Below are 139,941 nucleotides of genomic sequence, written 5' to 3'. Positions count from 1 at the left end.
CTCCAGTGTTCTTGCCTAGAGAATCCCAGGGATGGGGGAGCCTGGAGGGCTGCCATCTATGGGGTCACACAGAGTCGGACACGACTGAAGCGACTTAGCAGCAGCAGCAACCGAAGATGTGTGTAGTATGGATAACAACAGCTTCCCAAAGATATCCATGTCCTAACACCCAAAACCTGTGACAGTGACCTGATAGAACAAAAGGGACTTTGATTGATCTTGAAACGGGATTGGGGAGTACTGTTATGGATTCCCCAGGTGAGTCCTAAGTGTTATCATAAGGGCCCTTCTTTATAAGGGAGAGAAGCAGAATCGGGGGGAAAGAGAGAGCAGAGTCAGAGGAGGCAAGGGAATCAGTGTTTGTTACCTTTTGAGAGTCTCTTGGAAGGAGACATGACCAGGGAAGCAGGAGGAAATAAACAATGGGATGTGGGGCATTGGGCCAAGGAACTCCAGAAGCACACCCTGCTGACACGACATCTTGATGTTGGCCCAGGAAGACCCATTTTGAACTTCTGACCTCCAGAGCCATAAGAGAATAAACTTGTGTTGCTTTACCCTGCCCAGTTGGTCCTAATTGGTTACGGCAGCGATGGGAGACTAGTGTAATACCTTAAAACGGGTTTCTGATGAAAGATGGGGCTAAACGAGATGCTGAAAAGACTTCTCCAGCCCGTGTGTATGTCTGTGGAGGCACCCCACGTACCATGTCCCAGGCTTACAGTCTAGGGACTAGCTTGATAATCTGGGGAACAGGGTAAGCCCTGACTCCCCATTGCCACTCAGGTTCTGAAGGAAGGGGGGCTGGGGACGGGAACACTTGAAAGAGAAAGTTCTGAGGGTGTCTCAGGGCACAGATTAGTCTGCTCTACCAAAACAAAAGACTACAGATGGAGGGGCTCACACAAAAGAAACATGTTTCTCAGTTCTGGCAGCTGGAAGTCTGAGACCAAGGTGATGTTCAGGTTCGTTTCTAGTGAGATCTGTCTTCCTGGCTTGTAGATGGCACCTCCTTGCTGAGTCCTAACACAGTCCCTCCTCTGTGCCTGTGTGGGGACAGAGAAAGAGGGAGAGAGAGAAGAAGCAAGCTCTGGTGTCTCTTCCTCTAATAAGCACACTTAGTGCTATGAGATGAGGATCCCGTCTTTATGACCTCACCGAACTTTAATTACTTCCCTGAAGGCCCATTCACTGGGGGTTCAGGCTTCTATATACAAACTTTTGGAGGACACAATTCAGTCCACAACAACGGGGGTGAGATAGTAGGATGAGTCAGTGGCCAGGATATGGGGATTTTAAGGACTGAGTAAGTCATGCTAGATTTATTTTTCCATTGACATCCAGAGCAAAGAAGAGTACTATTCCCAATAGGTGAGTTTCACCCTGGGCAGAACTGAGTTCTGTCACCCCCAAGTGAGTGTGACAACGTGGAACAGAAATGTCTTTCAATGGGGGCTCTTATTATTCCACCTTCTTGGTCCCCATGGCTGTCAGCCTGCTTTACCTGCTCAGGCCACCTGCCAGCTCTGGCGGGGAGGTGGAGTTGTGACCCTGCCCTAGGGGAGAGTTGTGATAAGAGAGAAAATGAAATAACAGTAGGGAGCATTTGTGAAACAGCAAAGCTAGGTGCTTTAGACACAGTGACTCATCCAGAGTCTACTCATGCGTTAGGTGCCTCATCTCCATTTCACAGGCGAGGGAACTGAGGCACAGACGGGGGACCCAAGTCCCGCATCGGGTCAGAGGTTCAAGCACATCTCCCCAAAATTGAAGACTTAACCACCAGCATTTCAGGAGGTGACCTGATTTGGAAATAGGGTCATTGCTGATGTAATTAGTTCGGGTGAAGTCATTCGGAATGAGGCTGGGCCTTTAATCCAGTATGGCTGACGTCCTTGTAAAAGGGGGAAATCTGGGAAGAGACCCCCACACAGGGAGAACACCATGTGAAGACGAAGCGGAGATCTACAAGCCAAGGAAAAATGGCCAGGGAACCCCCAGAAGCCAGGGGAGAGGCCGGGACAGATGCCCCCTCCAAGCCTCAGAAGGAACCAACTCCACCATTCTGCCATCACCTTGATCATGGCATACTGGCCTCCAGAAGGGTGAAATAATACACTTCTGTTGTTAAACCACTCGGCTGTGGTCCTTTGTTAGAGCAAAATTAGTACACTAACCAACTCGTGTACTCCGTCATGGGTCAAGTGCAGGTTCAAGCACAGGCATTCTGCCTCCAAAGTCCAGCTCTGTGCTCAGATGCTCGTGGCCTCTTGGTAACTCCCTGAAAGCACTTGTCACTGTGCCTTGCTCGCTGCAGATGCTCAGGGCTTGGAAACCATTAGGCTTAGATCTGCTCCGGCTCAGAGAAGGACACTTCGCCTTCCCAGGCAGCCAGGGATGGAACAGACACTCGCCTGCCCTTCACATGTCCACACATTCACAGGCTCCATCGGAGCTGGGGGTTCCCAGGCCTGGATCTTCCACGGATCCCATGTCCATCTGCTCCCTACCTCTATAGACGCTGTGGGATTATGTACCCACTTACAGGTGCGGAAAGTGAAATCTGGAGAGGTAAGAGCTTGTCCTCGGTGCGGGTAACAGAGACGCTGGGAATGCAGACTTTCTGTCCCAGCCCAAATTTCAAGTGCCTCTTCTCCCATTGAGGAAATCCCCCTGGCTTCCTGGCTAGTGGCCAGTCCACTGTTTGTTGAAGGAGAGAATGAATAACCAAATGAACCCACGATGTTTCTCTCCACACTTGCTTATGAGGGCGGGGCAATTCATCCATCCACTGGCATCCGGGTCCCCCAAGCTCCACCACGACACTCGTGACACTCCCTTGCCTCCCTCCGCTCTCCAATTGCAAAGTGAAGAAAGACTGTGCCTTTCCTGCCAGAGGAGAATGACAGAAATCACCAGCATACCCCACCTCCCGACACTGAACTCCATGCCCACAGTGCGCCTCCCAAGTAGCAAAACAAGGGTCACACACAGCCCTGTAGATCTTTTTAATTTTTTTTTTTAATGCTCCAAAGGACATTTTGAAATCTGAGAAGCTGGACTAAATATTTACCCAATCAATTCCTGGGGTGTGTCGGGGGGTGGTGATACAGAACAAATAACATGGGGACCTTGCTCAGGGTACAGCCTCTTCCATTCATTCATTCAGTCACGAACCATTGGTTGGGCCTGAGTCACGTGCCAGACCAGATGATCAGCACTGGGGTCAGGTACTAAGGTGAGTGAAGGGAATGCAATGTGAATAGGGTCCTCCCTCTGAGATGTTCCGTCTAGGAGGGGCCAGGGTTGACCCAGTGGGAGGCAGAGATTAATGTCAGCCAGCCATGTTTAATAGTAGGAAGACCGTCTTCCTTAGGGACAGCAGGAGGCACTTGTTGGAAATCCTAATAGATTCTCAGAGATGGGGAAGGGAGCATTCTGGGTGATAGGGATCTGAAGGGACAGAAGCCCAAAGGTGGGAAGCTATGGGTAGCCTGGGAAGACATCAGACTTTCCATGAGTGCAGTCACTGGGTGAGTGAAGGCAAGAGAGGAGTCGGGGGCGGGAGAGGCAGGCAGGGACAAGATTGGGATGGGGGCCTTGACTACAGTTGGAAGAATATGAACTTTATCCTGGAGGCAATAGGGAGCCATTGAGTGCTTTTGAGCAGAGGAGGGAATGAGATGAGCTTAATCAGAACAAGAAGGCATCACTCTCAAGGGGACTGCACCCCTCTCCTCCCCTTCCTCACACCAGAGCTTCTCTTCCTCACCTCACTCCAGCAATGTCATCGCCATGGTAACCCCAGGCCTGCATTTCTTCCAGGCTTGTCTGGGACTCAAATCCACCCACCCCCTGCTGCTGTAGGGGCAGACAGGGAAGTGAGTCAGCCTGCGGTTAACTATCTCTTGCCTGGCTGTTGAAAAATAGAATCCAACATCCCAGCAGGTGCAGGGGGAAATGGACCAATTAAACCAGGGTTGGCAAGAAAAGAGTGAGGTCCTCGGGGCCTTGGAGGACTTGGTGCTGAGCCCTGGCAGGCTCCTGACCTTGTAGCCCAGAGCTGGTGTGGTTAGCGCTGGGCTGGCATTGCTGAGATATTTCCTCCTATAGGATCTTCTCTCTGTCGGTGACACCTGAGGCCATCAGCTGTGTTACAGAGAAAATGGGGGAGACCCCAGAATCTTCCGCTCCTCAGTTTGTTCCCCATGGCTTTTTCCGTCAAAAAAGTTGTCTGTTTCCTGCTCCAGATACTGGCTTCCTAGCTTCCTGACATGATTCTATTCTGCCATCGTGGCATTATTTGGGCCAAGGACCAGGACCAAGTCACACAGTCCCTGGAATATTTTGATTCTTGAATAATTGTCAGCTCTGTAGATGGTGCTCAGTCTACTTTTCCTTGTCACCAATGTAAACTCTGATTTTGTGGCTGTGAAACCTCCTGCTGCCTCTGACACTCACCTTCAAAACAGACAAATGAACAAAACCCACTAGACCTTGCATTTGCTGGAAATTACTGAGGTTTAGGACAAACACAGCCAGGTCCTGTCAGCCTGCCTCCTCCCATGGGAGGGGGAGAGGTTTATTCTCACAGACTCTGAGTGGTCCCTCCTCAGAGGCTTCACCCCACAAACTCAAAGACGGTCCGAGCTGGGCCACCTGTTGTTATTCAGTTGCTAAGTCATGTCTGACTCTTTGTAATCCCATGGACTGCAGCACGCCAGGCTCCCCTGTCCTTCACTATCTCCCTGAGTTTACTCAAACTCATGTCCATCAAGTCGGTGATGCCATCCAACCATCTCATCCTCTGTCGTCCCCTTCTCCTCCTGCCTTCAGTCTTTCCCAGGGTCAGGATCTTTTCCAATGAGTCATCTCTACACATCAGGTGGACAAAGTATTGAAGTTTCAGCTTCAGCACCAGTCCTTCCAATGAATATTCAGGGCTGATTTCCTTTAGGATTGACTGGTTTGATCTCCTTGCTGTCCAGGGAACTCTCAAGCGTCTTCTCCAGCACCACAGTTCAACAGCATCAACTCTTCAGCACTCAGACTTCTTTATAGTCCAACTTTTACATCCAACCATAACTGAAAAACCATAGCTTTAACTAGATGGACCTTTGTCAGCAAAGTGATGTCTCTGCTTTTTAATACTGGGCCAGCTAACATTACTGAGGTGGGGACACTGAAGTCCAGAGGGGGAAGGACCACATAAGTCTCAGAGCACCTCGATGGCACAGCAGGGATGGGAAGATAGGCCTCTAGACTCCTACATCTCACACTTCTCCTTGTGAAGCTCAGTCCGTGGCCATGGCAATCTGCTCTGAGAGGGATACTGGCCACATCCCCGTGACCACAGGTGGGGCAGGGCCTGAGCTCCCTTGCAATAGCTTGCCTCCCTGAGCCTCCATCTCCAGTCTCGGTAGCAGATGCCTTGGTGGACACTCTCCCTGCCAAGGCCTTCTGAACCCTGGCTCTGAAACGGCACCTGCCCTGTCCACTGGCTGCCCACACCACGACTGCCTACCACACACACACACACACCTCGTGAACTTACTGAAATTTGGAACATCTCACCACTGCGTCCTGGACCAGGTGTGCCAGGGGACCACAGGCAAACCCCAGAGGGATAGGAAAGGGATGCATTGATTGAGTATCCACTATGTGGGAAGCGCTGAGCCAGGCTCCCCATAGCCATCATTTTGTTTAATCTGTATAACTACCCTGGGTGGTGTGGCTGGTGGTGGACATTTCTCCCACTTTCCAGGGTAGACCTGCTCAAAGAGGTTAGATGGTCTGTCTGGGGTGACACAGCCCTGAGGAGCTGGGTGTCCAGTCCACACCCTTCAGATACCACCCGCATCCTTCACCAACAACTTCTGCCCCAGATCCTCAGCATCTTCTGTATCCTCCACTCCAAGCCCAGAGCTGCTCATGCCTCTCCCTCCAGGCTACGTCCTCCTGCTTGTAACAGACAAGCCAGCCCTGGGAGGGCTATGGTTTTGTGGGGTTGACCACTTTTCCCAGAAAGAAGATGCTCTGGGCATTGGTGGAAAAGATCACAAGGAAGAACTGGTTAAACCAAAGGGCTTAGCAATTGTCCCGGGGGCCAAAAGGTGGCAAAACTGCCGGGGGCCACTGCAGCCTGGGTGCCAACTTCACCCACCTCCAGGATGGCCTTGCGGAAACTCTGAAAGGGAAATGGCTAGTGTTAGCGCCGAGAGAGCGTGTGTATGTTAGTCGCTCAGCTGTGTCCAACACTTTGCGAGCCCATGGACTGTAGCCTGCCAGGCTCCCTCTGTCCATGGGACTTTCCAGGCAAGAACACTGGAGTGGGTAGCCATGCCCTCCTCCAGGGGATCTTCCTGACCCAGGGCATTGTAGGCAGCTTCTTTACCATCTGAGCCACCAGAGAGCATGAGTCAGGGCTTAGGGAAGCCTGGAGAGACCAGAAACCACTGAAGACCAAAGCCATTTGTTGAGAAAACACAGCAGGAATTTCTGCACCGTGGGGAGGGTCATTGAGCTAAAGATCCCTTATTTATACAATGGTGATTGTGATCATTTATTGAGCACACACTGTGTGCCTACACTCTTTTAATTTTCTTAACCATCCTATGATGTCAATGTCTTATGTCTGTTTTGCAGATGAGGAAGGTAAATCCAGAGGCTGGGTAACATTGCAGACGGCTGACCGTGGAGTCAAAGGAGGGTCCTAAGATGCAGAACTTCTAATGTCATAAGAGGCGGAACTGAAACTTGAACTCTCAAGCCCAAGACTCTACCCTCTAGCACAACTTTGTCTTACATAACTGAGGTCACAGGTCCCTTTTTTTCACCTAGAAATGCATGAAACAACCCAGCCTCGTCTGCGTCCTTCCTCTGTTTCTGTCTCTGCATTTATCACTCTTGTTGCCACCATCTGTGGCTTGACTGGGACAGCTCTCTGAGGGCAGGGGCCTGGTGGCCCCTGGATTCCCAGCATCGAGCACCACACCCAGCACACGGTGGGTTACTTCTTGGCTCCCTATGCCCAGGGATTATTGAGTAAAACTCGGGCTCTGAGACTTCACATGGTGGCCGGGAGAGCACCCAGCACCCAGCACCTTCCAAGAGGTAGAAGTTCCCCTCCAAGGTCTCCAGGGGTTGATACCCAGGTCTGTGATGCCCAGCTTGGGCAAAATCTGATCTAATCTATAGGCACCAGAAATGGAGAACTTGGGGAGATACAACTTGAGCTTCCCATAAAAATGGCTGAAAGAGGCAGTGGGTTAAAACACTGGACTCTTGAACTAGCCAGGGGTCCCATCTAGGCTGGGCTCTTCTCAAGGGCACTCGCTCCCTGCCCTCACTCCATCAGAGTTCTGTGCCATGCCCTCAGTGAGTGCTCCTGGTGACTTAAAGCCAGGCTCCTTTGACCCCAGGGTCAGCTGTCTGCAAGGTCTCCTTCCTTTGGCAGCTCTTCTAAACAGAGGTGGTTTTCTGCACACGTGTCAGGAGATACAGGTCTCCTCATGCGGCAGTTTTGCCTTTGTCTCTGATGGGGCCAAAATCAGTCCTGAATATTCGTTAGAAGGTCTGATGCTGAAGCTGAAACTCCAGTACTTTGGCCACCTGATGCGAAGAGCTAACTCATTGGAAAAGACCCTGATGCTGGGAAAGATTGAAGGCAGGAAGAGGAGGGGATGACAGAGAATGAGGTGGTTAGATGGCATCAATGACTCGATGGACATGAGTGTGAGCAGGCTCCAGGAATTGGTGATGGACAGGGAGGTCTGGTGTGCTGCAGTCCATGGAATCACAAACAGCTGGACACAACCGAGCAACTGAACTGATGGGGCCCCATGGTTTTCACTTGTTTGCAACCGGTGATTTCTTTGGATAGAATTCTTCTACCACATGAGTTGTGTGAATTGCCCACCCCCATACGGCCTTGACCTGAGGTCCTTTTCTCAAGTGTGTTTGAAGACTTTTCCTCCTCATAGCCTCAGGGTGATGTGAAAGCTTCCTTGGTACTTGTTGGAGTGGGTGGGTGGGGTTTTGCTAAATACCTCTATAGCATAATGGTCAGCATCTTGACCAGAAATCTACTCATTCATTGCACAAGGTGGACCCTCAGAGAGCTGGTGTCTCTTCACCCCGGACTTGTGCAGTACAAGTTGTTGTTGTTTAGTCGTATCCGACTCTTATGCAACCCCGTGGACTGCAGCCCACCAGGCTCCTCCATCCATGGGATTTCCCAGGCAAGGATCCTGGAGTGGGTAGTATAAGTGCTACATCTAAACCCAAGATTCCTAACTCCTAGTCTGGTTCTCTCTTCACTAATGAGGGCAAAATTTAGATACAGTATTGGCAATCCTTATTTAAGGAAACCCATGGAAAGTCGGAGAAGGCCCTGGCACCCCACTCCAGTACTCTTGCCTGGAAAATCCCATGGACGGAGGAGCCTGGTGGGCTGCAGTCTATGGGGTCGCTAAGAATCAAACACGACTGAGCGACTTCACTTTCACTTTTCACTTTCATGCATTGGAGAAGGAAATGGCAGCCCACTCCAGTGTTCTTGCCTGGAGAATCCCAGGGACGGCGGGTCCCGGTGGGCTGCCGTTTATGGGGTTGCACAGAGTCGGACAGGACTGAAGTGACTTAGCAGCAGCACCAGTGCATAGATATGGGAGAAGGCAATGGAACCCCACTCCAGTACTCTTGCCTGGAAAATCCCATGAACGGAGGAGCCTGGTAGGCTGCAGTCCATGGGGTCGCTAAGAGTCAGACACGACTAAGCGACTTCACTTTCACTTTTCACTTTCATGCATTGAAGGACGAAATGGCAACCCACTCCAGTGTTCTTGCCTGGAGAATCCCAGGCACGGTGGGTCCTGGTGGGCTGCCATCTCTGGTGTCGCACAGAGTCGGACACGACTGAAGCGACTAAGCAGCAGCATGGAAAGTCTTGGAGAAAGTAAGACTTCTTCCAAAATTTGGTGATCCCCTTTCCAATTTGGGACACTGGCTCTGGTTGGAAGGGTTCACAGTGAAGACACAGCCTGCACCATGCCCTGATGGATTACCTCTTCCGGAACAAGTTGCTCCATCTTGTTGGCATCTTGGGAGTCAAAACCTCTTCCACCTGCTCCATCTTCCCTTGGTTAGGAAGGATAAAGAGGGTTGTTGTGTTTCCTTGGCAATCCGTCCACAGCACCAAGCAGGGCAAGTACCTGTCGTGAAGATACCAGTGGTGCTGGGTATCCTGTGGCATCATAGGCACCTTGACTGTGGTGTCCTCATCAACATAGAAGTTGTGGGGAGCAGTCAAGGAAGGGATGAATGGTTTCTCCCACAGAGCTGGAAGGAAGAAGGGAAGAGGGTAGCAGGCATTTGTGGACAAATAAGCCCATCCTCCATCCAAGAAACACACCCCCCCAACCATCACTCCAGACCCTTACCTCACCATCCCATCAGTTCAACACCAGACCTGCCTGGGGCATGGACCTGGGGGTTCAGAAAGATTCTAAAGTAAGAGACCCAAGAGGATACCCAGCAAGATCTTTTCATGTCTTCACCAGTTACTTGAAATTGTTGGACTTCATTTTGTCAACCTGGTGTTCGTGTAGTGGTAGCTCATTGTGCTTCAGACATGCCCTTTCTCAGTTTAAAGTAAGATCGAGTACTCTTCTGTGTTTATGGATCAACTGGTGGCGCTGGTGGTAAAGAACCCCCTGCCAATGCAGGTAGATGTAAGAGATATGGGTTCGATCCCTGAATCAGGAAGATGCCCTGGAGGAGGGCGTGGCAACCCACTCCAGTATTCTTGCCTGGAGAATCCCATGGACAGAGAAGCCTGGCAGGCTACAGTCCATAGGGCTGCACAGGGTCAGACATGACTAAAGTGACTTAGCACGAGCACACGGAAGTTTTTTATTAGTTTTGGTAGCGGGTTGTTTGTTTGATTTTGGCTCAGTGCCAGGTGACGTTTTTGACCCGTATTTCTATAGGGCTGTTTCTTAGTGATTTGCAGCTCTCTGAACACTAGTTGTTGATCAATTCTGTATGTTGTCAGTGAGTTTTCTTCCTCCCTGGCTTGTCTTCTCACTTTCATAATGGTGTGCTTTGGTGACTGAAATTCTCCACTGTAATGCAGCGAGCATATCAGTTTTTTCCTTTATGGTTAGATCTCTGTGTCCTACCCAGGGACATTTTCCCACCTCCAGGTCCTGAAGATACTTCCCTCCATCATCTACAAGCTTTGCTCTTACCTTTTGCATTTAGGGCTTTACGTCACCTGGAATGAATGCTTATTATCAGTAGGAGGGAGGCGTACAAAATCATTTTTCCCCCCATGAGGGTACTGTCCCTACACCACTTAAAAAAAAAAAAAATCTATCCTTTTTCTCAACATTCTATCATGCAGGTTTTTTCAAATATCAGATGTTTGTATATCCAAGGGGCCACTTCTGGGTTCTATTCCAGCCTTTCTATTCTGTCCCCTTGGTCTACATGTACCACACAGTCTAAATTAATATAGGTTTATAACCGGTCTTGCTCCCCAGCAGGCAGGTTCTCCCTTTTTAGCTATTCTTGGCCTTTTGCTCTCTCGCATACATTTTAGAATCAGCTTGTTAACTGGCACCAAAAATAATCTTTTAAAAAGCTGTTAGGAGGGACTTCCCTAGTAGTCCACTGGTTAAGAATCCATCAGTCAATGCAGGGAACACAGATTCAATCTGTAGTCCAGGAAGATCCCATGTGCTATAGAGCAGGTCAGCCCATGGGTCACAACTACTGAGCCCTCGCACACTACCATCCATGCTCAGCAACAGAGAGAAGCCTGCACACCGCAACCAGAGAGTAACCCTCACCTACGGCAACTAAAGGAAGCCTGTGCACAGCAGTGACGACCCAGTGCAGCCAAAAATAAACAAAAATTTCCCCCCAAAACTGTTGGGATTACATTAAAAAATTTAGATCAATTGCTGGGGGGCTGACATCTTTAGCGCATTAAGTCTCCCTATTCATAAATTCAGTATACTATTTTTGTTTGTTTGTTTGCCCACTTCAGTATCTCTCAATATAATTTTATCTAGAAAGATGCTGCACATCTTTGGTTTGTTTTCTTCTAGGTACTTTTCATTTTTAAAGATAAACCACAGTCATTCCACTCTTCACACCATGTGACCTAGATTGAGGGCTTGAGGCTACATTTATATCCCCAAGGTGACAGGCAAATGTGTCAGAGGGCAGGCTATTTCTCTTCTATTTCTGGAGAGCCTTTTGCTTGTGCCACGAGCACTAACCCAATTGGAAAGAAGGTTACAGGAAGAGAGCACCAAAAACTTCATTATTTCTGGCCAGAGATTTGGGTGTGGTGAGAGTGTATATTATACCTGTAAATTATATTATTTTTTCCAGTTGAATGGAGTTAATAGAATATTGTACAGCCACTAAAATGAGATCTAAATAAATTTTTCAAGAGCGTAAAACTACACACACACATGAGTGCATGTGAAAACTGATAACATCTGAATAAAGTTTGTTTATTTTTATAAATAAAATAAAATTTTATAAATAAATTCCTGGTTTGCAACTGTATACAATTATGTAAGATGTTCCCTGGGTGGCTCAGTGGTAAAGAATCTGCCTGCAATGCAGGAGATGTGGGTTCAACACCTGGATCGGGAACATCCCCTGGAGAAGGGAATGGCAACCCACTCTAGTATTCTTGCCTGGGAAATTCCACGGACAGAGGAGGCAGACATGTCTAATGCTCTTTGCGTGGGATCGCAAAGAGTCAGACACAGCTGAGCAACTAAACAACAGCAGCAACTGTAAGACATTATCCAGGGAACCTGAGTGAAAGGTACATGGGACCTCTCCACACAACTCTGCAACTTCCTGTGAATTTATAGTTATTGCAGAATTTATTTTTTTTTAAATTTTCTATGGTGTGTAAAAATCCTACACGTACTTTTTTTAAAAATTTTCAATGGTGTGTAAAAATTCTACGTGTAAAAATTCTACATGTAAAATGCAAGCAATGACCAGTGTGGCTGAATTGTTAATCTGGGGCTGTTTCCCAGAATGTGTTTCCTGTAGATTCAAGGTGGTCACAGCAGGAGACTGGGAGTCAGATGTGAAACAGCCATCGCCCGTTGAAGGCAGATGAGATGATGGACAGACGAGATGATGGACAGACCAGAGGAGGTGTGTGCTGCAGATACCCATGCTGTCCTCCACGTTCAACGTCCAGCTCCTCCATGGTGCCCAACTGTGTCCCCAGACTACGGCCTGGGCCTCTTCCCAGGCTCCCCCTATGTAGAACCAATCTGGTGGCTGGATGTGCCCAGCTGGCATACAGACTTCCAGAGAAGTTCCAACTTGTCTACCAGCTCCAGTGCCTTTTTCTCTGTCCTTCCAAATTCTTCCTCCAGACCTTCACTTCCCCAGTCCCTCCCACAAATACACCAAGTCTAATTCCTAGGACAATCCTCTTTCTCTTAACACTTACGGTGACTCTGCTCCCTGGATGGCACCCTACGTGATACACCGTACAAAAACGTCCCCACCTGTGATTTCAACTCTATCAACATATGTGTATAAATAGAAGACTGGAAGGAATTAGGCTAAATAATGCTGGTTCACTCAGGAAGGTAAGATTATGGACAACTTCTATTTTTTCTTTTATACTTCCATGTATTTTTTATACTTTTATGTATTTTTAAAGGTCTTCAAAATTGTTGTCATTAGAGTAATTGCAAATGCTCTATTTATTGAGCATGTCTAATGCTCAGAGATCTGCAATCTTCTTCTGCAACGGGTCAGAAAGTAAATATTTTATGCTTTACAGGTCATTCTGTCTCAGTAGCAAGAGTTAATCTCTGTCTTGCAAAGGCTGTCAGAGATAATACATAAATGAGTGGGTGTGGCTGTGTGCCAATAAAACTTTATTTACAAAAACAGGTGGTCTGTTGGATTTGGCTGGGACCTAAAGCTTGCCAATCCCTTCAGGCCCTCCTCTAAGGAACATATAAATATGTGACATCATTTGATCCTTAGAAATAAAACTTGAAGCAGGGACTCATATCCTCACTTCAAGCAAACAGCCTGCTGGATTTGCACTCTTGGTAAGGGGTAAAGCTTTGATATGAATTCATAAGATGTTTGTCACACATGCATTGCTGTTATTAAAAAAATAAATAAGAAAACCTGTCTAGAAGTATGAAGGGATGGAAATCAATATTATACAAACTTAAATATCTGATGCTCTAACATTAAATTTCCTGAAGTCTGCTCAATGTATCAGACTCAATCCATCCACTTTCTGTTTCGAGGGGTTTCTCTTTGACACGTGAGCCTTCAGTAAGTTAGGGGGAAAGGGAAGAGTGGGATTCACCAACACACTGACCTTTGAAGTACACGTAATTTACCAGCATCATCGTAGTATCGGCATGAGCTTGCTGACCAAATTCACGATCTTCCCCAAGTTTCCTCCCTAAGGTGGTGGTTGATTAGCTGGGTCATGCTCACAGAGTCTTTGAAGTTGGTGCAGAAGAGTCTAGACTCACAGAAGATTGCGGAGTCCTTGAGGATTCTCAGAAGAAGCAGCTGCTCAGGGCTCAGGAACAAGACGTTGCCCATGCATATCTCCAGCCTGTTGCCTGGGAGGTAGAGAGTGTGCAGAAGGTTCTGGAAGCCTTGGTGGCTGTCGAACTCTGATACCTGTGTGAGGTTGAAGCCCAGACCCTCCAGGATCTGAGTCCTGCTGTGCAAGCTGACCTCCAGGGACAGCATAGCTAGTCTGTGGAGATGCTCAGAGGGGAGAAGATACTGCCCCCGGGGGCTTGGGAAGCCAACAGGTGGTGGAAGCAGAGGGCAAAGGTGGTGTTGCCTGGGTTGATCTTGAGGCTGGAGAAGCCCTCACCTGTGCCGGGAGCCTGACAGGGGAGGTGGGCATGACCCTGGCCGTAGTGCTTGGGATGCAGCTGACCTTGAGAAAGGACCAATCGTCCAGCCAGAAGGAGGAGCAGGAAGCCAGCCAGATGCATCTTCTGTGCTCTCAGGTTTGTAGGAGAAAAAAACGTGCCCAGGAAGCTCCCCAGTGGAACATTCCACCCCTCGGAGAAGGCTGGCAGAGGGCAGGGCCCCAGGATGAAAGTGGTCCCTCAGCTCCTGCACATGAGCTTGAGGGGGACGAGCGAACACCCAGCACCTCCACATGTGAGGTGCCCTGGCATCCTATAGCCAGACTTCAGATTTACAAAGCACAGGGCTCCTTGTCCACCGGCTCATTTCCTTTCCCATCTCTGTGAGCTCTGCATGGTACTAGACTCCATTCTCATTGCAGAGACGGGGTAACAGACTCCCAAAGTGTCTTGTCTACAGCCATACCACTCTGAACGCACCTGATCTCGGCCCAAAGTGTCTCAACCAAGTCATCAAACTAGTTAATATCTTAGCTAGAACAGAGGGCTCTGGACTCAGCCCGGGTTGTCTTGTACCATATGAGTTTATTTCCTTAACCCAGTGACGCATCACAGCAAAGCCGCTAAACAACGGCTATGCTAGCATTGACTCCACAAACATCTGTGGTTTTCTTTACAGTTTGCAAAATCGCTTTTATGCTATTTTGTTTGACCCTCTTATCCACATAGAGGTAAATAGAACTGGTATTCTTATCATCCCTGTACAGATGAAATCGCTGATGCTCAGAACATGATTTGTCCAAAGTCTCAGGAATAAAATTGGTCCCTTTTCCTAATGAACTTCAGTTCAGTTCAGTTCAGTCACTCAGTCGTGTCCGACTCTTTTCGACCCCATGAATTGCAGCACGCCAGGCCTCCCTGTCCATCACCAACTCCTGGAGTTCACTCAGACTCACGTCCATCGAGTCAGTGATGCCATCCAGCCATCTCATCCTCTGTCGTCCCCTTCTCCTCCTGCCCCCAATCCCTCTCAGCATCAGTCTTTTCCAATTAGTCAACTCTTTGCATGAGGTGGCCAAAGTATTGGAGTTTCAGCTTCAGCATCATTCCCTCCAAAGCTGATCTCCTTCAGAATAGACTGGTTGGATCTCCTTGCAGTCCAAGGGACTCTCAAGAGTCTTCTCCAACACCACAGTTCAAAAGCATCAATTCTTCGCGCTCAGTCTTCTTCACAGTCCAACTCTCACATCCATACATGACCACAGGAAAAACCATAGCCTTGACTAGACTGACTTAACCTGCCCCAAACAGGATGCTAGATTTTCTCCACCAAATCTTCTCTGCTCCATCACACGTCCCTACCATTACCTAGTTATCAGGCTCCAAACCCGGTTGTCACCCTTTACTATCTGTCTGGCCTTCCCTCCACTCCCACCCCATTCAGCCCCTCTACTGCTATGACCCTTATTCAAATCTCTGTCATCTTTTTCTGAGACCAGAGGTCAGAAAACTTTTTTTTTAAAGAACCAAATAGTAAATATCTTTGGCTGTGGGGACCGCACAGTCACTGGCTCATCTATTCAGTTTGCTGTGCTCACTAGGGAACACCCCTCGCTTCCTCTCACACTCTGTCTCCAGCTTCGCGGTGAGATTACACATAATTCCCCTCTGGCAGGAGCTTTTCAAAAGCACCTGGAGCCGGAAGACTTGAGTCCCCAGCTGTGTGTGGCTGGAGAAGGCTGTTCTGGGTATGAACACAAGTCCCCCCACCCAGGGCCACAAGGAGGTGGGTGCAATCATATGTAAGGGACTCTCTAGCCTTTGTCACCTCTAATGAGGGTGATCGGTGGTCCCAGTTCACCCAGGACTGTCCTAGTTTTGCCCCAGACACTGAAAGTTTTGTTCCAGAACATTCAGTCCTGGTCAATCCAGGACGATTCGTCATCTTCTCTTTATTGTCTCCATTGCCGCCCTTATAGGGTTACTCACAGCACAGTCAGTCCTGGAGTGGCCCCCCAGGCAGCTGTCTCAGCTCTAAAGGTCACCCAGGGATGTGGCTTGGGTTTATCAAGCCCAGGAAGATTGGATAAGCCTCTTTGCCCCCACCTACCACTTCCCCTATCAGGTAATTATTAATGAACAGACCCATGGGTACATCGTGGAATCTCAAAACAGAGAGACCTCATTGCGAGTTGGCTCACCTTCCCCCAGGAGAACCCGCCGTCCTTGCTAGGGCCCCAAGAGAGTTCACCCTCCCAGTTTGTGTTACATGTTGAGATTTGACTGATACAAGCTTTTCCCTGCAGGTCAGGGGAACCCCTTAGTGGGCCTAGTCTTCATTCTGCCTCTCAGTTGCCTTGTGAGCTTAAATCTAACCATCCCCTTCTCCGGGTGTCTGTTGCCCTGCACTACCACTTCAGTCTTATCCCCACCCCCTACAAATGAAGAGCTGGGCCAGACCAGAGGCAACAAACTCCAGGGCCTTCTCAAACCCGGGAAGGCAGCTTCCAGGGTGACAAGGTGGGGAATAGTGGACATGAGGAACTGGAGTCATCCCCCTGCAGGCAGGTGAGACCCATCTGGAGGCTAGACCCTGCCCACAGCCTCCAAAGTGCAATCCTGGACTAGGAGATTTCCAGAGGAGCCTGCTAGCCTCCCTGGAGGCTCAGACAGTAAAGCGTCTGCCTGCAATGCAGGAGACCTGGGTTTGATCCCTGGGTCGGGAAGATCCCTTGGAGGAAGAAATGGCAACCCACTTCAGTACTCTTGCCTGGATAATCCCATGGACAGAGGAGCCTGGGAGGCTACAGTCCATGGGATCACAAAGAGTCGGACATGACTGAGCAACTTCACTCAGTTCACTGCCAGCTTTATAGCTGCATGTTTTTGCAATGTAACCCACCAAGATATCACACAGTATAGATGGCAAGGACATTGCATCCCAGGAGCAAGGGTGAGAACAGACACCTCCTTGGCCCAGCAATCCAGTCTCACACTTCCTCTCTAATCATGGAAATGAAGCTGCTGTCTCTCCAGTAAACAGGGAGCAGTAAAAAGGGAGCCCCAGCAGCCTTGAATCATTCTGGGATAGCTGTAGGTAGGGGTGATGTCTGGCTGTTCTTCAGACCATTTGGGGAGTGATGTGGCCCTCGGAGTCCTGAATGAGATGCCCTAGACCATGCAGGCTTCCTCCAATAGGCTTTCCTGAATAGGTCTCCAGGTACTTGGTGGAACTGAGTGGACTGTACACCAGTATAGAGCAGTGAAGCAGGGCCGGGAGCCCCAGGCTGGGCAGGACAGGTCCCAGCACGGGCCTGGACTCAGCTGGCCCAGGGCCCAAGTCCCAGCTCTGCTGTGGAGCTCAGAAGGTTCAGGGACGTGCCCAAATTACCAACACAATAAGGCATCAACACCAGGAAGAGAGAGGAACCTGATGTGCCAGGTAAGACAGAGAATTCTGATGTCACTTCATTCTCTCTCTCTCTCACACACACACACACACAATACTATCCCATAAAAAAACTTGCCCAGAGAAGTTGCTAGCTCAGATTCCAAGGTAGGATTTGCACTCTGAACTATTCTTTCTCTACGTGGACAGACTGTCACTCTGCTGGAACATCAGCTCCAGTTTTGTTCATGGCTCTAACCCAAGTGCCAGGACAGGGTATAGCGTACCGCAGGGGTGCCAGCAGTATTCACCGAGGGAATGAATGAAGGAAAGATGCTTATTGATATTTGGTCTCATGCATGTGAAAACAAATGATTTGTTCTTCACCAGTCCACAATTTGGGTTTCTGCTACTTGGTCTGCCTTCTGCAATGAGTTAGAGGTTGACGCAACGGCTTCCAGGGGTCAGCACATGCTTGGCTACAGCTGGAGGGACAGGTAGCCTGACCCCACTGCACCCAGTGACTGCCCTTTGCCCTGGCACCTGCCCCTGTGATGCTCTAGACAGAGGTTGGGTTTGGGTGTTAGACACACTCTGCTACCACTGCGCTGTGTGACCTTGGGCAGATCACTCCACCTCTCTGAACCTCACTTTCCTCATCTGACAAATTAGGAGTGCTTACCGTTGGGAAGGCTCATAGGAGGGAAACAGATGGCATCCTAAAGTGTGCCCAGATCCGTGTCAGTTTCCCTCTTCCCCTTCTGCAGCACTGGGGTGGAGCGGAGGCCCAGAGAGGTTACCTGTCTTGCTTGAGGTCACACAGCTAGTAAATAGGAGAGCTGGGATCTGAACTCTGGCATCTCTGGCTCCAAAGCCCAAATGACAACTTCCACTTCTAACTATTGACATCAGAAAGGAGGTGGTTGCCTTTTTCCAAAGACCAATATTGTTCAAACGTGGCCCTGAGGTCCTCCACAAGAGGGACACTTGTTAAAAGCAGAGAATCACAGATGTTCCCCAAGTTTCTTGAATCAGAATCATGAGGGTGGTGTAGAGTGGATCCAGACATCTGCCTTTTTAATCAACTCCCAGATGTGTGTGGAGAAGGAAATGGCAACCCACTCCAGTATTCTTGCCTGGAAAATCCCATGGACAGAGGAGCCTGGTGGGCTACAGTCCATGGGGTCAGTGTGTGACTTCCCTGCAGTTTAATATTTCACCACCAGAGGGCTAACTATTTCTTTTTCTTTTTCTTTTTTTTTTTTTTAACTACTATTTCTTAACGGCACAGGCATCTCCTCTAACGTCAGGTATTCCCAAAACCCTCACCCTGGGAGTTTGGGTGAAAAAAAAGGTGGCTTTTGTGGTTGGGAAAGCACACCCTCTGCTATTCTAAAAGAATGTTAAATCTAGCTCATCTAGCCAAACATTTCCTCTTATAGAGGGGGATAGAACTTGCTCAAGGCAAGTAAATTGTACTCTTGCCTGGAAAATTCCATGGACGGAGGAGCCTGGTAGGCTGCAGTCCATGGGGTCGCTAAGAGTCGGACACGACTAAGCGACTTCACTTTCACTTTTCACTTTTATGCATTGGAGGAGGAAATGGCAACCCACTCCAGTGTTCTTGCCTGGAGAATCCCAGGGACGGCGGGTCCTGGTGGGCTGCCATCTATGGGGTCACACAGAGTCGGACACGACTGAAGCGACATAGCAGCAGCAGCAGCAGCAGCTCAGAAAATTATACACACAGCACTGTCCATACCACCACACACCCTCTCCTGAGCTCAGACTTGACTACAGGTTGGAGGGGAAATAGAAACTCTCAGCGGCTCAAGGGGGAGATTTCAGCCTGTCTCTGAATTCATTCATTCATTCATCCAGCTGCTTACTGAGCTCCTGCCATCAGGAGCAACACTGTTACATTCTCACTGGCTGGATCCATGCACTGTAGCATACAGTTGTGAAGGGTAAGTTCAGGAGTTAGGACTGATTGTACAGGGACTTACTTACTGGCCGCAGGTGGAGATGAGGGTTAGGAAGGGATTCCCAGGGAAGGAACATGAGAGCTGATATGAATGAGGAGTTACCAAGTTAAAGGAGAGGGGTGGGGCAGGGAACAGTGTTCCAGACAGGTGAACAGTATGAAAAAAAGTTCTGTAGAAGAATGAATCATGGAATGATGATGGGTACAAAGACCCACTGTGCCCAAGGATCAGCGTGTGAATGATGTGGATGGGGGAGGGTGGGAGAACTGGCATGGGGGACACACAGGTGCCCAAGGCACCACCTTGACCTTCGGGGAGCAGGAGACAAGGTTTGACCACAAGCAGCAACAGCGTGAGGCAGCCCTAGGCAAGTCCATAGCCACAGAGCAAAGGATTGGAAAGGAGACACAGGGCAGGCTTCACGGAGGAGGAGGCGTTTAGGTTGATCCTGGTTTGGTTTGATTCTAAGGCATTAGGCTCTTCTCTCTGACTGGGCAGAGCATGTATCATCTTAGCCATGAGGCTTTTCTATCTGATCCTGAGCAGGTAATTTCAGGTCAAAGTCATTCTGGACAAGAAGGAAAGGAGGAGATAGGGATTTCTGCTCTTGAAGGGCCAACTCAGTCCTTCAGACTCTGTCTCCCTCCCTCCTGTCTGTGAGCCCTGCTGGCTCTGCACAGCTCTAACCAAAGGCAGGTGGGACACACAGTCTTGACTTTAGGCCCCTTTGCACTCCTTAGCTCACAACCAGCTGGGTCTCAGCATTTAGGGCTGTTAAGGATTGTGAGGTAAAGGAGGACAGGCTTTTATGAGTGATTGTGCAGACGTGGCCGCAAAGTCTGTGCTGCATCAAAAGGTAGAGTCTATTTTCCTTCCCTCCACCAGAATCAGGGCTTCCCCTGTGACTTGTGTTAATAATTTGGAGCAGAAGTGATGTTGTGTGAACTTCTGAGGCTGAGCCTTGCAATCAGCAGCTTCTGCTTTCACATGCTGGTAGATTCCTTCTTGGAAGCCAGCTGCCGGGTAAGGAGGCTGACCTGGGGCGGCCATGCTGGGAGGAAGCCCAATGGAACCAAATAGGGAGGAGGGAGAGAGGGGAAGGGAGGTCACAGGGAGGAGCACGGGGCACCGGAAATGCCAGTGAAGCCTCCGGGACCTCTCAGCCCCGCACAGCCGCACTGTGCACGCAGCTGAGTGAATGACTGCAGCCAGCACCATATAGAGCAGAAAAACTGCCTGGCAAGACTCTGCCTGAATGTCCCACCACTAACCTTCAAGTAAGTGAGAGAGTGATCGCTGCTTTCAATGACTGAGATTCTGGGTGGTTCATTATGTAACTGTGAATTTTCTGAACAGTCCAGACTTAGGGTTTTTTTAGAGCAGATGTTTTTTTTGCTTTTTTTTAAAGAAGGACTCTAAAGCACAGATCACCTGACAGACGCTAAGTAGCAAGACAGCACACGGGACAGGGGCTGTTCTCAAGAGTGAGGAAGGCGGAGGCTGGAGAGGAGGCACAAGTCCATTCATCAGGTCATCAGTCATTTACTGAGCACCTACTGTATGCCAGTGCTGTGCAAGGCTCTGGGAGTTGGGCTTTGAGGAGGACAAAGTCTCCATTCTCATGGAACACATGCCGTGGTAGTCCAGATGATGGACGAGGCATAAATAAACACATAATTAATAGACTATCAGATCATGGTCAGTGTTGGAAGGAACATGTTGCGGGGAGATACAGACTGATTGGGAGGTGGCTGGTCAGGGCAGTCCACCCTGAGGAGGTAACATTTGAACCAAGACATGGGTGAGGAGAAGGGACAAGCATGCAGACAAGCATGGCTGGGAGCTAAGGCCAAGGGGAGAGGGCTTAGCCCAAGTCACTCAGGACGTCACTGATGAGGCAGGCGATGGGGCGTCCGAGACACCCCAGGGGGATCTGCATCCACTGCTCCCGTTGCCACAGACACCTTCTGGAAAAGAAAGTGGTGTCCCTCTTCCTCACTCCTCACTCACCATAGAAACCAAGCAGAGGGAGCCGGGGCACCGGGAGGAGAACCACCCGGTGAGGGCACCAACCTCCCGCAGGTTCATGGGCAGAACCAAACGCACGAGAGACAGCTAACTGACAATGAACTCTGCGTCAGTTCTAACGACTGCTTTCAGTGCAGGCATGGATGGATTGGGTGTACATGATGCTTGGATCACAGTGAGTTTAAAAAAAAAAAGGCAAGAACCCGAAGGAGGCTGCAGAGTCACTCAGATGGAAGTCTTCATGGGTTCTGATTCGTCAGTTGCCTTCGAGACCTGGGCAGTGAGAGCCGCTGGTGCTGCTGAGAACATGCTGATAATAGGAACTGGAGCAGGGAGGTGTGGAAGTAATAGGCTCCCCCAGCTAGAGGCCGAGAGGAGAGCTATGTAGCTGGGAATGGGTACTGGAGACCTGGGTGCCGGTTCTTCAATGGTCAGTGGTCTCTGGGTGGCATTTAGCAGGTCTCTTTCCTTCTATGGCCTCAGTTTCCCCCTCTGTAAATGAAGGTGGCCAGACCAGTAAGGGCTGCACATTGAACCGTCTCAAGGACCAGGCTGTTAACAGGACAATGAAGCAAGTTTCAGAAGCACCGTGAGAAATTCTCAGTGCCCAGGGCCGCGTCTACCATGTAGTAGATTTTTATTCAGTCACTCAGTCATGTCCGACTATTTGCAACCCCATGGACTGCAGCACAGCAGGCTTCCCTGTCCTTCACCATCTCCCGGAGTTTGCTCAGACTCATGTCCATTGAATCAGTGATGCTATGTAACCATCTCATCCTCTGTCATCCCCTTCTCCTCCTGCCTTCAATCTTTCCCAGCATCAGGATCTTTTCCAATGAGTTGGCTCTTAGCATCAGGTGGCCAAAGTATTGGAGCTTTAACTTCACCACCAGTCCTTCCAATGAATATTCAGGGTTGATTTCCTTTAGGATTGACTGGTTTGATCTCCTAGCAGTCCAAGGGATGCTCAAGAGTCTTCTCCAACACCACAATTTGAAAGCATCAGTTCTTCAGCATTCAGCCTCCTTTATGGTCTAACTCTCCATAAGAGTTAGGCTTCAACATTTGTTGAAGGTCTAGATGAACCTGGTGTCTGATCTTCTGACAGCCCCAGTGAACCTTCTGATTGTCCCAAGGGAGTTGTAAATCTGGATTTCTTCTCTTTTTTTTTTTTTTAAATGTGATTTATCTCGATTTTGGCTCACATGGTAAAGAATCTGCCTGCCATGCAGCAGACCCAGGTTCGATCCCTGGGTTCGGAAGATCTCCTGGAGAAGGAAATGGTAACCCAATCCAGTATTCTTGTCTGAAGAATTCCATGGACAGAGGAGCCTGGTGGGCTACAGTCCATGGGATCGCAAAGAGTCAAACATGACTGAGCAACTAATGAGGAAGCGAGGAGTAATCCCAATTTTAAAACGTGGGTCTCTAATTTAAGTAAGTTTTATAAATCTGTCCACACCAAACAGTACAGCTTGTACTGGTTCAACCTGTTTGCTGTCAGTTTGCAATGACCTTGGTGCCAATAGATCTTCAAGGCCTTTTCCAACCCTGCATTCCTGGGAGCAAAAAAAAAGGTTTATGTTTCATTCAGTTCGTTAAAGGATTTGAGACTGGCTTAAGGGACCTTCCCTAGATTCAAATTTAAAAGTTAAAAATTAAAAAATTAGACTCACCATCAGGAAAAATGTAAATGAAGTCAGAATGCTGATCAAAGCCGTGATAAAAAAAACTACAAACCTGGAGGGCTGACCCTACCTGACTTCAAGACATTATCAAAGACACAGTAAATTAACAGAAACAGAACGCCACAGCTGGAAAGTCACAGCACGTGCATATTTACGAGTTAGAAGTTTTCACAAGGCTATTTGCTGCTAAGTTTCCTAGAGACCAAAGTCACAAGGGTTGAGTTTTCGTACCTGTTTTTCATTGCTCTCATGGGCAAGGGTGCTGGTCCCTCCTAAAGCAGCCCCGAGCTCCTCCCCGGGGAGCGGCTCCAGCTCTCGCAGGCTACACACCCTCCCCCCATCCTCCCAGGATGCAGAGAAGGGCCATCTGGATGGCCAGAGTAGGGGGTTTAGGAGCCGCCTCCCTCAGGTCCACTGGGAGAGAAGGAAGGCTCTGTGCTCAGGCCTGTCCCAGGTCCAGGCTGGGGAGGACAATGAAAGGGGAGCCTTGGGATGCTCCAGGTCCAGTCTGCTGTGTCCAGATAAGGATCAGGCCGAGATGCACCCGTGCTGTGCTGGCTTCCTCGTCTTACTCACGCTGTTGTCCCACACCCTGGAATGCTATCCCCTGCTCATCCACAGCCCCTCTCTTCCCTGATCCCACCACTCAGCCCCCAGCGCCAAGTTGGAGACGCCCCGTCTAGCTGCTCCTTCATATCACGGTGGATGTTTAGGTGAACAATGGCAAGTGCCGGAAATTCACATAGTCGATGCTTCAATCTAACACACGGGGTTTCCTGCCCTGCCCTCTCCAGCCAGCATTAGACCGTGTTGTCCTCCACATTTAAGCATTCTGCCAAACATCCATAATTTCCCTTCTTCAGGGTCTGCCAGAAATCCCAGGTGGCACAGTTGTAAAGGGTCTGCCGGCTCGTGCAGGAGACACAAGAGATTCGCGATCCATCTCAAGATCAGGAAGATCCCTTGGAGTAGGAAATGGCAACCCATTCCAGTGTTCTTGCCTGGAAAATTCCTTGGACAGAGGAACCTGGTGGGCTACAGTTGATGAGGTGGCAAAGAGTTGGACGTGACTGAGCAATCGACCATGCACACATGCGGGATCTACCAGCATTTATTCAGGCTCACCCTGCCCCTGGATGTCACAGCCCTGCCCTGGATGCCCCTGTCACAGCCAAGTTGCAGCCTGCACTCCCTCCGAGCTAACGTGTCAGGGCTCCGGGCAGTGGAGGGGACGTTCCAGGCTGCGGTGGGGACGCCTCCATCTGCCCTCCCGGGTGACCTAGGGTCCAGGCAACTGTGCTGTGCCAAGCTTGCAATCAGACAGACCTGCCATCCGCCCTGGCCTTGGCACTTGCTGTTTATAACCTCCAGGGGCAGGGATTTCCTTCCCTGAGGGCTGGGCCTCAGTTTCTACATCTGGAAAAGAAGGCTGTCCTTCCAACTGCATAGGGTTTTCCGAGGATCAGCTGGAAGACGAAGCTCTCCAAGCTCAGCCCAAATGCTGACACCTGGTTATCCCATGCCCTTCAGTGGGGACCGGCCATGCTCCCTGTGCGCCTCCTTCCTTTACAGAAAGCCAGCACTCTGCCCTTCACCTGGCTCTCCCTGAACTGACGGCATCATCCTGGCCTCGATGGCAGGTGCGCGGCCACGTTCTGCATAGGCGCTGAGGCACCTATGAGCTCAGCCCCACTGAGAGTGACCCTACTGTGTGTCATTGACTTCCCTGCCCTGGCTTTGGGTGGGGAATCTCACCTGCAGCTCAGCCCCTCCCATAGGGGCTATAGGCCTGGGTGGGGGGACAGGTCTTGAGGGGGCCACAGGCCTTGGGGAGGCCACTGGGAAGCCCAGATCCTGGCCAATGATTGATTGACTGGTGAGAGCCCCTTACTCAGGAAGGCACAGAGTGCATTAATGTGGGAGGGTGAGGAGGAGCTGGAGGCTGCAAGGACCTGGGGAGGCAGAGGCAGGAGCACCCAAGGCAGAGAGCAGCTGAGTCCCCCTCAGGGCAGCGACGTTCACCCCCTCGTGAGGGCCTGGAAGCTGAGCTGATGGCGCCCAGGGCAGGTCCAGTCCTGAGTGTGAGCTGATGGTGCCACTGCCCAGCTCCTCCCTGCCCCCTGACTTCCTTCGAATGAGCCCAACTACTGTGAAAGCTCAGTACTGCTGGCATTATGCCCATTTTACAGATGAGGAAACTGAGGTCTCCAGAGGTCAAGTCCTTTCCCCAACTCACTGGTGAGAAAGTGGCCGAGCTAATGTTCAGGGACAGTCTTTCTTTCCTCAGAAATGCCAACTTGGGTGACCAACTCACTTTGTCCACTCAGCCCAGGGCTGGGTCTGTGGGAACCATCAGGTAAATGTGCTGCAGGTGGATGGCTTGCTTCATAAGGAGGGAAAACAACCCTGCTGGCTGGGTTTAAAGCAAGTCTGCCCTTGTTCCAACCCCCTCTAACCCTGCTACCATACCTTACTCCAAATGCAGTTCCCATAAAGTCTGTGCATTTCCCCACACTCCGCAGGTGTGCATTGGAATGTATCTATGAGTACTCAGGCCCAGTCTGCGCCAGGAGGCAAGGAACACTCTAGAAAGCTCAGTGATTTGTTTAGAATGGAATTTCTCAACACAACTCTATTGGCATGTAGGGCTGGGTTATTCTTTCTTGGGGGCGGGGTTGCTATCCTGTGCAATGAAGGATGTTTAGCAGCACCCCTGGTCTGTACCCATAGGTGCCAGTAGCATGCCCCCCGAGTTGTGACAACCCCAGACCTCCCCAGACACTGTCAAACGTCCCCCAGGAGGCAACATTGCTCCCATTGAGAAACACAGTGGGAGAGAAGCCGGCAGCTCCTCACCAAGGACACCATCAGCCTTGGTTTCTGCTCTAAATTGTGAACCTTACACAAAGCACAGACATGAGTCTTACATTCTCCATTCTCTTTTCCAGCACTTTCCCCAGGCTGAGCCTCAGAGCGTCCACCTCTCAGGGGTGTTTGCATCTGGCCTTCTGCAGTGGGGCTCACCAGGCTCAGCAATGACAAGGCTTTGAGTCACCAGCAGATGGTGCAAAAATCCTTCCCAGGCCTCTGTGGTTGCTGCTTTCTTCTCTGTGACGTGAGTTACTCTGAGAATCTGATGCTGAAAGGAGCTTTAGTGTCCTGGTTCTGAACTGTGGGGCCGGCGTTAGATTTTGCCCCCCAGGGAGCCTATGAGACATTGGATTGTCACAGTTGAGAAATTGCTACTGCCACCTAGTGGACAGAGACCAGAGACACGGCTGAACACCTTAGGGTGCACGGGACAGCCTCCCCAACCAGGAATGATCCAGCCCAGAATGTCAACTGTGCCGAGGTTGAGAAGCCCCAGTTTATAGATGAGTAAACTGAGGACACCGAGGGAGAGTTTAATTGTGTGGGTGGCTTCCCAGCATGCTTATGGGATGTGGTGATAAGATGAGGTGAAAACTGTGATGAGGGCTTACAAAGCACTTACGCTTGAGGGCAGAGGGTCTGATTTCTTTGTCTCTCTCCCTGCATCCACAGAAGTTCTCAGGAAAAGTTGGCTGAACTGGATTGAATAGGCCCCTCCACATCTGAAGATGGGCAATAGCTATAGCTGCATTTTGACACTGCCTCCTGATCAGATACTAACGCTGCCCAGAGCACTGGGTTGAGAAGTGCTATATTCAGCAGATAAGAGTCCTGGAATCAACTAGTCATGTATGCTAAGAGTGCAGAACGAGATAATCAGAAATTCAACCTTTTTGCTGATCCCAGAATAGATGATCAGAAGCCTGGGAGGAAAAGATTCCGTTAGAGAAGATTTTTCTCATAAATCATAAGCCCTCTGAATTGATTTACTGTAAAACAGGTGAACAAATATCAAGATGCATTTAGGACATCCTAGAAAACATGGACAATGCATCTGAAGAACTGCAGATGTAGGTGAGTTTTGTGATTTCATCTTCTGGTTGCAAGACGGAGAGCATTTTTTGCCTGAATTGCCTGCATCTCTCTGAGCAGATGCTGGGCAAGTGTCTGCCGACTTTTGCCCAGGTTGCTTTTGCCCAGTATTCGAAGCTGGACACTCCAACATACCCTGACTTCCATCTTCGCTGGCTCAACCTGGCCAAGTCCATCTCTCACCCGAGCTGCAGGTTCTTTCATCCGTGAACAGGAGTAATAATGCTCCCTTGCATCACCAGAGGATGTATTTCCCCAGGTAAAGGATGGGGATGTGTTTCCTAAACTTGGAAGAGCCGACACCTGCCATGACTCACTGAAGAACTGGGCAGCAAATTAGGTGACGTCATCATGTTCTCCTGATGAAAGGCAAAATTGTGAGGGCTTTTTGTTTTTTTGTCTTAGTTCCCTCATCCCTCAAGGTCCTGAGACTGATAAACCTTTGGAACTTTTAGCCTCAGCACCCCCACTGCCCTCATTTTATTGTCTCTGTTAGGTTTTTACCAGACAGAGATGACCTTGGCTGGGCTCACTTTTCCAGGTGACAGTATTGCTACATGGGTTTTCGGGGTTTCTTGTCTTCTACTCATTAGTCTGCCCTGCACCCATGCCTCCCCTCTCCCCTTGTATCTCAAAGCCTGCCTCACTGAGCCCAAAGAGGTTCTCGCATCAGCTCCCCATGGGCCCACCTGAGGGTCCTTTAATTGTGTTTTGATCTTCGGAAAGGACCATCAGCCCTTACCACATTTTCCAAGGGGTTGCCACCAAGGCCAGCATGGAGATCAGCTGACCGATTGCAACTGTTTGGAGGAAGTCGAAACTTAATAAGGCCCATGAGGATCCAGGGGCGAGGCAGGGTCAGAACCTGGTTGGGTGGGTGGCAGTGTTCATTCTATCTGCCCTCTCCACCAAGGAGTCACGGAGCCTTGGTTTGCTGGGATAGGGCTAAGGTAACAAAAGCATGGCAAAGCAGGGGTAGGAGACAGAAGAGAGTGATGGAAGGTCATCTGCGGGTCAAAAAGAGTGAACAACTTCCTAGAGGGTGAAGCAGAGCTAAGGAAACTGTCAGAGAGAGGGGGGCAGTTTCCCTCCGGGGATGAGGCATCTGAACAGAGGCTTCTGAAGCCAGACAGTATCTCCGTATCCCAAGAGGCTCTGGAGGCACAGTGGTCCCCAGGGGCTGAAGCTCACCTCCATTTCTAAATTGCTGGGGGCACTTCAAGTCCCTTGGCTCTCTGATCCTCAGATTCCTCACTTATTGGCGGGGACACCTACCCCATAGGGCTGTGGTTAGGTGTAAATTAAATCATGCACATGACTTGCTCAGCATGTAATAGGTAGTCAGTGCTACTCTGCCTGTGGCATATCTATAAGGTAGTTGCATTAAAAGTAGAATAGAATCTAGAATAAAAGAGATGAAAGTTGCCCAATTTCTGCCTGTTTCTAACATGTCCCATCCAGGTGCCCCTCCTTTGGATACAGATGAAGGGAGCATGGCCAGAGAAGACAGGGATGATGAGAGCCCTGGAGATGAGGTCCTGAAGCCTGGCTGAGGAAAAGAGGCACCTACATGGGATGAGAGATGATACTGGCATGAGCTGGGTTCACTGGGAGGAGCCTGAAGGCTAGGCAGCCCACATTCCCCCAGTCCTCACTAAGTCCCCTGCAATGCGGGGCCCTGGGACACAATACCAGGCACATTCCTTGCTCCCAAGGAGTCTGCAGACTTCATTGCACATGTATGTCTGGGGAAGAGGAGGTTCTAATGCTCCAAGGTCCACAGGCCTCATGTTTCACGCAAGATGGTACCCGGAGTCCTTCTGATGACCCAGGAGACATCAATGGCCCAGCCTCATTTCCTTTCCTGTCTCACCTCCCACCAGTCTCCCCTTCACTTATTCCAGTCCGGCCTCCCTGCCCTTCTTTCTGTTCTACCAACACACTGGCCATACCCCAGGGCCTTTGAATGCCCGATTGCCCCTGCTTGGGAACTCCTCCAAGGTGGGTCCCTTTTCTGTGCAGGTCTCTGCTCAAATCGGCCTCTTAGGGAGGTCTTTGGGGGGCACTCATGGAAAGAGCTTTGCTCAGCCTCTCCCCAAAGTCACTCCAAATCCTACTGTCCCGTTGTCTCTTCAAAGCAGTGATCTCTACCTGCAGCCACTGTGCCCATTTATCTGTTGTTTATCTGTTTGCCATTTCACCTCATTAGACTTTTTTGTATTTTTATTTTGTAGTATATTTTTAAGTAAAATATTTTAATAAAAAATTTAAAAATTGCACTCCATTTACAATTATTATAAAATATTGGCTATATTCCTGTGTTGTACTATATATATATATTTAAGCATAATTAAGATTCATTTGGGGCTCCCGGGTGGCGCTAGTGGCAAAGAACCCATCTGCCAATGCAGGAGACATAAAGAAAGTCGTATTTGATCCCTGAGTTGGGACGATCCCCTGGAGGAGGGCATGGCAACCCACTCCAGTATTTTGGGCTGGAGAATCCCATGGACAGAGGAACCTGGAGTTCATAAGGTAGCAAAGAGTTGGACAAGACTGAAGGGACTTAGCACATGCATGCAAGATTTATACAATTTTCACACAGCAGTAGGATACAAATTCTGTTGAAGTTCCCGTAGACTAAACTAAGAGACACTGGAACATATCCAGGGACATAAAATAAGGTGCAAAAATTTCACAGTCTAAGGGCATTAAAAGACACTTACTCCTTGAAAGGGAAGTCATGACAAACTTAGATACCTTATTAAAAAGCAGAGACCTTTGCCAACAAAGGTCCATATAGTTGAAGCTATGGTTTTTCCAATAATCACGTACAGTTGTGAGAGTTGGACTATAAAGAAGGCTGAACACCAAAGAATTGATACTTTCAAATTGTGGTGCTAGAGAAGACTCTTGAGCGTCCTTTAGATTGCAAGGAGATCAAACCAGTCAATCCTAAAGGAAATCAGTTCTGAATATTCATTGGAAGGACTGCTGCTGAAGCTGAAGCTCTAATACTTTGGCCACCTGATGCGAAGAGTCGACTTATTGGAAAAGACCCTGATGCTGGGCAAGATTGAAGGCTGGATGAGAAGGGGACGACAGAGGATGAGACGGTTGGATGGGATCGCCATTTCAGTGGACATGAGTTTGAGCAAACTCTGGGAGACTGTGGGGGACAGGGGAACCTGGTGTGCTGCAGTCCATGGGATTGCAAAGAGTCGGACATGACTTAGTGACAGAACAACAACAACAAAGGATATTGAAATCATACAGAATCTGTTCTCTCACCGCTGTAACCTTCATGAGAGCAGACACCTGGCTCTACAGGAATCTCAGGGCTTGCAAATCAAAGCATATGAGATGATCCATTGGGGCAGGAAGAAAGTATCAGGTTTTTTGGTTTACCTTTTCCTGTTTTAATTCAAAAGAAATGAAGTTCTACTTCTATATAATATACGGGTTAACACTGGCTCCGTTACTCAGCTACCTGACACCCAGGCATACTCCATGTGCAGAATCCACGTGATGTTGATGGGGGCACCCCACAGTGCTATCCTTGATCCTTGGCTCCACTTCTGATGATTGGTTCACACTGTAGTTTCTGGGTGCCTGGCTCAGCGCGTTGACAGAATATGCAGAATATATTACCCAGGGGTTAATTAAAGTAACTCTCACAACATGAATAGCCCGCTTAAAGGGATTCCTACAAGGCAGCTGTGGATTATGGATAATCAAGCTTACTATGCACAGAGAACTGTTCACATAGGAACTGGCAGGACCAGTATGTGTTGCACTGATGGCTGCTGGACACAGCTGTGCAGGTTGCAAACCGCACAAGGGCACTTGGACAGGAGGCAGGCGGCGGCTGACATCAGTCCACACTCTAGTGGCCAGTCCTTCTTCCCAAGTGCAGGGCTGTGTCCTCCTAGACAGAATGCCTTTTCCCCACCTCCCTGTCCTGTTTCTCGTACTGGTCCCCAACAGCCCCATCATACGGAGCTCTGATACTCAAGCCATTTCTCACAAGGAATCAGCCAAAGTGCTCAAGACGCCTCGAAGACCATTTGAAACACAGATTTACATTCACAATCAACCACTCCAGGCCTTGCCTTGTGACACTGCCCAGTGATTCTCCAATGGCCAGCTCCTCCTCTCATGCTAGCAGAAACCAGATTTTATACGGAGTAGCCATGTGCACTACAAAAAAGCCCATTTTCCAGTTTCCCTTGCTACTATAGAGTCGCAAAGATTTGGACATGACTGAAGCTACTTAGCACGCACTCACTACTAAAGATGATAATCAAGCAGCAATTTGGCTAGAGAGAAATAGTGGGATGTCTTCTAAGGATTTGGGGAGATTTTTTTTTTTTGTAATGTAGATGATACCCTTCCTCCTTCCTCCTTTCTGGAATGCAGATGTGATGATTTAAGGTGTGGCAGCTCTTTTGTGATCTTGAGAGAAAGGACAAGGCAGCGGTAAAGACTAGTCCTGACATCTCTGCGTGATGCCAAGCACTGTTATCTTTCTGCTGTATGAAAAAAAAAAAATGCCCTCATTTGTTTAAGCTGTTATTTGATCAAGTTTTGGGTTGCTTGCTACAGAACACAGTTCTAGACAATTGACTCCTCAGCAGATGTTGTTCTTTGCAATATTAGCTCCGATTGTGTGGAATAATCACAATTAGCCAGCTATTTAAAAACTAATACTAACCTTTAGATTTTTTTCAGCAGTGTTTAAACTCATGTAAATTTCAATCAGTTATGTTGTAAAATGCTATCTAATTTAATAACACATTTTAGGAATCTCTTTAAATATGCTTTATTTAAGTATAATACACATATAGAACCAATCACATATTGTTTAAGTGTGCAGCTCATTAATTATTCACAAACTGAGCCCATCCAAAGAGCCAGGACCCAGATCAGGAAAGATAATGTGACCAATTTCCCAGAAGAAGCCTCTTTTTAGATATCTTTCTTAATAATGAAAGTGAAAGATCACATACTGTTTGTTTTAGAACAATGACTAAACTAATATATGGAAAAATATTATGACAATAAACTAAGATGGACCCATTGGTTAGCAGATACTGCTTAATGAACCAGAGAAAACATTGCTGAAGATTCAAAACAGGGATTTGAATAAAACAAATTCCTCATGTGGATGGTTTGCTCTATAGTTGGATGACAGTATTGAGACTAATATGTCTCAAATAGGATGTTTGCTAGATTTTCAGATGCTGCTTCAGCAATGAAATATACCTTAAAAAAAAACTACTATTTTTGGTGAAACACTAAAGGAAAGGTGTACTGGAGAATATTTTTCAACACTGTTATTTCTTAAGTCAAAACAATATTTTTATGGGGAAAGAGTGTAGGCACAGATGCAGTATTTGTTTAGACTGGAAGATATGAAGGATTTAGGGTATATTTATAGAAATAACACCACATGTGAAATTCTTTTCTTATATACGTAAGCAAACTATACTATCAATGTGTTATATTATCAGAACACACTTTATAGTAAGATAGTCATTTTCAAAGTCTTTATTTGAAAGATATTATCAATATAATAAGTTTTATAAAAAAGAATATTTCAGAGTGAGTCTTCAGAAAATAAGGAATTATGTTGAAAGCTTTGATACTACAGAGAAATTTTCAGCTTATCTTTTGTAAAGTACTTGAAAGTATCATTCTTAAAGATGTGTTTTGTTTTTTTTTACACAGGATAGATATTTCAAATTTGTTGACTTTTTCCTTTGCAATAAAAATGGGTCTCATTTCCAACTGTATTTGTTTCCAGAAAACAATCTATATCTGATATAAAAGAGGTTTTACTTAGGAGTAAGAAAGTAACAGTTTTCAAAAACAAAAACCATCCTCATGCTTTGGAAATATTTTGAAAAGAAACATTTCTATTTTTACCCAATGTTGTTGTTGATAGCCATGTAAATATGTTACCTGTAAAAATCTTATTTGTAAACTTGAAAACACTTGGCAACAACATTTTCCAACCTATTTAATTTTTTCCCCCCCAACAAAGGATTTCAGGTATTTTGAACCTGGAGTATTCTGGTGTGCCTTCCCTGGGAAAAGGTGATGTGTTGACTCTGGACATTCAAGTAAGTGCAGAAGTGATGGCATGTTCCTTCTGGGAACAAGCTTTACGAGCATGCGCAGCTCACCCTGCTCTCATTTCCCATCGCCAGCGTGACAGTGTTTGGGAAGGAGTTTGGGTTCCAGAGTGAAGACGTTTTGGAGCAGACCAGCAGCCAACCTGTGACTGACATGGAGCCTGCGGCCTGGCAGACGTGGCAGAGGATGGGCAGTGATCCTGCTTGACTGAACCACAGGGTAGAAAGTGCAGAAAAAGGAGAGATGAGGCAAGCAGAGCAAGTTGGGACCATACTGAAAAGGACCATGAATCGAACTGGAGCGCAGACTGTGGTTGGAGGCCCTGAGCAATCTGGGAAAGGCTGTGAGTCCGGGGAGACCAGGCAGGAGCTCTCACTGCTAGCGAGGATTGGAGAGAGCATCACTTTCATCCATGCAGAGGAGCAATGAGGTACATCTGAAGTGGGTTCACTCAGCACTCTCACCGAGAATAGGGACCATTAAAATCTTCATTTTTATACGTTGTCATGATCCCAGTCAAGCATCCGTGGTGTAGATTGCAAACACCACCCCGACTACGCCCCCAACTCCTCCACGCATGCGCTTTGCACATCAAAGTGTAGTGCGGTCCATTCAGATCATGGTTCGACAGCAAGACTTACTCTGATCTACAGGTTAAGGTGGCTAGTTCTCAGCCCTGGCCTTGCATGTTTCCATTTGAGTTCTTTTGTCTCTGCCATCACAGGAGAAGATGGGCAGGCTGGTCTAGGGGAGAGTGAGAGAGAAGTGGAACACAGCGGAGGCACTCAGGCATACTGGGGGAAGCCAGCTTAGATTAGGTGGCAGTCAGCCAACTTCCTGACACACCAGCAAGGCTGATCCTATACCACTGAAGTCCTATGGTTGTTTGTTATTATTGGGGAATGAATAACTGATCCCCTAAACACTGTTGAGAGCATCCTGGGTGCTTTTGAATTGTCTTCTTCTTCCTTCCTCTCCCCCTTATCACTCTCTCCTCCTTGTCTCCCTCTCCATTTCCTTTTTTTATTGGTTTATATTTCTTTCTTACTGTACACCAGTTAATCTATCCCCTCTTAGTCCACATAGCAAAGCAAAATCGCCAAGGGCTCCACGTTCACATCTCTTTTATCCAGCAAGCAGTCAGATGAAGCATAACTTAGTTTGGAGTCCAGATTCTGAAGGGCCCAGCTCGCCTCTGGAGCTCTCTTGGGACTAATCAGTCATGTACAGATTTGGGTACATCAACCAGCCCATTCTAAAGGAAATCAGTCCTGGGTGTTCATTGGAAGGACTGATAATCCTTTGGCCACCTCATGCGAAGAGTTGACTCACTGGAAAAGACCCTGATGCTGGGAGGGATTGGGGGCAGGAGGAGAAGGGGTCGACAGAGGATGAGATGGCTGGATGGCATCACTGACTCGATGGACATGAGTTTGAATAAACTCCAGGAGTTGGTGATGGACAGGGAGGCCTGGCGTGCTGCGATTCATGGGGTCGCAAAGAGTCGGACACGACTAAGCGACTGAACTGACTGACTGGACCGTTGTGGCAGCTGCCATAGCAACAGGAAACATCCAGAGATAGGGAAGGGGAAGTTTCTGGGTAACGGGTTCTCAGCAAATAAAAATAAAAGACATCAGCTACAGCTCTTATAGGGTTTCCCTGGCGGTTCAGTGGTAAACAACCTGCCTGCCAGCGCAGGAGACACAAGAAACTCAAGTTCGATCCTTGGGTCTGGAAGATCCCCTGGAGGAGAAAATGGCAACCCACCCCAGTATTCTTGCTTGGAAAATTCCATGGACAGAGGAGGCTGGTGGAGTACAGTCCTTGAGGTCACAAAGAGTTGGACACAACTGCATACACATAACACAGCTGTTGAACTTTTTAAATTTAATGAATTTGTGTTGTTATATTATACAACTTTTATGTTGTATAATATGGAAGGCATCATCAACTCAATGGATTCAATGGACATGAATTTGAGCAAATTTCAGGACATAGTAAAGGACAGGGAGGCCTGGCATGCTGCAGTCTAGGGGGCTACAAAGAATCGGACATGACTTACTCACTGAATAACAACATTATACAACTTTTAATATATATTCCTAAAGTGTCAGCTTATATACAGTGTTTGATTTCTTAGTATAATACCTGTGTTTTCTCACAAGATAAGAGAAAAACATTACCTACAAAAAATTCCATGTCAATGCTCATCTCGTAGTCAGAACCCCTGATTTTCCCTTTTTCTTGAACTAATATACATAATAAACTGTTCAGCTAGTGTTGAGTAACTTGTGTCTAGTGTCATTCAGAGAAGGAAATCTCATGATGATGGTCTACTGTGTTTTCCCGAGTTTGATGAGTACACTGAAATTCATTTGAATTATATACTTCAAATGCCTGAGTCGTTTGGAACGAGAGTTATTTCTCAATAAAGCTGTTAAAAGAAAAATGCTATCCACCCAACAAATAATTACTGAGCATCTACCAGCTACCAGAAACTGTTCTAGCCACTGGAAGAACAGCAAGGAGGTGCCTGTCCTTACAAAAGTTACATTCTAGTACCAGGCAAACAGCAAATAAGTAGGGTGACACGTGCTAGGGAGGAAAATAAAGCAGGACAGGGTTGGGGGAGAGAAAGCAGGGTGTTAATATTTGTCTCTAGGTCATCAGGGGAGACAACACTGAAGCTGAAGTTTGGGTTTGAGGAAGTGAGGACACATGCCTGGGCTTCTCGGGTTCCCACTGGCCAAGGTCCAGGCTCACTACCAAGGATCTCACTGTCCATGCTTCCCCACTGTGGGTCATGGCACCCCAGACCTCAAAGGCCAGCTAGTGAAGGTGCCATGGCCAGGGTGATCACCTTCAGTCCTTACCACCTTCCCTTTTAATCAGAAAGCATCTCCCCTTTGTGTTCATTATCAGAGTGGGATATGAAATTGTGCTTTAAAAAAGAATTGTGCTGCAAAATAAAAAAAAATAATTCTGTTGCAAGTCTAGATGTTGGAAAGGGAATGGAGGAGGGAAGAAGGTGATGCCAAGATGTAAGACTAAGGTAGGAGCCTGGCAGGTGTCATGGGCTGAAATGATGTGTTGAAGTCTTCAACCCTCATGTCTCAGGATGCGACTTATTTGAAAGTAGGATCTTTACAATAGTAGTTAAGTTAAAATGACTCTGTTTGGGTGAGCCCTACCCCAATGTAATGTGTGTCCTTCCCAAAAGAGGAAATTTGAACAGAGACAGGCACACACAGAGTTAGGATGATGTGAAGAGACACAAGGGGGTGTCACGTGATGATAGAGGCAAGGATTAGACTGATGCTGCTGCAAGCCAAGAGACACCAGGGGCTTCCGGCCACCACCAGAAGCTGGGACGAGACAGAAAGGGTCCTCTCCAGAGTCCCCAGGAGAGTGAAGCCCCAATGACACCTTGATCTCAGACTTCCCACGTCCAGAACTGTGAGAGAATAAACTGCTGCTGTCCAAGCCTCCCAGTTTGAGGTTCCTTGTGACACTGGCCCCAGCACGTTAATACACCAGGTGATGGGTGATCCCAGAGTTGGGAGTGCTTCATTTTGTGAGGCAGGTGAGGGTGGGGTCAGATGCAGGGTTTTGTAAAGAAGGGACGCTGGATCTGGATCTCAAGAGTGAGAAGGATGGTGACAGACAGAGAAGGGCGACCTGTCAGGTGAGTATTGCAACAGCTGATGACAGGTGCTGGCAGCTTGCAACTGGCTTGGGGGTGTGGTCACCGCAGTAGATTAGTGGCGTCAGGACCTGGTGATGAGGGGCAGGGAGGGGGCACGGTGACTGCAGGGATCTGGGCTGAATCGTTGGTGACAGAGGTGGCATCTCCTGAGATCATGAATACAAGCAGAGAAGTGTAGTAAGGACTGGGACAGCGGAGGCCACTTGGGGCCTGGGAGCACTTGGTGAGATGTCCAGGAGGCAGTTAGAACAACCACACAGAACAGGCTTCCCATGTCTGGCTCCTTCTCAACCTTTATTACTCACATCAAAGTTCTCTCCCTCAGAGAAGCTTTTCCGCACCCTCCTGCTCCATCCAGGCTGGTTCCCTACAAGTCACTCTCTGATCCATTACCTGTCTATTCTCACGGCATTTACACAATCTTATTCGTTTATTTGCTGTTTCTCATCTCTCTCCCCACGTATTTTCAAGTCCCACATTTTTTGCTGCCAAATTTCAATTGCTCAGAACAGTGTCTGCATGTGGTCAGGGCTGGATCAAGATTTGCTGAACGAAAGAAGAAACAAAGAAGCCCAGGAGAAGACCCAGTGCTGCTGACTGTGTTCTGGGAAAGCAGGCAGCGCTGAGTTGGAGTTTGGGGTAGAAGACCCTTGGTGGGGATCAACACCATGAGCGGAAGTGAGAGGAGACAGGATGGGGGCAGACGGGAAAGGGGAACGGGACTGCCAGCTCCCCAGAGCTCTGGCCACCCCTGAGCTCAGGAGGGAACATCGTTCAGTATAGTTGTCCATCTTGGGCTGAAATGACTGGATCTTTACATCCCCATCTTGCTTGGTCATTGGGTGCATCCTTCCCCCGGGAAGTGCAGACCCTGAAGGAGTGGAGAGCTGGGCTCTGTCTGCTGACCATGCCCCCATGGCTGAAGGAAGTGAGTCCCCATGTCCACCAGATGCGGGCTGGACACACAGGTTCATAGGGTCAAGGGTGCTGTCGGTGGTGGTGGTATTAAAACCAGGCAGGGAACAGATGACAAGCAGCAAACAGCCTGTGATCTGTGCTACTGGAAACGTGCAGGTGAGGTACAGCGGGGAAGAGAAGATTGTGTCTTCATCCAACTACAAGGAATCAGGGATGCTCTCCAGACCTGGTGGAATTTGACTTGAAGGGTCTCTTTGTCTGCAGCTCTAGAGAGCTGGAGGGCAGGGAGTTTAAAGAGAGAGCACAGCCCCCAGAGGCTTGGGAGAAAGGATGTATAGCATTTAGCTGCAGCCTGGACATGTGAAGGGTTAGCAGCAATGCTTCTGGAAAGGTGGGTAGAGGCCAGCCCTTGAGGGAGCGGTGAACTGAGAAAAGCTCAGCTGTGAGGACACTTACCCAGCACCGGAAGCTGCCCTTGATTTCTCTTTGAAGACCCAGCAGCGCAGCAGAAACAGGAGGTCAGTCAGGCAGCCTGATGGTGGGAGGTTGGTCCAAACTGACGTTAACGCAACTGCTCCAGAATCAAAGTCCCATTGAAAGAGGAGTTCAAGGGAAAGCTGGCTTACGGCATCGCTTCAGAAAACCCCTGGGAAGGACAGAGAGGAAACAGGATCACATGTCACCCCAAAAGTGATGAAGCTGCTTCCTACCTCCAGAGGCCGAGAGGAGCTTTCATCTTCCCAAGAAGCCCCTGTGGCTGAGGCTCTCGCCCACCAGGTGGGAGGTGAGAGCTGCTGGCACACGTTATCCCTTCAGTTAGATGGAGTGAAGGGAAAAGCCAGCCGGTGGCACCCGCCAGCCTGGAGGCCGCGTGGTCGTGCTCACTGCCTCCTGTCCCCGTGGCACCTGTCTGCGCAAGCTGGCAGCATTCCAGGTCCCAGAGGGACCTCTTTTCACCTGGACCCCTTGGCATCCTCCTCACCACTCTCTCACTTCCTCCCAGGCCCAAGCCTGAGGCCCCAAAGGTTTCTAAGACTCTGGGCACCCCGATTGTCATCTCAGTTCCTTTGCCTCTCAAGCAAGGGGTTCAACTGTATTTTTTTTTCTTTTTGTTAAACTTCCAGGCTTGGGAACTCAATTATCTTGATAGCAGGCTCTGGCATAGCAAACCTAGAGATGAATTTTAGACCTTTCTTCCACTGGATTCCAGACAAAAGGAAGAGGAACCATTGTACTTTGTCTAGGAAAACCTGCATTTGTGGCACCTTGGGGGAATTTTTTTTAATATAAATTTATTTTAATTGGAGGTTAATTACTTTACAATATTGTATTGGTTTTGCCATACATCAACATGAATCTTCCACGGGTATACACGTGTTCCCCATCCTGAACCCCCCTCCTACCTCCCTCCCCGTACCATCCCTCTGGGTCATCCCAGTGCACCAGCCCCAAGCATCCTGTATCATGCATCGAACCTGGACTGGTGATTCATTTCATATATGTTATTATACATATTTCAATGCCATTCTCCCAAATCATCCCACCCTCGCCCTCTCCCACAGAGTCCAAAAAACTGTTCTATACATCTGTGTCTCTTTTGCTGTCTCGCATACAGGGTTATCGTTACCATCCTTCTAAATTCCATATATATGTTAGTATACTCTATTGGTGTTTTTCTTTCTGGCTTACTTCACTCTGTATAATAGGCTCCAGTTTCATCCACCTCATTAGAACTGATTCAAATGTATTCTTTTTAATGGCTGAGTAATACTCCATTGTGTATATGTACCTCAGCTTTCTTATCCATTCATCTGCTGATGGACATCTAGGTTGCTTCCATGTCCTGGCTATTATAAACAGTGCTGCAATGAACATTGGGATACACGTGTCTCTTTCAGTTCTGGTTTCCTCAGTGTGTATGCCCAGCAGTGGGATTGCTGGGTCATAAGGCAGTTCTATTTCCAGTTTTTTAAGGAATCTCCACACTGTTCTCCATAGTGGCTGTACTAGTTTGTATTCCCACCGACAGTGTAAGAGGGTTCCCTTTTCTCCACACCCTCTCCGGCATTTATTGCTTGTAGACTTTTGGATAGCAGCCATTCTGACTGGCGTGAAATGGTACCTCATTGTGGTTTTGATTTGCATTTCTCTGATAATGAGTGATGTTGAGCATCTTTTCATGTGTTTGTTAGCCATCTGTATGTCTTCTTTGGAGAAATGTCTGTTTACTTCTTTGGCCCATTTTTTGATTGGGTCATTTATTTTTCTGGAATTGAGCTGTAGGAGTTGCTTGTATATTTTTGAGATTAGTCCTTGGTCAGTTGCTTCATTTGCTATTATTTTCTCCCATTCTGAGGGCTGTCTTTTCACCTTGCTTATAGTTTCCTTTGTTGTGCAGAAGCTTTTAATTTTAATTAGGTCCCATTTGGTTTTTTTTGCTTTTATTTCCAATATTCTGGGAGATGGGTCATAGAGGATCCTGCTGTGATTTATGTCGGAGAGTGTTTTGCCTATGTTCTCCTCTAGGATTTTTATAGTTTCTGGTCTTATGTTTAGATCTTTAATCCATTTTGAGTTTATTTTTGTGTATGGTGTTAGAAAGTGTTCTAGTTTCATTCTTTTACAAGTGGTTGACCAGTTTTCCCAGCACCACTTGTGAAAGAGATTGTCTTTTCTCCATTGTATACTCTTGCCTCCTTTGTCAAAGATAACGTGTCCATAGGTGTATGGATTTATCTCTGGGCTTTGTATTTTGTTCCATTGGTCTATATTTTTGTCTTTGTGCCAGTACCATACTGTCTTGATGACTGTGGCTTTGTAGTAGAGCCTGAAGCCTGGCAGGTTGATTCCTCCAGTTCCATTCTTCTTTCTCAAGCCTATTGCTTTGGCTATTACAGATTTTTTGTATTTCCATACAAATTGTGAAATTATTTGTTCTAGCTCTGTGATAAATACCGTTGGTAGCTTGATAGGGATTGCATTGAATCTATAGATTGCTTTGGGTAGTATACTCATTTTCACTATATTGATTCTTCCAATCCATGAACATGGTATATTTCTCCATCTATTAGTGTCCTCTTTGATTTCTTTCACCAGTGTTTTATAGTTTTCTATATATAGGTCTTTAGTTTCTTTAGGTAGATATATTCCTAAGTATTTTATTCTTTTCATTGCAATGGTGAATTGAATTGTTTCCTTAATTTCTCTATTTTCTCATTATTAGTGTATAGGAATGCAAGGGATTTCTGTGTGTTGATTTATATCCTGCAACTTTACTATATTCATTGATTAGCTCTAGTAATTTTCTGGTGGAGTCTTTAGGGTTTTCTATGTAGAGGATCATGTCATCTGCAAGCAGTGAGAGTTTTACTTCTTCTTTTCCGATTTGGATTCCTTTTATTTCTTTTTCTGCTCTGATTGCTGTGGCCAAAACTTCCAAAGCTATGTAGAATAGTAGTGGTGAGAGTGGGCATCCTTGTCTTGTTCCTGACTTTAGGGTAAATGCTTTCAATTTTTCACCATTAAGGATAATGTTTGCTGTGGGTTTGTCATATATAACTTTTATTATGTTGAGGAATGTTCCTTCTATTCCTGCTTTCTGGAGAGTTTTTAATCATAAATGGATGTTGAATTTTGTCAAAGGCTTTCTCTGCATCTATTGAGATAATCATATGGCTTTTATTTTTCAATTTATTAATGTGGTGTATTACATTGATTGATTTGTGGATATTGAAGAATCCTTGCATTTTTTTTTAACACTATACCTCCAGAAGCTACCAGGCACAGAGAAATGTTCAGTGAAGACATGTAATGGATGAATGAATGGATGAATGGATGGTAGTGGAGGACAAGTTGAGGGGGGACTTCCATCTTGGGCACCCCTTTTCCACTCTAGGAACCCTTTGCTATTTCTCCTACCTGTCTGTCAGAGATACCTGGCTCCCTTCAGAAACTTCATTCCCATCCAGGGATCCATGGCTGAGAACTCATGAAAGCTGAGGTTCCTGAAGATTGAAACATGTTGCAATTTCAAGCAGAGGAAAGGGAAATAACAGCACATATTCCGTCAGCTGGAAGTTGGAAACCCATCCAGTATTCTTGCCTGGAAAATCCCATGGACACAGGATCCTGTGGGGCTACAATCCATGGGGTCGCAAAGAGTTGGACATAACTGAGCGATTGACCACGTTTATTAGGATAAGGATTTGCTGACTGCCTGCACCACCACCAACACCACCATCACCTCCACTACCTCCTCAGTCATTACCACCATTACCACCAACACTGTCATCACCACTGTCACCTCCACCACCACCATCATCACCTCCACCACCTCCTCAGTCATCACTACCATTACCACCAACACCATCACCACCACCATCACCTCCACCACCTCCATCACCTCCACCCTCACCATAATACAAGCTACATGAAGACCAAGTCTCTGGTGTCTTATGAGCTACTGTATTCCTGATGCTAGATATGGAGAAAATGCCTGGATAGTTTAATGAAAATGAGAAAGGGAAGATAAAGGAAGAGAGGAAGGGAAGAAGGATGAATAAAAGGAAGGAAGGAAGGAAGAGAGGACAGAGAAGTTCTCCTGTCTTCAGTGGGGAGACAGACTTGACAACAGTAACTTTTCTACACTGAGATCTGGCAGAACCAGCCGCAGGATGGTGGACCCAGTGCAGGGAAGCATGGTGTTGAGAGCAGAGAGGAGGGGAGTTCAAAAAAGGTCTCCTGGAAGAAGTGATGTCTAAACTGAATATTGAAGATGAGTAAGAATCTCCCAAGTGGGCATGAGGCAGGTACTGCCAGCCAAGGCCCAGATGTGTGAAGACAGGATGGGGTTGTTGAGGAGGGAGAAGCTAAGGATTTGGCCCCTCTAGAGAATGGTGAAGGGAAAAGAAGCTGAACCAGCTGGTGGATTGAAGGGGGTGGGGAGTGGTAGGTGCGGACGTTTTAACACAGCATTTCTTCTCTATTGCAACTGTAAAAGCTTGGATTTTCTTTCATAGGCAAAAGAATTTTAAAGAGAAAATCACATTCATTCACTCATTCATTTGTTCTTTATTCAGCAGTTATTTATTGAGTGTCCTTTATGTGCAGAGCCTAAGGATAGAGCAATAAATAAAGCCACAAAATGTGTTTCAGTGATCTCATCAATAATAAACCTTCGGATGCTGTGACAGATTATCTGTTTTATAGTTACGGATAAAAATCATTTCCAAGCCCTAAACTTGACATTCCCACAGTTGCTTTTCATGACAGCCCTGTGTGGGAGTAGGAAGTTCATTTCAGATGAACGTGGAGCTGAGAGGCTGACTGTCCAGTCAAGACGCATCAGCTGAGAAGGGCTATGGCCAGGCTGGTCTGACAGCCAAACGCACTCTTTTCCTTTCAAAGCGCTGTCTGCAGCACGAGGATGAAGCCATGAGGCTGGAACTTGACACCAGGCCATCAGGTGAGTCATGCCCTGTGGGATGTTTTCGACATGTAGTTTGATGTACTTGCTGTCGACGGTGCTTTCAGCATGCCTTCTTTGCACCCGTGCTTAAATGCAAGGACAGTCTTCTCTTTCCAGTATTTTTCCTTTCTTCCCCCACTGCTCCACCTGCCGGGGTGGGGGAATGCCTGGGGCTCCCCAGGGAGTCTGCTGAGCGTGGACTCCCATTGGCTCCTCCCAGCCAGGGGCTCCTGAGGTTTAGAACATCCTCACAGGTTTCATTTCCACACATCCCAGTGCTACATTTCAGCCTGAGCCACCTCTGAGAGACTTGGTGTGTCACAAGATGAGAGCCCCTCCCTGGATATTGAGGACGGCCCCCCATCCCCTGGGCAGACAATCCTCACCTGCCTCCTGGCTGATGGCTGGCCGACATCTGCAAGGACAGAAGGTTGGAAACCTGTTAACCTTTGTCTGAAACTGAGCACGCTCCACGCCCGAGTCGAGCCCAGTCTGCTGAGTCATCGTCTGAAGTCTGGGCCATCACTTACACCCAGGGAAGAAACAAGGCAAAACTTCCAGTGTTCGGGAGGGAAGGGAAATATCAACCCAACATAAAAAAGAAAGCAATCAACACCCAGGTAAGCGGGCATTCCACATAGGCAGACGCCCTGGGCCACTGGTGGTCGTGGTGACCAGGGTCTCTCTCCCTGATGCCACTTGCAGCTTTGCAAGGATGTAGCCAATGTCAGCTTTAGCCCATTTCTGTGTCCCAGTGCCCAGCACACACTTGGTACCAAATGCATGTTTGCAAATGAATGAAATGAAGGAATGTTGAAGAAGGATTTAACCAGAAAGCTGGGTGGTGCCTTCCTGGAGAAAAGAAACCTGTAAAAGCTGCCCTGTTGGCTTTGAGGAGACAGATGGCAAATAATGAGACACTGGTGCTCAGAATGAGCCCCAAGCCCACCTGGACTCCCCCTTGTGCTTCGTGCTGTGACAGGTCCTGCCAAGGGTGCTGAGTGGTGTTGGCCATTGTCCCCATGCTCCGAGGTCACCGTTGAGGGAGGGAGGAGCTGGTGCACACATGTACACACAGAGACTGGGGGTACTACATGCAGTCAAGTTCCTTTCCTCCTCTGGTCCTTGGCTACTAGGACCCAGAGGACTATGGGTTATGCTCCCTAAAGGGCAACAGCATTGACATTTGTAGTCAGCAGACTGGCTGCCCTTCTCTTACTGCTGTTTCTTCCCCCACATTATCCTACTAAGGTGTGTGAGTGTGCATGTGTGTGTAATAACTGAGGTGGCATAGAGTTTCATCCTTCCTGTCCTTCTTCAGGAAATCGCCTGCAGGCACTGCCATCCTATCACCTGTCCTGCCCTGACCTCTTGTCCAGAGGTTTTTGGCTCAGGACTGGGCCCTTGAGGGGGAAGACAGAGGATGAGATGGTTGGATGGCATCACTGACTCAACAGACATGAGTCTGAGCAAACTCTGGGAGATGGTGAAGGACAGGGAAGCTTGGCATGCTGCAGTCCATGGGGTCACAAAGAGTCAGACACCACTTAGCAACTGAACAACAACAACAAAAGGACCCTTGAAGCAGGCAGGGAGGATTTGGGTCCTGGGATCAGGGATTTGGACCAGGGAGAATTAAGGCAATCTCTCGTGCAGAAACTGGAAGATACACACCAGGGAAGATATTGGGAGCAACCAGTTCCAGCCAGGTGTGTCAGCTGAATTCAGAAAGGATCACACTCCCAGAATTTCCTTTCCTGTGTGGGTTCCAGGTGAGGGTTGATCACAAGGCAAGTGTCCTGGGGGTTTGGAAGGTAGAGGTCAAATAGCAGCCAGCACTCTCTAAAGGGTAGCGTGGGTGCCAGGCACTGCTGGGCTTCACCTGCCAGGGAGCTCTGTCATCATGAAGCAGCGTCCCCATCAGTGGCTCTCCCTTGGTATCTCCACATCCCCTGCCAGGCTTCTCTGTCCACGGGATTCTCCAGACAAGAATGCTGCAGTGGGTTGCCATGCCCTCCTTCAGGGGATCTTCCCAACCCAGGGATCAAAGCCATGTCTCTTACGTCTAACCTGCATTAGCAATTGGCAAGTGGGTTCTTTACCACTAGCACCACCTGGAAAGACTGCCCTGAGCACACACCTAGTCTATCCCAGGAGCTGGGATGCAGCTGTGGTCAGTGCCAAGTTCTGTACTCAAGGAGCTGGTATCCAAATGCTGGAAGGCCAGCAGTGCAGAAGTAGGCAAGCAGGTGAAAAAAAGACCATTTCAGAAGTACTGAAGGCTATGAATGAAATAAGCCAGGGAGATGTGCTTCAGACTCGGGGAGATGGAGCAGAGACCAGAGCAGAGAGAGAGAACTGCAAGGTCAGAACCACCCGCCCCTCCACTCCCCACCACTGCCCCTCCGCTAGAGTGAGAACATGAAACAGAACTGTCTCAATGGCATAGAAGACCTCTGGAGAGCCATCTTCCAGGTCTTGATTTATTGTTTCTTCTCCCTTCCTGACACCCACCCTCTCATCCTGCTCATTCCCACCTCCTATCACCTGGACTCCATCCCCCAAACTCCTGGCTACTGAAGCTCTGATTCAAATGACCATGCTGCTGCTGCTGCTGCTAAGTCGCTTCAGTCGTGTCTGACTCTGTGCGACCCCACAGACGGCAGCCCACCAGGCTTCCCGTCCCTGAGATTCTCCAGGCAAGAACAATGGAGTGGGTTGCCATTTCCTTCTCCAATGCATGAAAGTGAAAAGTGAAAGTAAAGTTGCTCAGTCGTGTCTGATGCTTAGCAATCCCATGGACTGCAACCTACCAGGCTCCTCTGTCCATGGATTTTCCAGGCAAGAGTACTGGAGTGGGGTGCCATTGCCTTCTCCGTCAAATGACCATGGACTTGCTCAAATGACCATGGACTTGCTCAAATGAACATGGGCTCGAAGCTCTACCCCCTGCCTGTCTCTAGCCACCAGCTGGCACCACCTCTGAAGCCCCTTGGCCCGGTATTCCTGTGGGCCCCCTAAGTACCTACCTTGGCCCTGATCAAGTCCCTGAGATCAGATGCACTGGTCCAGAGGACATGTGGCCCACCTGCCAGCCTCCCTCCCAACACCCATGTGGACCCAAATCGCATCTCACCCCAATCCCCACCCCAGGGTCAGTGACCGTGCCCAACTCAGGCTTCAGAGCCACCTCCGAGGACCTACCCAGGTCCCTGTCCTGCCCCAGCTCTGCCCAGTTTCTCCCACACCCCGACCCAGTGTTGAGCTTAGACCATTGCTCCCCACCTCTGCCAGCTATACCTGAGAGGTGAGTCAAAGCCGCCAGGGGCTGCCTGAGAGTGCCTGCCTCCTGCTGCCAGCATCCAGCCCCACAAGTGCATCTGTGGCGCACATCTCCTGCCCAGCCCAAGGCAGCCAGGGTGTGCCAGGGAGGAGACAGCTGTGACTGGGAGGTGGAGTGGGTGTGTCAAGGAGCTGTGGACATAACTGTGGAGATGCTCTGCCTTCTGGGTTCCATCTCCATGACCAGTGTCACCATAAAATAATACTTTAAATGATATGTAATAATGATAATGATCAAGTAATGAAACCAGCTCCGCAGAGTGCCTCCACATGCCAGGCACAGCACAAAGGCTTAGCATGGGTTATCTCAATTGTGGGGAGGGAGGGAGGCCCATTTTATAGGTGAACAAGTTGAGGCACAAAGATATGGTGAGATTCAAGGAGTACAAGGAGTCTGACCCTTTTCAGACCCACATATCTTCTCAGGCTGTGACCGGCAGGAAACATCCAGAATGACTTAGCTGGTCATTTGAGACGGAAAATCATTCCTGGCCTTGGAAGTCACACAGAGGAGCTGACAGGTCAGGTTTTTTCCGGTGTTTGGAAACACGTCTGGAAGGTGTTGGCAGTTGTGTGAAGTGTAGGTTTTAGACCTTACACTGCAGATTTCCAGCTGGGCACACAGTATGTCTGTTTTCATTCATCCCAGAAGGGAAGGGTATGAAAAGCAACTGGTCTTGTCTTGAGGGACCCTTGCAAAATTCTGAAGTCATGGAACAGCTTATCCAGAGGTGCAGGTGCTTTATACTGTGCCGATCAAAGGCTCTTGCTTGTTGAATCCTCCCAGTGGATTTCTCAAGCATCTCCCCAGTTTTATGGGTGAGGAGATCAAGATCCTAAGCGATGGAGTAACTTCAGGAGGTTGTGAAGCTGGACAGTGGCAGATACAGAGCCTGGACCCAGATTGTCTAACTCCAGGTTGAGTCTTCTGACCCCCCCACCCACTCCGTGTCCCTGTTATCTGATCTTTTCCACTGGGCGGGGGGGGGGGGTCTTTCCTTGTCTCCATTAATGGTATCAGTTATTTACCTCTTAGTATGATATAGTCTTTTCATACTGTTCATGGGGTTCTCAAGGAAAGAACACTGAAGTGGTTTGCCATTCTCTTCTCCAGTGGACTGTGTTTTGTCAGAACTCTCCACCATGACCTGTCGATCTTGGGTGGCCCTACACAGCATGGCTCACATAGTTTTATTGAGTTAGACAAGGCTGTAGTCCATGTGATCAGATCGGTTAGTTTTCTGTGAGTGTGGTTTTCATTCTGTATGCCCTCTGATGGAGAAGGATTAGAGGCTTATGGAAGCTTCCTGATGGGAGAGACTGACTGAGGGGGAAACTGGGTCTTGTTCTGATGGGTGGGGCCATGCTCAGTTCAGTTCAGTCACTCAGTCGTGTCTGACTCTTTGTGACCCCATGAATCGCAGCACGCCAGGCCTCCCTGTCCATCACCAACTCCCAGAGTTCACTGAGACTCACGTCCATCAAGTCAGTGATGCCATCCAGCCATCTCATCCTCTGTTGTCCCCTTCTCCTCCTGCCCACAATCCCTCCCAGCATCAGAGTCTTTTCCAATGAGTCAACTCTTCGCATGAGATGGCCAAAGTACTGGAGTTTCAGCTTTAGCATCATTCCTTCCAAAGAAATCCCAGGGCTGATCTCCTTCAGAATGGACTGGTTGGATCTCCTTGTAGTCCACAGGACTCGCAAGAGTCTTCTCCAACACCACAGTTCAAAAGCATCAATTCTTTGGCACTCAGCCTTCTTCACAGTCCAACTCTCACATCTACACATGACCACAGGAAAAAACCATAGCCTTGACTAGATGGCCATGCTCAGTAAATCTTTAATCCAATTTTCTGTTGAAGGGCGGGGCTGTGTTCCCTCCCTGTTATTTGACCTGAGGCCAAACTATGGTGGATATAATGAAGATAATGGTGATCTCCTTCAAAATGTCCAATGCACATGAAATTAGAAGATGCTTCTTCCTTAGAAGAAAAGTTATGACCAACCTAGATAGCTTATTAAAAAGCAGAGACATTACTTTGCCAACAAAGCCCATCTAGTCAAAGCTATGGTTTTTCTAGTAGTCATGTATAGATGTGAGAGTTGGACTATAAAGAAAGCTGAGTGCTGAAGAATTGATGCCTTTGAACTGCAGTGTTGGAGAAAACTCTTGAGAGCCCCTTGGACTGCAAAGAGATCCATCTAGTCCATCTTAAAGGAAATCAGTCCTGAATATTCATTGGAAAGACTGATGCTGAAGCTGAAACTCCAATAATTTGGCCACCTAATGTGAAGAACTGACTCATTTGAAAAGACCCTGATGCTGGGAAAGATTGAAGGCAGGAGAAGGGGATGACAGAGGATGACATGGCTGGATGGCATCACCGACTCACTGCACATGAGTTTGGGTGAACTCCGGGAGTTGGTGATGGACAGGGAGGCATGTGCTGCAGTCCATGGGGTTGCAAAGAGTCAGACACGACTGAGTGACTGAACTGAACTGATGAGTAAGTCTCAATCAATATATTCTCTCACCAAAAGCAATTGCCCTTCATTTTATTCTGGACTGCAGAGCCAGTCCTCTGCAAAAGGATAATCTCTGATCAGGAAACTGGTGGTGCCATCTGAGAGCAAATAAATAAAGTGCATCTGCTTACTAGCACATGCATGGTTTTCAAAACACTGCTTTTTTTCATCTTGGAAGGAGTGCTGAAAACATGGATTAATGAAAGGGATCTCCACCACCCCCACCCTCCACCCCCCACACAAGCACTTCCTTGATGTGCCTGAGCTTCCTTCCGTCTGCAGGGTGAGCCCTTGATGATGGCTTTCAGAGCTCCCTCACCCCTCATTCCTGCACTCATGGCTCGTGGCTGGTCCTGGACCCCAGGAGGGATTTGTAGAGCATTGCTGGAGAATGGATATATAGTCTTGGGGGTTTCCTCATCACTTCTTCACCCACACAGTGCGACTTCCCCAGCTCTGTGACTTGGTCCTTTCCTTAGTCCAAGGTAGAGAGGCATTCTGTTTTCCTTGATTCCTAAAAACTCAGAAATGAGTGCTTCCCATCCTTGACTGCATTGCAGTACATAAAACACCCAGAAGTTACTCAAAAAGGGCCAGCTTTTCCTGTACTAAGTTACCTACCAACCTCAGCCTTCCTTGAAACTATTCCTGCTACCTGATCTGTTAATTACAGTGTTTTTCCATTCGATGGGGGAAGAACGGTCCTGCCCCTGGGCCTCCAGCAGCATTAAGCCCCCTGCACTCTAAATGCTTTGGCCACCTGGTGTTAAGAGCTGACTCATCAGAAAAGATCCTGATGCTGGGAAAGATTGAGGGCAAGAGGAGAAGGAGCAGAGGATGAGATGGCTGGGTGACATCGCAGACTCAATGGACATTGAGTTTGGGCAAACTCCGGGAGATGGTGAAGGATCGAGAAGCCTGGTGTGCTACAGTCCATAGGTCACAAAGAGTCAGATAAGACTGAGAGACTGAACAACTCAGTCTGTCTAGTGCCAGAGGATTAAAATGACGAGCAGTGTGTGACCTGGAAGAGCAGAATCAGCTGTTCCTCATGTTCATTATCACTACTACTATTATCATTATTTTTTACTGCTATTATTATAATTATTACCAAATTGCCACCTTCACATTGCCCATTGCATTTGATAGCTAACATCTTGGTGGAGTTGGCAAAGCAGGTGCTTCTGTGATCCCACTGAACAGATGGCAGGAGTGAAGCAGAGAGAGATGAGGGGACCTGGGCAAGGTGGCCCAGCTAACAGACCACCATTAGTCCAGCTAATGGACTGACCAGTGTTAGAACCCAGGTCTCCATGACTTCAGGAGCTGAGCTACACCTGAGTGTCACAGTACATCCCTGAGATTGGGGCTGAGGAGCCGATGGGGAGACAGATGGTGCTGGGTTTTTCTTAGAGGCCTTGGCTTCATTCACTGTGTACCTGTGATGGGTGCAGGTAACAGTGATCCCACCCCACCTGAGTCTCTGCCTGTCCTAAATCTGCAGTGGCTGCAGTGTGCGGCATCTTAAAGCCAGATCTTACTTCCCTAACTGGGAATCGAACTCCGGCCACAGTGGTACAGGTACTGAATCCTAACTGCTGGCCTAGTAGGGATGAGAGGCTAGAGGCAGGCTCTTCTTTTCTTTGGAGGAAGAGTTCCAGCAAAGAGATGGGAATCTGTTAAGTTGATAGAGCGTTTATTAAGAGTAAAGTACTTGTGGGGAAGACACATGGGCAGACCCAGAGGGAGCCACGTGCTTTTGGGGTGATTTAAATCATTTATAAGGGGGCAGTTTTCCGGGTCCCCTCTGGCCAATCATCTTGCTTTGTCTGACTCCATGTCCATATCTGGTCTGACTCAGGGTCCTTCCAGATGTGCATGGCATCTTTTATTCAAGACAGAATCAAACATGGGGATCTCTGGGAGGTTGGCAGGTCATATTATGGGCTAGTGCCCTCTCCCTTTGCTGACCCCTGAGGAACCTTCCTGTGCATGTGAAGTTTGTGAGGTTTCCTTGACCTTGACTGCAAGAATGAGAAGTGTGTAGCTTCCTTAACTTTTGGTCCATGTGGGGCTCAACTGCGCTCTGCTGCTAACATTACCTTGATCTTGAAGTGTCTGTCCTCAGGGGACGAATACCAGCCACTCAGCCTGGGGCCCATATATCTCCTCCCTCATCCTCTGTCCCTGCTTCCCTCCTCCTAGCCTGCTCACATCTGCCTGTCTCTTCTCTCTGTCCCCAAGCCCAGGGTGATGGGAAAATTTGACAGAAAACTGCAAAGTCTTGCCAAGGATTCAGCACTTGATGGCAATGTGGAGCTGTGGAGAGAGTCCTAGTTTTTCCTCAATTTCTCCCAAACTTTTTCACTAAATGGCCTCTACATTGAATTTTTTTCTTTCTTTTATATCAAAATATTCTTAAGAGGACATGCATCTACTTAATAATGATATGATATTCCAGGGATTGTTCTTAATCTGGCTTGAGATAACTTCAATTTTCTAATCTTAGAGTGGGAGTGAGGGGTTCCCAGGTGGCGCTAATGGTAAAGAACCTGCCTGCCAATGCAGGAGACATAAGAGACATGGGTTTGATCCCTGGGTCGGGAAGATCCCCTGGAGAAGGGCATGGAAATCCACTCCAGTATTGTTGTCTGGAGAACCCCATGGACAGAGGAGCCTGGCGGGTTACAGTCCGTAGGGTTGCAAAGAGTCAGACAAGACTGGTGATTTAGCACTCATGCACACATAGTGGGGGACAGCAGTCCATCCCTCATGGGCTTGTAAGAATTAAGTTTATGTGTGTGCATTTGTGTATGCATGGGCACACTGCCAAAATCAAATTGGCAAGTGTAATATTGTTATACAGTAAGAAATGCATGTTCAGTCTTTACATACCCACCACCCTTGAAAGAGCATTCCACTTCTCCGCACCAGGGAGTTGTCAGTCCTAGTAATTCCAGCAATTCTGGTAGGTGGGTAGTGGTATCTTGCTGTGGGTCGTTGTCGTTTTATTTCGTTGGTTTTGGTTTTCGTAGGGTTTTTTTTGCGCATTCCTGATGACTGATGTTATTCAGCCTTTTTTCAGATGCCTCTTGGTAATTTGGATATCCTCTTTGATGAAGTATCTGTTCAAGCCTTTGCCTTTGCTTCTAAGTTATTGTCTTTTCCTTATTGATTTGTAGAAACGTTTAAGACTCGGATAGTATCAGTCCTTTATCAGACAGACATCTTGTAAGTACCATCCCCCAGTCAGTGTCTTGCCTTTGCATGCTCTTAGGTGACTTTTGGTGAACAGAGATTCCTAATGTTCCTGAAGGTCAATTCATCACTTTTTTATGGTTCATATGTTTTGTGTGCCATTTAAGAAGTCTTTGCTATCTCAAGATCATAAAGATATTCTACCACACCTCCTTCTAGAAGACTGTGTTGACAATTGTAGTGGGGCTTTTTGTTTGTTTTTTGCCACAGAGTGTGGCATGCAGGATCTTAGTTTCTCATCCAGGGATCGAACCTGCACCCCTTGCAGTGGAAACACATATCCTTAACCACTGGGACACCCGGGAAGTCCAATAGTTGTCGTTCCTACGGTAAAAATAACATTGACTATCAGCAGTTAATAGGTTTCTTTCTAGTATCTTTCACATTTGGGTCTATTATTTCTTAAATTAGTTTTGTATGTGGAGTGAGATGAGGTCAAAGTTCTTTTTCTGCCATGTGAATATTCAGACCTTCCAGCACTGTTCATTGAGAGGATCTTTCTTTCCCACTGAATTGCAGTGGTCTCTTAGCCGCATAGCAGGTGACTCTTCTTAGGCGTGTCTGACCTGGATTCTCTAGTCTACTCCATTTGTTAAGTAGTACATCTGTGCCAATACTTCACTGTCTTAATCGCTATAGCTTTATAGCCATGACTGATAGCTGGTCATGTAAGAAAGCTCAGTGTTTTCAGAGATGTCCCAGAATCTTCCCACAATCATCAGGCAGGAATTACTTGCTTTAGAGCAGAGAATCTCAAACTTGGATGTTTATTACAGCCCCCAGGAGAGGTTCTTAAAAATGGCCTCTCACTGGCTTTTCCCCAAACCAACTAAATCAGAAGCTCAGAAGGGATATTCAGGGGATGAATATTCTTAAAGCTTCCAGATGATTCTAACATGCTCCCAGACCTGAGACAACTACTTTAGAGATAGGATATGCCCATTTTTGGAGAAAAGGAAATAGAAGAGTCATTTTTTTCTAGATCATCCACTCACTTTTTCCAGGCTGCAAGACCTTTGTTGTGCTACCCTTGCTCTCGGTCTTCACTCAGAGGACTCCTACTCATCCTTCAGGACCCAGTTCAAGATTGCCCCAGCTATGAAACCAACCCAAGCACTTCAACAGGAATCAGGTGCCTCTCATCTGCTCTCACCTCCCACAGCTACCTCTACCTCAGTCTTTACCAAGCTTGTCTGTATCTCTGGACTCTCCTGTGTTCCCACCAGACTTGGACTCTTGGAGTCAGGGCCTGGCATAGTCATTAATATGTTCCTAGACCTCTCAGCCAGGCTTCAGCAGTATGTGAACCGTGAACTTCCAGATGTTCAAGCTGGTTTTAGAAAAGGCAGAGGAACCAGAGATCAAATTGCCAATATCTGCTGGATCATTGAAAAAGCAAGAGAGTTCCAGAAAAAACATCTATTTCTGATTTATTAACTATGCCAAAGCCTTTGACTGTGAGGAAGCAACAGTTAGAACTGGACATGGAACAACAGACTGGTTCCAAATAGGAAAAGGAGTATGTCAAGGCTGTATATTGTCACCCTGTTTATTTAACTTCTATGCAGAGTACATCATGAGAAACGCTGGGCTGGAAGAAGCACAAACTGGAATCAGGATTGCCGGGAGAATATCAGTAACCTCAGATATGCAGATTGTTAGGTAGGTAGACTAGGGAAAAGGAGTCCAAAATGGCGGTGGCTAAAAGACAAGGAAGGTCAAAGGAAGGTCCGAGGACCAGAGTGAAGACTTCAGGCAGAACAAACAGCACTCCTGGCTAAGCCCAATTTGCATAGGGCAGGCCCAGGTGGAGGAAAAAAACATATAAAAGGAGGAGCCAAAGCGCTTTCTCACAGACTCTCTCTCCCGCGTGCATGTGCTCTTTCTCTCTCTCTCTCTCTCTCTCTCTCTCACTCTCTCTCTCCTGCTATCTTCTAAATAAAATGGAGCTGTAACACTGATTTGCCTAAGAGCTGTAGCACAGTTTGTCCAAGACCCGAGAGCTGTGACGCACCAAGGGCTTTAACGTCCGTCGCTCCAAATCTTTGTTGTGACGAGACAAAGAACTGAGGAACATACACTCGCGTGACACAGATGACACCACCCTTATGGCAGAAAGTGAAGAGGAACTAAAAAGCCTCTTGATGAAAGTGAAAGAGGAGAGTGAAAAAGTTGGCTTAAAGCTCAACATTCAGAAAACTAAGATCATGGCATCTGGTCCCATAACTTCATGGGAAATAGATGAGGAAACAGTGGAAACAGTGTCAGACTTTATTTTGGGGGCTCCAAAATCACTGCACATGGTAATTGCAGCCATGAAATTAAAAGACGCTTACTCCTTGGAAGGAAAGTTATGACCAACCTAGATAGCATATTCAAAAGTAGAGACATTACTTTGCCAACAAAGGTCCGTCTCGTCAAAGCTATGGTTTTTCCAGTGGTCATGTATGGATGTGAAAGTTGGACTGTGAAGAAAGCTGAGTGCCAAAGAATTGATGCTTTTGAACTGTGGTGTTGGAGAAGACTCTTGAGAGTCCCTTGGACTACAAGGAGATCCAACCAGTCCATCCTAAAGGAGATCAGTCCTGGGTGTTCTTTGGAAGCACTGATGCTAAAGCTGAAACTCTAGTACTTTGGCCACCTCATGCGAAAAGTTGACTCATTGGAAAAGACTCTGATGCTGGGAGGGATTGGGGACAGGAGGAGAAGGGGACGACAGAGGATGAGATGGCTGGATGGCATCACTGACTTGATGGACATGAGTTTGAGTGAACTCCGGGAGTTGGTGATGGACAGGGAGGCCTGGCGTGCTGCAATTCTTGGGGTTGCAAAGAGTAGAACACGGCTGAGCAACTGAACTGAACTGAACTGAGACCTCTCACAAGCCCAGCATCTGGGAGAACCAAAGAGCAAGGGTAAAATGGAAACTCCTTGCTCCCCTCTCACCCCTGCACATGGCCAGGCTGTAAAAACATATTCAAGCCACTGCCCAGTCTCAGGGCATTGCCTCTCATCTCTCAGCTCCCTGCAATGTCCCCAGACTTGACTGTCATCTTTATCCTCCCAGCCATTGATGGACACTAGGCTCCAATCCCATTATCCACAGGGGACTGGGGAGGCCTCAAGTCTAAGCTGTGGTCCCTTGATGGTGCTAGATGGGAGCTGGACCTCCCGTAGCTGACCCCCTGATGCTCCGCACTGACACTACCCCTGCAAGTCTACCTTGGCTGATGGAGGACTTGAATATGGCTTCCTCCGGCAAGGGTGGGCGGCTCCTCACTGAGATTTAGTGCCTGGCCTGGCCTCCAGCCCACCCATGGCTGCCCTCCGCTGTGACCTACTGTCCCCTAGGAGCTGTGTGTGCTTGGGCATCCCCAGTGGCTCCATGGGCATCCCCACTCGCCCAGGTACTGACCCTCCCGGCCTCACCCATGCATCCTCATGGGAGTTTGCCCTGGAACCGAGCGCGTCTGGGCCCGGCCGGCAGGTGTGGCTGGCAGACACCCACTGGCCTCACCCTGTCATTAGCAGGCAGGGTTATTTCCGGCCTGACCTGGATTCTGGGCCGGCGTCTGTGTGGCTGACTGTCAGCGCCCATCAGTGTCAGGACCGCCTTCCCGTCCGCCTGTCCTTCCGTCAGGGGCTCAGGGAGCAGAGTCACACAGGGAGGCCTCTCACCTGACCCAGATGCATCACAGCGGACGGGCCTACCTCCCCGAGTGAGGAGAGATGGCAGCTTCCTGCTTCCGGGAGATCTGGCACCCACATCCCCACTGCCTGATTAGCCAGGTCTGTGAGCGAGTCTGGGGCTGAACCAAGCTCAGGGAAGAGCCAGGGTCACCTCTCTTCTAGAAGTCATTGCTGGGTCACCTGCTCTATACATTCTTGGGGATGAGAGTCAGGTCTGACAAAAGTAGTATCCCAAAGGAGGGAAAACTCCTGGTGGTTTGTTTGTCCCCAACTCCTGGTGCTTTGCTCATACAGAACCTAGTGTGAAACACCTCCAAATGGGGAAGGAATATTCGAATGATTTTTCTCCTCATTAGCGTTCATTAATGAAAACAGACTTGAAAAGTGGTCCCTTGGATCCATTGCAGCATCAGTCGGTCTGAAACATTTTCAGACATCATCACCACCCTCTGATAAAGAAGATAAAAATGCCATCTTATCTTAAATCTTCTTAGAATGAACTCTAAAGTAATACCTGTTTCCGAAGGACAACTTGGAAAATACAGAAAAGCCAGGAGGCAGAAAACCAACCCTCGTCTCATCACTCAGAGCTACAAATATGCCATCAAAAACCAATTTGTAATTTTCTTGAATGATCACAAACGTCCATGTGAATTTTTGATTCCTGTTTCTCCCTAACCAAAACTATATACTGAATTGTCTATTCATCTCTCTCTGAGTTCTCTTCTCTCAAAGGACTCCATGTAAGCTAAGCTGATAGAACTGCCAACCGTAAAGAGACTGAAAAAATTATCAAAAGAAAGAAACGGGAGTTAGAGACCAGAAAATCCTGTTTTCCACCTCCTCCCACTGATGACAGTGGTGATATTTGGGTCGAATATTTAGCATCAGAACTACAGAATGATCTACCTGTAGAATACCCCAGGTTGCAGGGCCAGCATGATTGGGAAATATAATAGTTGCAAAAGTTATGAATGGACTTCATTAGGGAAGCCACACCCCAGTGGGTGTGGTCTAAATATCAGGCAGCTGCCTCCTGAGATGAGAAGCCCTGGAGGAAGTGGTGTGGCCTTTACTTTGGAACCTCCATCACCTGCCCAATCAGGCCATCTAATTTTATTGGCCTATGGTCTACTTTTCCAAGAGGCCATGGAAGTATAAATAATAAAGCAAGAAAAGCAGATCCATTTGTCTGGCTGCGTAGATTTCTTCTGAATGTACTGTGAGTATGAGACCTTCTCTTTGAAAAGGTCAACTTCTTCTTATTTATTTCACACAAAGTTTGCTTCAGCTTAAAGGAGGGTACAGTCGAGTCCTGGAAGCGTTGTCTAGAAGAAAATTCTGGAGGAGTTCTAGAGCTTGGAAACCCCTCTTTTGGAGAGGGTGCTGATAAGGTGAGGCCCTGATCATTTTCCCAGATGTCTATCTCTTGTGCTTTTCTAGAGGGTGTGGGGATGGGGATTGCCTAGGAAGATCAAGAGACCCTTCCAAATCGGGTCTGTGTCTTCCCTGTAGTTCTGGCCATAGCCAGTCCTGTCTGTGAGCTTTTTGTGTATCTTTATCTCTTCCCAAGGACAGAGGCTGCATCCATCCATGTACTATTCCAGCATTGGAAAAGACTCTGATGCTGGGAAAGAGTGAGGGCAGGAGGAGAAGTGGGTGACAGAGTATGAGATGGTTGGATGGTATCACTGACTCAATGGACATGAGTTTGAGCAAACTCCAGGAGAGACTGAAGGACAGGAGAGCCTGGCATGCTACAGACCATGGGGTCACAAAGAGTTGGACATGAGTTGGCCGACTGAACAACAAACAACAACTATTCCATGGAGAAAGTGAGGCCAAGCAGCCCATCTCATGAATTTTTGCAGAATTGTCTTAATAGATTAGATCCCTGTTCTGACCCATCAGAATGCATGTTTTGACCTCAGATAGCTCCTTTGTCCACTCAGGGCCTTGGTTTTCCCTTTATAGCACAAGTGGCCCAAAGTCAATGGTCATTCAACCCACATAGTCCCTCATCCTAGAATGAAGTCATAAGGTAGGAGGAACAGGCTAGGCAAAGAACTGGAAAGTGGTTGAGGATTTGGAGAAGTCTTTGGGGATGGCTGTTGGCACTGCCTTAGTAGAGGGAGCTCCATGCTTGGGTTTCAAAGGAGACCATGGGCTAGTCAGCAGCATTGGCATGGACCACTTCTTGGGGACTGCTCAAACGCCCTAGTGCCTAATGCATAGCAAGGGCTCAAAATAGTTCTTAAAAAGATGAAAGCAGAAATCTCCAGGGTAAATCCAGAGATGAGATGATGGACCTGTGTTTCAGCCTCTTCTTCCCGGGAAGGAGAATGAAGTCTGTTGCCATAGTCACTAGAGTTCTTTCATGGGTATTCTGTCACTTCCAACAGGGGAAGGAGGATATGTCTCACCTCCACTGAGTTCTAAACTTGCTTTGAAAAATAATAACTTCTAATATGTCCAGAGTGATCTCTTTTAACAATATCAATCCCTTAAAGCAGGTTGGACCACAGAGCATGCCTGAGATGTCTCCTCTGGTGTGGGGCTTTTGTGCTGGTCTTTTGGGATGCTAAGGCACATCTTTAGGAAGGAAGGGTCCCTCAGGTGCCTTCTGAGTTTATCCAGGTCTTGTGCACTCTGTGGAGAACTTTGGAAAGGCTTGGAGAAAAGCTGGGATCTCTGAGGGCCTGGGGTTCCTTGGGATGGAGCAGGATGCCTGTGTCCAGCCTTTGAAGACAGAGAGCCCCACCACCTCTGGGAGATGGTGAGGGACAGGGAAGCCTGGTGTGCTGAAGTCCATGGGGTCACAAAGAGCTGGACACGATTCAGTGACTGAACAACAACAACAACCCCCTCACTTGAGTGTGGCCCTTGGGCTGGTGGCTCTCACTCATTAGGGCTCGAGTTTTAGGGGATGGGAGCTTGCCCCAAGCATCCTAAACTTTGACTTGAGGACGGATACCACCTAAACTTTTCCTTGTTGCTCGGTTTTATCACAGGGAAGAGAAATAGAGCAGACAGGGAGGAGACAGGAGATCTGGGGAGGGTGGGTGGAGGTCTTTTCTCTTTGAAGACAATGGCTGCGAAGCTCCATGCATGGAACCGTTCTGCTGTACCCTGTGTGTGCTCCCTTTGTTAGTGCTGTTTCCTCAAACTACTGGTGATAACAAGGATGAAAGCACTTTGCAAAATTACAACTATTCTTATTGTTAAAAGTGTTATTTTAGCTCACTGCCCTCTGGTAACTCAGACAGTAAAGAATCTGCCTACAGTGCAGGAGATCTGGATTCAGTTCCTGGGTCAGGAAGATCCCCTGGAGAAGGGAATGGCAATCCACTCCAATATTCTTGCCTGGAGAATTCCAGGGACAGAGGAGACTGGTGGACCACAGTCCATGGGGTTGCAAAGAGTCAGACACGACTGAGCAGCTAACGCTTCCACTTTCACGCCCTCCCTGAGTTGCTGTGATAAGGAGATTCCAGTTACTGGGCTTGGCAGGATGGTGTTGCGGGTAAATGCAGTGCCGGCTGCCTTGCCCTTCCATGAGTAAACCTACCCCCACCCCATATGTAGACTTCAAGCACCTGAACTGCTAGTCCAAAGGGCTCCAGGTTTATACCTGGAATATATTTGGTTTGCATCTGTCTTTAGGATAAGTAAGTCCTGAGTCCATGCCATGCTATTACTACTAGTAAGAGAAGAAATTTTTTTCCCCACATTACTAAGAAATGTAAAACCAAGATGGTCACAGATGAGCTGAAATTCTGCTACAGATTTATCTGCCCCCTGTGTAGTCCACAAAGTTAGGTTTCCAGTTTGCTCTTTTCCTTTATTTTATTTACCTATTTTATTGGGTTGGCCAAAAAGTTCACTCGGGTTTTTCCGTAGAATGTTATGGAAAAATTCAAACAAACTTTTTGACCAACCCAGTATTTCGATTGACTACCAACTACATACACCCCAAAATAAAAATGAGCAAAGACTTACTCAACTTGGACAATCTATCAACTTATTGGGAAATAACCAGTCCCTCAGGTATTTTAATTGATGGGATAAAAAAAGTGGCCTCTTCAGGCATCTGGGACTGGTACCCATCTGACGAGTTCAGGTCGATTTAGGGCCTGTGATGACAGATGGAAGGGCCCAGAACTGGGGGGTAGAGTGGGCTGCTTGCGGGGGAGGAAGGCCAGACTGTCAGCACTGCATGAGCCTAAGTCGGAGGCCTGTGGGGACCGCTGTGACACAGGTTACAGAGGCAGGGGACACTAAGGCTTGGCAGGGTGGGCTGTGTCCTAAGGGGTGGGCGCAGCGAGCTGAGTAGCAGCATCCAGTGGGGAGAAGGGTAGGATATCACTCCTTCCCCATTTATTAGATGCAAATGTGGAGGCTCTGTAAAGTTTTCTGGGGAGTCACTGAACAAACACATAAGCCAGAGAAGACCAATATCCAGACTTCCTATGCCCTGTGAGTGTGTTAGTCACTCAGTCGTGTCCAACTCTTGCAATCCCATGGACTGTAGCCCATCAGGCCCCTCTGTCCATGGGATTCTCCAGGCAAGAATACTGGAGTGGGTAGCCATTCCCTTCTCCAGGTCTTATTCCGATAGTCAGATCTTATTCCTGAAACTCAGTGAAGTAGGGAATCGACTTTGGGGGTCACTGACAGGGCATCACTGTAGAACTATGCATGTGAGTCATCTGTGCTTCTGGGATGGAGTTCCAGCAGTTTCCTTTCCCTGCTCCAACTTCTGGCCCTGTCCTGCCCTGATCCATGCTCGGTTCACAGGGCAAGTTGCTCAAACCGCTTCCCAACCCACCTGGCTGGTCATCCTGCTGCTAGAGTGTTCTCTCAGCTCCTTGACAGCCACGTCTTCATTTCTTCATTCCCAGGCATTGGAAAATAATGCATACATGGCCTGCCCCTCTGGATAGGAAAAACTTCTATTTTTAATCCAGGCAGTCTTTGTACGGTCCAGCCCACTACCCTGAGACATTGAATCTTTTCCATTTTCTTGTTTTCTTCCCTTTATCTGAAACAACCCTGGGAATTTTACTGATCTTCATTTCTATACTCTATTTTCAGACAGCCCCTGGAGCCCTTGTTCATCACTGACTGTCTTTAATTTTTACTAAACAGTGAGTCATTAGGAGTGAAAGGTATTTGAAGATCACCCAGGCTCAGAGAGGGGAAGGCACTTCCTCAGTGTCACACATCAGAGTCAAGACTCTTGTCTGCCTGGTAGTCCCAACATTTGAAATAAAACAAAACTTGCATTTGCTAGGATTCTTTCGCCTTGAGGTAACTGACCACATATCGCACACTGGCATCATGGAAAGTCTTAGGGTATAGTGGGCTCCAGGTGAGCTTACTCTGGGACCCCAACCTCAGTTTCTCAGCAAAGCCCTTGTAGGCACCCTATTTATGTTCTGGGTTTGCCCTGGAGTCATTCCCCTCATGGGACTAAGGGCTATGGTAGTCCCTGGGTCTACATCTCCCTGGTCAGGACATCCAGAGGAGGAGAGAGGAAAACAGCACCCCAACATTCCAGCAAAGAACCCTGACATACCCCCTCACTGGATCACTTAAGTCCTCTGTCCCTCTCTGAAAACTAACAAGAGAAACTCTCTGTGCGCTGACTGGATTAGGCCTGGCTCAGACCCCGGTCAGCAGTAGAAGAGTGGAGGTTACCTGCCCCATTCAGGGCTATCCTTAGAGGTGGAGTTGGGGTCCTGTCCCTGAGGAACGTGAGCTGCCCAAGGGAAGGGTAGATACCTGAAAAAAAGTTTCCTTTGGAAGACAGAAAGGGATCATGGCAAGCAAAGGCAGTATCTAATAGAATTTTCAGACGCAGGGTCCCAAGCTTCCTGAAGACTCATGTCTGCTGTGAAGATGTCTGTATCCACAGGACCTGGGCATAGAGGGTTTGGGGGCATGAAAAAAGTGAGGATATGGGGTTCTCCTCGGTGAGGCCTTGTGCTGCTGCTGTTGCTGCTAAGTTGCTTCAGTCGTGTCCGACTCTGTGCGACCCCATAGACGGCAGCCCACCAGACTCCCCCGTCCCTGGGATTCTCCAGGCAAGAACACTGGAGTGGGTTGCCATTTCCTTCTCCAATGCATGAAAGTGAAAAGTGAAAGTGAAGTTGCTCAGTCGTTTCCGACTCCCAGCGACCCCATGGACTGCAGCCCACCAGGCTCCTCTGTCCATGGGTCGCTCTTCATTTATTCTCTCTTTCACTCAATTGAAAGGAGCCTAACTGGTGCACGTCCCTGGGGCTGGTGATGCTGTGAGCATTGGCTGCTACCAGCTCACAGCTCCCCTCTCCTCTCTAGGAAACTTTAGCTCTGGTTGTAAGGAAAAATAAACCAACTCAAGCCAGCCAGCTCTAAAAGGGATATTCATTTGCTCTTATAACTTGGAAAAATGGAAGTGGGTAGGCTGCAGGTAAAGGTCAATCCAGGAACTTCAAAGATGTCACCAAATACATATTCTCCTTTCTCTCCTTCCGTCTGTCTTTCCATCTCTCTCTCTCACCTTTCCTTCTATATGTGGATGTCTTGTTCACATTCAGGTCCCAGGTTTTAACATTAAGCCAGTTACCCCAGAGATAAAATGGACTTTGCATTCTCAAAGAAAGACACTGATTGATCCGACTTTTGTCCCCTTCTCATTCCTTAAGTACTCGGTGGCAGGGGGATGGAGTACTATGATGACTTAGCTTGGGTCAGATGCCCACACCATGGATTATTCTTACTGTGATCCAGTGTAGAGAAGGAAGCAATTCCTTAAACGAACTGAGATCCTATTACTATAAGACATGGGAAGGGGTAAGCAAGAGCTATCCTCTACACTCAGACTTCTTATTCATGTCATCATTTCTAGTCTCCAAGGTGATTGCAAAGGCTAGACGTTGTAATGAATGTCAAAGCATTTATGAACTGCTATGCCCAGTACATGCTGGTCACAGTATCACTTCTTTCATTGGTCTTCCTTGTGGATAAGACAAGGGTAATGGAGTTCTTTTGTTCTCTTTTCTGCTAACCTTGGGTCTACTACTCAACAGGACAAGCTCCAAGAAAAATGAACCCCTTTCTGGGCCTGAGCCTGCTTCTGGCTGGCCTCCTCACTGTGGAAGGTCTTCTGAAGTCCAACTTCTCTCCAGAGAATCATGAAGCTGTGAGTCAGGGCCAAGTAGAGAAGGGAAAGGGGACAGCTCAGGAGCTCGCAAAGCGAAACGCAGACTTTGGACTCAAGCTGTTTAAGAAACTGTCCTTCAGCAGCCCTGACAATAACATCTTATTCTCCCCCTGGAGCATCTCTATGGCCTTCTCCATGCTGTCTCTGGGTGCCCAGGACTCCACCCTGGCTGAGATCAAGGAGGGCTTCAACTTCAGGAACATCCCTGAGAAAGACCTCCATGAAGCCTTCCATTACCTCATCCACAGGCTGAATCAGAGGAACCAGAACCAAAGGCTGGGGCTCGGGAATGCCTTGTTTATTGACCAGAAGGTAAAGCCCCAGCAGAAGTTTCTGACAGAAGTCAGGAATATGTACAAGGCAGACACCATCCCCACCAACTTCCAGAACTCAGAAAATGCTCAGAAGCAGATCAATAACTATGTCAGTCAGAAAACCCAGGGGAAAATCAACAACCTAGTCAAGAATATAGACCCTGGCACTGTGATGCTTCTTATCAACTATATTTTCTTTCGAGGTAAGGCTTAGAGTATGTTGGCATGTAGACTTGAGTCAGATTCAATGGTTGTCTACTTACTTGCTCTGTGACTCTGAAGTCACATGTAATTGTTCTCTTTGAATCCTACTTCTCCTGTCTGAAAAAGGAGTACCTTGATACATAGCTGATAGGGTGGTTATTAGTATTCAAAGTGAAAATGAATGATAAATGAATGCCTCATATGTGCGTTTTTATGATTACTGATTATCCTAAGACAACATTGGTTGTAGAGGTTGAAGTGTCATCTGTTTCCCTATTTCTTAGATCAGGAAAGTGAAATTCAGAGCGAGATTAATTAATTTACTCAAAGCTACAAAGCCAGCTAATGAAAGTCAGGAGTAGAATTCACTTCTCTTGACCTGATGACTATGCTTTCCATCACTCCAAGTAGATGCCCAGGATGGTGACCGTGTTGATGATCACACTATGACCATGATCACATTGGTAGGTGCCTTGGTCTTCTCACCACATGTTATAGACTCCCCAAGTCTGAGGATGAGGTATTGAAAAAGAAGATGAAAGTATATTCCCTAATTCAAGCTGCATCTACCACACGATACACACCCAGTCACAGCACACACACACAAATGTTGGCCAACATAGGTGAGAATGAGAAGCCAACATCCCTAGGACCAGGCAAGGCTGTTGGGGCTGTCAACAACATGATCCTGAATATGGAAGTTCAGCTCTCCCAAAATCCACAAGGAGATGGATGGTTATGGGGTAAAACAGGAGTGGTAATGGTAGACTGTCCAAAGCAGGGAAGAAAGGAAAATTAGGAATTTCCCAAAGGCCCTACATCCTCTGTATGACAGCAAGAACCATAGCGACAGTGATGTGACAGTGCCGAGCATCCACTCAACACTTACCTACCCGCAGTCACTGAGCTGTGCTGCCCTTCCCCACCGAGTCTCACAGCAGCCTTGTGAGATTCCCATCAATACCCCCAGCTGGCAAACAAGGACACAGAAACCCAGGCAGGTTGAGACACTTGACCAAGGTTTTGTCTGGCAATAAAGCCAGACATTTGAGCTTGGGGAGTTGGACCTAAGGGCCTTATATTGGGGGCTCTGAGGGTAGCAAGTGAAAAGACCCAGGTCTGAGTTTATGCCATCAGAGAGGTCTCCGGGTCAAAAATAGAGAATCAAAATGCCCAGTTTTAAGAGTTCACTGCACTTCAGCATGCTCCCAAGGGCAGTCTGTTAGTTTAGTTTTCTTAGTCCTACATGAGAGTGGCTTCTCCAGGGCTGACTTGGAGTAGACATGAGAATTTTCACTCAGACCCAAATAGCCCCCACTAAGTGTGATCCAGGGTCTGCTTCTGTAACAGAATCCACAGGCTTTCTCAGCCTCAGGAGCCTTGAGTCTTGGGGCAGTCTGAAGTTCCCCTCTTAGTCAGCAGCCCTGGTCTTGGCTTTACTGGGATAAATGGTAACTGGGACCAAGCTCACGTCCCCTGAGGTGTTCAGGGCATGGCATGAGGCCAAGGATTCCTGTGCACCGGCTCTGATACACCAGAGCAACCAAACTCCTTCTTTAAGTCCGTGGGGACAGAGACCCCATGGTTAACAGGATCCAGTAGCCCCTTCTCCCTCAGGACACTTACGTCACTCTGTTATTCTTCCATCTTAAGCCAGGTGGCAACATGAGTTTGACCCAAAGGAAACGAAAGAGGAAGATTTCATTCTGGACAGAAACAAGACCGTGAAGGTGCCCATGATGTTCCATGTGGGCATGTATAAAGTGGGGCATGACGACCAGCTTTCCTGTACCATCCTGGAAATGCCTTACCAGAGCAACTTCACGGCCATCTTTGTTCTTCCTGAGGAGGGCAGAATGAAGCAAGTGGAGCAAGCCCTGGGGCCGGACACTTTTGCCAGATGGAAGAAGTTACTCGTACGAAGGTAAGGAGGGTGCCTGACGTATGCAGTACCTTCCGTCTTCCTCCCTCTCCTCCATTGTCTTTGCTTCTTCTTTCTCAGATTCATTGAGCTCCTACCCCATGGATAAGCCCATTCTGGGCTCCATGATGAATTTATATTTTGGTAGGAAGTATGCTAGAGAACAAGTCATAGAAATGTAGATACTTAAACATTGTAAGAGTGCAGAGGATGAAGCAACTTGGTGGGCAGTGGTGATCAGGGAAGGGCTGCATGGAGTAGGTGGCATTGGTGCCACATCTTCAAGGCTGAATAGCAGTACATATGGAAGGATGAGGAGAGACAGAATCCTAGGCAGAAGGAGGAGAAACCCTAGGTGAGGTGTCCTAGGTGAGGACAAGCCCAAGTGGGGTGTCAAAGGGAGCTGTGAGTTGTACATTGTACATAGGATGTTTTCAACCATGGTGTCATAATGAAACCAGTGAAGGATGAGCCAAGTAAGTTGTATTAATAATAGTTGAGGGACTGAAGTCACTAAATACTTTTCTTTTCAAACATAAAATTAGAACAGATTTAAGGTAAGCCTCCAGAATCTCACCCAGGCACGAGCCTACTGACAGCTTTTCTTGGGAAGGATGAGAGCTAGAATTAAGAACTGAGGAGTTGACATCAGTGTAGACCTGCAAGGCGCCTTGAAGGCTTCTGGGCTAAGACAGGGTCTGTGGCAGCCAGGAGACATGGTGATATTACCAAAACTGGAGGTCTTGCTGCTCACTCCTCAAAAGCCAATAAAGAGACAAATTGATGGGAAGAAAAGTTTACTTTACTTTGGATGCCAGCAGTGGGGCAGGGAATGGGAGGAAGGGCAGACTGCTGTCTAAAGGCCGATTGACAATCAGTGACCAAGAGCTTTTATAGAAGGAGGGAGGGGGCTCCATGCAGAAACCTCTGGCAGTCATGTTGAAATTGGTCATCAGTGGTCTGATCATCATCTTGATTGTTTTAAGTCTTCAGATCCAGGGTTGGTTTGTTCCCTTTTCTTTGAGGCCAGTTCTCGGAACTGTGACCACTTGTGTCATGGCTATCGTCTGATCATCACGTAGCTAACTGCTTCTACCTGGTAGCATTGTCAGTATCTACAAGACAGCTCGAAGGATATGGTTCAGAATATTATCTGAGCCCTTGAGAGGAACTAAAAGTCTTTGACCTTGTTTGATGATTAAACTATAATTATTTGGTCTCATTTGACTGCCTTCCTTTGTTTCTGCCTTTTTCTCACTTCTCTGATTAAACTTATTCTTTGGCTAAAGTTTTCCCACAGACAAAAAGCAGGTGGAGGACGTGCAGGGAAGAGACCACAGGGCCCTGCTCCATTTCAGTGGGTCTATGAGATGGAAAGGGGAGCTTCCACTTTGGTAGAAACAATGTCAGGATATCTCCTTGGTCCTTTTGTTCTCTCTTCCACCTTGGCTCCACCATAATTCTCCATCCAAAAGTCCTTTTCTGAGAACCTCTGCCACGCCCAACATGCTGTCAGGAGTGGCGGAGGGTTCTAAGAGAGGCAGAGACAATGCTAGGACTGAGCTGGGCTGTCCATGAGTGATAAGTGAACCAACAGTTTCCTTCACATGGGAACAAGTCTTTGGAGGAATTGAAGAACGCGTCTTAGATATCCAGATTTAGCTGCCAGCTCATGGGAGAGAAATTCTATTTCTGAACGATAAAGTCTAACTCTACTATGATTCCCCATTTCATTCAGAAAAAAAATAATAATAACCACACACACACAAAAAAGAAACTTGCCGGACTCCTCTGCCCCCTTGAAAGCTTGCTCAGCCTTTCCCTTTACTCCAGCATTCCTGATCCCCAAGTCAATCTGTGTATTTTTCCCATGGCACTTACTGAGACTCCCAGTCCATGTATCTACTCTTTGTCTCCCTTTTGTTGTGATGGTTTTATTGTCTTTCTTCCCTAGTAGAGCACAAGTTCAAGAGCATGGATTTTTGCCTGTTCTAAATGCATCTAAGCATGTAGAACAGAGCCTGGTATACAGTAGGCACTAAATAAGCTTGTGTCAAATGAACAGATAAGTGGAAAGGTAAGTTTGAGAGTCATTGGGCCTATCGTGGATGTTAAAATCCAAGGCGCAGAATGAAATCCCCCAAGAGGGAAAAAAGATAGAACAGATGATGGGGGAAAAAAAACAAAAGAAAGGAGGACCTGGTGGGAGGCAGGCTGGGAGCACTTCAATGGTGAGCGACAGGCGAGGAGGTGGAGCCAGCAAAGGATGAGAGAAGGAGCACCCAGGGATGGAGGGGAGGGCAGAGGGCATGGATCTGGGTGGGAATGCTTCAGAATGGATTGACTATCAGGTGCCACTTCCTGATTTTTGGCCTCTGGCTCTAACAAGCCAAGGTCAGTGGCCGCTCTGGAAAATGGTTTGAGCCAATAATGGAAGTGGGCTCCCTAGTGGCTCAGTGGTAAAGAATCTGCCTGCCAGCACAGGAGCCGCGGATTCGATCCCTGGGTCCAGACAATCCCGTAGAGAAGGAAATGGCAACCCACTCCAGTATTCTTGCCTGGGAAATCCCACGGACAGAGGAACCTGGAGGGCTACAGTCCATGGGGTCGCAAAAGAGTCGGATACTACTTAGCAACTGAGAGACAACAGCAACAAATAATGGGAGGACAAGTTTTGTTTTTGTTTTTTTTTTTTCCTCTCTGCTCTGAAAGAAAGACGTGGGCTGGAAGCTGAAGACGTGACTAGAGGCCAAGGGAATTGATTTTGCTTTTGAACTGAGGACGAGGGTTGTTCGAGCCTGCGGTCTGCCACTGAGGGCGGTCCAGTAGAAGCCATTTATGGACTGTGCAGGAGGAAAAGAAAACATAGGCAGGAATGAGGTCCTTGGAGAGACAGAAAGAAACGGGGTCCGTGACCCCGTGGACAGGAACCCAGGTTCCACAGGGGCCTCAGCACGGCTGACCCCAGGGCAGGGACGCCAACCCAGGTCCCGACCACAGAGAATCTGAAGCGGCTCATTCAAGGCTGAGAGGATGAACACTTGCTCTCTGACTGCTGAGCCTCTGAAGCAGGATGCACAAGGCACGCACTTTAGCCCCTTCTGGTCTGTGGTTGCCATGGTCACCGTCCTCATTTTCATACAAATGGCTTAAAGAGGTGACGTCATCTGATCCCAACCACAGAGCTCCTGGAAGGCAGAGTAGATCTGAACTCAGTTCTGCCAGCTTCCCATCTCAGGGCCTTGCTACCTCTAGCACCAGATTGCTGGCATCAGCTCAGCGCATGGGTGTGGCTGAGGCTATAGTGGAGAGACCCTCCATGGCTGCCCTGAAGGGGTCCTGAGACAGGGGGGCTCGGGGACATTGCTGTGGATGAGGGCTCGGGTAGTTTGATAGAAAAATAAGAACGCAAGTCAGAGAGCCTGGATGTTTTAACAACCCATCCCAGGAGACTTCTTTGATGGTCCTGTGGTTAAGGCTGAGCTCCTGATGTAGGAGGCCCCAGTTCAATCCCTGGTCAGGGAAGTAGACCCCACCCGGCACAACTAAATTTTTTTTTTTTTTTTAAGTCCAGGCTTAAGGACTCTCTCTTTATTCTGTGGATAGAGAAAAATTCTGAGACCTCGGGGGCTGGGAGGCCAGATGCCTCATCACCATCCTAAAGCCTGCCTGGAAAAACGGCAGGGCCCCGCTGTTCATCTTTGTCACTTTGTCCTCCCTAGGGTCGCAGATGTGTTTGTGCCCAGGTTGACCATCACCAGTAACTACGACCTGAAGAAGATGCTTTCCCACCTGGGCATCAGCAAAATCTTTGAGGAACACGGTGATCTCACCAGGATCTCCCCTCATCGGAACCTGAAAGTGGGCGAGGTAAGCCTGCCTGGCCAGGACGCAGCCCTCCTCCAGCTCAGGGAGCCGCCGTACCGCCCCGGGCCAGACACACTCTCACAGCAGCTGCATGAGCCAAGAGTGCCCCCACCGGTCAGGCCAAGCCTGACTGCCCCGAACCACCTATCAGTTCAGTTCAGTTCAGTTCAGTCGCTCAGTCGTGTCCAACTCTTTGCGACCCCATGAGTCACAGCACGCCAGGCCTCCCTGTCCATCCTGGGCAAATCACGTACCCTCCCAAGCCTCATGTTTCTAGTCTTCAAAATCAGACCTGTCGATCTCCTAGTCCTACTTTGGAAGTTGGTTCAGTGCAACAATGGATGGAGGCTTGGAGCAGTCGTCAGGCCTAGAAGTGACCCAGGCTTGTGAGGAGTAAGTTGTGAACATTTTTCTACATAATGTAGAGATAAGCAAGCTAAGGACCCCTTGGTCTCCAGCAAGGCTGAGCCCCTGCCTGCTGGTGACAGTCAGAAGGACCAGATGGTGGGGGGAGGCGCCCAGATGTAGCAGACAGACTGCAATACACCAGGGACTGCCTTGGTGGTCCAGTGGTTAAGACTTCGCCTTCCAATGCAGGGGGTTAGGGTTCAGTCCCTGGCCGGGGGATCTAAGATCTAGCATGCCTCATGACCCCAGAAACCAAAACATAGACCAGAAGCAATGTTGTAACAAATTCAGTAAAGACTTTAAAAATGGTCCACGTTTAAAAAAAAAAATCTTAAATTAATAAAACACAGGACATCAGCGAAATTCAAATTTCATATAAGTGATGAATGAATGTTTTTTTGTATAGCCTAAATATTGCATGGGATATACTTACGCTGAAAATTTCATCATTTATCTGAAATTCAAATTTAACTGGAAATTCAAATTTATCCATACTTTTATGGCAATCGTACTTTGAGGTTCAAAGGGCACTGAGATCGGGGAAGATTTCAGCAAGCAGAGACAGGTGGGAGGAAGATCTTCCAGGAGGAAAGCACCCCAGCCTAAGGCTGGGAGGTGAGAAGGCATGGAGTCTAGGGGCTGGAGTTGACAGCTGTGATTCTATGTGTAGACATCAACTATTGACTTGCCAGTAAAATAATTAGCATTCTGTAGAACAGAGTGAGATGACGCTAGTGGTAAAGAACCCACCTGCCAACGAAGGAGATGTAAGAGACTCGGGTCCTATTCCTGAGTTAGGAAGATCCCCTGGAGGAGGGCCTGGCAACCCACTCCAGTGTTCTTTCCTGGAGGATTCCATGGACAGAGGAGCCTGGCGGGCTACAGTCCATGGGGTCACAAAGAGTTGGACACGACTGAAGGGACTTAGCAGCAGCAGAATGGAGTGAAATGTATCAATATTTAACAGAAGCCCATCAATTTTCCAGTGTCCATTACTTCCTCACGGATGTTGATACCTTTGGGGTGGATCTGGGGCCTGAGTTATCTCTAACAGCCACCCTGGAATCAGACTCCCTCTTAACATTCCACCAGGAGGATGAAAGGAGTCCAGAGGGGCTGGCTGCTTTGGGCCAGGGGTGCCTTCACCTCCCTCCCATCCAGCTAAAGTTCAGCACAGCCTTTCTGCAATTACTACCATTGATGAATCCCTGCGAGTCTTGGGAAACATACAAAATCCCACTCCGTCTCCCCTCCCAGTAACTGATGCTCTCCTGCATCACTTTTTCTTTCAAGCTGCATCTGCTTGTTGAGTATCCTTAACTGATGACAGCAGAGCAGCTGTGAGCCCTGGGGTCACTGGCACCAGTCAAGTTACCGGGTGACTCAGGCAGAGGCCTCTTCTTCTCTGAGCCTTGTTGACTTAAAAGATAGTCACAGTCTCCAAGTTGAGAGTTATGTTTTATTCGGTGGAAATTTTTAGGACTGCAAGCCTGGAAGACAGCATCTCAAGTAACCCTGAGAAAACTGTTCAGAGGAAGTAGGGGTGTGGGGGGGTGAAGGAGTTAGGTTATATAGAAGTTGGTGACAAGGGGCAGGTAGTCTGAACATCAAAAGATTATTGTTAATTAAGGAAAACCAGAGATTTCAAGTTAAGGAATTTACTGTTTTTCTGTCTGGGAAGATGCAAGAGTCTGGCTTCACTGAAATCATTCCTTTCATATGTATCTCAGCTATCTGGGGCCAGCATCCTGTGATTTGATTTTTCACATCCTTAGTTCCTTGACCATCATTGGATCCTAGGCATTGTTCTTTCTGAGTGCCCCCCAGGCTCAGGAAGTCCCATCTGGAGGGCCGGAATAGCTGATGGCTCTGACATCCTTGTTTATTGATATGGCAGGAAATACTTCATTTCAAGGGTTTCCCTGGTGGTGCTAGTGGTAAAGAACCTGCCTGTCAAAGCAGGAGAAGTAAGAGAAGAGGATTTGATCCTTTGGTTGGGAAGATCCCCCAGAGGAGGGCATGGCAACCTGTTCTAGCACTCTTGCCTGGAGAATCTCATGGACAGGGGAGGCTGGTGGGCTACCACTCATAGGGTCACAAAGAGTCGAACAGGACTGAAGCGACTTAGCACGCATGCAAGCGCTCTGTTCCACAGCCTCTTGTTAGCTTTTGCCTATCCAGGGCCTCCAAGTGGCTTCCCAAGCACTGACCCTACTCCCGTTTCCTGCAGGCGGTGCACAAGGCTACCCTGAAGATGGATGAGAAGGGCACAGAGGGAGCCGCGGGCTCCGGAGCGCAGACGCTGCCCATGGAGACACCGATTCGGGTCAAGATAAACCACCGCTTCCTGCTGATGATCTGGGAGACTAAAATGAATAACCTGCTCTTCTTTGGAAAGATTGTTAATCCTTCTGGGAGATAAGGCAGAAACCCGACCTCCTGCAGACCCCAGCTATGTCCTGGGGTTGGATGCGTTTTGTCTCCTTGAGACCACAGGGACTTTCTTATCTCATCTCACATTATCCTGAGCTCTCCACACCACCGTCCAAAGAGGCAGCACCACTGGCTTCTGGGCCCCATTTCCCCCCCTTAGCCCCCTCACCGCCCATTCAAATTTCAGGATTAGATGCCCCATTCCCACCTAGTTGATAGTAACCTTCTCCCCCGCCCCTGGTAGGCAGAGGGGTTTTATGATTTAATAAACAACACTCCCAAGATCTGCTGACTGTTGGTGGATAATATGGGGATGCTGTGAGCCAAGGAGAGTACCCGCCTGGGGTTCAGAGTGAAGGAGACCTGGGCTCAAATCTCAGAAACAAAGAGTCTTTGGGAAAGTCATACGCTCTCCGCACTTATGTTTCCCCATAGAACTAGACCAAGACTGAGGACAATGATACTTCTCCAGGGCTCCGAGGAGGCTAGCACACCACTTGAGAAGAGTTAGTTCCCCTTTGTGAGCCCTTGGCTTGGGTGTTTGGCATGTGAGCTACACAGATATCCTCCGCACAGGGTCCCCTTGGGAGCTTTGTGCTCAGCCAAGCATCCAGGCAGATGACAAAACAGCAGTGGGGCTGGTCCAGCATTAGGCGGATGAAACCCAGAGTAGCAGTAGCCAGGAGACCCAGCACAAGGTTTGTCTGACTCCAGAGCCGCTATTTTGGGCACAGCGTGGAGAGCATGAAGTTTGAACCTGTCAGCAAGCTCAGCTGAAGAGTTAATCATTTCGGTTCACCTACCCAGAAAGCATGGCCATGCAGGGTCTGCCTATAACCACTAGAGGGCACCTGTGTTCACAGGACTAAGTATGCGTGTGGGGTTTCTTTAAGCACCTGATTGCTTGGTGAATACCCAAAGCCAGTGCTGAAGGTGTTTAAGGAGGAAGGGATCCTCACTGGCTTGGCACTCAGAAGTCTGCTGCTGCTGCTGCTGCTGCTAAGTTGCTTCAGTCGTGTCCAACTCTGTGCGACCCCAGATGGCAGCCCACCAGGCTCCCCCGTCCCTGGGATTCTCCAGGCAAGAACACAGGAGTGGGTTGCCATTTCCTTCTCCAAGAAGTCTGAGCTGGCAGCAATTGCCATCCCCTGGCAATTCACGGCTCACCATGCCTCTTCTGTCCTGGTTACAGCTACCCTGCCCGCAGCCAGAATGGACATTCGTATGAGACGTGTGGGAAGTGAGGCTCAGAGAGACTAAGTGACTTCCTGTGTCTTCGTGGTTAGTGACAGGCAGCAAACAGCCATGCCATCTGGTCTAAGGCGGGAAGGGAGGGGTTCCACATAGACCTGGGGGCCCAGCTAGTTATTGCATTTCTCAGATCCAGTCCCAGGTGAGAGAGCTGCCCTGCCCCATTTGGCATGTGCGTGCACGCACGTGTGTGTGTGTGTGTGTGTGCGCGCATACGTGTGTTCAGTAAGCACCTCCTCCTCTGTCCCGGGCCCTTGCAGGGCCCTGGAGACGCAGCTGCCACACAAGCTGGTAGGGAAGGTAGCCTAGAGAGGGAGAGGACTAGTTTAGGATGCTAAGTGCTAAGATCAGGCAGCACCAGAGTAAGCAGCCTCTGTTTAAGAAGGTGGGAAGGGTGAGAAGGTTGAGATTCTGCACCCAGGACACAGATGTGGGGGCAAAAGCACTCCCTGGAGCACTTTGCTGACAATCACCATTTCCCAGGCACCAGCCTGGGGGCTGGGGGGTGGGAGGACACCAGGGCAACACCAGAATCCCCAGGAATTCGCTCAGGTCCATGGCATGTGCCACTGGGGACATGGGACAAGAGGGCAAGCCATTTAGTAGCTGGGTGACTTGGGTATGTCGTTTAAAGCCTCTGAGCCTGAGCACCTCCTCATGTGTTGAAAGTTGCTATCTCCTCTACCGGTCATGCTCACCTCCTGCCCAACGAGCTCCTACTCATCCTCCAATGCCCAATCCATAACAATCGCTTTATGGAATTTTGTCTACCAAGCAGTTGTTCAATAAAATACTCACCTCCCATGCATTGTGATGGCTCCTGGATCTGAATTTCCCCACCGCTTCCACATGGGTTACAATAAATCCTGCCTGAAATGTTGACTCAAGGGACAGCAACCCCTGGGCTAGTTGTTGATACAAACAGACCTGGCCCCTGCCTTCATGGAGTTAAATCCAATGAAAGAAACAAGCATGAATCAAATAATGACATGACCGTGGGCTCTAGTGAACATGATGAAAGCTGGTCATGGGTGCTTTCAGAGTTTGTAACAAGTTGGCCAGACCTTGTCTGGGGACTCAGACACTGAGAACATGACAATTGGGAACAGCTCTGAATGTTGAGAGCATGTCTGTTTTGAATCATAGCTATTAATTAAAACTGCATAAGGGTGTGTTTTTCCTCATATAGTTAATAATATGTAAAACCTTGATTGGTCTTTCAAATATTAATAGAAATGAAGGTCACTGTCTAGTGCTTCATTCATCTTCATTTTAACCAGCTGTATTCTAAATAGGACTAGTGGTGTTGTTCAGTCACTAAGTTGTCTCTGACTCTGTGACCCCATGGACTGCAGTCCTCTTTCCCTGTCTCCCAGAGTTTGTTCAAATTCATGTCCATTGAGTCAGTGATGCTACCCAACCATCTCATCCTCTGCCTTCTCCTCCTGCCCTCAATCTTTCCCAGCAACAGGGTCTTTTCCAATGAGTTGGCTCTTCGCAGCAGGTGGCAAATGTATTGGAGCTTTAACTTCACCACCAGTCCTTCCAATGAATATTCAGGGTTGATTTCCTTTAGAATGGACTGGTTGGATCTCCTTGCAGTCTAAGGAACTCTCAAGAGTCTTCTCCAACACCACAGTTCAAAAGCATCAATTCTTCGGCACTCAGCCTTCTTTATAGCCCAAGTCATACAACTGTACATGACTACTGGAAAAACAAAAGCTTTAACTAGACGGACCTTTGTTGGCAAAGTGATGTCTCTGCTTTTTGATATACTGTCTAGGTTTGTCTTAGCTTTTCTTCCAAGGAGCAAGTGTCTCTTAATTTCATGTCTGCAGTCACTGTCCCAGTTTTTCTGTAAGATTTCCTACTTATTTGTTGTTCAGCCATACAGTCCTACCTGACTCTTCGAGACCCCGTGAACAACAGCACACCAGGCTTCTCTGTCCTTCGATGTCTCCCAGAGGTCACTCAAACTCATGTCCATCAAGTCAGTGATGCCATGAAACCATCTCATCCTCTGTCATCCCCTTCTCCTCCTGCCTTCAATTTTCCCCAGCATCAGGGTCTTTTCCAGTGAGTTGGCTTTTTGCATCAGGTGGCCAAAGTATTGGAGCTTCAGCTTCAGCTCAGTCCTTCCAATGAATATTCAGGGTTGATTTCCTTTAGGATTGACTGGTTTGATCTCCTTTCAGTTAAAGGAACTCTCAAGAGTCTTCCCAACACCACAGTTCAAAGCATCAATTCTTCATTGCCCTCTTTATGGTCCAACTCTCCCATCCATACATGACTACTAGAAAAATCATGGTTTTAACTATACAGACCTTTGTCGGCAAAGTGATGTCTCTGCTGTTTAATACACTCTCTAGATTTATCATAGCTTTCCGTCCAAGGAGCAAGTGTCTTTTAATTTCATGGCTGTAGTCACAGTCTGCAGTGATTTTGGAGCCCAAATAATAAAGTCTTTCACTGTTTCCATTTTTTCCCCCATCTTTTTGCCATGAAGTGATGGGACTATATGCCATGATCTTAGTTTTTTGAATATTGAGTTTTAAGCCAGCTTTTTCACTCTCCCCTTTCACCTTCATCAGGAGGCTCTTTAGTTCCTCTTTGCTTTCTGCCATTAGGGTGGTGTCATCTGCATATCTGAGGTTATTGATATTTCTCTCAGCAATCTTGATTCCAGCTTGTGCTCTTCCAGCCCAGCATTTCACAGGACATATTCTGCATATAAGTTAAATAAGCAGGGTGAGGAAATACAGACTTGACGTACTCCTTTCCCAATTTAGAACCCATCTACTATTCCATGTCTGGTTCTAACTGTTGCTTCTTTACCTGCATATAGGTTTCTCAGGAGGCAGGTAAAGTGATCTGGTATTCCCATCTCTTTAAGAATTTTCCAGTGTGTTGTGATCCACACAGTCAAAGGCTTTAGCATAGTCAACGAAGCAGAAGTAGATGCATTTCTGGAATTCCTTTGCTTTTTCTATGATCCAACAGATGTTGGCAATTTAATCTCTGGTTCCTCCGCCTTTTCTAAAGGCTTGTACCTGGAAGCTCTCGGTTCACATACTGTTGAAGCCTAGCTTGAAGGATTTTGAGCATTATTTTGCTAGCATGTGAAATGAGCACAGTTATATTTTCCTTCTTCACTACAGAAATAAATTCTATCTGGGTAACCAAGAGAGGGAAGGCTGTGGTGGGGAGCAGAGGGAAACTGTCCTAAGCAGAGAGGACAGTGTGTGCAAAGGCTCTGAGGTCAGAAAGTGATGTGGACAAAAAACTGAAATGAGATGAATATACCAGAGTAACAAAATAAAGCAGGAAGAAGTGGGCAGTGAGGCTGGAGAGGTAGAGTGGGTCCTCCTGGGCTACAGGGAGAATGGTGGTCTTGAATTGAAGGACTATGGGGAACTTTAGCAGGCGTTTAGTTAGAGGGTGACCCAGACAGACTCTGTGTTGTAAGTGTCCCTAAGGCTGCAGACTGGGCATCTCCGAGTCCCCTGGGGCCCAGGTGCCAATGCATGAAATGGAGAAGATGCCCAGCACATGTTTGCTAAAAAGAAAGAATGCCCCAGTCACTGCCCGTGTTCCAGGCACGGCCAGCCCCTTCCCGAGCTCTCCCCTGCTCAGGGAGGGAAGGCCACGTGCCTTAGCCCACCTGGCAGGCCCATCAGGGGGCTCATCCATGCCTCTTCTTCACAAGGATCTGCGGAACATGCCCTCTGCGTCACCCCCTCCAGCCTCTGTTCCTGCCATCCCACCCCTCCCAGATACTCCCAGTGTTTCCCATACTCTCCACCTCCCGCAGTTTCTCTCAGCGTGTTACTCATCTTTCTAGAAAAGACTGACTCCTACGTCTTCTAAGAAAGATGTAGGAGTCAGACGCAGGCCTCACCAGGCCACGTGTTTGTGGACTGACCGACCTCATGAGCAAATGAATATGTTTAAATGCCTCTTAGGAGCCTGGTACTGAATAGGACCTGCCCCCAAGTCCCTGTCAGCCCAACTCTTCAAGTTAGTATGGCCATTCCATTTTACAGATGAGAAAACTGAGGCTCAAAATCGCTTAATTTGCCCAAATCCCCACAGCTAGGAAGCCATAGAGTTGAGACTCTGGAACATTTGTCCAGCCAGCCAGCCATCCAACAAATATTTGCCGTGTCTACACGGTGCCAGGGACCGTTCTAGGGGCTGGGACATATCAATAAACAAAATGTACCAAACTCCTTGCCCTTGCGGGAGTTCCAGGCTTGGAGGCAGAGGCAGATCATAAACAGTATGAGTAATAAATAAATAAGAACATCGTGTAGAGCAGGTCATGGTGATTGGAGGGACAATGGTGGTCAGTCTGCCCTTTTTGGGAAGGTGGCACCACTGAGATGCTCCTTTCCTCAGTCTGTGAGGCAGTGCTTGGAGCCTTCTGAGCCAGAAGATGCCCACGGATGGGTGTACTCCTCGAGAGGAGAGGATGGAAGTGCCCCTGCACGGAAGTGCCCGACATCACAATCCCAAAGTAGGAAGGACCCTGGGATGTGATCCAACCTGACCTTCCAACTAATGCAGAAGGCCTTCGGGCAGCTTCCGAGCAGATGGCTTTTCAAGTGCCCGTTGGGTGCCAGGAGGCTGGCTTCCTGTTTGCCCTGGGGGAGGTCATTCCTGTGGCCACACACTGGAAGTGACAGGCTGGCGTGCTGGCGAGGATAATCACAGGTGAGAAGCTCCTTCCCAGCCTGCTCTTCCCCGCACTGTGTGGTTCGAGCAAACACCTCCTTCTTGCCCGGCCTGTGTTTCCCCTTTGTGCCATGATGGGGTGTCCCTGGATGGCCCCCAAGGCCCTGCTGTCTTGGACAATACTTTGACACTCGTATTGGAAATCCACAGAACTAACTCCAGAGCTTTATCTGCATATTCATTCTTCCACGCCTTTAGTCAACAAATAGTTTCTGAGCATTTGAGTCTGTGCCAGGCAGGGTGCCAGGCTTCCCCGGTGACCCTAGTAGTAAAGAACCTGCCTGCCAATGCAGGCAGGAGACATGAGAGATGCGGGTTTGATCCCTGGGTAGGGAAGATGCCCTGGAGGAGAGCATAGCAACCCACTCCAGTATTCTTGCCTGGAGAATCCCATGAACAGAGGAGCCTGGAGGGCTACAGTCCATAGGGTTGCAAAGAATCGGACATGACTGAAGCGACTTAACACACACTCACGCAGGCAGGGTACCCGTGTGGAAAAGCCAGGTGAGAGTTTAGGGTCCCAAGGCTGACTTCCTCTGGCTCAGGCCCAGCTAGAGAGCGTTTCCCAACCCCACTGGGTCACCAGGTCAGTGATCAAGTGTAACCTTAAGCTGTCAAGGCCAACACATCATCTCTCTTTGTGAACTGTTCTTTCCATTTCCACTTAATTTCCCAACTTACATCCATTCCTGAAGCCCTTTTCTGATTGCGGCTGAGTCCTCATCTCTTTCCTTCTGTTATTTACCTAGATTGACCTTTAAATCAATCCACATTAAAAAAAAATATGTTTCAACAGGAAAATTAGTATCACAGTCATGTATAGAAACCCCCCCCAAACTTGACATAAATAAAAATTAATTATAAAAATATACAGCAATTAAATTCCACTGAGACTGTTGTTTCCTAAAGCCTCTGAACATGAAGCCTGGTCTACTTTGTTGAAAAGGAAAGTCAGCCGCCATCCAACGGCTGTAAAGACATGCTGGAACCAAGAAGAGACTGTCTGCTTGAGGAGATCAGGAAGCAGATCTGGTAAGGGAAGGATACAGCCACTTTGTGGGTCCATGTCAGGGGCAAAAAGCACAGACGTTTAATGTGTGAATGCAAGGAAGTTACCTTCCCCACCCCACGCCCCACCACCCAGAGTCTCAGATCAATGTTGGAATGTGTTCATGACTTACTTACCTGATTGGCCATTCTCTTTAAATAAATTTTAAATTTTTGAATAATTTTAGGCTTACAAAAATGTTGTGAACATAGTATAGAGTTTCTGCATTCTCTGGCCCCAATATCCTCAATACTAATATCTTATATAACCAGTAAAGTGAAAGCCGCTAAGTTGTGTCCGACTCCTTGCAACCCCGTGGACTATACAGTCCATGGCATTCTCCAGGTCAGGAAACTGGAGTGGGTAGCCTTTCCCGTCTCCAGGGGATCTTCCCAACCCAGGGATCAAACCCAGATCTCCCACATTGAAGCCAGATTCCTTACCAGCTGAGCCACAAGGGAAGCCCAAGAATACTGGAGTGGGTAGCCTGTCCCTTCTCCAGGGGATCTTCCCCACCCAGGAATTGAACTGGGGTCTCCTGCATCGCAGGAAGATTCTTAACCAACTGAGCTATCAGGGAAGCCCACATACAATCAGGAGACATTTGACACAAAGAACTGAAGCTGGTACAGTACTATTAACTGAACTTTATTTGGATTTCAACAGCTTTTTTCACTAATGTTTCTTCATCTGTTCCAGGCTAAAACCCAAGGTATTGTGTTGCAAATTAATGACCTTTTACTTTAAGGACTTTGGCAGGGGCTTCAAGGGGCTGGAGATTGGGGCAGGAGGCCCTGGTGTCAGACAGGCTGAAGTTCATGTTCAAAGCTCTGCCTTGCATTTGGTTTGTGACATTAGGCAAGGCACTTAATTGGGCCCGACCCTTAGTTTTTCCTCTCTGTGAAGTGGAGATCTGGAGAAGGGAATGGTAATTCACTCCAGTATATTCTTGCCTGGAGAATCATCATATCCATCTCACGGGGCATTTGAGGGGGATTAGGTGATGAAATGCATGTGAATCTACTTTGCACCTGGGGGGCACCCATCCATATCTGAGACGCCCGTTAAAGGCACCAGGTCTGTAGGGCATTGTACTGTGTGCGCTCCCATGAAAGCTGCTTGCCCTTCCAGCACGAGTCACATTTTGGCTGTTGTTTTTCTTGGCATGCTGTGAACAGATGATTCACAGATTCCTGGACTAGGAAAAACCAACTAGAAACAAACAGAAAAAAAAGCTCCTCGGGGCTTGGGCATCCATCTAGACCTGCCTCCCTTCCCCATCTCCACCCTCAGCTTGGCTCAGATTCCTGAAAGTCAGGCGACCATCCAAGGCAAGCTAAGAAATGAGCAGTGTTGTAGCAAAAGAGGTTGCCGGGAGCTCTGGGGACCCCTTCCCCTCGAGGCAGGTGCACAGGTCCACAGTTGGTGACGTTGGGTCCTTGTTGGGAAGCTCTGAAGCGTCACTTCTGGTTAAGATGGTGCTGCAGGGTCAGCCTTGAGGCACCCACTCTGCTCTACAGTTAAGAGCAAGAATACATTAAATAGGACTTCTCTGGGGGTCCAGTGGTTAAGCATCTGCCTGCTAATGCAGAGGACATGGGTTCCATCCAAGATCCAGGAAGATCCCACATGCTGCGGGGCAACAAAGCCCATGTGACACAACTATTGAGCTCGAGCTATAGAGCCCACAAGCTGCTCTTACTGAAGCCCCCACACCCTGGAGCCCACACTGTACAGTCAGGGAAGCCGCCACAGTGGGAAGCCCGCACACTGCCCCCAGAAGGCGGCCCCTGCTCACTGCAACTAGAGAAAGCCCCTGCACAGCAACAAAGACCCAGAGCTCTTCTTGTTCAGTCACCAAGTCCTGTACGGCTCTTTGGGACCCCATGGACTGCAGCGCGCCAGGCTTCCCTGTCCTTCACCATCTCCCAGAGTTTGCTCAAACTCATGTCCAGTGAGTCGGTGATGCCATCCAACCATCTCATCCTCTGTCATCCCCTTCTCCTCCTGCCCTCAGTCTTTCCCAGCATCAGGTCTTCTCCAATGAGCTGGCTCTTCTCACATCAGGTGGCCAAAGGATTGGAGCTTCAGCTTCAGCATCAGTCCTTCCAATGAGTATTTGGGGTTGATTTCCTTTAGGATTGACTGGTTTGATCTTGCTGTCCAAGGGACTCTCAAGAGTCTTCTCCAGCACCACAGTTCAAAAGCACTGATTCTTCAGTACTCAGCTTTCTTTATGGTTCAGAAGTCCCTGGGTATGGGTGAGTCAGCAGAACCTGGCCCTCGGGGCTCCCATTTTCCCATCCACAGCCTCCATCATCTTTATATTCCCCTTTAGTCTTCTCCCCATTACTCCCTGATCATATTTCCTGCCCCAGAGGAAGCCACAAAAGGTCCACACTCTCTAACCAGGGAGGCAGACGCATAGGAAGGTAGATCACTATGGCTTGTCGCAGGGGTTAGTAAAAGGAGGGTCAAACATTCTGTGGGATTCAGGAATACTTGGTGACCGGGTGATTTGGAACTGGAGCTGGAAGTTTGAAAAGGAGTTTGTCAGGTGGGGAGAATGTCCAGGGCAATCTAGACAGATGGACAGTCATGCATGATCATACAGCATAAGGGAAAAACTGGCAGGGCTGCCTTCATTTCATTTTATTGCATTTAGTCTTTTTTACTTAGGTATAGTGTATACAGGGCAAATTACACAGTATTTCTGGCAATTATTTCTTCAAAGCTTTTCCTGTCTTCCCACACCCAGTTTTTGCCTAGATTATAATTACAAGGATATTAGGCCACTTCATTTTTTCCCATGGGTCCCTGAGACTCCTGTTTTTTTCCACCAGTTTGCTCTCATCAGTTTGGGTTTCTCTTACTGCTCTATTTTCAAGGTTGTTGATCTCTTGTATAATTTAAATTTTCTCATAAGGCTAGCCAGCCAATTTTTCATTTTGGATACTGAATTTTTCATCTTTGAAAGGCCAATGTGATTCTTTTTATACATTTGATTTATATCATGCTTTATTGTAAAAGCTTCCCCAGTAGCTCAGAAGGTAAAGATTCTGCCTGCAATGTAGGAGACCTGGGTTCTATCCCTAGGTTGGGAAGATCCCTTGGGGAAAGGAATGGTTACCCACTCCAGTATTCTTGCTTGGAGAATCCCATGGAGAGAGGAGCCTGGCAGGCTATAGTCCATGGGTCACAAAGAGTCAGACACCCCTGAATGACTAACACACACAAACAGCTGTTTTAAAGTTGCTGTCTGTTAATTCCGTAATTTCAGTCACGTTTGCATCTGTTTCTATTGGCTAATTTTTTTCTTCTGGACATAGATAACATTTTCCCATTTCTTAGAATATTTAGCAGTTTTGGTTGGATGCTGGACACTGTGGCATTGCAATATTTTATCCAGATTTTGTTGTCTTCCTCTATGGTGTGTAACACTGATTTTGACAGTGAAAATTACCTTCAAAACTGTGGAATGATCGCCCTAATTAAGACCCTAAAAAAAAAAAAAAAACTCTTTTGCTCATTTCTGGTCAGTTTCACCCTTCGGAATGGGTACATTTAAACTGGTAAGTGATGCGTTGATAAGGAGAAAGAGGAAGAAGGAGATTCAAGGACAAATCCTACATTTGAATAGCTAGTTGAGTGGTGGTGGCATAGATGGAGATGTTGAAAGGAAGTTTCAGTTGTAACTTTCCTTGGGAGAGTGTGTTTGGAAAAGAGTGTCAGTTCCATTTGGGTCACGTTGAGCTTAAGGTTCACTTGTGACATCAGAAGGAGATATCAAGTAGGTGGTTAGATACAGGAAGTTCAGATGAGATGGAGATTGAAAGTAATGAGTGATTTGAATCTTAGTAGCGAACCCGTGGGTGTGATGAGATGAGCTGGGTAAAACAGAGATATTAAAGTGAGGAGGGCATCACAACCAAGTACAGGCGCTGAAAGGCTTGCCGACACATGAGGACGCGGAGGAGAAGAGGGAGTAGCGTTGGAAAAGACCCTGATGCTGGGAAAGATTGAGGGCAGGAGGAGAAGGGGACGACAGAGGATGAGATGGTGGGATGGCATCACCGACTCGATGGACATGGGTTTGGGTGGACTCCTGGAGTTGGTAATGGACAGGGAAGCCTGGCGTGCTGCGGTTCATGGGGTCGCAAAGAGTCGGACAAGACTGAGTGACTGAACTGAACTGAAAGTACTTATTCATTCATCAAAAAGATTTCTCAAACTTTAGTTATATTTGGTATGATAAAATGTCCAACTTACATAAATTTAGTTTCAGCAAAGAAGCTGTTGGGAATGCGGCTATCATGTTAGGACTGGCCTGACATAGACAAGCCTTATTGCCCTCAATCCTCTGAACAGCTCTACAGGGCTGTATTATTATCTCAATGTCACAGAGCAGAATAAGAAAACTGAAATCCAGAGAGGTTAAAAAATTGCCCATCATGGACTCAGAGTTGATACAACCACAACCTGGGACTTCCTTGATGGCGGTCCAGTGGTTAAGAATCCACCCTGCAATGCAGGGAACAAGGGTTTGATCCCTGGTTGGGGAACTAAGATCCCACATATTGTCGAGCAACTAAGCCCGAGTGCCGCAACCCCTGAGCCCACGCACCACAACGAGCCTTCCCAGATGAAACAACAAAGATCACACGTGTCACAGCTAAGACCTGACGATGCAGCCAAATAAATAAATACATATTTTTTTAATCTCAACCCTGACTTACTTACTCCAAAACTGCTGGAGTTTCCAGTGGCAGTCGGGTCACTGAGTCTAAAATCCTCCTTATGCCAAAGGAGGACACCTGTAAGGGAGGAGGCATCTGGACAACCAAAGTTGTAGGTAGGCTTCTACTCTGAGTTTTCACTTTTTGAAGGGCATCTACACACCAGCAAACACCTCTTGCTAGGGAGGGGCAGGCAGCCATGGTGAGAAAATTATCAGATCTACACAAAAGGGATGAAGGGTATTTGGAGGAATCTCTAAGGGGTAAGAGCATTTCTGGCTGTTGAGGTTGGGACTTTGAAGTCTGATTTCTCTTTCTCACTTCTTTAAAAAGTAGCCTCTATGATATGGGAGAATGACACTGAAACATGTAAAATATCATATGTGAAACAAAACAAAAAAAAGTAGCCCTATGGTTAGGGGAAAGACTCTGATTTAGGGAAAGATTGAAGGCAGGAGGAGAAGGGGATGAAAGAGGAAGAAATGATTGGACGTCGTCACAGACTCAATGGACATGAGTTGGAGAAAAACTCCGGGAGATGGTGAAGGACAGGGAAGCCTGGCATGCTGCAGTCCATGAGGTTGCAAAGAGTCATGATTGAGCGACTGAACAACAAATGGCTAGGGAGTTAGGCAGGGACATGCTGTACATTTAACACTCATTTGTGTCCAACTCTTTGCAACCCTGTGGACTGTAGCCCATCAGGCTCCTCTGTCCATGGGATTCTCCAGGCAACAATACTGGAGTAGGTTGCCATTCCCTTCTCCAGAGGATTTTCCCAACCCAGGGATCCATCCTGGGTCTGCTGCATTGCAGGTGAATTCTTTACCACTGAGCCACCAGGGAAGCCCTTAGGGACATGCACACTGCTATAGTTAAAATGGATAACCAACAAGGACCTACAGTATAGCACTGGGAACCCTGCTCAACGTATGTGGCTGCCTGGTTGGGAGGGAAGTCTGGGGGAGAATGGATATACGTATATGAATGGCTGGGTCCCTTCACTGTTCACCTGAAACTACCAAAACATTATAAATGGCTGAACCCCAATTTGGGCTTCCCAGGTGGCTCTAGTGCTGAAGAACCTGCCTGCCAATGCAGGAGACAAGAGATGTGGGTCTGATCCATGGGTTGGGAAGATCACCTTGGAGGAGGGCACAGCAACCCTCTCCAGTATTCTTGCCTGGAGAATTCCATGGACAGAGGAGCCTGGTGGGCTACAGTCCTTAGGGTTGCAAAGAGTCAGACATAACTGTAGTGACTTAGTGTGTATGCATACCCTAACTTAAAAAGTTTTTTTTTTTTTTTAAGTAACACTATGAAGCAGAAGGAAATGGCAACCCACTCCAGTGTTCTTGCCTGGAGAACCCCAGGGACGGGGGAGCCTGGTGGGCTGCCGTCTATGGGGTCGCACAGAGTCGGACACGACTGAAGTGACTTAGCATGCATAGCATGCATGAAGCAGAAAAAGCAGAATGTGGGATCTGGGATTTGAATTTGGGATCATGGGATCTAAGACCTGACTTGGAATCCCAGGCAGAACACACACTAGATGTGTGACCAGGGTGTTACACCACCTCCAGATGCATGGATGTGAGAGTCGGACCGTAAAGAAAGCTGAGCGCCGAAAAACTGATGCTTTTGAACTGTGGTGTTGGAGAAGACTCTTGAGAGTCCCTTGGACAGCAAGGAGATCAAGGCAGTCAATTTTAAAGGAAATCAACTCTGAATATTCATTGGAAGGACTGATGCTGAAGCTGAAGCTCCAATATTCTCGCCACCTAATGGGAAGAGCTGACTCCTTAGAAAAACCCTGACGCTGGGAAAAATTGAAGGCAGGAGAAGGGGATGACAGAGGATGAGATGGTTGGTTGGCATCAGCAACTCGATGGACATGAGTTTGAGCAAGCTCCAGGAGTTGGTGATGGACAGGGAGGCCCGGTGTGCTGCAGTCCATGAGGTCGAAAAGAGTTGAACACGACATCAACTCAATGGACATGAGTTTGAGCAAGGTCCAGGAGTTGGTGATAGACAGGGAAGCCTGGTGTGCTGCAGTCCATGGGGTCGCAAAGAGTTGAACACAACTGCGCAACTGAACTGAACTGATCTTCAAAGCTGGACTTGCTCATCCATGAGGTTTACTTCCAGAGCAACCTAGGTTGTTTTCTGGGATGTGTTGACTTCTCTAGCAGCAGCCAGTGCCTGGAGGAAGAGCAGAGTCTTCTGAGATCCACCTAGAATGGCTACCTCGGGCTACCACCACACCTGGTCATTTCTTCTTTTCCACAGGTGGTTTGAAGTGTTCATTCCAAAATTTTCCTTTTCTGCCTCTTATGACCTGGAAACCATCCTCCCAAAGATGAGCATCCAGGATGCCTTTGACAAAAATGCTGATTTTTCTGGAATCACAAAGACAGGCTCCCTGCAAGTTTACAAAGTGAGTTGGTTGAGAAGCATATTGTATGTAAGTGTGAGTCCGAAAGGCCTGGCTTGTGGAGGCCTAATCATCTCATTGATTAGGAAATAGAAGCCCCAAGAGGCAAAATGACTTCTCTACAACAGAAGTAAGACTGGATCTCATAGCTACCAGGCCTGTGGCTTTATGGCTGTTATACCACTGATAGGGGCTTCCTCAGTGGCTCAGTGGTAAAGAATCCACCTGCAGTGCAGGAGATGCAGGAGACGCAGGTTCGATCCCTGGGTCAGAAAGATCCCCTGGTGGAAGGCATGGCAACCCACTCCAGTACTCTTGCCTGGAGAATTGCAGGGACTGAGGAGCCTGGTGGACTATAGCCCCAAGGGTCGCAAAGGGTCGATACGACTGAAAGACTGAGCATACACACCACTGATACCCCGGCATCCTTTATCCTTCTTCAAGTAAGTGTTCCTAAGGTCCAACTACAGGGCTCCGAGAGTCAAGTCTTTGCTTGTCAGGAAGCTGCGCAGATGAGCAGCTGCCTGGCACCATTCTTCTGCCCCGCATTTGACCTCGTCTTCCTAAAGCCTAGGTGCTCACAAGTCATCATGTGACGCTCATAGGCCAGGGGTACCCTGTAGAGGCGTGGTGTTTGCTCTGCAACTGAAAGAAAAGAAGGAAGGTAGAGAGGATGAAAGAAAGAAGGGAGGAGAGAGGGAGGAAAGAAAGGAAGGAAGGAAGAGGGAGGGAGGGAAACAGCTGACTTCCGTAAGATACTGGATCTAAAATGTTAGATTCTGATTCTCCTGCAAGAAGCCACCAAGCCAAATTCAGTGAGCCCAAACAGTCAGCCCGAGGGAGCCCCCCAGGTTCCACCTGTGCCCTCTGCCCTTACGAGACACCTCCTCATCTCACGGGAGTTACCTGCCCAGCCCCTGTCCACATGGGTCTCTGACCCCTAACCTGAAATTTTATTTCGATAACAGAGTATAATGATCAGAAGTGGTCCTGGACCAGAGAAGAGGCTCTTCATCACTGGTGCTCAGGAAAGGAGTGCAGAGAGATCTCACTGGAACATGAAGGCCATCATGGACTTTTCCCGTGGCATGCTTCTCTGCACATACCAAAAACAAGGATTAAAATTAAAATTTTATACATAGCTGAAAAAAGAAAAACAAAGGTTGTAATTGTCGAGAGTCCTCCAGGCCCCTGCAGTTGAGGAGGACATGAATTTTTTCCCTATCTGACCAAACCAGGAGGTACTACTTAGAAATACCTAACCTAGGTTTTCTATACAACAATGGTAGCAATTGCAATTGCTCAAAACCAGGTCTTTCCAGTCTGTATTTGTAAGCATTTAACTCTGTACTTCAGAGCCGACTGACCAGTAACCACCACAGCTGCAATTAGTTGAGGAAACCCAGTGCCATGTATCACCTTGGAGCCTCTTGAGGGGGTATCCCCATTCCCAGACAAAACACCAAAACTCAGTAAATAAAGGTGTCTGCATGGCAATTGCTGATGTTTATTTTTCCCTTGGCAGGTGGCCCACAAGGCTGTGCTGGACATCAGCGAGGAGGGGATACAGGCCACAGAAGCCACTGATACCAAGCTCATAGTCCAGTCAAAGGATGGCCCCCTTTATCCTACTATCTCCTTTAACAGGCCCTTCATACTGCTGGCTGTAATCAAAGCCACAAAGACCTTGGTCTTCATCAGGAAAGTTGAAAATCCCACTCAGTTCTAGGTGAAAAAGGCCTCTTTGTTAACTTCTGGGTTTTAGATATACCTAATGATAGTCTTAGGAGAAGGCAATGGCAACCCACTCCAGTACTTTTGCCTAGGAAATCCCATGGACAGAGGAGTCTGGTAGGCTACAGTCCATGGGGTCCCAAAGAGTCGGACACGACTGAACCACTTCACTTTCACTTTTCACTTTCATGCACTGGAGAAGGAAATGGCAACCCACTCCAGTGTTCTTGCCTGGAGAATCCCAGGGATGGGGGAGCCTGGTGGCTGCCATCTGTGGGGTCACACAGAGTCGGACATGACTGAAGTGACTTAGCAGAAGTAGCAGGATGTACAAAAAAAAAAAAAATTGCCACCTCCCTCATGTCTGTGCTGAGTGTTTTAAAAGGCATCATAAACACTTGACCACTCAAAACTTCGGAACATCTGGCTTCTCTAGGTGGGTGTTACTTCTCCACCTGCCCAGTGCCCTGCCCAGTGAGTCCACGTGCAGCCACTGAGATGAACTGGGCGCATGCTATGGGCCAGACAGAGTGCTGAGACTGGGCCTACAACAAGGAACTAATCCTGCCTCATGGGGCTTATGATCCTGAGAGGGGGAGATACTGTAAGTGATGGCTCAATACAGCCTTTCACAAGATTTCAGGACAAGAAATTGGAGCTAGTGATGTGACTCAAAAACATCCTCCTGGGCACAAGCACTGAGAAAGCCCCCAGGGCAGGGCAGTCACCCAAGTGGCATCTCTGCCTTTCCTGGGGGATGACGGCCACCCGTGTGCCAAGGCAGGCAGGAGCTGGGACTGGGGGTGTGGCACCTGTGTCCCCACCCACCCCCACCCCTGTGCTGGACGAATAACACAGCACAGGGATGACGAAAGTCGGGAAAGAGGATTTCAAAAGATCCCCAGTTCCAGCTCCCAGTCACGGTCGGACACCCAGGGCTCCTGCATCACTGGGCGGTCATATGAGTCAACATAGACAGTCCTCGGGACAATACCTTGCCAACTGTTGGCACTGCGTGAAGTCTACCCATTAATGTCATTGTTCTGACTGTTTCCATACCAGGAACATTTTAAAACAACAAAGATGTTTCTTTCTAGCTCCTTTCCAAGCTGGGAGTTGAGAAGAAAAGACACCTGTTTGTGCAGAATGTTGTCCTCCACAATATCCCTCACTGTCTGCCCAGCATCCTCCAACCCACTCCAGCTCAGGACCATCCACAACCCAGGGGACCCTTTGCATTCTGCAATGTGGGGCTGATTTCTGGTACTAATACACCCTCTACCTTCCCCAGCTCAGCAGATTTACAGGAAGTGTGTTCAGAAGCCCCAGTTTAAAATGAAATGCTACAGAACTTATTCGGGCTTACCACGTGGCACTAATGGGAAAGAATCTGTGTGCAATGCAGGAGATGTAAGAGATGCGGCTTCCATCCCTGGGTCAGGAACGTTCCCTGAAGGAGGGCATGGTAACCCATTCCAGGATTCTTGCCTGGAGAATCCCATGGAGAGAGGAGCCTGATGGGCTACAGTCCATAGGATTGCACAGAGTTGGACACGACTGAAGAGACTTAGCACACAGCATAGAACTTATTTATATCGATTGAAGCCGAAAATTAAAATGTATCTGTACCAAAGAACAAAAGTTACTTAAGAAAGGAGGCTGATGTTGCTGCTCTCTGTAACAATGTCATTTCAGGGATTTCCCTGGTCCTCCAGTGGTTAAGACTTCACCATCCATTGCAGAAGGTGCAGGTTCCATCCCTGGTCGGGACATGCCTCAAGCCAAAAAACCAAAACATAAAACAGAAGCAATATTGTTACAAACTCAGTAAAGACTTTTAAAAAACAGTCCACATCAAAAAAAAATATTCAAAAAAATATTATCATTACTGAAGATGAGAGGAAGTAGTTAAAGAATTTTTAAAAGCCCTTTTCTCCAAGAGTTTTCGACACATAATAGTCCAGGATCTATTACCATAAAGAGGAGATGACTGGCCAAGGGACTCTGAGTTAGGAGCGTGGCTCGGGTGTCAGGTGGACACCGGCGTGAATCCCAGCTCTGTCCCCCACTAGCTGTGCGACTCTGGGTGGGTTACTGAACCTCTCTGAGCCTGGGTCCATAGCTGTAAAACAGGAACAGTGAGAATGCTACCTGCCTCGGTGAGACTGTTGTGAGGGTTGAATGAGACACAGAAGATCAGGTGTGATACTCAGCGTCATTCGGCATAGAGGCGGCCACTGTTGCTATTCAATGTTCACAGGGGTCTGGACAGAGGGAGGGCTGGATACTGCAGCCCTTCCTTTCTCTAGCTCAACCTCTGCTCCCCAATCAAAAAAAGAAGTGCCCCCAAGGGACCCACCACATACGGGCAGAGGCATGGCCCTTGGGAGGAAGTGGGGGCTTCTCTGTAAAGACAGGGTCCCTCAAGGGAATCTAATGTGCTCATTTGTTCATTTACTGAGTATCTGTACACCTGCTGTGTGCCAGCACAAAGGAGAGGATCACGAATTACATGCAGATGATTCCAAGATTTCAGACTGGGAGGAAATGAACCCAAGTATTTAGTGAGACACAGTCGTGAGAGGTGAGCATGGGGCATTGTAGGAGCTCACAGAGCCTAGCCCCACCCAGGTGGAAGGAGAGAGGGTGGCTGTCAGGAAAGGCCTTCTCAAGGAGAGATTTGAACTGAGTCCTGAAGAAGGAGCTGAATTAGCCTGAGAAGGAGGAGGAGTGGAGACAGGGTTCCAGACAGTGGGAAAAAGCAGCTGGCTCCCAGGGGACTCTGAACCCCGTAGAACGTCAGATGTAAGCCAGGAGAGTGTCATGTATTGGGTACCTACCAGGTACATACATTAAATCATCAAGCTCTCAGCATGCTCAGTTAGTCATGTCCCATGAACTGTAGCCTGCCAGGCTCTTCTGCCCATGGGATTCGCCAGGCAAGAAATACTGGAGTGGGTTGCCATTTCCTGCTGCAGGGACAACCTCTCAGAACAAGCTGCAAAATGAATACTATTTCTCTACTGCAAAGGAGGGAGCTAAGACTCAGAAAGATGAGTAACTCGCTCCAGGGGCCCCACAGACGCCCACAGTCAGGACTCTGGTATTCACCTTCAGGTCCCTGGAACCCCAGCTCATCATATTTCCTAGGTAGCCTACGGCCACTGCTCATCTTTCTTTTTACAACAATAGCTTTACTGAGCCCATAATTTGCATATGAAAAACTCATCCGTTCTACATGTCTAATTCAATTATTTTTTTTTTGTTCGTTCGTAACATTCTGCAGCATCATCTCTATCCAGTTATATAGAACTTTTTTTCAATTACCAGAAATGTCCTCAAGCCCATTTTAGCCCGTTCTAGTAGGTGTTCTTGTTCCCAAAAGAGTGTGTGCGGTGGGTCCGGCTGCTGGCTGCTCAAAAGTCAATAAACAGGCCAAGTTGGTGGAAAGGAAAGTTTGCTTTATTTCAGATGCCAGCAACTGGGAGGCGGGGGATGGAGTGTGGACGGTGGCAGATGTCTGTTCAAAGGCTGATTCCCCACCTTTAGGTAACCATGGGGCAAGAGATTTTATACCCCGGGGGGTGAGGGGTGGGGATGGGGGCAGCTACAGCAGAAACAGCACCGTCATCTCTGGCAGTCATCTTGACATCGGTCATCAGTGGTCTGACCAGCGTCATCCTGGGTGTTTTAGGTACAGTTAATCATCAGTTCCAGGCTCTGTTTGTTCCTATTTCGTTGAGGCCAGTTCTCAGAATGGTAGCAGCTTATGTCATGGCTACAGCCTGGTCATCATGTAGTTAACGTCTTCACCTGGTGCTTTAGTATCTGTAAGACAGCTCACAGGATACGGCTCAGAATATTGTGTTTAGTCCTTGAGAAGGAACTAAAGGTCCTTGACTGTGCTTAATGACTACATTATTATTATTTGGTCTCCTTTGGCTGTTTTCCTTTGTTTCTGCTTTCCTCATTTCTTTGATTAAACTCATTCTGCCACGCACATTTTCCCCAAACAAAAGGCAGGCAGAGGACTTGGGGCGAGGGGGTTGGGGAGGCAAGAATCATAAGATCCTGCTGTTTCATTCTCAGCTCCAGGTCACCCATAATCCGCTCTTCCTAAAACCTTACCTTTCCTGGACTTATTACATTAATGATATGGTACGTAGTTTTTTGAGTCTGGCCTCTTTTGCATTTCCTTAATGACTAATGATGCTGAGCACATTTTCATGTTCTTACTGGCTATTCACATGTCTTCTTTGGTAAAATGTCTATAGAGTCTTTTGCCCATTTTTAAATTAGATAGCTTTTCTCTTTATTATTATTTGTTATGAATTTTTATTGGGGTATAGTTGCTTTACAATGTTCTGTTACTTTCTACTGCACAGCAAAGTGAATCAGCTATACGTTTACATATGTCCCCTCATTTTTTAAAATTTCCTTCCCACTTAGGTCACTGCAGGGCACTGAGTAGAGTTCCCTGTGCTATAAAGTAGGTTCTCATTAACTGTCTATTTTAAACACAGTCTCAGTAGTGTATATTGAGTTATAAGAGTTATGGACATATTTAGGATGAAAGTCCCCAAGTACATTTACATTTTGCAAAAATTTCCCCCAAGTCTGTGCCTGGATGTTTCATTTTCATTATGTCCAAAACACCAACATTTTAATGAAATTTATCAAATTTTTTTTATTCTTGTCTGATTCATGCTTTTGGTGTTAGATCTAAGAAAACTTTGCTTAAATCAAGGTCACAAAAATAATTTCCTCTGTTTTCTTACAAAAACATTATGATTTTAACACAAACATAAAACGATGGCCCGTTTGAGTTGAATTTGGTATATGCTGACTGGTCCCATCACTTCATGGGAAGTAGATGGGGAAACAGTGGAAACAGTGTCAGACTTTATTTTGGGGGGCTCTAAAATCACTGCAGATGGTGATTGCAGCCATGAAATTAAAAGACACTTACTCCTTGGAAGGAAAGTTATGACCAACCTAGATAGCATATTAAAAAGCAGAGATATTACTTTGCTAACAAAGGTCCGTCTAGTCAAGGCTATGGTTTTTCCAGTGGTCATGGATGGATGCAAGAGTTGGACTGTGAAGAAAGCTGAGCGCCAAAGAATTGATGCTTTTGAACTGTGGTGTTGGAGAAGACTCTAGAGAGTCCCTTGGACTGCAAGGAGATCCAACCAGCTGAAACTCCAATACTTTGGCCACCTCATGCGAAGAGTTGACTCATTGGAAAAGACCCTGATGCTGGGAGGGATTGGGGGCAGGAGGAGAAGGGGATGACAGAGGATGAGATGGCTGGATGGCATCACCGACTCGGTGGACATGAGTTTGGGTAAACTCCGGGAGTTGGTGATGAACCGGGAGGCCTGGCGTGCTGCGATTCATGGCGTCGCAAAGGGTCGGACACGACTGAGCGACTGAACTGAACTGAACTGAACTGAGAAGTAAGGATATAGGGGTTTTCTTTGTTTGTTTGTTTTACCTTTGCATATGAATGGGTTTCCCTCATTACTCAGTTAGTAAAGAATCCATCTGCAATGCAGAAGACCCCGGTTCAATTCCTGGGTTGGGAAGATCCCCTGGAGAAGGGATCGACTACCCACTCCAGTATTCTTGGGCTTCCCTTGTGGCTCAGCTGGTAAAGAATCTGCCTGCAATGCAGGAGACCTGGGTTCAATCCCTGGTTGGGAAAATGCCCTGGAGAAGAGAAAGGTTACTCACTCTAGTATTCTGGTCTGGAAAATTCCATAGTCCATGGGGTCACAAAGAGTCAGACATGACTTAGCAACTGAGCACCTCCCCATTTAATTATCTTGTCACTTTCTTTTCTGATATAGGTATTTAAAGTTATAAATTTCCCTCTCTCAGCTGCTTTAGCAGCATCCCATAAATTATGATATGCTGATATTTTTGTTTCATTTAGTTTAAAATATTTTTACTTTCCCCATGATATCTTCTTTGAACTATGAATTATGTAGAAGCGCTTTGTTTATTTTCCAAATATTTATGGGTTTTTTTTAGATTTCTTTCTGTTATAAATGTGTCAGTGAGACAACAAGTTGTTGTTGTTTGATCATTAAGTTGTGTCTGACTCTTCTGTAACTCCATAAACCATAGCCCACCAGGCTCCTCTGTCCATGGAATTTCCAAAGCAACAATACTGGAGTGGGTTGCCATTTCCTTCTCCAAGGGATCTTCCCGGCCCGGACACTGAACCAGTGTCTTCTGCCTGATAGGAGGATTCTTTAGCACTGAGCCACCTGAGAAGCCCACTCAGACAACATAGTTCTTATAATTTCTCTTCTCAATTTATTGTTAGATCTATTTTGTTGAGAAGATGATATACTACCCTTAACAGGATTTCCCATCATTTTAGCCTATTTGTGTCTTTGAATCTAAGCTGTATCCATTATAGATAGCATATAGGTGGGTCTTGGGTTTTTATTCAGCCTGACAGTCTGTTTCAATTAAATGCAAAGTTTAATGCATTTGTATTTATTGATATATTTGAATTATATCTCACATTTTGCCAACTTCATACCCATTTTGCTTTTCTCTTCCTTGTTTATTGCCTTCTTTGGGGATAAGTAAAAATTTTTAGTGAATCACTTTAATTTCTCTTTGAATTTTTTTTCTTTTTGTTGGCTCTAGGGATTGCAATATAATCTTAATTTATCATAATCTGCTTCAAAGTAGTATTAACTTAATTTCAGTAAAATATACAACCTTGAGCCCAATATAGTTTCATTTCCTCCCCTCTTTTGTGCTATTCCATCACGTGCTCAATCATGTCCAACTCTTTTCGCCCCCATGGACTGTAGCCCACCAGGTTCCTCTGTCCATAAGATTCTCCAGGCAAAAATCCTGGAGTGAGCTGCTGTTTCCTCCTCCAGGTTATGCTATTATTGTCTATTTGTATATTGTATGTATCTGCATGCATGCAAAGTTTCTCGAGCTGTGTACGACTCTTTGCAAACCTATGGACTGTAGCCCACCAGGCTCCTCTGTCCATGGGATTCTCCAGGCAAGAGTACTGGAGTGAGTTGCCATGCCCTCCTCAAGGGGATCTTATTGTATGTATCAGTTCAGTTCAGTTCAGTCGCTCAGTCGTGTCCGACTCTTTGCGACCCCATGAATCGCAGCACGCCAGGCCTCCCTGTCCATCACCAACTCCCGGAGTTCACTCAGACTCACGTCAATCGAGTCAGTGATGCCGTCCAGCCATCTCATCCTCTGTCGGAAACACAACAACACATTGTTCTATTCATTGTTTTATACAATCTTATGCAATTTAGAGAAAAGAATAATGAGAATATACACTTAGAGTTTTTTATGTTTACCTACATATTTACTATTTTTGGTGGTGGTGGTGGTTTAGTCACTAAGTCGTGTCTGACTCTTGGCGATCCCATGGACTGGGAACCTACCAGGCTCCTCTGTTCTTGGGATTCTCCAGGCAAGAATACTGGAGTGGGTTGCAATTTCTTTCTCTAGGGGATCTTGCTGACTCAGGAATCGAACCCAGGTCTCCTGCATTGCAGGCAGATTCTTTACCAACTGAGCTACAAGAACAACTTTTTTTTTTTTTACCATTGTTTATTTCTTTCTGTAGATTGAAGCCACCATCTGGTATCATTTCTTTCCAATCTGAAGGACTTGCTCTAGTATTTATTGTAAAAAAAGTTTCTCTAGCAATTATTCTCTGAATATTTATTTATCTATAAATGTTATTTCACTTTCATTTTCTTCGCTGGACAGAATTCTTTGTTGACAGGTTTTTCTTTCCTTCAGCACTTTATGTCATTCAACTGCATTTCCCCCTCCATTCTTCCTAACTAGAAGTCAGCCATTAATTGTTTTATTATTCCTTTGCATGTGATAAGTTATTTTTCCTCTTGCTGCTTTCATGATTTTCCCTTTGCCTTTCACCAATTTAATTACAGTGGATCTCTTTGGACTTCTTGGGTTTGTAGATTAATGTTTTTCCACCAACTTGGAGGAGATTTCCATCAGTATTTCTTCAAATATTTTTTCTACTCTTTTCTCTCTCCTTCTTCTGGGACTCCCATTACACTTATCTTAGTATGCTTGATCTTGTATCACTGGTCAATGAGAGGTCTGTTCATTTATTTTTCAGTTTTTAAATTTTCCTTTCTCTGTTCATATTGGATCATTTCTATTGCTCTAGCTTCAAGTTCACAGATTCTTTCTCCCACCATCTCAAATCTACTGTTGAGTTCTTTAATGAATTTTTATTTCAGTTATTATGCCTATTTTCAAATCCAGAATTTCTATTAAAAATAATTTCTATCTTTTTATTGAGTTTCCCTACATATTGTATTGCTGTCTTCATTTTTCTTTCATTCTTTAAACATGGTTTCCTTTATTTCTTTAGAAGTATTTGTTATAGCTGCTGTGCAGTTTTTGGCAGCTAAATCTAACATCTTTGGACACTCAGAAACCATTCCTATTGATTTATTTTTTTTCCTGAATATGGGTCACACTTTCTTATTTCTTTGCATTTATCACACATTTTTTGTTGTTGAATACTGGATATTTTAGATAACATATAGTAGTAACTCTGGATTCTGACTCTTCCCCTTTTGAGGGTTTTTGTTTTTGTTTGTTTAGAAACTTGATTTATTTAGAAATTTGCCTGGACTGACCTGTGAAGTGTGGTTCCCTTGCAATTACTGACCAGTGGTGTTTCTTCTCAATCTTTCTTTATTTTTAAACCTTCTTCTTAGAGGTCACCTTGTGTCTGTAATGCTTTTTATCCCCATTTATTATGTTTTTCTATTGGAATATAATTGCTTTTTTCTTTGGGATGGTTTTGGTCACTGCCTCTTGTATGATGTTATGAACCTCCATCCATAGTTGTTCAGGCACTCTATCAGATCTAATCTCTTGAATCTATTTGTCACTTGTACTGTATAATCATAAAGGATTTGATTTAGGTCATACCTCAATGGCCTTATGGGGCTTCTCTGATAGCTCAGTTGGTAAAGAATCCAACTGCAATGCAGGAGACCCCAGTTTACTTCCTGGGTCGGGAAGATCCACTGGAGAAGAGATAAGCTAGCCACTCCAGTATTCTTGGGCTTCCCTTGTGGCTCAGCTGGTAAAGAATCTGTCTGCAATGAGGGAGACCTGGGTTCTATCCTTGGGTTGGGTTCCCTTCCCTGGAGAAGGGAAAGGCTACCCACTCCAGTATTCTGGCCTGGAGACTTCTATGGACTGTATAGTCCATGAGGTCGCAAAGAGTCAGACACGACCTAGCAACTTTCAGTTCACTTCACTTCACTTCACTTCAATGGCCTACTTCTCTTCAGTGGTTTCCCCCACTTACTTCAATTTAGCTCTGAATTTTGAAAAAAGGAGCTCATGATCTGATCCACAGTCAGCTTCCAGTCTTGTTTTTGCTGACTGTATAATTTCTCCATCTTTGGCTGCAAAGAATATCATCAATCTGATTTCAGTATTGACCATTTAGTGACGTCCATGTTTAGAGTTGGCTCTTGCGTTGTTGGAGGAGGGTGTTTGCTCTGACCAGTATGTTCTCTCAGAAAAACTGTGTTAGCCTTTGCTCTGCTTTATTTTGTATCACAAAGCTAAACTTGTTACTCCAGGTATCTCTTGACTTCCCACTTTTGCATTCCAGTCCCCTATGATGAAAAGGACATCTTTTGGTGTTAGTTCTACCAGGTCTTGGAGGTCTTCATAGAACCATTCCACTTCTGCTTCGTTGGCAGTAGTGGTTGCACTAACTACCACTCTTAGTGGCAGCTCTTTGGCATAATTAATTTGATTACTGTGATATTGAATGGTTTGCCTTGGAAATGAACCGAGATCATTCTGTCATTTTTGAGATTGCACTCAAGTACTGCATTTCAGACTCTTTTGTTGACTATGAGGGTTATTCCATTTCTTCTAAGGGATTCTTGCCCACAGTAGTAGATAAAATGGTCATCTGAATTAAATTCACCCATTCCCATCCATTTTAGGTCATTGATTCCTAAAATGCCAATGTTCACTCTTGCCATCTCCTGATTGATCACATCTAACCTTGATTCATGGATCTATGAACATTCCAGGTTCCTATGCAATATTGTTCTTTACATCATCAGACTTTACTTTCACCACCAGACACATCCACAACTGGGTGTAATTTCCGATTTGGCCCACCTCTTCATTCTTTCTGGAGCTATTTCTTTGCCCTTCCACAGTAGCATGTTGCACATCTACTTTGGTATAAGCTGACCCCTTCTTTAGTATAATTGTTCTTCAGTTTATGGGTCACCTGCCCAGTGGCTCTATAGTAGGGATAATAGCAATCTCCTCCAAGAAGACTTATGCCAACATGCCATGCCTCCCAGAACTGCTGCTGCCAGTGCCTCTGTCTCCACGGCAGGCCACTGCTGACTTATGCCTCCACAGGAGACCTCCAAACACTCACAGGCAGGTCTGATTCAGTTTCTTGTAGGGGTCACTGCTGCTCTCCCCTGGGTCCTGGTGTGCACAGGTTTTGTTTGTGCCCTCCAAGAGTCTCTGGCAAATATAGGGTTTGATTTTAACATGACTGAGCCCCTCCTACCATCTCATTGTTACTTCTTAGTCCTTGGATGTCAGATATCATTTTTTGGTGGGTTCCAACATCCTCCTGTAGAGGGTTGTTAAGCAGCTAATTGCAAATTTGGTGCTCTCACAGGAGAAGATGAGTCCTTCTACTCTGTCATCGTGGCATGGGTTCATTTCACATGCTAGCAAGGCAATGCTCAAAATCCTTCAAGCTATGCTTCAACAGTACATGAACTGAGAACTTCCAGATGTACAAACTGGATTTAGAAAAGGCAGAGGAACCAGAGATCAAGTTGCCAACATTTTTGGCTCTCAGAGAAACCAAGGGAATTCCAAGAAAGTATCTTCTTAAGCTTCATTGACTACATTAAAGCGTCTGATTGTGTGGATCACAACAAACGGTGGAAAATTCTGAAAGAGAAGGGAATACCAGACCACCTTACCTGCCTCCTGAGAAACTTGTATGCAGGTCAAGAAATAACATTTAGAACTGGACATGGAACAACAGACTGGTTCAAAATTGAGAAAGGATTACATCAAAGCTGTGTATTGTCACCCTGCCTATTTAACTTATATGCAGAGTACATCATGCAAAATGCCAGGCTGGATCAATTACAAGCTGGAATCAAAATTTCTGGGATCAACAATCTCAGATATGCAGATAATAACACTCTAATGGAAGAAAGCAAGGAGGGACTAAAGAACCTCTTAAATGAAGGTGAAAGAGGAAAGTGGAAAAGCTGACTTAAAACTCAACATTCAAAAAAGTAAGATAACGGCATCCGGTCCCACAGTGCATGGCAGACAGGGAAAAAATGGAAACAGTGGCAGGTTTTATTTTCTTAGGCTCCAATATCACTGGGGACAATGACTGCAGCTATGAGATTAAAAGACACTTGCTCCTTGGAAGAAAAGCTATGACCAACCTAGACAGCATATTAAAAGCGGAGACATTAACGACAAAGGTCTGTATAGTCAAAACTATGGTTCTTCCAGTAGTCATGTATAGATGGAAGAGTTGGACCATAAAGAAGGCTGAACACTGAAGAATTGATGCTTTTGAAGTGTGGTGCTGGAGGAGACTCCCGAGAGTCTCTTGGACAGCAAGGAGATCCAACCCATCAATCCTAAAGGAAATCAACCCTGATGCTGCGAAAGATTGAAGGAGGGAGGAGAAGAGGGCAACAGGGAATGAGATGGTCGGTTGGATGACATCATCAACTCAATGGATATGAGTTTGACAAACTCTGGGAGATGGTGAAGGACAAGGAAGTCTGGTGTGCTGCAATCCATGGGTTTGCAAAGAGTCGAATATGACTTAGCGACTGAATGACAATAGTTGCCTTACAACGTTATATATGTTTTTGCTGTATAACAAAGTGAATTGGCTATATGTATACATATATCCCCTCCCTCTCGAACCTCCCTCCCACACCCCATCCCACCCCTCTAGGTCATCACAGAGCTGTGTTGCTTATTGTTCAGCCATATTTTGAAAGAAATTGCTTTCAAACACCTCAAGCCAATAAAAGTTCTACTTTCTGATGATGGATCTGTGTACAGGCCGATGAGCCCATTGAAACCTCACGTACCACCATATTTTACTTTCCATCTTTCTCTCTTGCTTCCCCAAGGGCCAGGGAGGTGTGGGTAGCGTGGGTCTACTCCAGTCTCTGGTGCCCATGTGCAGAAGCACCTTTCAACCTGGGACATGCATAGAGCTCATCAAGCCCCCTACAGCTGTCACACCTCTTGGAACTCTTGTTTAATCCCATGTTAATCCACTGATTAATCCATTGATTGATCCAAATACAGCTGCAGGTTAACAGAACCACTGCCCCCCCAACCCATGCTCACACATGCTTTGCTTGTCACCAATATTATCACTTTAACGGACAATGTTCCAAGTCAGGTGAGTCTGCTCCGGGAGCAGCAGTTGGACTCTGGATAGACCACCCACCAGCAGAACCCCGGACAAGCATGTCAGAGACTCCCTCTGTCCTTACACAGAGTTCAGTACTTTCATTAATGAACCCTTATTTTCATCACCCTTCATCTTTGTTGTGGGCCTGTGGTGAATTTCTATAGCACTGAAATGGTTGTTTTTTGGTCAATTTTGCCCACTTCTTTAGTTGCTATTGAAGAGAACATCTGGCAGTCACTGTACCCCACCATGTCAGAACTGAATTTTGCCTCGACTTGGGAAAACCTTGCAGGTAAAGCCTTGACCACCACTCTTCCAGGGAACCCCAGCCAATCCCAGCATCCAGAATTCCCTCTTCAGGCTTCCTTGACTATATGCTGACTCCTGCCTGTTTTTTAAGACTCCCAGGAACAGTTACTCCACCTATCTGAGTTGTCCTGATTCTTAACTGCACCCTTCTCTTTCCGTCTGCAGCTCCTAAGTGGCAGTGTGTGCTCTTCATGAACCAGCCAAAAGGTGGCCCACGGTCCTTTTTCATGTTTGTTTCTTCCTCAACACGAAGATATCCTTGAAGCCGGGGGTTCTCCTCAAGGGTGAAAATCAGGCCTTAAGCATCATGCCCCTCCCTACCCCGCCTATACCTAGCCCAGAGCATGAATCTTACTAGAAGCTAAGTAAGTGTTTGTTGAAATAATGCATGAGTAATTGAATGAATGGTCATTCCAACAGTACCACAATCCATTGATTTGTTCACTGCTTCACTGGAACTGAAATGATTCAGTTCTTGTTTTGTCTGCACAGTATTTGAACACAGTTATTTGGCCAAGTTAGCATTAATCCAGGTTTATCCATTTCACTACCCCAATGGCAGTATAAATAAGTCACTGACAGAGGCAAAGAGCAACATCAGTAGATAACAGCAGGCTCCCGTGAAGGGTAAGTCAGCTTTCTTCTCTTGGGGACAGTGAGGTTCTACATGGGTAAGTGTTTTATTGCTCTTTTGCTATGGTTCAAGTAGCCTCTGCCTTGGGCAAGATGATGAAGGATCCAGGATAACAAGGATGTGTATATTTTCTAGAATCTCCTGCATCCACTGTTCTCCCCACCCCATAGCTCTCTTCCACTCACTGGCTCCCTCAACCACAATGTCCTCCGTTCTCACCAACCCTACTCCCGCTCAGATGAGGTAGATGGAGGAGGTGATGAAGGGAGGAAGGCTGGGAGAACAATGGTTGGCAGTGAGAGGTAGGGGCTAATTGGAGGAGACAATGCGGGACTGATGTAAACTGCTTAGGACTGGATTGCTGAGTCGGGTTGGCAGGAACCAGGGTATGGCAGGACTTATCTGCCACCTGAAGCATTTGGACTCCATCCCCTTGAAACTCATGGGGAACCACGAAACAGAAGTGGTTGACACTCTGAGGAGCCCACTCTGGCTGCAGGGTGTCCGGAAATGTTGGTGGGGGGAAGATTGACAGGCGGGTGATGCTGTCATGGCAACTTGGGCTGCATAACAAAATACCATAACCCACGTGGCTTAAGCAATAGAAATGTATTCTCTCACAGCTCTGAGGCTGGAAGTCCAAGATTAGGGTGCCAACATGGCTGGATTCTGGTGCGAGTTCTGGCTTGCAGATGGCTGTCCTCTCATTGTGTCCTCACCGGACCTCATCTTTGTGGTGCGCACGCAGGGACAGAGTGGGGAAAGCCCATACTCTGGTGTCTCTTCTTGTACGGGAAACTAATATATGCCTACACACAAGGGATACTCGTGACCTCATCCGACTCAAATTACTTGCCAAAGGCCTTCCTTCCAAATACTGTTCCATTCAGAGCTATTTGACATTGGAATTTCGAGGGGCATAAACTTTCAGTCCATAGTAGATGCTATTTAAGGGACACCAGGGGTGGCAGGGATAATGCAGAGAAGTGGATCCTGTACCTGGAGCTGAGCTGGGTGCCATAGAGAACTAAGGAAGTGAGGACAGGCCCTGCCCGAAGGAGGTAAAATTGAGCACAAAATCAGGCCATGGTTCTCATCTGTTTCCTTCCCATCAGTGCAGCCAGAAATCCTGCCATCTGTGCTCCCTTCAGGCGCAAGGCCTGACTTCTGGTCTCAATTGTGGGGTCATATATAGGGACATTCATTCCTTCATTTATGATTGCTCAGTCAGTTGTGTCCAGCTCCCTGTGGCCCCATAGACTGTAGCCCTCCAGGCTCCTCTACCTGTGGAGTTTTCCAGGCAAGAATACTGAAGTAGGGTGCCATTTTATACTCCAGTGGATCTTCCTGACCCAGGGATCAAACCCGTGTCTCTTACGTTGCCTGCAATGACAGGCAGATTCTTTACCACTAGCGCCACCTGGGAAGCCTGCATACGGGGACAGAGAGGGGTTTTTGCCCTGACAGTGGGTGATGAGCAGTAGCTGACGGCAGGGAGAGGGCTTAAGTGAGGCGACCGGGATCTCCTGAGATGACCTGTGCCAGGCCCTCGGTTCAGCTGCTGTTCAAGTCGTCTGAGCACCACCCGGGATTCACTTTAGAAATCACACCAGCATCTGTAAGGTCAGATGTGGCAGGCCTGCATCTGGACTTTGGGCTGCTAGCAAGTTGCTTTGGGAAAGGTTGAATTTTCATGTTAAAATCCAGATTTTTTGATGCTTCAGAAACAAACCAACAACAACAAAAAGACACCCGACACCACTGCCCCAGAACTGATCCTAGTCACAGCTGGAGCTAAGTAATGCCAGCCCCTTCAACCTGGGCACACTGGCCCATTTTCCACAGTCCCCAGAGTGCCTATTTCACTGAACTAGCTGCCTTTCTGTGTGAGTATTTCTGGCCAGACCTCTATGGGTGTTTGAATCTGCAATCTTTTCTCTCTCTCTCCTCTTGTTTCTTTCCTTTCCACACTTTTCAGGATTGAGTCATGAACCCTGTATTTAAAAAAAGAAAAAAAGTGTGGATGGAGAAGATCCACTTGCAGGGTCAGCTAGGGGCAGAACTAAATCCCTCTTAACCAAATCACTTTAATTTGTCCTAAGTCAGGTTCCAAAATCCTCATTAGACCTTCCTCATTGGACTTAGCTGCTGCTGCTAAGTCACTTCAGTCATATCCAACTCTGTGCGACCCCATAGACAACAGCCCACCAGGCTCCCCCGTCCCTGGGATTCTCCAGCAAGAACACTGGAGTGGGTTGCCATTGTCTTCTCTAACGCATGAAAGTGAAAAGTGAAAGTGAAGTCGCTCAGTCGTGTCCGACTCTTAGCGACCCCATGGACTGAAGCCCACCAGGTTTCTCCACCCATGGGATTTTCCAGTCAAGAGTACTGGAGTGGGGTGCCATTACCTTCTCCGTTGGACTTAGCTAACATTCTCCAATCCAGGACTAATAGCAACCCCACCCAGGTGAGCTGCATATAGATAAAATGAGCCTTTTTCAGCCCCTACAGCATTGAGAACACGTTCCATAGAATATTCACCCGTATGCCTCTTCCTTCCAGTAACAGCTCTGGATTGCCGCAGAAATGTCCCACGGGAGAATGAATCTGGCCCTGTCTCTGGTCTTCATCCTCTGTGGCCTGTTTAATAGCATCTTCTGTGAAAAGCAACAACACTCTCAAAAGCACATGAACCTAGTCTTATTAAAGAAAATTTCAGCTCTCTCCCAGAAGATGGAAGCTCACCCTAAGGATTTTGCCCAAGAATTGTTCAAGGCTTTGATAATTGAGGATCCCAGAAAGAATATCATCTTCTCCCCCATGGCCATGACCACCACCCTGGCCACCCTCTCCCTGGGGATCAAGTCTACAATGAGAACCCACCACCCTGAGGACCTGAAACTTGAGCCCAAACTGTTGGATGTGCACAAGTACTTACAGCCTCTGGTCCACGTGGGGCGTGAGCTAGTGAAGCAGAAGGTACTGAAGCACCAGCACATTCTCTTTATCAACAGAAAAATGATGGTCAACCAGATGCTTCTACAGCAGATAAGCAAGCTGCAGGGAATGGACATCCAGATGATTGACTTTACAGATATAGAAAAAGCCAAGAAGACCATCAGCCACCATGTGGCTGAAAAAACACATACGAAAATCACAGACTTAATCACCGACCTGAACCCTGAGACCATCCTGTGTCTTGTTAACCACATTTTCTTCAAAGGTGAGGCTTATTAAGTGCATGAATTCCTGTTTTGGGTAATCTTTGCCCTTGCGTTTCCTAACAGGTTTAAGTCAGGGGAAAAAAAAGAAAAAGCCATAATTTTTGTCGGTATATCCCATTTTCTCAGCAACCAGTAGATCCAGCTTTTTAATTGACTTTGATATCACTGCATTGTCTAGCATTTTTCAGCGTCTCTTCTCTTAATCCTCTCAGTCATCTTGTTTGTGGTGCTTAAGATATTTTGGAATAAAATGTGATCACTCTCGCTGATAAAAAAGGGGAAAACAAAGAAATCTTTTTTTGCAGAGCCATGAACATCGGCTAATTCACTTGTCGTGTATGGTCTCGGATTAGTGCGAGATGAGATGCTTTCTGCAGCTGCGTCCAGTGTTGAATTCAGGGTCACACACCAGGTGTCTAAAATATCAGTGTGAATTCCTGGTCACAGATCTTGACATCACCAATGTTTCTTCAGGTGGCCTCAGTCACCCCTCGCTGGTGTCTATTTACGTCTTCTTCCTCCACTCAGTATCTCCTGTCTCCTTCTTCTATTGACTCTCAGCTGTGACCTCTCCTATTGCCCGAATGGGGACAAGAAAGCAGGTCAGGCAAGATGTCCTCCACGTGCTGTCTGAGGCACACACGCCTCTCCTCTCACTCTCCCCTTCCATTACAGTGAAGAAATAGCTGTGCCCTCGTCATCCTCAAGGTGGCTCCCTTTCTGTCTTCTCTGCCCAAGGACTCCCACCTTCCTCTTAGCCCAGAGCCCATCCCTTTCTTGTCTCCTTTGCTGTTTTCTCTTCTCCTGACTTCTAGAAATGTCTCTCACCTCACCTGGGTTCACAACTTCAAACACCATCTGTACTCTATTCCCTAGTCTCTAGATTAGGCCCGGACCACCTCCCCTGAGGTCCAGATTCTAATACCTTTGGGGGGATGTTTCAAGACCCCCAAACACAATTCCCCAACCTGGCACCACCCCCAACACCCTGTGTCTCCTCATCTCAGAGAATCACAGTGCAATCTACCCAGCTGCTCCAGACAAAACCTCCAGATCCAAGAACACAAGTCATATGGGTTCTGCCTGCAGAGTCGACCTGGAATGTGTTGACTTCTCGCCATCTGAGAAGCCTATCCCAGAGGTTTCTAGCCCAGGCCAGCACTAACTCTTGCCTAGATGACTTTCCAAAGTTGATTACGCTGTTGCCATTCATGCCTGCCTCCAACCTTTTCTCCATTACAAGGCCAGAACAGTTTTTTTAAAACATAAATCAGGTCTCTGTTTTATTCATTGCTGTAACCTCAGTATGTAGTATGGTACCTGGAACATTTTTTGAGTTCAAGAAATTTTAGGTTTAAATGAGTCAATTCATGGATATTCTATTACTGATTAAACAGGGTTCCTACCAGGACATGAATAATGTTTGTCCTGTGCATGATAAGTGAGGGAACTGCTCACAAAACAGTGCTTCCCAGCGTAGGATGCTTGCTGAAGCCACTGGGACCACCTGTTATTCATATTTAGGCCCACAGTTCCAAACTACGTACCTGGGACATAAAAAGTGCTCCACAAATGATCTTTTTTTTTTTTTTTTTACTGCACTGTGTGGCCTAAGGGATCTTATTTCCCCAACCAGGGATTGAACTTGTGCCCCCTGCATTGGGAGCAGGGAGTCTTAACCACTGGACTGCCAGGGAAGTCCTAACATGAATGATCTTGGAGGGATCGCTTCTCTGGATATTCCAGAGAACTCTCCAGCATGATTCCCCCTTGGCAGTGGTGGTTTAGTCATGTCCAGCTCTTTGCGACCTCATGGACTGTAGCCCTCCAGCTTCCAACAGTTTTCCAAAAGCTTTATCCATATCACTCTCTAGAAAAAGCAAGTAGCAGCAACAGAACAGAGAGGACCGTGAGTCTGCCTCTAGAATCAGAAGCAAGACTAACACTTGTAGAGATTTTCCAGACCAGACCAGATGGCCATCACTCTGGGTGATGGATGCCTTTTTTAACTGGTGTGTACTTTGAATGTTTCTTAAAACCCACCGGGAATTGCATTATTTAAAATAGAATTTCACGCAGGGATGTGCATGTGTACTGAGGTGTGTGTGCCTTTCTGATAAAAAGCTTACCTCCTTGAATAAAATTAATATACTTTATTTTAAATAATTAATTTTTTGGAGTATAATTGCTTTACAATGTTGTGTTAGCTTCTACTTAACAGCAAGCTTAATAAATTTTAAATAGATTTCTTTACCATTCTTTGAACTCTTAAAACACTCAAATGCAGTAGAAATTTTCAAAGAAGGGATGCTGTGATCAATGTTTCCTGAATTATTTGATGACAAAATCCTTTCTTGGTGTTATAGTTCCAAAGGCAGTTATTTTGGTAAACATCTTTTGAGAAATACAGAGTTAAAGAAATTGTAGGGTGATTATTTTTGAAAATCATGTGTTTGCCTTTATTTCCTTTGCATCAGTCTAGAATTTTTAACTATTCTGCTCACTAGAGTCAAGGTGTCACCTTAAACGGACTGCTTCCTTCTCAAGCAGATCACCTCTGGGGACCCCAAACATGAAGGTGGTGATGACTTTTCCACGAGATCACTCTTTGACTTTTCCTTCCTGATTTTCCCAGGCATCTTGAAAAGAGCTTTTCAGCCCAAACTCACCCAGAAGGAGGACTTCTTTGTGAATGACCAAACCAAAGTGCAGGTGGACATGATGAGAAAGACAGAACGGATGCTTTACAGCCGGTCAGAGGAGCTACATGCTACGATGATTAAGATGCCTTGCAAAGGAAATGTGTCCCTAACTCTCATGCTTCCAGATGCCGGACAATTTGACACTGATCTTAAAAAGATGACTGCTAAGCGAGCTAAACTTCAGAAAATCAGTGACTTCAGGTATGCTATTCTGAAGGAATACTTTAGATTTGAATTAGATTTTTGCTCAGCCCTCACTTCCTCTATGCAAAAGCCTTATTTGGGCGGCAAGGGTGGGCGAGTTTGGCGTCTAGTTATTTCCTAGGATATTTGTAGAAAACGAAACAAACCAAACAGGAAGAATAATGGCCTGAATCCCATTACCAAGTCGGAAGCCCCTTAAACTGTTAATTATGGTTCTTTTGGTGACATGTACAATATCAGAAACCCACTTCATAAAAGATCAAGTTAGATACAGAGAGGAATGGTTGGAAAGATACATGGGAATTTCACGAAACTTACAAAATACATGAAATGCAATTTCAGGGAATAAACACAGCCAGGTCTCATGAGGGATTGGAACAAGGGACAGCAAAGTCACCTGGAACTCCATCTGTCTTGTCACAAGTCCTTATTTCTACCTCTCCAGCTCAGCAAACCAGCTTTCCCACACACATTAGCACACAATCCACTCACCCCCAGAATATTTTCTGAGTATCTATTCTATGCCAGAAACTGCCTGGTGCTGGGAATACAATGATTAGCCAAACACATCTCTGCTCTCATGAAATTTTCAGTTTGGTAGGGAAGGTAGAAAGTCAACTAACAAATACGTAGCTTCAACTTGTAGAAAAGCTATGAGAGAATGAGTAGGGTATATAACATAATTCAGTGGTGGAGTGTTCATCAGGGATCTTAAGTAGGAAATGATCTTAAGGAAGTAAATGTCAAGCTAAGACTGCTGTGGTCAGACATGACTCTCTTCCGTTCAATCAGATGCTCCAACCCACACCTCACTGAGCATCTTTCAGTTCCAATTACATATTCCTGGAAGAGAGAATTGAATTGATCCAGCTTGAGTACCATGTCCATCGGGCTCCAATCAATGTGGATAAATTACATAGCGAAACTGTGATCTTCAATGGCCCACTGATCTTAATGGCTGGAGTCGGGGAATAGTCTTTGGGCAACAAATGTGCAGATTGGGAAGAAATCTGTAAATAGCATTTACTCCTACAGTTGAGAGCCACCGCAGACTGGATCTGTCATTTTCTGCCACAGTTGTACATCCCACAGTATTCCTAGTTGGGGCAGAGGGGATTCAGCAGTGGAGGAACCCAGCTGAGTGGGTCGCTATCCAATCAGAAGCTCAACACTGCATTGACACAGGCTAAGACGGATTGGTCTGTGAGCAACCAAAAATGTTGGGTGAGAGGGCTGGCACTACACATTCTAATGTTTTGTTCAGTTGCTAAGTCATATCTGACTTTTTGCAATCACTTTCTAATACTCTCCCTTAGTTACAGAGTTGCTGATCTGTAGAAGGAGGAGTCCTCCTTTCTGTTTCAAAGATTATCATCCAAGATGGAACTTCCTCTCCTGTGAAAACTCCCTATGCTCTACCTGCAGCAAGAGGACCCCATGTCCCCCAACCCCCTCAGCATGCTTAGGGTCACCATTCAGTTTAAGCTGCTGCTTCCAGATGGAGGGTTAGAGGGACTCAGGGCTGGATGCCCTTGGTCTGACCTTCATCTTCTCTGGTATAGAAAGCCTGTGAAGGGAATCATTTGAATAGTAAAGTGTATTCTGAGTTAGTGGTTTGCTTGGAAATTCAACCTTGCAGCTCAGACCCTAGCATCTTTAACCTGCCCCCCACCAAGCAAGCCCTGAAGCAAACACTTCCATTACATTTCCACTAGAAAAAGATCTTTCAGCGTAAGCAAGGTGCAGCCTGTGGATGCCAGGACGGAGACATAGCTCAGCTTCCTTGTCATTTTCATTCTCAACAGACTGGTGCGCTTAATTTTGCCCAAGTTGAAGATCTCCTTCAAGATAAACTTTAAGCATCTGCTTCCCAAGATTCACCCCAAACATATACTGACTACCACAGCAATCTCACAGGCCATCACATCGAAGGCTCCCCTGCCTAATTTGGAGGTGAGTGGGGCAATTTCTAGGGTCTCTGTTTTATTATCCACCACAGCCCTGATTGAAAATCAGTTTTTTAATACAGCAGTTATAGCTCTTATCTGCCCAGATCCTTGGGCTTTGGGGGTCCTTTCATCATTCGCTCACTCAAAGGTTATTGCTTCAAGCCCTGGAGGCATTCGGGGGTAAAGTCATGGGCCAGCCAGACAACATCTGACTCTCGTAGCTGTTATGTTCTCCTGACAGGGCAGTGAGCATGCCCACAGACCTGTATGCTCTACATCCACCCGCAGTACACTGTCTGAAGGGAAGAAAGCAGAGAAACCAGGAACAGTGGGCTGGAGTGCAGTGGGCAGGCATTAGAAGGGCTGGGGTGGCCTTTATGCCAAGTCCTGGATAAAGGCCAAGGGAAAGCAAGGGGGTATATGCCTCGGGACTCGTCTTCTGGGCAAAGAGACCAACCAGTGTATCTGGAGGGGATGTGAACCCGACATTTTTTAAGAACCACAAGAAAGCCCAGGCAGCTAGAGTGATGAGTGAGACACAGTCTGGTAGGAGGTGAGGGCAGAAGGCAGGCAGAGCCGGGTCACTTGGGTCTCCCAGGCCCTGGATAGGACTGGGGTTTTATTTGATCGACATGGGAGACCACCAAGGCTGACATGAGTGTTTTATGAAAGATCACTTTTTGCCATGTGGAAAACAGGCAGTGTCCCTGGAGGAAGAGGGGACCCAGTAGGAAGTTTGGTGGGTAACCTAGGTGAGAGATATTGGTGGTTAGACGGGGCATTCAAGGGAGAGTTAACGGTGATGAGAAGGTGCTGTGGGCTTTTTAGACAGAGCTGGGGAGCGGGAAGGGGAGTCAGTTTGTGAGCTAGAAGAGTGGGAAACAATGGAGCCAAAGTCTGAGGCAGGAAAGATGAAGAAGGGGTGGGTCTCGGGCAGGCAGAGACTAGCTCTGCTAAACTGGAGATGCCAGTTAGACATTCGGATGCCAGGAAGCATCTACTCATGAGATAACTTTACCCACCCTGGTGGACACAGGGGTTGCCCTCCAATGACTCCGCCAAGGTCACTAACTAGCTGGCTGCCTTGTGGCTGCCCTGTAACACTTTGCCCAGAATGTAAACAGCAATCACAGTCTCTCATCCTGGTACAGCGCTTGACAAACCACAAAACACTTTCTCACGGTTTCTCTCGCTCAGTCTCCCAATGAACGCAAAGAACCCTGTTCTTTAATTGGGAGATGAGGGACCTGCTGCTCAGAGACATTGGATGGAGTTCCCAAGGTTGGGACCCCACGGGCATGCTGTGCTTCCCATGGCCCAGTGGGTCTAAGTAAGTAAGTGCTAGTGGCTCAGTCATGTCTGACTCTTTTACAGCCCTGTAGACTGTAGCCTGCCAGGCTCCTCTATCCATGGGCTTTCCCGGGCAAGAATACTGGAGTGGGTTGCCATGCCCTTCTCCAGGGGATCCTCCCAACCCAGGTGTCAAACCCGGGTCTCCTGCACTGCAGGCAGCTTCTTTACCACCTGAGCCACTAACAAAATCCACCCAGCAGATGTGCCCTGAGTGCTGGGTTTGGGAGATGTTGAGCTCTTCACAATCCAGTACAAACAATGTCACGGCCACGTTCCCCAGCAGGGCCTCCTGCAGATCGGGGGTCATGTGAGTTCTGGCACAAGCGCTTTTTCTCAGAGGGCAAATTGTCCTTGGTTGGATGAAGACAAGAAAACCTAGCTCCCTGGTGGTTTTCATCACATCCTTTTATAGAAGTGTTGGAAAGGACTATCTCTCAGTTACTTTGCAGGATTTTTTCTAAGCCTTCAGATCACCCAGACTTCCTCTCTGTTTTCTTCCCCTTTCCTCCCTTTTAAATGCGCAGACTCCTTGAGTCATCCGCCCAACCCTGAGGATGTCTGAACCCAACAATCCCCAACCCTCGTAATTGACCCCTTTTGGGGACATCTGACGTTCAAGGGCGAATTCGGTTGCTGGGAGCCAAGGGCAGTTTCCAGGAGTGGAAGCTAGCCTTCTTCCAACTGCTGGTGGCTTTCCAGGAGTGGAAACCAGCCTTCTTTCAACTGGCATCAGCTGTCAGGGGAGGCTGCCTCTCGATCTTGCCATAGGAAATTGCTGGGCACACCCCACCCCCACTGCCACCCCCACTCCAGCCAGCTTGGTCTGGGGCTAACTCAGAATCTGTGTCTTCCAGGCCCTACATCAAGCTGAGATAGAGCTGAGCGAGCACGCCTTAACCGTGGACACAGCCATTCACACAGATAATCTGTTGAAAGTCCCAATGAAGGCAAAGGAGGTCCCGGTGGTCGTGAAAGTCCCAATGAAGGCAAAGGAGGTCCCGGTGGTCGTGAAAGTCCCAATGAAGGCAAAGGAGGTCCCGGCGGTCGTGAAAGGCCCAATGAAGGCAAAGGAGGTCCCGGCGGTCGTGAAAGTCCCAATGAAGGCAAAGGAGGTCCCGGCGGTCGTGAAAGTCCCAGTGAACACAAAGGAGGTCCCAGTGGTCGTGAAAGTCCCAATGAACATAAAGGAGGTCCCAGTGGTCGTGAAGGTCAACAGACCCTTCTTGCTGTTTGTGGAGGATGAGAAGACTCAAAGAGACCTCTTTGTGGGCAAAGTCCTCAACCCCCAAGTTGAGTAGAGCCAGGGCCACACTGTGCAGCACAGGAACTTAGCAGGCCATGAATAAAAAGAGTACAATTCACCAGCCGTGCATCAGAGACACTGAAACTGAGAAGTGTGGTCTGGGAATGGAGTGGGGACAGGTCTTCACTGGTCTTCTGTCCAGGAACAGAGCGGCATAAAGGGGTTGAGGGGGTCTGCCAGGGACATTTGGCCAGGATGTCTTCTATCCTGGAACAAGGCTGACATAGGCAGAGAAGCAATTCTGAGTGGGTGAGCAGGTGCAGGAGGGCTGTTTCAGTCGGGGGTTGTCTCACAGCCTTGCTTCCTGCCCAACTGGCAGTCAGAGCATGGCCCTTCATCTGTACTTTCCCTCTACCCCCTGGCCCCTGCCCCTGGCAGCCCCAGGGAGAGGCAGGTCCCACTGCAGAGAGGAGGCTGGGAAGAGGACAGACCCCTGGGGGGCTTCCATATGTTCACCCAGCTCCAGGGAGAAATGGGGTACCAGAGAGGTTGAAAGTCCCGAGTATGTTGACAGCATCTCCTCTGTCCCTCCCCTGGCCTCTTTCCACCTTCACAGCAAGCTTCTAATAGTAGTAGTGGTAGTCAGTTGCTGTCCTGTCTCACTCTTGCAACCCCACAGACTGTAGCCCACCAGGCTCCTCTGTCCATGGGATTCTCCAGGCAAGAATACTGGAGTGGGTTGCCATTCCCTTCCCCAGGGGATCTTCCCGACCCAGGGATCGAATCTGGGTCCCCTGCATTACAGGCAGATTCTTTACCAACTGAGCTAAAACAGCCTTCTATGAGAGAGTTGTTATTGCCCCCTACCACACAGGAAGTAAAAGCAGTGTGGGAAAAAAAGGACAATCATGCACAGAATAGGGTGTGTGTGTGTGTGTGTGTGTGTGTGGCTGGGACTTGGGTATTACCCGGCTGGCTATGAACTTCCTTGGACATATAGAATCAAGGACTCTGATGGCAACCAGACATTTGACAAGTCAGGTCCAGAGGCCAAGGGCACAAAGACATCCAAACAGGCTGACCCAATAGCGCTACCCACGCAGCAGGACCTTGCCTGGATGGGTTAGCTCAGCGTAGCAGCCAGAGAAGACGAGGCCAGATGGTGAAATGAAACTCTTCTGGTAGAAATTCCAGGTTCAGTGCTGAAAACACAAGGCCAGGAGTGAGACGGGTGGACAAAAATGGGGCAGGGGGCACTGACTCCTGAGCCATGTAATGACGTGACCAAGACAGAACCTTCTGGGGGCCACCAGTAGACCCAGGAGCCTTGGACTGGACAAGAGAGACCTGGGCCCCCTCAAAACATGAAAAGTCCCTCTGTGGTGGGATTTAGGACACAACCCAAGGGTGTTCTGGGGATGATGTGAGCCCGAAGGAACCCCATCCACTACCAGAGGAGTCGTTTCAGGGCTAGAACTTTCATTCTTTTAACAAAGATGCCCAAGAAAAGGCCTTGCCATTGGCATTATCACTTAAACCCAAGCCACAAGAAGAGAGGCTTGGGGATGGGCCACAAGAGTACCTTGGAAAAGTAGTCCAGTAAAGAGCTAACTTGAGAGAGGAACCATGAGGTGGATTGTTTTAGAAAATGTGGAGGAAGTGGAGTCAGAAGCATAAGCAAATGGAAGCAGGCCAGGAGACCCATGCTTGGGCACGGATCATATCCAAGCAGATGCATGGCAGAGGCAGAGAGGGAAGGTGATCGTAGAGGATGTTGAGGGCCTGGTCCTGACTTTAGTGGCCCCAACCTGCAGTGGCTTGAAGCAGGTTTTCAGTTCCTCATCAGAGACTGAGGTTAGGTTGCTGCAGGGAGAGAGCCAGCTCCTAATCACTAGACCAGTGGTCAGTGACAAGGCCCTGGCCCCTTGGCTTTGCAGAAAAGAATTCCCATAAATACAGAAAGTACTGAAACAATTAAAGTGTTTATTTGGGGAAAAGAGTACAGGACATGTAGACAGACAGGGGTAGACTCAGAGAGAGAGAGAGTGGTGCCTCGTGGCAGTTTTAATCACCTATATAGGGCGTTTCTTCTGGGTTTGCCTGGTTCTGAACCCATAGTTGGGCTTCCCTGATAGCTCAGTTGGTAAAGAATCCACCTGCAATGCAGGAGACTCCAGTTCCATTCCTGGGTTGGGAAGATGGGTCCTCTCATGTATACATGTGCATCTCTCAGTCAAGATGAGCTCCATCGAAGAGGACTATGGGTAACTGACATCACTTACTATGGGGTGGTGCCCCCTCCCTTTCTAACCTCCAAGGAGCTCTCCAGTTGGGAAGATTTTCTTGACTTTGAAAATGAGAAATATGTGGTCCCTTATCTCTTGTCTGGGCAAGGCCCAGCTTCCTCTCCTGATGGTCCTGCTATTGTATTTTTGGAGTTTTGGAGCTTGGATATTCCACAGGGAATAAACTCCATCTGCTTACCCTGGGGGAGGGGAGCATCTACTGCCTGGCTCAGTTCCATTTAGCAGAGGGAGTCCATGAAGGATTTATTCAAGGTGTACAGGATGATGGTTTGATTTACACATATTGTGGAATGATCACCACAGTACGTGTAGTTAACATCTCATATTCAGAGTGATTCATAAAGGACACAACCCAGACACACAAAACCACCAGTAATGGGTCAGCAGCTGCCACGTCACGACCCCCTGATGTCACATCCATATGTGAATGTCTTCACTCACCAGGCCGGGTCCAGGATCTCAATTCACTCTGCTGGACAGGCCAGCAGGACGCAAACTATAAAGAAAACGTCACTTCCGGCCTTCATACCAGTTCTAGGAATTGACCTGACAAATATTAACTAGGCTGCCGTGATCGTCAAACACTATTTTCCTGCGGGTAGGAGGCGAGGCGGTGCTGAAGACCCAGGGCCCCCAGCCCAGGGACCTTGCTGTGAGTACCACGCTTGTGTCTGAAATGAAGGTGGGGATGACGGCACTCTCTTTCCCTCCCCTCTCCTCTCCCTCCCCCTGCTCACCGCCCCCCTCCCCCAACCAGTCCCTCCTTCTCACTTTGGCAGAGTAAATGGCAGAACTGAGTTCCCTGAAGGAAAAATGTGATGGTGTACTGCTTCTAAGCCTTGAAGTGGGAACTTCAGGTTTTAAACAACCTTTTATGAATAACTTGGCCTTTAAATTTCTTTTGAGAAACTCCCAGTATTTCTCACAGTTAGACAAGAAAACAGAGCAATACAACCCAAAGCAAAATGATCGCATGGTCGTAGCAACTTGATGGGACATTTTATTATATGAAAGAGGGATGCTTCAGGGCCCTGGTCTGGAATTTGACCCATGCTCCTGCCACTTGTGTCTGTCTGGCCTCGAGACTCAGTTTCCCCATGCGTACAACAGGGATAATATTACAGAGGTCTTAGGTTCTCATAAGGATTCCATGAAATGACATGAAGCAGTCTTCCTCCACTGGGGCACTGCTGGGATGTGGGGCAGACCGTGCTTCCTGGCTTGAGTCTATTCTAGCATTTCCAGAGCTTTCTGTCTCCCACTACACTGCAGTTGCATCTCCTTCTCCAGACTTCGAGATGATCCAAAATATCATCCCCGCTTTCACACACATCCCTCCCACAGCATCTGAGAACAGGCTGGGAACTAGTGACCCAATACAACTAATATCTCCATCTCCACCACAAAAGAAATGATAAATAGGGATACTACACCTAATTCATGGGATTCTTAATTTTCTTCTGAGATCTTTTGGGAAAAGGAATAAAGGAATAACTTTGGTGTAACTACATCCAGTCTCAGTAGAAAGGGGTGAAAATTAGCACTGCATGCTTCCTACATGCCAGGTGCTTTTATATTATATTATGTCTTACGATCCTTAAGCAACCCCACCCCCAGGGGGTAGGCATTGTCATTTGCATTTTGCAAATATCAACCAGCAGTTCAGAAAGCTTCCTTAACACAGTGCCACCCAGTGATTTAACTACAGAGCCTTGATTCAAACCCAGGCCCTCTGACTTACAGTTCAGTCCTTTGTGAAATAGAAACTCTGCAGGTCTGGGTGTCCTCAGGGTGCAATAAGTAGAAAATGGTAGTAAGTTCACTGGGATAAAAAGAATAAACTGGAAAAAGTTTTATTACAGCTGTATTTCTAATTTTATCCAGGGACAGTCCAATTTTTAAGCTGTTCTGTTTCCCAATATGAATGAGAATCATTACTAAGTGGGCCTGTTCAATTCAGTTCAGTTTAGTCACTCAGTCATGTCTGACTCTTTGCGACCCCATGGACCGCAGCATGCCAGGCCTCCCTGTCCATCACCAACTCCTGGAGCTTACTCAAATTCATGTCTGTTGAGTCAGTGATGCCACGTACTGAGCTGCAGTGGAGAGGTTAGGACATGGCCTTGGGGATCTGCCTGCAGTACTTTGACCAGCAAATGTGTTTCGACATAATCGATAGTGAGACTACATTCTTCCCTCCCAACAACTGGCCTTGGGGTTTAATGGGATTTTTAGGGCACCAGGTGCTATAAACCATCTGCAAAAATATGTAAATGGCCCAGAGATTGTTGGTTTGAGTGAAAGGCATTAAAGGTGCTGATTAACAACGTACTGATCAGAGATATATCTTTTGTTACTGAAACATTATTGACCAAAGTCATTTCAATATTCACTTATATAACAAAACACCAGCAATAGGATTTGGTTTCTGCAAAATCCCCTGGTCAATAGTGTGTTAAAACATAAAATATATCAGGATAGACAAACGAGGATGGGGTGGTGAGCTGTGGATGGCCGTGTGGCATGGGACAACAGAAGGGTCAGTCTTGAAAGGAGCAAGGGGATGGGACTCCTTACCGAGGACAGCAAGGTGGGGGTGGGGGGGTGCTGAGTGCATGCTCTGTGTGGATGTGGGGACGTGTGTGTGATAAGCCTTCACCCCGAGCTGATGCTGCACTCCTTACCCTGAAGCACTTTGACCCCCTAGGGGTGGCATGAAGGCTCTTCTGGCCACTTCATATTAATAGAGTGATATTAATGATGTTATGATACTATGGATGATATTAATGGAGTCATATCAATGAGCTCCTTAAAGCGCAGGAGCTATTGTATTTGTTTCCTAGGCTGCATTAACAACCTTTCACAAACTGGGTGGCTTACACAACAGAAACGGATTCTCACAGTTTTGAGGACAAGAAATCCAAGATCAAGGTGTCGGCAAGGCTGGGTCCTGAGGCTCCAAGGTGGGAGTCTGCTCCAGGCTGCTCTCTTTGCTCCTGTAATCTTAGGTGTTCCTTGGCTTGTAGAATCATCACCCTGATTGATCTCTGCCTTCATCCTTACATCTCCTTCTCCCTGTGTGTGTCCCTGTGTTCAGTTCCCCTTTTTATAAGGACACCAGTTATATAGATTAGGGCCCATGCAACCACTCATATAGATTAGAGCTTCAGAGACATAAGAGACGCAGGTTCGATCCCTGGGTCAGAAAGATTCCCCTGGAGGAGGACATGGCAACCCACTCTAGTATTCTTGCCTGGAGAATCCCATGGACAGAGGAGCCTAGCGGGCCACAGCCTGTAGGGTTGCAAAGAGTTGGACATGACTGAAGCCACTTAGCCTGAATGCACACAACCTCATATTAACTAATTACAACTCAATGACTCTATTTCCCAACAAGACCACTTTCTGATATGCTGAGGATTAGGACTTCAACATTTGAATTTGTGGGTGGGAGACTCAATTCAGCAGATGTCTTTCCTAAATCTCTCCATCAGTTAAGACAGAGGTTTCAGCCCCTGCAAGTGACAAGAGCTACTGGAGATAACAGAGATGGAGTAAATCTCTCTCCTCTCCCCCAACCCCCGGGCCCCATTCATCCTGTGGCTTTGCCCCGCCTCATGAGCTGCCCTCATCCATAAGGTCTCTGAGGCCGATTGTCACATCCACACTCCAGCTCATGGAGACCAGAAGAGTAGAGGGCATGCCTCCTTCTGGGACAGCCTGGCCAGGAGGTTCATGCAGCATCTTACCCCTCCAGTAGGCAAGATGCTAGTTAAAGGTCACACCCAAGTGCAGGGGAGGCCAGCATCCCTCCTGTCACAGTGTCCTGACTTTTGTCCTATACTGTTGAGGGTCACCCCAGTCTTTGAAAGTTAATGAATGATTGAAAGAATGACTAGAAAGTAGAAAGAAAAAGGAAAGAAGGGAAGGAAGGAAGAAGGAAGGAAGGCAGGGAGAAGGAAGGCAAAGGGTAAAGACCATGGAAGTTGTTGGGGTTTATTTTGGGGAGGGGGAAGGGGGGTTAATCGTTCAGAAAAATCAACAAAATGTTATAGATGAATATGTACATAAAGCTGAGAAGGGGCTCCTGCTGTGACTGAAGCCCTGGGGGAAAGTGTCTGGAGCCAGCTTGCTCACTCCCTCCTCACCCTCTGCAGTGCCCCACTTGACATCTCTGTGGGATCCAGCCTGGATGTGGGTTTACTGTGTAAACACGAGGCTGTTTATGAAGAAGGATGACGTGTTCCCCATCTTGTTTTCAGAGGATGGGGCCAGCATGGCTGTGGCTGCTGGGAGCTGGGATCCTGGCCTCTGTCCACTGTCAGCCCCTTCCTGCCCATGGAGATAAGAGCCTGAGGGTGCCTGAAGCCCCGCGTGGTCAGCTCTCAGAGTCCCTCCCCGCCTACCAGAAAATCACACCCACCCTTACCAGCTTCGCTTTGCGTCTGTACAAGCAGCTGGCAGCAGAAACCCCAGGAAACATCTTCTTCTCCCCAGTGAGCCTCTCCAGCACCCTGGCCCTGCTCTCTCTGGGGGTGCAAGCTAATACCCGGACTCAGATCCTGGAGGGCCTTGGCTTCAACCTCACCGAGACCCCAGAAGCCGACATCCACCGGGGTTTCCAGAGCCTCATCCACACCCTTGACCTACCCAGCCCCAAATTGGAACTGAAACTAGGCAACTCTCTGTTCCTGGACACACAGCTGAAGCCTCAGCAGCACATTTTGGACAACATCAGGGAGCTGTATGGAGTTTTTGCCTTTTCTGCCAACTTCACAAACTCTGATGCAACTAGGAAGCAGATTAATGGCTACGTGAGCAGGCAAACGTACGGGCAGGTCGTGGACTGCCTGGAGGAGTTCACCCCAGACACGCTCATGGTTCTCTTGAATTATATGTTCTTTAAAGGTGAGGACTGGCTCAGGCTCCTCCGTCTCCAACCCTGCCCCTAAAAGGCACCTATCTAAAAGTTTATAGCTGTATCTTCTGGAAGTTACCTCCCTATATTTAAATACTGGTCTTATCTGTTTTTATTGTTGTTTAGTCACTAAGTCATGTCTGATTTCTTGCCACTCCATGGGCTGTAGGCTTCCAGGATCCTCTGTCCATAGGATTTCCTAAGCAAGAATACTGGTGTAGGTTGCCATTTCCATCTGCAGTGGATCTTCCCAACCCAGGGATTTAACCTGCGTCTCCTGGATTGGCAGGTGAACTCTTTACCACTGAGTCACCAGAGAAGCCTTGGTCTTATATCACTACTTCTTAATTTATCAATATTTGATTTCTTTTGCCATGTTTCTTTCTGTTCTACTTTTACTCTGATTTTTTAATACAATTTACAGTTAATCTTACTTTTCTATTAGTAATTCACTATTAGGGAAATATTTTATGTTTTATATTATTGCCTATTTCAAACCTACAGAAATATGTAGAAAATTACATAAAAACCTCCATGTACCTAGAATTAACACATGCTAACATTTTGCCATTCACTTCAGGTTTTTTTTTAAAGTAATATTGCAGAGACATTCAATTCCTTCTTAATCCTTCCCTGGTCCCATTTTCCTCCTTCCATCCCTCCCTAAAGGCAACCAGTATCCTAGGGTTGGTGTGTATTCCTCACATCCTTGGGTTTGCACCATTAGGGTCTGAGTCTAAATCATTATTGGTTCTCCTGAGTCTGACACAGGTTTAAGTATGTGTTCAGGTTAAGGACATTTGCTGAATGAATGATTTTCAAGGTAAACTTTGGCTTTATGTTTAAGGCCTCTAGGAATGTTATTCATTCATTCAAAAGCATACATTAAGTACTAACTATATCACAAGGACTTTCATTACCTTTTGGGGAAATCTGCTGGAGACAGTTTCAATCCCTGGGTTTGGAAGATTCCCTGGAGAAGGAAATGGTAAGCCACTCCAATATTCTTGCCTGGGAAATCCCATTCACAGAGGAGCCTGGTGGGTTACAGTCCACAGGGTTACAAAAAGTTGGACACGACTTGGCAACCACACAACAACAATATGAATAAGACAGAGTTTTCTCATTCTTGTGGAGGCCACAGTCCCATGTGAGTTGTCAGTAAGAAAAAGCACAACTACAACTCAGTAGGAAAGTGATACTCTTCTGAATAGATACGAGTGCACTGGAGTTCTTGGAAGATATAATTTTCCAGATTCAAAGAGCGAGGGAAGGCTTCTCGGAAGAGAAGTCATCTAAGCTAAGACACACAGGATGAGTTAGACATACTCAGGCAAAGAGGCTATGGGAGAAATGAATGGAAGAGGGTTCAGGTTGAAATACACTATGTGCAAAGGTCCAAGGAAAAGAGTTACCGTTACATTTTCAAGAAAGAAACAAATTTAATTAGACTGGTGCAAGTTCAGTCTGGCTACAATCTGGAAAATGATTTGGAGGAGAATAAGGGTAGAACAGGGCTTCCCTGGTGGCTCAGAGGTTAAAGCATCTGCCTGCAATGCGGGAGACGTGGGTTCAATCCCTAGATCAGGAAGATCCCCTAGAGAAGGAAATGGCAACCCACTCCAGTATTCTTGCCTGGAGAATCCCATGGATGGAGGAGCCTGGTGGGCTACAGTCCACGGGGTCGCAAAGAGTCAGACACGACTGAGCTACTTCACTTAAGGGTAGAACAAAGACAACTTAGGAGGTTCCTGAAATGGTTCAAAGTCAGATGGTGGCTTCAAATAAAGTGGTAACTTTGGAGACAGAATCAGCAATACTTGGTCATGGATTGGGGGTGGGCATGAAGGACAGGATGAGCCAGCCCCCTCCCCCATCACCAAGACCAGTGTTTTCAGGAGGTCAAGTCAGGAGATGATTGTGGGTGGAGATGGTAAGTAGAAAGAAAGAAAGTACTGCACACGTGGACAGGACTGTGAGAGATCCTGCATCTCTAACCAGTGCAGCTTAGTGTATGTCTCCCCAGGCTTGCCCTTCTAGAATGTCTTCTCATGGTTTTGTTTTTTGTCCTAAGCCAAGTGGAAGCATCCTTTCAATCGTTACCAGACCCAGAAGCAAGAGAGCTTCTTTGTGGATGGGAGGACCTCTCTCCGCATCCCCATGATGCACCAGAAGGAAATGCACAGGTTCCTCTATGACCAGGAGGTGGCCTGCACTGTCCTGCAGCTGGAATACAGTGGAAATGCCCAGGCCCTGCTGATCCTCCCTGACCCAGGGAAGATGGCACAGGTGGAGGCCGCTTTGCAGCCAGAGACCCTGAAGAAATGGGATAAATTGCTCCTCCCCAGGTAAGTGCCAGAGCGGAAGGACTCTGGCTGACTTTATATGAGAAACCAGCAGGTCTTGATCAACTCCAGTTGCAAGATCCTAAGCCCTAGCCTGGCTCTCTGCACTGTCAGTTAACCAACTACGTGATCTTGGGCAATTCTTGCCATGTAGGTCTCAGTTCTTAGTCGCTCAGTCATGTCCAGCTCTTTGTGACCCCATGGACTGTAGCCCACCAGGCTCTTCTGTCCATGGAATTCTCTGGGCAAGAATACTGGAGTGGGTTGCCATGCCCTTCTCCAGGATGTGGGTCTCAAATTTTCTCAAATGTAAAATGGGGCCATTATAACCACCACACTGGGTTGCTTGGAGGATTAATCAAATTAATATGTATAGAATATGAGAGTGGTACCTGGTGCAGGAGAAGGGCTCCCCAGGCATTAATCATGTTTACCCCTTCCTTGTGGCTCAGACGGTAAAGCATCTGCCTACAATGCAGGAGACCCGGAAGTTCCCCTGGAGAAGGAAATGGCAACCCACTCCAGTATTCTTGCCTGGAAAATCCCATGGACGGAGGAGTCCAGTAGGCTACAGTCCATGACGTTGCAAAGAGTCGGACACGACTGAGCGACTTCACTTCACTTCACTTCTTCACCCCTTCCTGGACATCTTTCTGCTTTTCCTCTTGTCTTTTTCTCCAGATAATAATTTACTACCAGAAGACAGCTAAGTCTACATAACAAATCAGATCAAGGACAATTATCCAATATTAAGAATAATTATGATTCACAAGAACAGTGGGTATTTCTTAAGAGTGGCTCTGTTTTAGTTAAAACATTCCTTAAAGAACCTAAATACCAAGAAGAACATTGTAAAAATAAAAATGCCGATCGCCAGTTTGGGAAAACTCTACCTATCCGCTTCCCTCTCACTTGCTTTTTGGTTTGTGGTTTTTCTCATAGTGGTTTTAGCCTTTTCTGGTTTCCCTAGACCACATACTCCAACTAACCCATTCTTGAGATGTTATCTTCTTTTATGGGGTACTCTGGATAAAACCTGGCCTCAAGTTCTAATTACCTCTTGCTGCATAACGATCCACCCCCAAAAGAATAGCTTGAAAAACACCCATCTAGTATCTCTCTTGATTCTGCGGGTGGACTGGGTTCAGCTGGGCGGTTCTCACTTGGGTCTCTCATAAACAGAGTCAGATAGTGGCCAGAAGTGGAGCACTGAAGTTTCCTCCACTTGGATGTCTAGAGCCTGGGCTGACTGGCTGGCTAAGCTAAGAGCTTAGCAGGCATCTGTCTCTCTCCATGTAGCATCTCCATGAGGCTAGCTTGGGCTTCTGCACAGCAGCTCAGCACAGTTGATATTGCTATAAGACAGCTCAAGGATCCAAGAGGGAGCATTCTGAAAGGCAGGAGGTGAAGGCTCCCGCTCTTTTAAGGCCTGGTTTCAGAAGTTAGCCAATGTCATTTCTGCCATATTCTATTGGTCAGAACATTCACTGGCTTCAAAGGGGTGGGGTATAGACTAAACCTCTTAAATCCACCATCACTACTTGATAGGTGTCAGTCACCTTCATCCCCATGGGAGCCTTCTCTCAGCACCCCAGTGGCACAGGTACCAAGGATAGAGAAACGGTGTTTTGTGTTTGGGTAGAGATTCAAGTACCAAATAAAAGATACAGGTCAAGGACACAGGCCAGGATTTAGGGTATTATTCCTGTTGTCTGTGACTCTACACAGCTCTGGTCAGTTTGACTCTAGCCCCATATTCTCAAGCTCCCTTGGGATGAACCTGCCCTTTCCCCCATCACAGGAGGAAGTACCATAGAATCTTCTAGACCAGGAGATTTTTTTTTTCTTAAGAAGGGTCTGTTTTGACCTCCCACTTTGACCTTCAAAGATCAAAACCAACCCAGGTTATTTATCTAAACCTCAGTTGTTCCCTGATACCACGTGTTGTGCTAGAGAGTCACAATATCATGGTGGCATTTGAATGGGCTTCCAGACATGGAAAATTCAAGCTGCCAGGTTTCCCTTTCGGAGAAGGCAATGGCACACCACTCCAGTACTCTTGCCTGGAAAATCCCATGGATGGAGGAGCCTGGTAGGCTGCAGTCCATTGGGGTCACTACGAGTCGGACACGACTGAGCGACTTCACTTTCACTTTTCACTTTCACGCATTGGAGAAGGAAATGGCAACCCACTCCAGTGTTCTTGCCTGGAGAATCCCAGGGACGGGGAGCCTGGTGGGCTGCCGTCTCTGGGGTCGCACAGAGTCAGACACGACTGAAGCGACTTAGCAGCAGCAGGTTTCCCTTTATTCAGCTATGAGAAAGGCTGGTCTGCCCAGGGGAACTGTGCTTTCTGATAACTCCATTTCTTTATTTACATTGATTGAACACCTACTCTTATGTTGGGCTCTCTAAAAGACACCCCTCAGCTAGGCTGTACTCAAACCCCACTCTATGGCAGGACCTGCCTTCCAAATGCTGCCTATGAAATTGTGTCTGGTAGGCTCAAAAATTGGCCAATGTAATTTCTGCCATACCCTATTGCTTTCTGTCCTCCACATTTGTTTCCTTTTTATCACGGTTCAACTCACCGACTTCCCACTACCTCCCACTTCAGTTAGACATCTGTACCCTCATATTGGCCTAGGAGTTAAACCAATAAAAAATTGAATTAGCATCTCTAATTTGAATTTATTTGAGGCACAAGTTGCCAAGCTGGCTGGTAACTAAACCAAGCTTGCAGGTGTCATGACAACTGTCAAACAATAATTTCAGAGATGAATAATCCCAGGAAGAGAGGGACAGAATTCTGTGGGTCAAAGGAAACTTGTGAATATCAGATCAGATCAGTCGCTCAGTCGTGTCCGACTCTTTGCGACCCCATGAATCGCAGCACGCCAGGCCTCCCTGTCCATCACCAACTCCCGGAGTTCACTCAGACTCACGTCCATCGAGTCAGTGATGCCATCCAGGAATAAGACAATCTGATGGCAAAGGCATGGCAGTAACAGGAGAGAGTTACTCTGGATTCGTGACGTCACTTCACAGGCAAGGTCTCTCATCAGATCTTCAACACCCCCTGAAGTCCAGATAGGTTAGAGATGGTGTAGCTGTATTAAGGGGTTGCCAGTAGATAGGTTTAGGATATAGTTCAGAAACTGAGCCAACAGAACTTGCTCATGAATCAGATATGGAGGTGGGGCAATGTTAACAGCATTTACCTTCCATAGTTACTCTGTGACTTTAATCAGCAAAGCCTTGGAAACCTAACCCAATGTCCAGCACCTAGAAAGTCCTCCAGAAATGTGACAAAGATGAACACCTATGGCTGTGCCAGGAGTCTTCTTAGATCCAGACAAGATACTCTGTGTGGTCTGAAGAAAAGGGGTTTCTGGATTGTGGGATGTTCTGGCATAGTAGGTGGTATCATGAGAAGCCTGATTCCCCACCCCGCCCTGGGGAGCATGTCTCCCTCCCAAAGCTCAGGCTTCTCACACAGAGGGCAAGAGCAGCCTGTATAATGAGACAGCAGTGCTTCTCCATCTGATTCTCTCCCCAGCCTGCTGGATTTGCACCTGCCAAAGTTTTCCATTTCTGGAACATATAACCTGGAAGAGATACTTCCCCACATTGGTCTCACTGGCTTATTCAACTCAGAAGCTGACTACTCAGGAATCACTGGGCAGCTCAACAGAACCATCTCCAGGGTAAGGTGGTGTATGTGGGTGTGTGTGTTGGCCGGGAGGGGGAGGGTATGTTCTCCTTTGACATAAGGTTCATTTGAAAGTCAAGTGCTCCTTTTTTTCTTTTCTGGTTCCTTAATATCACAATCTTTAAGGCTTCTTTTCACTGGCAGCTCTCTTTTTACTCCCCTTTCTTCTAGACTTCTATGTTTTTCAAAGAAGCAACAGAGTCTTGAATAGAGTAGGCGCCCATCCATGGAGCCAGAATTGCCCCAGGAGTGGGACCAGTCTTCTTTTTATCCTTTAAACTTCCTCCAAAGGCAGCCAGTGAGATTCTATCTACCTTTGTTACAACTGTAGAGAGTAGTGGGCATGAACAGGAAGTGTATCCATCAGCTTTGCTATAGTAACAAACAATCCCCAAATCTCAGTGTCTTCTTGTAACAGAGGTTTATGTCATTCATGTGACATATCAGAGGTGTATCACTACATCTCACTACAAATCTACTTCGCATGTCTTCTTCATTCTAGAATGTAGGTTAAAAGAGAGGCTTCATGTGGGACATGCCATTCTCATTGCAGTGGGGAAAAAACAGAGAAAACATGCAATGTCTCTTAGCTCTTCTCCTCACTCATGGCCTGTCAAGGCCACTCATTGACTAAGACGAATCTCACAGTTAAGACAGCCGTCAGTGGGGTGGGCTCATATTCTCTTGCAGGAAGCACTGCAGGCCACAGGCATGGGCGGGGGCTGATGACAGCCTACAGGAAGGGAGAGTTCGTATTTGAGAAGAAGAATGCAATTTTCCATAAGAGGGAAGACCAGAAAGACCCTTCTGTTCTTCCATTACCTTCCTAAGATAGAGTCATTAATTATCAGTTTAGTCTTTGCTAGGAATTTCATAAAGAAAGTATACTGTCTTCAATTTCAGAAAGAGCAGCTGAGATTTGGAACATGAAACTAGGGAACAGCGACAGGGTTCTGAGTGTGTGTGTGTATGTGTGTCCGTGTGTGTGTGTGTGTGTGTGTGTGTACCTGCCCATCATGGAGAAAGCAAACAAGAGGAAAAAGGAATAATTTAATCTTTTAAAGGATTTAATTTATGGTAACCTTCGCTGTTAGATTTATCTCTTTACAGATCTTTTTAGAAACGAAAGAGATTGTCAAGGCCAACATTTTCAATTTAATTAAATTTAAAGCCTCAGAAACCTTCCTAAGGAGTTGTGTGAAAATGAAGTTTTAAAGGGCTTCCCAGGTGGCACTAGTGGTAAAGAACCTGCTTGCCAATGCAGGAGACATAAAAGATGCGAGTTCAGCTCCTGGGTTGGGAAGATCCCCTGGAGGAGACAATGGCAACCCACTCCAGTATTGTTGCCTGAACAGTCCCATGGACAGTGGAGCCTGGCGGGCTACAGCCCATAGGGTTGCAAAGAGTCTGACATGACTTAGCATGACTTCCCTGGTGGCTCAGATGGTAAAGCGTCTGTCTATAATGCAGAAGACCCGAGTTCGATCCCTGGGTCAGGAAGATCCCCTGGAAAAGGAAATGGCAATCCACTCCAGTACTATTGCCTGGAAAATCCCATGGACAGAGGAGCCTGGTAGACTACAGTCCATGGGGTCGCAAAGAGTCAGACACGACTGATCGACTTCACTTTCACAAGGTTTTAAAAGAGCAGAATTCTTTTTTTTTAATTAATTGGTTTATTTTAATTGGAGGCTAATTATTTTACAGTATTGTGGTGGTTTTCACCATACATTGACATGTTTCAGCCATGGGTGCACATTTGTCCCCCGATCCTGAAAACCCTTCCCACCTCCATCGCCATCTCATCTCTCTGGGTTGTCCCAGAGCACCAACTTTGAGCACCCTGCTTCATGCATCGAACTTGCACTGGTCATCTAATTTACATATGGTAATATACATGTTTCAAAGCTATTCTTTCAAATCATCCCACCCTCACCTTCTCCCACATAGTCCAAAAGTTTTCTTTACATCTTTACTATCTTTCTAAATTCCATATATATGTGTTAATATACTGTATCGGTGTTTCTCTTTCTGACTAACTTTATATAACAGGCTCGTTTCATCCACCTCATTAGTACTGACTCAATGTGTTCTTTTTTATAGCTGAGTAATATTCCATTGTGTATACGTACCACAACTTCCTTATCCATTCATCTGCCGATGGACATCTAGGTTGCTTCCATGTCCTGGCTATTGTAAACAGTGAAGAGCAGAATTCTTTTCACGGAAGCCAGTAGGGGGCTTGGCACTTCAGACAACCTGGTTTTGCTGAGCTCATTTTGGAAACCATTGACTTAGGTGGAGCAGACCATTTTAACAATGAGGAAACTGAGACTTGGCAAGAACAAGTGCAGCTCTTAACAGAAAATGAGTCTCCAGCTTGTGCCACATACACCCGAGTGCTTGGGAAATGCTCCTAAGAGTCGCTGTTGGCTTTTTACAGACTGGTGCATGCCTGAGCAGGCTTCCCAGGTGGTCCACTGGTAAAGAATCCACCTGCCAATGCAGAAGATGCAGGATACATGGGTTCTATCCCTGGATTAGGAAGATCTCCTGGAGAAGGAAATGGCAACCCCCTCCAGTACTCTTGCCTGGAAAACCCCATGGACAGAAGATCCTGGTGGGCTATAGGCCATGGGGTTGGACACGACTGAGCAAATATACATGCTCGTGCAGCCCTCAGCCCCGTTCAGGCCTATCTGTCTCTCCTTCAAAGAGCAAACAGCATGGCCAGGGTGACACCCCAGGAGATGATGGAGGTAGAGAAACCTGTGAAGGAAGGAAATGAAATAAAGGCTAGAGTTGCTTCCTGGGAGGGCGGGGCCTGCGTGGGGTAACTCCGCCTCCATCTCCCTGTGCTGCACCAAGTGGCCTCGCCCCCTTGAAGCGCTCTGACCCCGTGCTGTCTCTGCCCCTCTACTCTCCTAGGTGTCACACAAGGCGACAGTGGACGTGAGTGAGCGGGGAACCGAGGCAGCTGTGGTCTCCAGCCTCCTCTCCCAGCCTCGGTCTCTGAACGCGACGTCGGCCCCACACGCTGGTTTCAACCGGCCTTTCCTCCTGCTCCTTTGGGAGGTGACCACCGAGAGCCCACTCTTCCTGGGAAAAGTTGTCAACCCAGCTGCTGGGTGACCATTGTGGGAGGCCAGGGGGTGTCTTGTCCGTTTTTAAAAAAACAGGAGGGCCAGCACCAACCTCCATCTCAGGGCTGCTGTGAGGACCAGTGAATCAGTGTTCAAAGATGCTAATAAAGTTGACCCTGGGTTTTGTGAACAGTGAGGAGTGATGCTTACAAGAGGGGGTTGAGCACCCAGAGCAGGGGTCAGTCATTCACTCTACTGTCTCCTCCAATCTGGAGTCAGCTGTGGCTAGAAAGTTGGCGATGAGAACAGCCTTTGGTTATAGCCTCCCTGGAGTCATCCACCAATGCTGCTACCACAGCTGATCCTTCCTGAGTGTCCTTTGGGCAAAAGTCCTAAGAAAAGGCGCAAAGGACGTCAGGAGGAGTAAGTGAATCTCTCGCTGCTTGGTGACCCATCTTGGCTGTATAGCAAAGTGATGTCTACCTGAAATATCATTGCCTGGATGTCAGAAGGTAGTTCACTTTGAGGGGAGACTGAAGCAGGGCAGGATCTGTAAGCCATGTTCTATGAAAAGAAGGGGGTGCGAGGATGGGCCAATGAAATAAAATCCAGAAACAGAGGTCAAGTGTCCAAGGACAACTCCAGATCAAAGAAAGTGGAAAAATCAATATGGCGTGGTGAGACAGTGGGCTTATGGTGCAATCTTGATCAGTGGGATGAATTTGCATCTAAGCAATGATGCATCCTTTTGGGGGTCAGCAGGCCCACTCCCACCAGTGTGTGCCTCCAGTCTTAAAAAGGCATCTGTCTGGAAGTAGTGGGGAAACCCAGAAATGCCAACACAGCTGCATGTATGTACCATGAATGTGACAATACACATTGTCACAATGTGGGGACAATACAATCCCCACAATGAAGTTGGTCCCTAGAGGGTGACTGTGGACGGTACATGTCTAGGAAAAAGCTGTACCAACAAGAGCAAGTGGTAGAACTCCCCCACCCTCATCCCGAGGAGGTAAGACTTGAATTGGATCTTGAAAGCCAGGGAAACCTGAAATAAAGAGAAAGAGGGTAAGACAGTCCAGGAGAGGATGGAGGAGATGTGTTATGGGCAAAGACCACCAGAGAAAAGAAAGGAAAATGTATGTTCTGAGAAAAGAAGAGAAGACCAGCTTCATAGCAATAGAAGGCTTGCATAGGATCACAGGAGAGTCACGCTGGAGAGGGATACGGAGTTAAATGTTGGAGGCTTTGGTTGCCAGGGTAAAGGGTGTGAACTCTGTTTTGTCCACAGCGGGGAGTGGCTGTACAAGTGTGTAAGCAGATGTGGGTGTGGACGAAGCAGTGATTGGAGACTCCTGACAGGTGGGTGTGGATGAGACCAGGTGTGGTGAAGCCAGTGTGAGGGCTCAGCCAGAACAGGCATTGCACTAAGTCCACTCCCACCTCGTGCCCTGTCCTGGCCCATCCCACCTCCTGCCTCCGCCAGGCCACCAGCACACGTGACCCCATGTCCAAACAGCCCCCTTGGGCCCTCTGCACCCCTCCCCTCCTTGCCCTGCCTGCCTATGTGGACCATACTTCTCTTATTAGAAAGGAGGGGATCCCAGGAGGCCCGCCTTGTGTCCTGGCAAGCTGCCAAGCACAAAACCCCTCTGTTGCTTTGAACTAAAAATTGAATAAGAGTTAACCTTCAAAAGCTTGAAGAGCTGCCCAAATCCTCTTCAACACTGGAATTTGCTCTTGCAGAAATAAAAAAAAATTGTTTTAAGTTAAAAAAATTAAAGTGTGCAGGTAGGTGGCCACCACGTGCGCTACATGCACCGCTATGGCGGTGAACACGGGCGCTGCCTCAACACAGATTTACTGAACACCTACTATGTGCTACGTGCCGGGCACTGTAGGCACTGGGAACAGGGCAGTGAGAAAAGCAGACAATAAGCCCTGCCCTCATGGGGCTTACATTCCAGTGAAAGAAAGGAAACAGGTAAATAAAATAAACACTAGAGCAGAGGGTCCAACCTCCAGGATCTAATGCCTTCTGATCTGAGGTGGAGCCAGCAATAATCCTAGAAGCAAAGTGCAAATCTAATGTGCTTGAAACCATCCTGGGCACCACGAAACTTTATCTTCCACAAAACCGGTCCCTGGTACCAAAAAGTTTGGGGACCGCTGCCCTAGAGAGAGACAGCAGTGAGGATGAGTTCTCTGTGGATGAGAATGTACCCAGGAAAGTCTGATGCACGTGAAGGACGCTTGATGGTGACTGAGCAGAGCACCCAGGGATGAAGCTGAATTTCAGCAGAATGTGTTGTGTGCTCCCTTTTAGCCTTCCTACCCAGGAAATTACAGGTGAAATCCAATCCTGTCTACTGGAGAAGAGGCTCTGAATTGAGACCAAGGCGGCCAGGAGGTCTAGAGATATTAACTCTCTGCTCCAGCCTAGGCATGGTGATCACAGAACCATTGACCAACCTTTCAAGTCTCCCTCTCTGTGTCCAGTGCTCACTATGCATTCAGTACTATGGATTAAACAACATTATAGACAATTGACAGATATCAATAAATTTATTAGTTGCCCCCCTGAAGTCATGAGCAGTAGTTCTGCTCTGCGACCCTCTTCCAGGTAGGGAAACTGAGGCATGGTTTGCTATCCCAAGGCAGAGCCTGGAGTTGAACCAGGCTGTCCAGCTCCAGAGCCCATATGCTTCACCTCTAGCGCACACCTTCTGGACTTCCCCGGTGGCTCAGACGGTAAAGCGTCTGCCTACAATGTGGGAGACCTGGGTTCAATCCCTGGGTCAGGAAGATCCCCTGGAGAAGGAAATGGCAACCCACTCCAGTACTCTTGCCTGGAAAATCCCTGGGATGGAGGAGCCTGGTGGGCTACAGTCCATGGGTTCACAAAGAGTCTGACACAACTGAGCAACTTCACTTCACTTTCACCTGCCAGGAGAACAACTCAAAAGTCACCCAAACACACCTCCTTGGCTCCAATACTGCAAGGACCTAGGCTGGAGAAGGGAAGGAGGGGGAAAGCCGGTGAGCAGGAGCCTTTGGGGGAGACGTTACAGGAAAAGACCCAGAAGCATGCCTGGAGGACAGAGACGTGCCCTTTCATCTGTTTAGAGCCTTTCCTGAGTCGGGGACTGATACAAAGGAAGCAGTGAAACACGTTTACCAATGGAACGGTGTGAGGCGGGAGGTATGCCACCTAGTGACATTTTGAGGCAAAGCCTCAGAGGTGAGAAGGAAACAGCCTGATGAAGGGCGTGGTGTGAGGGACATGGGACACAGTCCCATGGGAGGGTTTAGTGGGAGGGAACCCACTCCCTTTCAAGCTGGGCAGACAGCCCACTCTCTCTCCTGTCTTCTCTTTTCACCTTTCCTGGGGAGACCAGTTGAGGCAGACTTCTGGACACGAGTGAATTCTTGCTACCTCCCACTGGCTGGACAACCTCGGACAAGATGCTTGATCTGTCTGTGCCTCAGCCTCTTGGACACAATGGAAAACACAAAACCCAATGTACAGGGCTTCCCTGGTGGCTCAGTGCTAGAGAATCTGCCTGCCAATGCAGGAGACATGGGTTTGACCCCTGATCCCGGAAGATCCCACTTGCCGTGGAGCAACTAATCCCATTCGCCATAACTACTGAGTCTGTGCTCTAGACTCTGGGAGCTGCAACTGCTAAGCCCATGTGCCTCAACTACTGAAGCCCGTGCACTCTAGACCCTGTGCTCTGCAACAGGAAAAGTCACCACAATGAGAAACCCACACACCACAATGAACAGTAACCCTGGCTCAGGGCACCTAGAGAAAAGCTCATGCAGCAGCAAAGACCCAGCAGAGTCAAAAATAAATAAATATTTATTTATATTTATTTCACTGCTGATGCAGTGAAATGTTATAAATATATTATACATATTTATAAATAAAATACTTATTTTTAAATAAATAGATAACTCAAATACTGTTAAATCCATTAAACACACACACACAGAATTGTGAACATCAAATGAGGTCATGAGTGCAAAGCATTAAGCACCTGTTGTACAGTAGGTGGAGAAGGAAATGGCAACCCACTCCAGCGTTCTTGCCTGGAGAATCCTGTGGACAGAGGAGCCTGGTGGGCTGCCGTCTCTGGGGTTGCACAGAGTCGGACATGACTGAAGTGACTTAGCAGCAGCAGCAGCATACATTACGTGCTCAATGAACGGTGGTTTTATCCCCCCCTATTCTCTTGGCTCTCAAGGTTGCCCTTTACTCCCACAGAGCATAGGTCAGCTCTAGGGAGTGTCCACATCCCTCAGGTGACCACTGGTCCAGGTGTGCGATGTAAACCCTTCCAGTGAAACCATGGAGGTAGAACATCCTCAGAACCCAAAGGTGTGGATGGAGAGCCTTCAGGGACTTTGCCCAGGGAATCCGCCTGGAGGGTGAGACCGCTCTTGCTTCAGGGACATTTGCTGTGGGGAGACATTGGCTGTGACAGTACTGTGGCACCCAGGGGGAGCCGCTGGCCCAGGAATGAGGGCTGAGACTGCAGAGGCCTGCGCTTGTGAGAGCTCTGTGAGTTTCCTCTAGAAACATCATTGTTGGTGATCATTCACTGGGCTGCTTCCTCACTCCCTTCTTAAGCAGTCACTTTCAATCATCTGTGAATTGAGTATGTTTCTCCCCAAGTGCAGGTTCCAGATGTATTTAGACTCCAAACCAGACTTCGAACCATCTAGAAGACCATGATCATTTTCTTTTTTTAAATTCTTGTGTCATATGGGAATATGGTTGACTAAAAATGTGTGTTCATTTCAGGTGTACAGCAAAGTGATTCAGTTATACACACGCATGTATCTGTCCTTTTTCAGGTTCTTTTCCCATTTAGGTTATTACAGAATTTTGAGCAGCGTTCCCTGTGCTGTGTAGTAGATCCTCGCTGGTTATCTATTTTAAATATAGCAATATGCACATTTCCATCCCAAACTCCCAAGCTCTCTCTCCCTCTCCCTCCCCCTTCCCCTAGTAACCAAAAGTAGATGAAGAACCTGATCATTTTCAATGTAAGTCAACAGCTACCTAAAATTTATATTTTTAAAGATCTTATCATTTTCTTTTTGGTAGGTCTTGAACCATCTCTGCCATGCCTTAGAGTGCCAGCTACACTTATTTTGCCCCGGGTTGTAGGTAAATAGGCCTTGAGTGCTGGAGCTAAAGCCCTGGCCTTGTGCAGCCTGCCAGAATACACAGGACCCTGTGGGGAAAATATCATAAAAGCCACTGTCTGTCACCCTGCCTGCCAATGCAGGAGACACAGGTTCGGTCCCTGGGTCAGGAAATATCCCCCGGAGAAGGAAATGGCAACCCACTCCAGGATTCTTGCCTGGATAATCCCATGGACAGAGAAGCCAGGTGGGTTACAGCCCAGGGGATCACGAGGAGTCAGACACGACCGAACATACATTCACACACATGCCACTTCAGTATTTTAGGCTGAAGAGGTTGGTGACTTTCTGTTCCCCCAGCTGCAGCCTTCCAGAACTTCATCCCCTCATCCAATTCACCCACACCCCTGAGAGCCCCAGTTCCTATAATAAAACCCTTTATTACAAAAACTACTCCCAGTGCCTCTTTTCCTGATCAAGAAACCAGACTAATTCACATAAAGGCACTTTATTTTGCCTTCTTTCTTGAAGGATAATTTCACTGGGTATTAAGTAGGCAGATTTTTTTTTCAGTGCTGAAAAGATGTCATTCCATTATATTTGACTTTCATATTTTTGGCTGAAAAGCTATCTATAATTTTTATAATCCTTTGAAGGTAATGAATTTTTCCCCCTCTGGCTGCTTTAAATTTCTTCTCTCTCTCTCTCTCTCTTTTTTTTTTTTTGGTCTTTCAACTGCTTTAAAATGCTGTCTCTACGTGCTGTTTTTATTGTCCTAATCCTGTTTGCGGTTCATGTAACTTCTAGAATATGCCATTTGATGTCTGTTTTGAAGAATTCTCAGAAATTATCTCTTTAAAAATTGCTTTTATTCCAATTTTTCCTTCTTTTTTTGGGACCATGATTATGCATGTATTAGATGTTTTCATCCTGTCTCATATGTCTCTCATGTGCTTTTCTGCATTTTCTGTTCTTTTTTTTTCTCTCTAGGCTTAATATGAATATTTTCTATTTGCCCATCTCTCACTCCTTCTCTCTTTTCCTCTGTTTGGACCGCTACTGAATACCTCTACTGAACTCTTAACTGAAGTTATTTTATTTTTAATACTAGAATTTTAATTAGATTCTTTTTGTGGATTCCACGTCTGTCTTTTCTTCTGTTTCATTATACAAAATAATCAGGGTGAAAGTCTGCTTGATAGCTCCAATATCTAGATACCTATGAATGTTTATTCTCTATTTTTCCTCTTCATCTTCAGCTATTTTTTTCTGTTATTTGTCATGACTGGTTGTTTTTATTAGATGCCAAACAATGTATATCAAAAATCATGTAGTTGTGACTATTTTCTTTCTCAAGGGAATATTTTATTTTCTTCCCTTGGGCAGAGAGAGGACAGAAAGATTCTCTCAAAGAGTCAAGATTGGGTTTCCGTGTCTTTTGGGGTCTGGTTTATTTGGCCTTCCCCCACCTAATGTAGCAATTAGGAGGCCTCCACTGCTCCCTTCACAAGTTCGTGCACTAGTTCTTGTCCCCTGAATACCACAAGCCTGCTGAAACCTCTGTTGTTTTAGCAGGTAACTTTTGTCTGATTATTCAGTATCCTATGCATTCACTGCTCCTATATTTTTGTCTGGAGAATCCCATGGACAGAGGGGAAATTGTGTGACTCATGGAGGACAGGCAGAAAATTCCTTGAAGGGAAATTGTGTGCAGAACACTGAATTCACTTCCTTGTGGGTCTCTATTTTCTAGATAATTGGTCCCTCACATCCTGCCTTCTTGTTGCTTCTGAACTCTCCTTTTTGTTTCCTCAGTCTAGTGACAGTGTTATAGGCTCTAAGCCACTGTGTTCTGCCCACTTCTCTGCCCTAGACTGGAAATCAGCAGAAGTCCTAGAGGGAAGAACCAGCAGCAAATGTTGCTTCACTGCAACACACTTCCTTTCTCTCTGGAATCTTCTCCCTGTCCTTACCTCAAGCTTCTACACTGTTCTCCAGTACCTTTAATCATCTATATTTTATATCTTAGTCAGCATTTATAGTTTCCTTGAGGAAGGATTAGTATGATTTTAGCCTCTCTTTCATAATCAGAAGCCAAATTCTTACAAAGAGAAGTCTGAGCTATGATTCCATGTGCTTGGTGGTAACCTCAGATTACATGTCCACTTGGGTGGTCCATGGAGTGAGTGCCCAGTCATTTGGTGCCCAGACATTATTCTGAGTGTTTGCGTGTGTGTTTTGGATGAAATTAACATTTAAATGAATTAAAGCAGATTGCTCTCCATAATGTGAGTGGGCCTCATTCAATTCACCGAAAACCTGAATAGAACAGGCAGGAGGAGAAGGGGACGACAGAGGACAGGATGGTTGGAGGGCATCACCAACTCAATGGACATGAGTCTGAGCAGCTCTGGGAGATGGTGAAGGACAGGGAAGCCTGGTGTGCTGCAGTCCATGGGGTCACAAAGAGTCAGACACGATTGAGCGACTGAACAATGACAGCTGAATAGAACAAAAAACTGACCCTCCCCTGAGGAAGGGAGAATTTACTTGTCTGATGGCCCTCAAACTAGGACATCAGCTCTACAGGTTTGGGACTTGCCAGCCAACATAGTTACATGAGCCAATTCCAATCAGTTAAAGATGATAGATACACAGAAAAATAGATACCTACATAGATGGTCGATGGATAGGTTGACAATGATAGATACACAGATGGATACATAAATAGATAGATGATAGATCAATAGACAGATAGTAGATAAATAACGACAGGTAGATGATAAAGCTATGTCAAACCTAGACAGAGTTTTTAAAAGCAGAGACATCACTTTTCTGACAAAAGTCTGACTAGTGAAAGCCATGTTTTCTCCAGTGGCCATGCACAGATGTGAGAGTTGGATCATAAAGAAGGCTCAGCACAGAAGAATTGATGCTTTCGAACTGTGGTGTTGGAGAAGACTCTTGAGATCCCCTTGGACTGCAAGGAGATCAAAGCAGTCAATCCTAAAGGAAATCAACTCTGAATATTCATTGGAAGGACTGATGCTGAAGCTGAACCTCCAGTACTTTGGCCATCTGATGTGAAGAGCCGACTCACTAGAAAAGACCCTGATGCTGGGAAAGATTGAGGGCAGGAGGAGAAGGGGACATCAGAGGATGAATTGTGGGACGGCCTCATTGACTCAATGGGCATGAGTTTAAGCAAGCTCTGGGAGACAGTGAAGAACAGGGAAGACTGGCATGCTGCAGTCCATGGGGTCACAAAGAGTTGGACATGACTGAGTGAACAACAACAACATAGATAGGTAATAGATAGATGATAGGTAGTTAGATAATGATAGGTAATTAGATAATGATAGATAATCTTTTTTATTAGTTCTTTGTCACTCTAGGGAACCTTGACCACATCATACTCATTTGCAATCTCCAGTGGCAACTCCACTGTGCAAGAAGACCCTTGCCAATCTTGTTACCTCTTCTCTGAATCTCTGAACATTATAGAGGAGATTCTTATTTATTTTGTTCACTGATGTGCTAGAAATCAGTATGCTATTAAAATTATAAAGGAGCAGGTCAGGAAACACCTGACCCACTCCAATTCACATCCCACTTCACCAAGAGTTTCCTAATAGTGAAAAAAGCTGACTTAAAGCTCAACATTCAAAAAACTAAGATCATGGCATCCAGTACCATCACTTCATGGCAAATGGATGGGGAAAATTGAAAGCAGTGGCAGTGATTTTTGAACAAGATGCACAAGGCAGATGGAAATCCAGTATTTGTTTGTTGGTTTGTTGTCGTCGTTGTTGTTGTTTTGTGTGTGTGTGTGTGTGTGTGTTTTCACTGTTGCCAATGGCTTTGCACCAATATCATCCACAAAACCCTGGTCAGTTGAGCTGGACCCAGTAACATCTGCCTCAGATCTACAAGAACTGTTTCCTCCAAAACCTAAACCCAAATCTGAAATCTTAGATGCTTCAAGACAGAAAGCCAGTGGTAAATGGAGGGGTGAGGGAGTGTGGGGGTGAGAATGTACTCAGAAAGCTGACTGAGAGGGGATATGCTTGACCTGATACTGCCTGTTGAAAGTGTGATGGCAGAGGGGTTCATGTAAGAAAGAAAGCCGTCCCCATAAGCTGAAGGAAAGGATGACTTCCTTGAAAGCCTATCTGAAGGGCTTTGACCTGGACTGACTTACTATTGTTATACGGAGATGTTAGAAAGTGAATGTTGTAGCAGAGCTCCCTCCTGGAACCAGAGATAAGAGCAGATTCCTCCATTGACATTTTAGTCCATGTAGTCTGCACCTGGGGCTTACTGGGTAGCTCAGGTAGTAAAGAATCCACTTGCAATGCAGGAGATCCCAGGTCGATTCCTGGGTCAGGAAGATCCTTTGGAGGAGAGCATGGAAACCCACTCCAGTATTCTTGCCTGGAGAATCCCCATGGACTGAGGAGCCTGGCAGGCTACAGTCCATAGGGGTGCAAAGAGTTGGACATGACTAAGTGACTAAGCACAGCACAGCACAGTCTACCCCCGTGAGCCCAAATCCAGATCTCAAATTCAGCTTGGAGGACACCAGTTGGAAATACCTATAACACATTCAGGCTACTAAATGTTTAAATAATATCAGGGTAGTGTAGGCCCAGAAATCCATGGACTTCAGCACCAAATAGAATAAGATTAACGGAGAAGGAAATGGCAACCCACTCCAGTGTTCTTGCCTGGAGAATCCCATGGACAGAGGAGCCTGGCAGGCTACAGTCCATGGGGTCACAAGAGTTGGATATGACTTAGCAGCTAAACCACTGCCAGTGAGGTAACAGTGAATCGTGTGTATCTGTCTATGGTGATGTCTTGATCAACTTCGTGTTTGAGAGGGAAATGTTTCTCAAAGGAATTGGGACCTCTCCAATAACGAGTACTCTCAGCCTGTTTTATCACCCATCATTTATGTACCAGGAGAGAGACACTGAGAAGAAAAGATGTTGCTTCCATACCTACTGTGGTGTTTTCAAAGGCTAGCCCTGCCCCTGCTGGTTACAGACGATCACTGGTGCATCCTACAGGCAGCTCAGTGTTCCCTCCTCTCCCTTGAGACTGGGGCAAGGAGGACTTGTGGGAGGGGATGGTTGCCAGACAAAATAAGAGTACACAGTTAAACTTGAATTTCCATAATTAATCTTTTAGTATAAGTATATCCCATGCTATGTTTGGAATATACTTGTACTAAAAAAGTACTTTATTGCTTACATATTTTATTGCTTACACAATATTCAAATTAATATTTTCTATATTTCTACTTGCTAAATCTGACAACCCAGAGAGGGGTATAAATGGTCAATATATGTGAGGGAGTCAGAAGAAAACAAAGGTTCACCAAGCTGGAGGGCATTAGGGTAGAATCAGGATTCTTTGGTTTAAAAAGGATTCAAAAGAGAGATGTGTGAGGCAGAGCCAGCTCAGGACACTTGAGTGTAGGCAAATTCAGGGTAGTCTGCTGAAAGATAAGAGACACTTGACTCAGGGGTCTCTATCACCATGGTTGACACCCAACCTCTTGCAAGACTGAGTAAGGCCATCCTAAACCAGTGGCCGGCTGACCTGCCAGCTGACCACAGATGCTGAGCCAGCTGATCCAAAATCAGCCAAGTCCAGGCCAGAACTACTCAGCCAACCTGCATGTTCATGAGCTGAGTTCTGGAGTGGTTTGTTATACAGCATAGGTAACTGATACAAAGGAGAGAAGAGGAGTCGGAATGGACCTTGTGAATTCCAGACCGAGAAGACAACATAATGAGTTGTGGTGCCTGAGTGTCCAAGTTCTCTAGGTCCTCCCCTACTCCTCTCCCTAAGGACTGAATCGGCAGGTTTTGAGGTACTTGATCATGTCCCCCAACTCAGGGGATCTGCCAGCCCTGAAGGCCCTTGAACAGGGCCAGCTGAGTGAGGGAAGCGACTTGATTCAAAAG

The 139,941-nt window shown here is 47.2% G+C and overlaps 4 protein-coding genes across 7 annotated transcripts; 3 read left to right on the top strand and 1 right to left on the bottom strand.

Annotated features, from left to right (window-relative positions):
* Positions 1-5,991: 5,991 nt before the first annotated feature.
* On the bottom strand, positions 5,992-14,081 carry SERPINA4 (serpin family A member 4). The gene is given in 8 exon segments (XM_061394168.1): positions 5,992-6,112; positions 6,114-6,187; positions 7,104-7,251; positions 9,066-9,339; positions 13,397-13,441; positions 13,444-13,473; positions 13,476-13,790; positions 13,793-14,081. Coding segments are annotated over 8 exon segments (1,251 nt in total). The 5' UTR covers positions 14,037-14,081.
* A 42,989-nt stretch (positions 14,082-57,070) lies between these two features.
* LOC133234541 (serpin A12-like) lies at positions 57,071-72,659 on the top strand. Of its 2 annotated transcripts, none has more exons than XM_061395214.1 (5): positions 57,071-57,238; positions 63,090-63,740; positions 65,395-65,665; positions 69,385-69,532; positions 72,168-72,659. In XM_061395214.1, exons 2-5 carry the CDS (start codon positions 63,107-63,109, stop codon positions 72,357-72,359), a joined length of 1,245 nt encoding a protein of 414 aa, XP_061251198.1. In that variant the 5' UTR covers positions 57,071-57,238; positions 63,090-63,106; the 3' UTR covers positions 72,360-72,659. The 2 variants fall into 2 exon arrangements, with proteins under 2 accessions (XP_061251198.1, XP_061251199.1); XM_061395215.1 differs by lacking the exon at positions 57,071-57,238 and adding an exon at positions 57,303-57,410.
* Positions 72,660-90,637: 17,978 nt separating this feature from the next.
* Positions 90,638-112,563, top strand: LOC133234539 (uterine milk protein). Of its 2 annotated transcripts, XM_061395209.1 has the most exons (6): positions 90,638-92,465; positions 101,299-101,498; positions 104,330-104,990; positions 107,627-107,894; positions 109,703-109,850; positions 112,054-112,563. In XM_061395209.1, the coding sequence occupies exons 3-6, from the start codon at positions 104,354-104,356 to the stop codon at positions 112,495-112,497; spliced, it is 1,497 nt and encodes a 498-aa protein (XP_061251193.1). In that variant the 5' UTR covers positions 90,638-92,465; positions 101,299-101,498; positions 104,330-104,353; the 3' UTR covers positions 112,498-112,563. The 2 variants fall into 2 exon arrangements, with proteins under 2 accessions (XP_061251193.1, XP_061251194.1); XM_061395210.1 differs by lacking the exons at positions 90,638-92,465; positions 101,299-101,498 and adding an exon at positions 101,686-101,760.
* Positions 112,564-115,172: 2,609 nt separating this feature from the next.
* On the top strand, positions 115,173-128,996 carry SERPINA11 (serpin family A member 11). Of its 2 annotated transcripts, XM_061395213.1 has the most exons (6): positions 115,197-115,400; positions 117,592-117,711; positions 119,011-119,656; positions 121,741-122,014; positions 125,571-125,718; positions 128,652-128,996. In XM_061395213.1, the coding sequence occupies exons 3-6, from the start codon at positions 119,014-119,016 to the stop codon at positions 128,853-128,855; spliced, it is 1,269 nt and encodes a 422-aa protein (XP_061251197.1). In that variant the 5' UTR covers positions 115,197-115,400; positions 117,592-117,711; positions 119,011-119,013; the 3' UTR covers positions 128,856-128,996. The 2 variants fall into 2 exon arrangements, with proteins under 2 accessions (XP_061251196.1, XP_061251197.1); XM_061395212.1 differs by lacking the exon at positions 117,592-117,711 and having other exon boundaries at positions 115,173-115,400.
* Positions 128,997-139,941: the final 10,945 nt, after the last annotated feature.

The sequence above is a fragment of the Bos javanicus genome, chromosome 21 (genome assembly GCF_032452875.1).
Source record: "Bos javanicus breed banteng chromosome 21, ARS-OSU_banteng_1.0, whole genome shotgun sequence".
Classification (NCBI taxonomy): domain Eukaryota; kingdom Metazoa; phylum Chordata; class Mammalia; order Artiodactyla; family Bovidae; genus Bos; species Bos javanicus.
The sequence above is the reverse complement of the archived record's forward strand: the minus strand, read 5'-3'. Positions and strand labels throughout refer to the sequence as shown.

Bases quoted from the DNA above. Each gene is read 5' to 3' on its own strand.
- LOC133234541 (XM_061395214.1), top strand. From the start codon at position 63,107: ATGAACCCCTTTCTGGGCCTGAGCCTGCTTCTGGCTGGCCTCCTCACT. The intron at 63,741-65,394 runs GTAAGGCTTAGA...TTCCATCTTAAG, and splicing joins CAACTATATTTTCTTTCGAG to CCAGGTGGCAACATGAGTTT. The intron at 69,533-72,167 runs GTAAGCCTGCCT...CGTTTCCTGCAG, and splicing joins GGAACCTGAAAGTGGGCGAG to GCGGTGCACAAGGCTACCCT.
- LOC133234539 (XM_061395209.1), top strand. From the start codon at position 104,354: ATGTCCCACGGGAGAATGAATCTGGCCCTGTCTCTGGTCTTCATCCTC. The intron at 104,991-107,626 runs GTGAGGCTTATT...TGATTTTCCCAG, and splicing joins TAACCACATTTTCTTCAAAG to GCATCTTGAAAAGAGCTTTT. The intron at 109,851-112,053 runs GTGAGTGGGGCA...TGTGTCTTCCAG, and splicing joins CTCCCCTGCCTAATTTGGAG to GCCCTACATCAAGCTGAGAT.
- SERPINA11 (XM_061395212.1), top strand. From the start codon at position 119,014: ATGGGGCCAGCATGGCTGTGGCTGCTGGGAGCTGGGATCCTGGCCTCT. The intron at 119,657-121,740 runs GTGAGGACTGGC...TTTTGTCCTAAG, and splicing joins GAATTATATGTTCTTTAAAG to CCAAGTGGAAGCATCCTTTC. The intron at 125,719-128,651 runs GTAAGGTGGTGT...CTACTCTCCTAG, and splicing joins TCAACAGAACCATCTCCAGG to GTGTCACACAAGGCGACAGT.